This window comes from Macaca fascicularis, chromosome 12 (assembly GCF_037993035.2).
Source record: "Macaca fascicularis isolate 582-1 chromosome 12, T2T-MFA8v1.1".
In the NCBI taxonomy this organism is placed as follows: Eukaryota; Metazoa; Chordata; class Mammalia; order Primates; family Cercopithecidae; genus Macaca; species Macaca fascicularis.
The window spans coordinates 119,828,111-119,932,650 of NC_088386.1; the positions used below are offsets into that span (position 1 = coordinate 119,828,111).

At 41.7% G+C, this 104,540-nt stretch overlaps 2 protein-coding genes across 2 annotated transcripts; one reads left to right on the plus strand and one right to left on the minus strand.

Moving 5' to 3' along the window:
* Nucleotides 1-1,885: 1,885 nt before the first annotated feature.
* WDFY1 (WD repeat and FYVE domain containing 1) lies at nucleotides 1,886-73,244 on the minus strand. Its single transcript, XM_005574438.5, has 12 exons — nucleotides 73,053-73,244; nucleotides 46,043-46,110; nucleotides 40,305-40,378; nucleotides 34,137-34,191; nucleotides 29,291-29,441; nucleotides 27,071-27,183; nucleotides 23,608-23,734; nucleotides 22,369-22,474; nucleotides 11,842-11,943; nucleotides 9,411-9,541; nucleotides 7,385-7,493; nucleotides 1,886-5,309 (listed from the first exon to the last, which is right to left on the minus strand). The coding sequence occupies exons 1-12, from the start codon at nucleotides 73,187-73,189 to the stop codon at nucleotides 5,250-5,252; spliced, it is 1,233 nt and encodes a 410-aa protein (XP_005574495.1). The 5' UTR covers nucleotides 73,190-73,244; the 3' UTR covers nucleotides 1,886-5,249.
* A 14,040-nt stretch (nucleotides 73,245-87,284) lies between these two features.
* On the plus strand, nucleotides 87,285-99,356 carry MRPL44 (mitochondrial ribosomal protein L44). The gene is made up of 5 exons (XM_005574439.4): nucleotides 87,285-87,493; nucleotides 89,382-89,850; nucleotides 93,921-94,099; nucleotides 97,128-97,338; nucleotides 99,126-99,356. The coding sequence occupies exons 1-4, from the start codon at nucleotides 87,315-87,317 to the stop codon at nucleotides 97,297-97,299; spliced, it is 999 nt and encodes a 332-aa protein (XP_005574496.3). The 5' UTR covers nucleotides 87,285-87,314; the 3' UTR covers nucleotides 97,300-97,338; nucleotides 99,126-99,356.
* The last annotated feature ends 5,184 nt before the right edge of the window (nucleotides 99,357-104,540 follow it).

The window sequence follows — 104,540 nt, forward strand, 5'->3', positions numbered from 1 at the left end:
TTCCATAAATTAAGACACTAAGAGATGTCTTTTTATTGCCTATCCAAAAACACAAATTCAAATCTTGGCAACAGTGTGAGGATAATATCAATAACAATAAAAAACTTAATAACATGCATATTCTGACCTAGCAATTCCCACTTTTTAAGACTTTATCCTCAGAAAATAATTGGAAAAGTGGGCACGATAAACATATAAGCATGCTGAGCTTGTATATTTTTAAATTAAAAAAATTTTTAAATATTTAGTGTTTTAATTAAAAAGATAATCTAAACATATATAATCTAATTTTATGAGACTGGTAAAATACATGACAGTTTAGCCACATAGTAGGACAATGGAATACTGCTATACACGCTAATATTATGCTGTAGTTAAGACACACACAAATCCCTAGCCACTCTCCCATCCCTGACACACACACCACCCACCCCTACCTCAGTGGGCTAAAACAATGACTTATTTCTCGATCATGCAAAGTCCACTGCAGTCCTAGAGCGGTTGTGATCTGTAGAATGGCTTAGCATTACACTTCACCAACACACGCTTCATGAGGGGCACAGAAGGAAGTGTCATGGTACCAGAGCCTCTCACCTGCAGTAAGGAGCTTCTGCCCACGTTTCATTTGCTAAAGCAAGTTACAAGGGCCTTTCTTGACCTCAGCTGGAGACGTGGGATCCCAACATGTGTCCAGATGATGGCAAGAGCGAATGTCTACTGCAACCACGCAGCTATAAAAAATACTAACATGGAGCTCTACTTTCTGACATGGGCAAACTATCCATAATGTATCAAGTGGAAAAACAAGTATGGTCCCATTAAAACAATGTATCTCTAAGTATGTGTTACATATCTATGGAGACATTTAAAAAAAACATTGGAAAGATATACAGGATAAGCTTAATGGTGTTTTCTCCAGGTGGTAGGATGAGATGATTTTTAAAACAACTTGTTTTATACTTTTTGGTTCTTTTTCTTTTCCTTTTCTTCTTCTTCTTCTTATATTATTATTATTATTATTTTATTGAGATGGAGTCTCCCTCTCATTGCCCAGGCCAGAGTGCAGTGGCACGATCTCAGCTCACTGCAACCTCTGCCTCCCGGGTTCAAGTGATTCTCCTGCCTCAGCCTCCTGAGTAGCTGGGACTACAGGTGCCTGCTACCACGCCTGGCTAATTTTTTGTATTTTTTAGTAGAGATGGGGTTTCACCATCTTGGCCAGGCTGGTCTCGAACTCCTGACCTCGTGATCCACCCGCCTTGGCCTCCCAAACTGCTGGCATTACAAGCATGAGCCACCGCGCCCGGCCTCCTTTTCTTTTTATTATAGTAAGATAATATTTCGATGATGAGAGAAAAGAAAGCCATATCTATTTTGAAAAACATACTATTCACTGCCTTGCTGGTTTCTAAATCAATCTCTTATTGGTTTAGTTGAGGTATCAGTTCTTCTGGGTCTGAACCACACGTGTTCACTCACAAAAGTGAGCTGCTGAGGAGAAGTAGAGCTTGATCTTGGTATCAGCAGATAGCTCTGTGTAGTCAGAGAGCCTAAATATCCTGCACTATGCTGACTGCTACCTCAGGCAGCAGAGACAGTAATACCTACCTCCCTTACAGAAAACACAAATGACATGCTAGCACATTCAGGCCAGAGGCAGGAAGAAGGCGTGTGCTTTCAAGTCAGACAGACAGACCTAACAACACAAATTCTCTTGGTTTTCTCATCTGCAAAACGGGAGGAATAATGCCTTGCCCAAGTGTTGCCAGGATTGAGTAAGATAATGGAGTGAAAGCACCCAGCACAGAGGGTGCTGAATAAATGGTTGCTACTGTTACTGCCCTACGTCCAGGCCGACTACAACAAAAGTGGTATTAGGCAAACATAGGAACAAGCAAGGAATGTTTTATTGTGTGCATTTTCTGAAAAAAAAAAAAAAAAAAAAAAAAAAAACACAAAAAAAGAACCCACAAATAGGAGCAAAGAACAAAGTTTTCTAGCATCTCTGGGATACACAGGGCACCGTATTTTATAGAAACATAGCTAGTACAAGAACAAAGTGTACTAATTAACATTACCCTTTGCTTCCCCCGTCAAAAAAGGCTATACAGAAAAACACTTTAAATTGTACTCTAATACAAATGTGTTGCACAATTAAACTTCAGCTTACTCCAAGAGTTATTGTATTGTAAACTGCAGAAAGCAGAATAGGCATTCAATAAATCTGCTCACAATTAACAATTAAGCAATAGACACTTGAATAAATATAGCATGTATTACTTATTTGTTAAGCCTCATACTTATGATGAGCAGATGGTTTATCATTAGAGTAACAGTTTTTTTTGTTTGTTTGTTTGGGTTTTTTTGTTTTTTGTTTTTTTACATTTTAGGAGATACCATATCCAATAACGGAAGTAGAAAGTACTTTAATGAAAACTGATTTTAGAAAAATATCTCCTCGGGTCTGAGCTACTATGGTATTTATTACATATTTGGGTCAGTTTCACCAGTTTAAAAATATAGGTACTAACAAACTGAATTCTTTCATGGGAAAACAAAGTGATACATTCTAGAGCAATATTATTTCTTTATGTTCTTTAGGTAGCAGGACAGAGCTAGGACATGGTAAACAGATTTACAATGTAATGAATAATTTGTTTCTACCTAATGCTATAGGGGTATTGCTATCATTTGGACTAAGAAATAGTAATTTTAAACCTTGTTTATAATGAATAATTGGCATTTCCTTATCACATATGTACTAGATCTAAATATAAGGATCTTCTCTAATAGTCTGTATTCCTTAATCCCTGTCTGTACAAATTAGCCTGCATATTCAGGAATGGAACAACCAGTAAACTGTTACTTGAAGAACTAATTTAAATGACCCATTTAAGAGAAATGCTGTCAAAATAAGGCAATAACGATCAGCCTATCTGTACTTTTCTTCTGTGCCTACTCAGTAAAATTGAGAAAATAATATTTGCCCACTTCTATAAAAATATCACCCCATTTGCTACCTAGCATGTGAGAGAGACAAGACAAGCCTGTCATGTTTGTCTCTAAAAAGAAAAACGATGATAGGCCTGGTGGAGGACAAGCTGTACAGAAACATCTGCCTTTTCTAAGATACATCATTCCAATTCTTCCTTAAATATAAATTTCCTCCTTGATTTATATTAACCCCTTCGGAGGCACTATAATAACTTTATGTTCCCATGGAACATAGGGTTTTTCAAGAATTTCTTAAAATAAAAAAGGTTTGAAAGCTATGGAGTAAACTCAGCAGCTGTGAGATATTCTGTTCAAACTACCACAGATGTCAAATGGTCACATTTTACAGAAGTCAAAGGAAAACAAAACCACAGTTCTGCACTCTTCCACAGGGCAAGGAATTGATCATATTCTATTTTCCTTTCAGGACTTCATAAAATCCCTAGGATAGCACCTTTGTATGGGCTGAACCATTAACTGAACTAAAATTAATACAGGAAGCTTAACATTCAACATTGTGTTTGAACAAAACTTACCACTACTCAATTTTTCTTCCAAACTATGTTAGTAATATACATTTTGCAAATAGTCTAGAAAGCTTTTAAAAGAAATCTCTTTAGGTGATGTAACACGTAAACTCTAAGGAACAACAAAACTCTTCAGTCTTATTTCTGAAGATAAGTCAACATTGAATGCAGATCATTCCAGTACATGATGCGCCTGAGCCCCTTTCCTTACATGTGTCACACAGCCATTAAGACATCTTAGTTTAATTGTCTCCTTAAACTTTTCAGTCCCTCTAAGACGTCATTATAAAACAGATTTAGTCCTTTAGTTTTATCATATGGAATGACCCTATTGTCTTGGTATGATCCCAACACAGTGATGCAGTACTGAGGTTTTTTGTTTTTTAAATCAATATCCATTAGTAAGATTAGCAAAGATACTGTTGCTATCTATTTTTATATTTGTCCTTTAAAAAGGTAGGCCCTTCTCCACTTATTTCCATATCCCTAGAGAAACAGATATATGATGTACTGTTGTCAGAAAAAATCACACACACACATACTGGAATATTAAAAGACAGGCTCTTCATTTCTTCTCTTCCTCATGCTGGTACACAGTGCCCAAAAGCTTTAGAAATGCCTTTATGAACAACAGCTTTTGCTAGTTCTTAGGAAAGCAATTTATGAGTTGGGAATTATTGTGCCAGCTCTGGGTCACTAACTTCTTTTAATGAAAACATGAATAATACTAGTTATAACTCAAACTCAAAATAGTGTAAAAGCTGTAGAGTGCTTTTGTGGGGGGTATATTAAATTGCCAGAATATTGCAGAGGCTCATCTTGGAACAACAAGTAGAATGCTGTTTCAGTGAAGAGGACTGGGCTGTTCCAGGCAACAGACGGATCACTTCGCATCACAATGGTGGCTGGGTTTCCCATCACTTATTACTAACGGCGATGAGGAAAAGTCAGGCGGCTTGTGTGACTCCCATGTTAACAGCACCATAAAAAAGTTTTGTCCTCGGAATTTGGGGGAAAGGGAAGAATGTGGACTGCCTTGGTAATTAGAGAAATTTCACAACTTACTTAATGACAACCTCAAAAGTTCACCTGTGGCACACTGGCTGGGAAGAGAAACTATTGAAAAAAGCCAATGCGAAGCGCAGATTACGGCACTACCTGAAAATAACAGATCTCTTTAAGAAGTTTATCAGTAACTAAGTGTAGAGGATATTCACATACTGCTAGTTCATAGGGAAAGGTCTCTGGTTTCGTAAGTTCCTAATGCCACCCCTCAAGAAAGAGAGAACAAGTCTTCCTTCCCCCAGCTCCTGTTTTGACAACAGCCACAAGAGCCCTGGAAGGCCCCCTAGGCTAAGTGAAGTGTCTGTACTTGTGACTTGCTTTGAGAAAGTTCTAGGCGTTCACTTTTTTGACTTTTTGTCCCCGCTAAAACTCATTTGCTAGCTCATTTTTTCACTACATATTAGCTCGCTGTTCATGGGGAAGTTTCACTGAAGTAATTCCAGTCTTCAGGGAACCACTACGGATAGACCTTTCACATATTAGTCCCCATAGGTAAGTTCCACAAATGCCCCAACACACACCTTTACATTTGCTTTCTAAAAATGTTGATTTGTTTGTAAGTGGCTACTGTCCATTCATGAGACAGCACTGTGGAGCTGCGCGGGAAGGACTTCATTTGGTGGAGCTGCTGTTCTTAGCTGTGGATGTCGCCCAGCTCTCAGATCAGTGTGGAGAAAACCCAGTTGCCAGACTGCAGCCCACCACAGGCGTCATGTCCCAGATCTACAAGGAAGGAACATGGAAAAGGCAGCAGTGATAACCAGGTCTAATGGCAAGAGTCAACACAGAGAAACAAACGACTGTTAAACCCGAAAAGGTGTCAAAATAACGAATTTTCTCATTCTCTTCTTTCATAACACCTCCTTAAGATTTATAGAAAGAGGAGAGGATGTGAAGAAATAGGAACACTTTTACACTGTTGGTGGGATTGTAAACTAGTTCAACCATTGTGGAAAACAGTGTGGTGATTCCTCAAGTATCTAGAACTAGAAATACCATATGACCCAGCCATCCCATTACTGGGTATATACCCAAAGGATTATAAATCATGCTGCCATAAAGACACATGCACACGTATGTTTATTGCGGCACTATTCACAATAGCAAAGACTTGGAATCAACCCAAATGTCCATCAGTGACAGACTGGATTAAGAAAATGTGGCACATATATACCATGGAATACTATGCAGCCATAAAAAAGGATGAGTTTGTGTCCTTTGTAGGGACATGGGTGCAGCTGGAAACCATCATTCTCAGCAAACTTTCGCAAGAACAGAAAACCAAACGCCGCATGTTCTCACTCATAGGTGGGAACTGAACAATAAGATCACTTGAACATGGGAAGGGGAACATCACACACCGGGGCCTATTATGGGGAGGGGGGAGGGGGAAGGGAAGGCATTGGGAGTTATAACTGATGTAAATGACGAGTTGATGGGTGCTGACGAGTTGATGGGTACAGCACACCAACATGGCACATGTATACATATGCAACAAACCTGCACGTTGTGCACATGTACCCTAGAATTTAAAGTATTTAAAAAAAAAAAAAAGATTTATAGAAAGATGCCAGGTGGCTGGGCATGGTGGCTCATGCCTGTAATCCCAGCATTTTGGGAGACCAAGGCGGGTGTAGCGCTTGAGCCCAGGAGTTCGAGACCAGCCTGGCCAACATGGCAAAACCCTGTCTCTAGCAAAAAGAAAATACAGAAATTAGCCTGGTGTGGTGGCACATGCCTGTGGTCCCAGCCACTCAGGAGGCTGAGGTGGGAGGATCACCTGAGCCCAGAAGGCAGAGGTTGCACTGAACTGAGATCACACCCCTACACTACAGCCTGGGTGACAGAGCGAGACCGTGTCTCAAACAAAAAGATTTTTAGAAAGATAAAACAATGTAGTCCACTAAAATGTGAGTAAAGCATATAGGTAGTGTCTTTACACATAAAAATTACATCATAACAATGTTTTAGTATAAATTCAAATTTTTTTTTAGAAAAGCCCATCAGGAATATAAAATATCTCAGTTTCACCACTGAAGAATGGTACTTAGGCCAGGCATGGTGGATCATGCCTGCAATCCCAGTACTTTGGGAGTCTGAGGTGGGAGGATCGCTCGAGCCGAGGAGTTTGAGACCAGCCTGGGCAACATAGTAGGACCCAATCTCCACAAAAAATCCCCCCAACATTAGCTAAGCCTGTGGCAGGCACCTGTAGTTGTAGCTACTTTGGGAGGCTGAGGTGGGAGGACTGCGTGAGCCTGGAAGGTGAAGGCTGCAGTGAGTAGTGATTGTGCCACTGCACTCCAGCCTGGACAACAGAGCAAGACCCATCTCAAAAAAAAAAAGAGTGGTATTAAGTATAAAACACTTCATTTCAATTTATGTGTTAGTGACCCAGGGATTTAATTTTTAAAATGTGTGGTTATTCTTTATAATGAGGACGCATTCTGCCCAGGATGAAAAGGAACATTGGCAAGGGTAGGAATGTCTTGAGATGGGTTAGGGGTGAGGGCCCAGGTCAGCAAGGGAGAACCCTGAGGTGAGCTCCACCCATGGGGATATACAGGGTGCCAGACTCACTCCACCAGACAGACACTGCAGAGGGAGGTGCCACTGGGATTGACCACCACTGAGTGCATGGAAACTCGCAGGCAAGCAATTTATCACTCAAGGTTTTAAACTGGCAATCAGTTGCTTATAAAGCTTACCAATCAGAAAGAGTGACTGTCTCCTGGACATTCACAGCATGATAATGGGCAATCTCAACTGAGATGCTGACAGACAATTAGCCAGCTTACCTTTACAATGCGGTCGGTCCCACAGGTCACCATCAGTCCCCTGGCAACGTCCATGGACATGTGGGAAATGTTATGTTTTCCTTCATGAAAGGTCGCTAGAGAAGTCCGACTAACAAGAGAAAAGAGATCACTGAAAATGTTCTTGACTGTACCTAGAGCTAATGGGGTAAGCCTTTTAGCAACATAAAATAAGCAAATATGGCCAGGTGCAGTGGCTCATGCCTGTACCCTCAGCACTTTGGGAGGCTGAGGCGGGTGGATCACTTGAGGTCAGGGGTTCAAGACCAGCCTGGTCAACATGGTGAAACCCCGTCTCTACTAAAAATATAAAAATTAGCTCCGTGTGGTGGCACACACCTGTGATCCCAGCTATTCAGGAGGCTGAGGCAAGGAGAATCGCTTGAACCTGGAGGTGGAGGCTGCAGTGAGCCGAGATTATGCCACTGCACTCCAGCCCAGTTAAGTAAGACTCAGTCTCCAAAAGAAAAAAGCAAATGCTTATTATAGTGTTAAAATTTGCTCCTAAAATTGTGGCTATGGTTTTGAAAACTAACCTTATAATTTAATGATGACAGAAAGCATGACAAATCACAAGACTGTTTTATAAAACTCCCAAAATAACCGGGTTTTTTTTGTTTTTGCTTTTTTTAAACTGGAAAGGCTGATACATTCCTAGATAGAAAAACAAGAATCTTCAATATAAAAGAAGAACTGCATTGGATAAAATCATAGAGCATGGGCAAAACATTCATCAGAGAGCTGCAGTTTTCCCTGAAACCTCTGCCATGCACAGGAGCAGTGCCTCTTACAGCACCGGCTTCAACTCTGCCCCAAAGCCCAGGTGCCCCAATCCCATCACTAGTTCATTTACCAACACCAGTCGTGATGCACTAGCTTTCCAATGTGGACCTCTGCCAACATTTGCCTCTGCTGCTTTAAAAGATGATTCAAAGGGAAGGAAAGAAAATGGTGGTTCTGTCCTAATAGATTTGCCTAAAAATCAGTGCAGAGTGGAGTAAACAAACAGATGTGTCTTACACACAAAGAGCAATTTAAAAATAGACTGCTAGGCCAGATTTTTGTGAAAGAAAGAACATTGGTCTCTAGAGTTTTCCCAGTAAATTTACATGCATGTGTGAACAAAGGTCTAGGCACTAGATACTTCTATAGAGAACCAGCTCAACCACTGCCATCCACAGGTGCATGGACTTATCCCTGCATGGCAGTCGGTGGGATGTGGAGGCTCAGGATGTCCACTCAGTTACTGGACCATGTAACTCAGCATTCCTCACCATGTTCAGGAGAAAGCTGCCCAGTCAGAGAGGCAGCTTCAGATAGACAGCGGTGGTCTTAAGTCATAAAGCTAGGGCAGGTCCTTTCTTCAAAAATGGCTTACGGGCCAGGCACGGTGGCTCATGCCTGTAATCCCAGCACTTTGGGAGGCCAAGGTGGGCCTGGCATCTTTCTATAAATCTTTTTTTTTTTAAAAAAAGTGTGATTCAAAAAAGCCCCAGATTAAGTATGCAAATAGTGAAATACACAATCAAGCCAGCGATGACTCAACAGTGCCTACTCACTTGTCTCAGCCCCAGCGTCTTGGTGTCCCACATCTGCTTTATGTTCCAGAAAAAGGCTGAGGTGGGTGGATCACTTGAGGTCAGGAGTTCGAGACCAGCCTCACCAACATGGTGAAACCCCATCTCTACTAAAAATACAAAAATTAGCCAGGTGGTGGGGGGCGCCTGTAATCCCAGCTACTCGGGTGGCTGAGGCAGGAGAATCGATTGAACCCAGGAGGCGGAGGTTGCAGTGGGCCAAGATCACGCCACTGCACTCCAGCATGGGTGACAGAGCAAGATTCTGTCTCAAAAAACAAACAAACAACAAATAAAATGGCTTAGGAAATTCAGGAGAAACAAACACATGGCTAAACATATCCGTATCACTTCTGAAGCTCTTCACATTTCAGAGAACCATTAGACAGATGTAATAAGAGGCAATGAGACAAAAATATGCAAACACTCACTCTTCGTCTTTGATGGAGTCGTAACAAGAATCACAAACTCGGACTTGGAACTCGAAGCCCATGACTGGGTAAGTTGAGCGCTTGCTGCTGCACTTCCCGCAGACAGCCTGCCCGCATTTCCTGCAGTGATGCTTCACGGGTGACCGGGAGGAGGAAAACAGGGTGTTAGCTTTTGCCTTTTTGTTTTTTGTTTTGTTTTGAGACGGAGTCCTACTCTGTTGCCTAGGTTGGAGTGCAGTGGCATGATCTCAGCTCACTGCAACCTTTGGCACCCGGGTTCAAGCGATTTTCCTGCCTCAGCCTCCCGGGCAGTTGGGATTACAGGTACCTGCCACCACGCCTGGCTAATTTTTGTATTTTTAGTAGAGATGGGGTTTCACCATCTTGGTCAGGCTGGTCTTGAACTCCTGACCTCATGATCCACCCACCTCAGCCTCCCAAAGTGTTGGGATTACAGGCGTGAGCCACAGCGCCCGGCCTAGCTTTTGCTTTAAAGCACATGGTTTCCCTCTAGAGTAAGGGAACAGGAGTGGGGAGGATATACCTTGAATTGTAATCATCCCAATTCAATGTATCAATTAACGCTCACAAAATAGACAATTTTGACACTAGTCAAGGATTTCCAAAAAACCTTGCTGTACTGGTCAAAAACAATACTATTAACACCAAATTTAGTTCATTTAGGAGCCTAATCACTGTAGATTTGGGGAAAGAAAAATTTATTCCTCCATCATAAAAAAGGCATTATTATTTAAAATAAGTTTTATTTATTTATTTTTATAGAGACAGGGTCTCACCATGTTGCTCAGGCTGGTCTCAAACTCCTGGGCTTAAGCCACCCTTCCACATTGGCCTCCCAAAGTGCTGGGATTACAGGCGTAAGCCACCACACCGGGCCTAAAATAAGTTTTAAATGCACTATGCTCTCATTAAGAAACTAATGCCCATAAATCATATGTTTTGCTATATTTTAAAATCTCTCAAACTGTGATTCTGGAAATAAGCCTCAAGAACATTACAAAACAGTCCAATTATTATTACTGATTTTGACATATTCTTTTACCACCAACAGTTTAGTGACCAGCACCACTTCTCTCTTAACTGTTAATAAATGGGAGTAAAATCCATTTCTCTGTGCTTCCTTTAGAAGTAGGGAATACTTCTATTAATTATACTGCACTAATTACCATCAGCCTTGCATTGTGAGAACTTGGCTAATGACAGACAGAACTCAGGTGCTATTTCAGAGCTTTATAATGGTCTGAGCGCTAAAATAATCCCCTTCTTGCCCGCCAGTCTCATATGAGAACTTATTGTGGAGTAGCTCTGTAAAACTTTTTAGAGTTTATTTATTAATTTATTTTTTTGAGATGGAGTCTCACTCTGTCATTTAGGCTGGAGTACAGTGGCGCGATCTTGGCTCACCGCAACCTCCGCCTCCCAGGTTCAAGTGATTCTCTGGCCTCAGCCCCCTGAGTAGCTGGGATTACAGGCGTCCGCCACCACACCCAGCTAATTTTTGTATTTTTAGTACAGACAAGGTTTCGCCATGTTGGCCAGGCTGGTCTCAAACTCCTGACCTCGGGTGATCCACCCGCCTCGGCCTCCCAAAGTGCGGGGATTACAGGCCCGAGCCACCAAGCAGGGCCAAAAAAGTTTATTAACACATACAAACTTTAGGCTAATCTCTCATAGAGGTGAAACCAATAATAAAAGGAATAAAATTAGCATCTTTTTTACCTACCTGCACAAATTCACATTTACCCTGAGTGGTTACCTTCCAGGCTGCTGTGGAAATGGGTTTGGTTTTTGTTTTTTGTTTTTTTGTAGAACTTTAGTATTACAAGAATCCTTGAAGTTAACAGCACCTTTGAAATCTACAGGCTATTTGGAACATATTTCTTTAATTTAAAAAATTTTAAAAACAGTACTCAAAACATGCTTAATAAAAATGTTCCAGGTATGCTTATAAGGGAACAATTTAAAATAATCTAAAACTCATAGGGTCAGGCGTTCAAGTGAGGACTAAATTATTACTTTTTATCTGTTTGTGACAACATAAGGTAAGGTATATATAACTGTATGACCTAATTTATTCCAACTTTGTTCTTGGCTAGCATAAAACACTGACTTTAATAAGTAACAGTATTAAACTGAAAGATCTTTTATCTATTTAAAAATAGGCTCTCAGGGTTTTCTACGCACCCCTGCCTTTCCAATACAGGACGAGCAACGGAACAGTGAGGTAACAGTCTCACTGGCCCCGGGAAAGGTCTTCCTCATTATTAGTCACACAATAATAAAGACACAGAAAATGTAGGAATTAACAGCATTTGCAAAAACAAAGTGTGATTCAAAAAAGCCCCAGATTAAGTATGCAAATAGTGAAATACACAATCAAGCCAGCGATGACTCAACAGTGCCTACTCACTTGTCTCAGCCCCAGCGTCTTGGTGTCCCACATCTGCTTTATGTTCCAGAAAAAGGGCTGCTCACATTTCTGACAAGAATCACTTTCCAACCACTGAGGAGCCTGGGGGAGCAGAAAGTCAAAGCCAACATCAGTGTGTCTATGTTTACTTCCGCGTTTCAAAATTAATACAACAGTTCTAGACCTTGCCGGGGTTAGTCTTTCTTTTCTTCTTTTTTTTTTTTTTTGTCACCCAGGTTGGAGTGCAGTATGTGATCTCGGCTCACTGCAACCTCCGCCTCCTGGGTTCAAGTGACTCTACTGCCTCGGTCTCCCAAGTGGCTGGGACTACAGGCATGCACTACCATGCCAGGCTAATTTCTGTATTTTTAGTAGACTTGGGGTTTTGCCATGTTGGCCAGGCTGGTCTCAAACTCCTGACCTCCCAAAGTGCTGGGATTCTAACCATGAGCAGCCATGCCCAGTCAGTAAGTATTTCTTTTTAATTCCACAAAATATTCTAGCTAGTTGTCATATTCAATATTATGTTTAATTATTCAATATTATGTTTAATTATCCAATATTATGTTTAATTGTGTGTGTGCAGGAGGGTCTTTTTTGAGCCAGGGTCTCACTCTGTCACCCAGGCTAGAGTGCAGTGTCGTGAACATGGCTCACTGCAACCTTGACCTCTCAGGCTCAAATGATCCTCCTGCCTCAGCCTCCCGAATACCTAGGGCCACAGGTGTGTGTCACCATGCCAGCTAATTTTTTATTTTTATTTTTTTTGTAGAGACGGGGTCTCACTATGTTTCCCAGACTCATTTTGAACTCCTGGCTTCAAGTAATCCTTCTGTCTCAGCCCCACAAAGCACTGTGATTACAGTCATGAGCCATTGCGCCCAGCCTTAATTGTGTGTTAAGTAATCATGACAATTTTAGCCACGGTTACAGGGTTGTTCAATTTGTAATCTATAGATAGGAGGGAGTAAATCAGTTTTTATTGTGAACCCTTAAGGGTTGTCTTTATGTATTTCTTTTTTATGCTGGAGATGTTTGAACTCGAAAACCAGTTGAGTAAAAACCCAATGCATGCAGCAGAATCTGGTGACCTACCACTGGGAAAGGCTTGCAGGGTCACAGGTGACTAATAGAAGAGATCCGACAAAATCCCATCACCTAGTTGCTCTGGGTAGGGACTATGCCGGCAGATTTGCCACCCTTCCCTTCCCAGCCACAGCAGCAGGTCCCCCCTCCTGGGGCCACACAGTAGTCCTGCAGCCTTCACTGGGCAGCAAGCTCTAGTTTTGTAAATCTCGGTGCACGTTTCTTCTCCCCTCTAACCAGTGAGTTACTTTTTGGTATTATTCATCTTGATCTATCCACAGCCTGTCACACAGTAGGTTCTTAATGCATTTTTGTTGAAACAGAGGAAGCAGTCTCAAAATTAATTTGTTAAAAAACTTAGAAAATAGGCCAAGTGTGGTGGCTCACGCCTGTAATCTCAGCACTTTGGGAGGCCGAGGCAGGCGGATCACCTGAGGTCGGGAGTTCAAGCCTGGCCAACACAGTGAAACTCCATCTCTACTAAAAATACAAAAATTAGCCAGACGTGGTGGCGCACACCTGTAATCCCAGCTACTTGGGAGGCTGAGGCAGAAGAATCACTTGAACCCAGGAGGCGTAGGTTGTAGCGAGCCAAGATCGCACCATTGCACCCTAGTCTGGGCAACAAGAGCAAGACTCAGTCTCAAAAAACAAAACAAAACAAAACAAAAACTTAAAAATATTTCTCTAAACAAAAAATTACAAACTATACCCAATTCTAAGATAAACCTGTTAAAAGCCTGTTTAGGCCGGGCGCAGTGGCTAACACCTGTAATCCCAGCACTTTGGGAGGCTGAGGCAGGCAGATTACCTGAGGTCAGGAGTTCAAGACCAGCTTGGCCAACATGGTGAAACTCCATCTCTACTAAAAATACAAAATTAGCCAGGCATGGTGGCACACGCCTATAATCCCAGCTACTTAGGAGGCTGAGGTGGGAAAATGGCTTGAAACCGGGAGGTGGAGGTTGCAGTGAGCAGAGATTACACCACTGCACTCCAGCCTAGGCGACAAGAGCGAAACTTCGTCTCAAAAAAAAAAAAAAAAAAAAAAAAGCCTGTTTAACCCCAATCATTTAACATTATATAGGTGCAACAAAAATAGATAGAAAACATTTTTTCTAAAATATATATTAATATATTTGGTGGTTTGAATGATGGGTGCCCCTAGTTCTTCATTTTGTCTCCTATTGCATCAAAACTTTTGGCCTTCCTATTTCTTATTTTGGATCTGTCACTAGAAATATTTCTACATATAACAGACATTAGAAAGGTCTTTTTTTTTGAGGGGGGGTGTGCAGAAGGCACTCACAAGTAGACTGAAACAGACTGAGATAGAAGAAAGGTTTCCTTAAATAACTGGGGAACGTTGGAGATGAGAAGGGATGAAAGAAGAATAAAGAGATGTGTATCTATGTGAGAAAAAATACTTTATTGATATAGAATTACTTCTTTGTTTCTGTGATCACTAGAAGGCAGGTGGTGATGGAGGCTGCGGCTGTGTGGGGATACTACCTGGGGACACTGGCCCTAGGAGAGACGCAGCAGGCTGTGCTGCCAGGGGCACAGGATATTTAATTGCCGGAGGAAGGAAAGTAAGTATAACTTCCTAATCTTATGTCTGGGACATGCCCAAGTGTAACTCTCGCAAAACCGCAGTCACGTGGACCAAAAAACAGCACACAAATGTATTCACTAAGCCATCTCCAAACAACTCCAGTAAGAGTTAATGTGCTTTAAGGACGATACAATGAAGGCTTTAATGGAAACAGAACAATAGATGAAAGTTCGTTCCAGTTTATACTTCCCGTACTTAGCAGCAGGGAATTCGATGTTTAATGTAGTGCACAAAAATGTTAAGTGTAAAAAAGAACTGATTTGCAAACTTGCCCGTTATTGCTCAGTGCTTTAGAAATTTACTTCTTTCTTTTGTCTCCAGTTAATGGCTGGATTTTCTATTTCCCTTGACCACACAGTGTCTGTTAGGTATTACTTAACACAAAAATCTTAAAACAAACTTTACTGGTCTGGAATTCAGAAATCTGCTCTCAACCAAAACACAGGGAGGATTCAATTTTCTATTTTTCTTGAGCTAAAATTTGGTTTAAAAAAAAAAGAAAAATCACTGAAAGAAATGTCTGCATCTTCTCCCCCCTTAGCCTCTCATTTATGACATTATTGGCCTGGTTTGATCCACAAATTTTTAAAATTTGTTTCCTAGGGCATAACAGATTAAAGGGACTAAGGTGGGTAGAATTGAAGGCAAGAACAGTTTCAGGAAAAACGTTCTCAGTCCTACATGAAATAGTTTCCTACACAGATACAAAATTGTATTATCATGAAACACGCATGCAACATTTGTGGTCAGAATGGTGAGCCTGCATCAACAAATTAGTAAATTACATCAAATTTACACTTTCTTTTTTTTTGAGACAGGGTCTCGCCTTGTCACCCAAGCTGGACTGCAGGGTCACAATCATGGCTCACTGCAGCCTCAACCTCTGGCTCATGTGATCTTCCCTCCTCTCAGCTGCCCTAGTAGTTGGGAGTAGAGATATGCACCACCACGCCCAGCAAATTTTTTGTACAAACAGGGTTTCTCCAAGCTGCTCGGGCTGGTCTTGAACTCCTGGGCTCAAGTGATCTGCCTGCCTCAGCTTCCCAAAGTGCTGGGATTACAGACATGAGCCACTGTGCCCAGCTGTACATTTTCATCAAAGTGATTGTCTTCATAAGGGGCTGGCATTTGAATTATGTTTCAATCACCCAGAGCACTCCTTTAACACAAAAGGCCTCTATCTCCAGCAATGTCTGTTAAGCAGTACATCAATGGATTTCCTAACATTTTAATGTTTTCAAGTGACTCAATTTCAAGCAAGGATTTTAAAAATATATACAGATAAGCCATTTTTAAATTATCAATTTTTTTTTTTTTTTTTTTTTTTGAGACAGAGTCTCATTTTGTTGCCCGGGCTGGAGTGCATTGGCGTGATCCCAGCTCACTGCAACCTCTGCCTCCTGGGTTCAAGTGATACTCCTGCCTCAGTCTCCCAAGTAGCTGGGATTACAGGTGTCCACCACCACACCCAGCTATTTTTTGTATTTTTAGTAGAGATGGGGGTTTCACCATGTTGGTCAGGCTGGTCTCAAACTCCTGACCTCAACTCATCTGCCTGCCTTGGCCTCCCAAAGTGCTGGGATCACAGGCATGAGCCACCATGCCTGGCCTAAATTCTCAATATTTATTTATTTATTTATTTATTTATTTATTTTATTTTATTTGAGATGGAGTCTTGCTCTGTCACCCACGCTGGAGTGCAATGGCACAATCTCGGCTCATTGCAACTTCTGCCTCCTGGGTTCAAGTGTTTCTCCTGCCGCAGCCTCCCAAGTAGCTGGGATTACAGATGCCTGTCACCATGCCTGGCTATTTTTTTGTATTTTTAGTAGAGTTGGGATTTCACATGTTGGCCAGGCTGGTCTCAAACTCCTGACTTCAGGGGATTCACCTTTATCAGTCTCCCAAAATGCTGGAATTACAGGCATGAATCACTGTGCCTGGCCTCTCAATTCATTTCTAATAGTCATAGCTATAATCACCAAGTCTAGGAGTCAGATCTCTTGCCTTTAAATCCTGGCTCTGCCACTTGTCAGCACTGTTCTCAGGCACGTGACTCCACTTCTCTGTGCCTAGGTTTCCTCAACCACTGTTATGGTCTGGCCCTGTGTCCCCACCCAAATCTTAGAATTGTAATAATCCCCACGTGTCATGGGAGGGACCCAGTAGGATGTAATTGAATCATGGGGGTGGGTTTTTTCCATGCTATTCTCCTGGTAGTGAATAAGTCCCACAATATCTGATGGTTTTATAAAGGGGAGTTCCCCTGCACATGCCCTCCTGCCTACCATGTAAGACATGACTTTGCTCCTCCTTCATCTTCCACCATGAATGTGAGGCCTCCCCAGCCATGTGGAATTGTGAGTTCATTAAACCTCTTTCCTTTATAAATTACCCAGTCTAAGGTATATCTTTATTAGCAGCATGAGAACAGACTAATACATCTGTAAAATGGGATAACAGTAGTATATACCTCATAAGGTTGTGAGGATTAAGTGAGTTAATATTAAGTGTTCAGAATACTACCTGGCATACAGTAAGTGACATCTAAGTCCAGGCAATGTGCCAAGTGTTTCATGTTTTTTTATTTTACTTAATTTTCATATGTCCTAGGAGATACAGAGCAACACTATCCCTATTTTACAGGCAATGAAACTGGCTCAAAGATTAAAGCAACTGTCAATGAGTAGACGCAGATCCTGGGGAGATCCAGGAGTCCAGCCTACATCTCTGTGTGTATCCCTATGCTCCACATAGTCTCTGCATACAAGGCCTATCCACTTCTACATGTGGTGGTCTCCAAACATGGTCTTGGGCTATGGCAACCTACAGATCTGAGCTCTTGCCTCAGGGTGCATGATTCTGTTTAAGGGTTTAAGAAAGAATATAACTTTGACTGGGCACAGCTGCTCACATCTGCAATCCCAGCACTTTGGGAGGCTGAGGCAGGTGGATCACTTGAGGCCAGGAGTTCAAGACCAGCCTGGCCCACATGATGAAACCTCGTGTCTACTAAAAATGCAGAAATTAGCCAGGCATGGTGGCACATGTCTGTAGTCCCAGCTACTTGGGTGGCTGAGGCACGAGAATTGCTTGAGCCCAGCAGGCAGAGGTTGCAGTGACGAAAATATATGCTTGAAAGAATTTAAGGAAACAAACTAAAATCAAAATCAGAAACAAATAGCTTTTTAGAACATCTCTTAACATAAGACATACCCTAACTTTATTTCGTTTAATACTCAGAATATAGCGTTACACTATAAGCTAACATGAGCCATCCTAATATATACGTATTATCTAAGGAGAAGCTTTCGTTTTGTGCTGAGAAGAGCAAGAAAGAGTACTAATTAGGTATTATAATTGCATTACTCTCTTTTCCACATCTTTTTCCACCTGCCGAATCTGAATAAAGATATGACAAGAATAAATTCCATTGTTCTACTACCACTAATTGCTGTACTCGTCACATTGCACTAGTATATAAAATGCTATACACTCTGTAATCTATTAATTTTAAAATAAAGCTATCTTTTCAAGAAGATTCATTCTCTAATTATTGTTTCTTGCTCATATATATTTTGTGCCTACTTCCAAAAAATGATCCCTTATCATGATCTGGCAGGGAGGCAAATCTGCTTCCAACTCGTCAGCATACTGGCTGAAGCCACAGTGGGTAGTAAATGCTCCAGTTAGTATTGACAGGGGACTTGGAGAGAAATTCCAGGCAAGCATTGCAGAGCTAGAGGATCTGGGACCAATCCTCTATGCCCTAGTCTAAGAAAGTCCTATAAACCCCTAAAGGCTGGGCTCCGTGGCTCACGCCTATAATCCCAGCACTTTGGGAGGCAAGGCGGGCGGATCACTTGAGGCCAGGGGCTCGTGACCAGCCTGGTCAACATGGTGAAACTCCCTCTCTACTAAAAATACAAAATATTAGCCAGGTACCGGTATGGTGGCATGAGCCTGTTGTCCCAGATACCTGGGAGGCTGAGGTGGGAGAATCACTTAAAACTAGGATGCGAAGGTTGCAGTGAACTGAGGTCTTGCCACTGCACTCCAGCCTGGGTGACAGAGCTAGACCCTGCCTCAAAAAAAAAAAAAAGCCCAAAAAACCCTAAGGCCAGGTCAGAACCTTATAGATTACAGCCTGTTTATCCTTGCAATACATTTTCTCAGTTATTAAAAAACAAACAAAAAAATCTACTAAAAATAATGCATCTTTTTGACACAACTTGCCTTCCTATCTCTTCTACAGATGCAGTGAATTGTGCACACAGGAAACGCCTTGATTGATGGGACTATTTTTTCTTTCCCTAGATATGGAAATACACTCCACATATGAACAGACATTTCTCAAAAGAAGACATTCATACAGCCAACAGACACATGAAAAAATGCTCATCATCACTGGCCATCAGAGAAATGCAAATCAAAACCACAATGAGATACCATCTCATACCAGTTAGAATGGCGATCATTAAAAAGTCAGGAAACAACAGGTGCTGGAGAGGATGTGGAGAAACAGGAACACTTTTACACTGTTGGTGGGATTGTAAACTAGTTCAACCATTATGGAAAACAGTATGGCGATTCCTCAAGGATCTAGAACTAGATGTACCATATGACCCAGCCATCCCATTACTGGGTATATACCCAAAGGATTATAAATCATGCTGCCATAAAGACACATGCACATGTATGTTTATTGTGGCACTATTCACAATAGCAAAGACTTGGAATCAACCCAAATGTCCATCAGTGACAGACTGGATTAAGAAAATGTGGCAAATATACACCATGGAATACTATGCAGCCATCAAAAAGGATGAGTTTGTGTCCTTTGTAGGGACACGGATGCAGCTGGAAACCATCATTCTTAGCAAACTATCACAAGAACAGAAAACCAAACGCTGCATGTTCTCACCCATAGGTGGGAACTGAACAATGAGATCACTTGGACTCGGGAAGGGGAACATCACACACCGGGGCCTATCATGGGGAGCGGGGAGGGGGGAGGGATTGCATTGGGAGTTATACCTGATGTAAATGACGAGTTGATGGGTGCTGACGAGTTGATGGGTGCAGCACACCAACATGGCACAAGCATACATATGTAACAAGCCTGCACGTTATGCACATGTACCCTAGAACTCAAAGTATTAAAAAAAAAAAAAAAAAAAAAAAGAAATACACTCCACAATGATGCACTTTGAAGGCAGGAATCCCACTTCTACTTTCTAAATACTTTTTCTAAAAGAATTTACCAATGATAAAAACAGCAGGTTAAAAATCTAAGTTGTGAAACCCTCGGGAAAGCCACCAGCAGTGCTGGGCACCAATGGTCTCCTCCCCTCATCATCCAGGGAATACAGCCTCTCTCTCTCTGAGTTTTCTGCTCTCTCAGAATAAGACTGAAAAACAATAGGCCAAGAGCCAGGAAACAGAACAGTATACTAGCTGTTCTTGGTGCATATAACTAGTAGCTGATAAACATAAAACACAGTTCAAATAAACCTTTGAAAATATAGTATTATACATCCTATTTCACACACACACACACACACACACTTTTTAGAGTTTTGCTCATCACCCAGGCTGGAGTGCAGTAGTATGATCTTGGCTCACTGCAACCTCTGCCTCCTGGGTTCAAGTGATTCTCCTGCCTCAGCCTCCCAAGGAGCTGGGATTATAGGCACCCACCACCATGCCTGGCTAATTTTTATATTTTTTAGTAGAGACTGGGTTTCACTATGTTGGCCAGGCTGGTCTCGAACTCCTGACCCTCAGGTGATCCACCCACCTCAGCCTCCCAAAGCGCTGGGATTACAGCATGAGCCACTGTGCCAGCCACATCCTATACTATTGAGCCAATGTATCTGCATTTCATAATAAAATATTCTAAGCCTTACCAAATATTTTTTAGAAAATTCAAAAAGAGATACAAACCAGAAATTTGTAATCCAAATTTCCTCTATTTGACTTGTCTTACAAAGTTACAAAAAAAGTCTCACAATCAGTAAGTCTCTGGATTATGGATTGCATTTTATTATTTATAGGGTAGTCTATTTCTTCCACTAGATTACAAATTTCTTGTGGCAAGTATCTTTGTGTACAGTAGCCATAAAGTCTGTAAATGACTAATGTCACCATTTAAAAAAAAATAGACGAAAGCCCCCTTCATTACTTCTACTGGAATATGGTAAAAATGAAGGTTTAATTAATGAGAATCAGACTCACAAAGAATCAGAGACAACACAAAGCAGACACATGTGCAGGGATTGGTGGGAATTCTGCAGCAACGTAAAATGTCTGTTACAATGGTGCACAGCACACTGAACAACATGTTGCCATAAAGGACAGGATCCTGAACAGATCATGTGATGTCGTACAACATAGTAGGTATTGCAATGCAATATCAATAAACCATTTATTATATAAATTCACTTACGTTTCCCGACTGTACGGACACCCTGTAGGTGCCCAACGAATATTTTCAAAGTTAAACTGTAAGTCATTAACGTCCCTTATGGTCTAAAATCTTCTCTGGAATCAACTTTTTTTGCTAACAACATCATAAGTTATAGATGCCACTTAGAAAAGAAAGATAATGCCAGTGCAGGCAGAGACGAGAATGGAAACCTTGATTGGAAATCATTTGACAACATCTATAAAAAGCCTTAAGAATGTATATATGCTTGGACTCAGAAGGTCTATTTCCAGAAATTTGTCTGAAATAAATAATTGATCAATCACACAATGACAAGGTCAAGAGTATTCACTGCAGCATTCTTCAAAATATTTAAAAAAGAGGATATACACAGTGGCTCATGCCTATAATCCCAGCAATTTGGGAGACTGAGGCAGGAAGGTCACTTGAGCCCAGGAGTTTGAGAACAGCCTAGATGACACAGCAAGACCCTGTCTCTACCAAAAAAAAAAAAAAAAAAAAAAAAACTGAAAAACAAGTTATGCATGGTAGCGTATGCCTGTAGCCCCAGCTACTCAGGAAGCTGAAGTGGGAGGATCGCTTAAGCCTGGGAGGTTGAGGCTGCAGAGAGCCAAGATCATGCCACTGCACTTCAGCCTGGGTGACAAAGCAAGACCCTGTCTCAAAAAAAAAAAAAAAAAGAGAGAGAGAGAGAGATTGTTTAGACAATTAGACTCTCTGTCTAAAGAACTGGAAGACAACTGAGAAGTCATTTCATTCCACAATTCCACTTTATGTAGGAGGGAACAGATACTTAGAGAAATTAAGGCACTTAACCAAGTAAGGTCTCACAACTAGTCAGTGGCCCACCAAGTTAGAAATTAGGTCACCTGAAAAGAATACTATGTCGACATGGCCTCAGTGAACTAGAACTCAATGGGAAGTAAGAGCAGAGCAATGGAAATATATTTTCCTAGAAACATGTCAAGTGTTTAGCTATGTCCCTGACAGCAGTCACTGATGCATACCGCAGGGTTTCCTACAGGAATGCTACGGGACCACAATGGTGCTTCGGAGGACCTCTGTGCAGTCCAGATCCCTGGATATGCCAGAAATCTGTCTCAAAGTGTTCTCTCAGTGTATTGCTCAAGGCTGAGAACCAGCCTAAATGCTGATTGTATATACTGCATGTCACTGGTAGAAACTCTCAAATGAGTAGAGGAAGGAAGCAGTGCACAATCACACAAAGGACCTTGTCAGAAATAACCCATTAGCAGAAGGGGAAGTTGGGACTGTCTGCACCTGGACCGGCATTTACAGCTCACTGGGTGAAAAGCCAAGAAGCCGGGTTCTTGGGGGGGTCTCTCCCGTTCGGCCTGGGCTTGCCCTTGTCTCTTACCTCTTCTCTGCTAACATCCATGTTCCACACTGCAATTCCGCCGTCCGAGGAACAGGAGACGAGCTGCCTGGTGAGCTGAAGGTAGCACAGCGACTGCACCTTGTCACTGCAAACAGCACACACAATAGTCACTTGTCTCCATGTGGAAAAACACGGGAACTATCTCATTTAGGCTCAAATCGTTCTCCTCATTAAAACCAACAAGTGGTATTTTACCACTGACTATCCAGCATGGTAAAATGAATTCTAGTATAAACTTTCCTTGGCATTTTATAACTCATCATACAGAATGATACTTTCTATAAAACATACGACTACTTTCAAATCAGTCATTAAGAATTGTAGGCCAGAGATTTGATGAGGGCTATGGTTTTCGGGACCAATCACCATGATTTCCCTTTCAGATGCATAAGATTTATCTATTTGTTCAGAAACAAAAAAGAACAAAGGAGGTATAACTCCCTTACTGAACACAATTCATATGAACAAGGAGCCCAACACCACAAAGATCGCTAGTGTGCACAGACACACACACAGATGGGGTGAAGGCCTCTGTCCCGCCTGCATGCCTGTCATACAGCCCTTTAGGATGCCCAAGGAAACAAGCTCTTGGCCTGTTATAGTGTACAATATGTTTCCTCAGCTAATTTTCAGCTTGACTGTGATTACAGTAACAGCTGCAGTCTAGCCAAAAAGGAAAGAAAGGAAAGCGGGGTGAAGAGGTATTTCTTTTTCTTTCAGGGATAGAGGGCAAGATCCTAAATATACAATGGTATCACTCAGGTGAATTCCACTGTCAAACTAGACATTATTTCTCAATTCAATATCTTTTAGAATAAAAAAACCAAAAACAAAAAACGAGTTAGGCTCCCAGCTCAAGAACAGCTTAGCATCCTGTTACATGCAACCTTCCATGGTCAAAATCCTCACCTGCATCTCTGTTCTATGCCTGCCTTAATCAGATATTTCAACGGGGTGACTCCTTAAGAGAGAAAGTGGCAAGTGCTCTTTGGACTAAGAAGGAAGAAAGTCCTGTACTCGTGTTTTGTTATTGTTTTGCTACTAAACATCAGACCCTTGGGGCTGACAGAAAGCAGTTAAAAGTGAACTGAGCGCTATCAGTGATAATTGCCATCTTAGAAGGCGGGGTTTGCAGAAAGTGTTATCAGACTACTAACGCCTTTCACTAGCTCCCCACTAACTCGGATTCTTTCCCCACCCCCACAAGTGGTCACGCACTGATGGCCCTGAAGTAAGAGCGTCCGGCCTTTTCTTCCTCCGATGTCCCACATGATGATGCTGTTGTCAGATGCTCCTGAGAAGAGTAACCGCTGAATAGGGTCCCACCAGAGGCAGGTGACACTACCTAGGGATTTGTGAGAGAGAGAGAGGGAGGCAGGGGAGAGGGGAGGGAGGAGAGGTAAAACATAACTCTACATCAGGAGGCACACATTTGACAGCTGAAGACCAAACTAGGATCAGTTGAGTCTTTAAGCAAAAAGGTACCTTCATGGTGTACAACGGGTCATTCAACCATGCCATCATGAGTCATACAGGAGACACAGCACCATTATCCACAGTTGTAAGATTAGAATTTTCAATTGTGCATCAAACTACTTGGGGCTGGGCATGGTGACTCACACCTGTAATCCCAGCACTTTGGGAGGCTGAGGAGGGCGAATCACTTGAGGCCAGGAGTTCGAGACTAGGCCTGGCCAACATGGTGAAACCCTGTTTCTACAAAAACAAACACAAAAAAACAAAAATTAGCTGGGCATGGTGGCGGGTTCCTGTAATCCCCGCTACTCGGGAGGCTAAGGAGGGAGCATTGCTTGAACCCAGGAGGTGGAAGTTGCAGTAAGCCAAGATAGCGCTACTGCACTCCAGCTTAGGCAGACGCTGTCTCAAAAAAAAAACCAAAAAACAAAAAACAAAAAAAACTGCTTGGAATACAAAGATTTTTAAAGAAGTTTTTCCTTGTTCTGTGCCAAAAATTACAAAGTAGCTTACATATGAAATGTTCAGAAAAAGTTACTGGGAAAAAAAAATGCTAGTAATATTTAGTGAGAAAAACCAGTAAAGTTTACTGTGTCCAACCTACACAAGATAAAAAAATCTAGATTATTCTGGGTCTCTGGAACCTTTCAGGTGTTTTACCCCAAGATGTCTATGTTTAAGAAAATTAAGTACCACAGAAAAAAGTCTGTTGTACACTACACAATTATGCCAAGTAATTTAAGTGAAAAATCTGAACTTCCCATTTCATACTTTATATTGGCTAACTTATCAAATTTGAAACCCTTGAGGAAATCTTTCTTTCTACATACAGGTGGATCTTTCAGTAGATCCTTTCCCTGTTCATCGACTGCTGTTTCTCTAGAAAAAACATTATTAATCAACTTAGTAAAACTGAACCAGCCACACAAGCTAATAATAATTTTGGTAGGTATACAGAGAATTAATGATGCCATATTCAAAAGCAAACAGAAACTACTTTCTCACACACACTTTCCAAAAACAGAACAAAAGTAGAAACAAAGAAATATTCTGCAAAGGCTTCAGGGGTTAGTTTCACATGACTTTTGACCCTGTGTAATCTGTGTGCCATCCATTTCAGTTAGAGGCCTAAAAGCAGATAAATACGGTCTTTCAACATGAAAACTACTAAGTAGTTACCAGACCCATTCTGCCTTTAGCAACCCTGAAAAAACTGACAAGCCTGGGGGTCATGAGACAATTAGTCATAAACAGAAAGTGGTTTCTTCACGGGCCTCTGCTTTCCTGCCCAAATCCATTTTAACTTGCTGTTCTCTTTTCTTCTTTTCCCCTACAGGCTCCTTGATTTGATATACTCTTATTTCACCTAAATATATTACATAGAAAGCATAGTGTACATTTATTATAACTTGTTACAACTAAAACGCTAACTATGGTCATAAATAAGTTCATCATTAATTCTTTCAGCAACTCCCCCATTCTCCATAAACCAGAGGGCCTCAAAGCTTGTATTTTGTGACACATATCAGAATTTGATCTTGTGATCGGTATGAAAACTTCAATCCATTACGGCTTAGCACCTGACACAGTTTAGACATGTATCCCCTCTAAATTTTGTTGATATATATATATATATTTTTTTTTAATCTTTTTTTTTGAGACAGAGTCTCCCTCTGTCACCCAGGTTGGAGTGCAGTGGCATGATCTTGGCTCACTGCAACCTCCACCTTCCGGGTTCAAGAGATTCTCCTGCCTCAACCTCTCTGAGTACCTGGGACTACAGGCGCCCGCCAACACGCTCAGCTAATGTTTTTTGTATTTTTAGTAGAGATGGGGTTTCACCATGTTGCTAGGCTGGTCTCGAACTCCTGACCACAAGTGATCTGCCCACCTCAGCCTCCCAAAGTGCTGGGATTACAGGTGTGAGCCACCGGGCCCGGCCTCTAAATTTCATGTTAAACTAATCCCCAGTGTTGCAGGTGGGGCGTGGTAGTTGGCTCATGGTGGTGGATTTCTCACGAATGGTTTAGTGCCATCCCCTTGGTGCTCTCCTTGAGATAGTAAATGAGCTCCCTTGAGATATGGTTGTTTAAAAGTGTCTGGCACCCCCACACCCGCACTCTTGCTTTGGTCATGTGATGTGCCTGTTCACACCTCACCTTGTGCTATGACTATAAGCTTCCTGAGGCCCGCACCAGAAGCATGTTGGTGCCATGCGTCCTGTACAGCCTGCAGATCCACGAACCAATTAAACCTCTTCTCTTTATAAATTACCCAGTCTTAGATATTTCTTTATTGCAATGCAAGAATGGCCCAATACAGCATCTAATGAAACCTCTTTATTACATGTGTGTATGTGGCGAGTCACATACAATCAACGGACTTTAAAAACCCCTCCACAGAGCTTCACTAACCCACTGCACTACAGAAATGACATTCCACCCAATAATTCTTTCCCCTCAGTACCTACGCAGGGTAGGTTTCCCAAGCAGAGGCTGAACCAGCCCACACATTCCTTCTAATTGTATTTATCAGGTCTTGCTCAGGGGCTTAGAAACTGATAAAATTTTTTAAAGTAATAATAACAACTCTTCCAAAGGTTTTACCAGTTAGAAGTAATTTTAAAGGTCTTGTCAACATGATAACTTATTTTATTTTTATTTCTATTTTTTTGAGACAGAGTCTCACTCTGTCACCCAGGCAGGAGTGTAGTGCCGTAATCTCGGCTCACTGCAACCTCTGCCCCTGGGTTCAAGTGATTCTCCTGCCTTAGCATTCCAAGTAGCTAGGGGTGGGATTACAGGTATGCGCCACGATGCCTGGTTAATTTTTGTATTCTTAGTAGAGAGGGAGTTTTGCTGTGTTGGCCAGGCTGGTCTTGAACTCCTGGCCTCAAGTGGTCCACCTAATTCGGCCCCCAAAAGTGCTGGGATTACAGGTGTGAACCAATGTGCCAGCCATAACTTAATTTAAAAAGGTAAGCAACATAGAAAGTATTATCCACACAAGCAATTTAGAAGGGATTTCGACAATATGAAATGAACCCATCACCCCACCTTCGCTTAGTTTTCACTCTGAATCCCGTATCTGGCCAATCAAAATGAAATCTGACAGATCATGAGGAAAAGAGCATTCATGAATTCACGTAGTGGAGAACTGAATTTGAATGCCCAAGTTAGGCATCTTGGGTGATATTCTAGCCTACCTTCATGTCCTTTGAGGGTTGTGATGACTGAACACGTGTTCTGTTCAAGCTTCAGCAGGGTGATCTGCCCAGAACAATCACCAACGAAAGCATACTGAGTGTCAAAGTCATATCTGAGGAGAAGCAGTCAAGGATATAGAACAGAAATCACCTGAAAATCCACTCATAAGAGAGACACCAGTATTAGTCAAAGTTAGTTTCCAAAGTTAGAAAACATGCATTTTAAAGAGAATAAGCATATACCTAAAACTATAACAAAAAAGGAAATACCCAACTGAAAATCATGCAATATGTAAATATTGAAGGTAAACATTAAAATAGCTGTTATTACTGAGAAAGTTTATATTCATTCATTCAACAAGAACTCATTGAGTGCCTGTTACTATATCAAGCAAGATCCCAGGAACTGGCAATGAAAAAAGAGCTGGTAGTGCAGACACACACAAAAACAAGTAGACATAATCAAGTACAATAAAGTGTCAAAGAGTGAAACTGATAACTACTGGGCTGGGTGCAGTGGCTCATGCCTGTAATCCCAGCACTTTGGGAGGCTGAGGTGGGCAGATCACTTGAGGTCAGGAGTTCAAGACCAACCTGGCCAACATGGTGAAACCCCGTCTCTACTAAAAATACAAAAAATTAGTTGGGTGTGGTGGCACACGTTTGTAATCCCAGTTACTTGGGAGGCTGGGGCAAGAGAACAGCTTGAACCCAGGAGGCAGAGGTTGCAGTGAGCTGAGATGATACCACTGCACCACTCCAGCCTGGGTGACAGAGCCAAAAAAAAAAAAAAAAAGAAAAAGAAAGAAAAGAAAAGAATGCTAACTACTGAAAACAGCAAGAAAGCTCTGAAACGTAATGGTTATTTATGAAATATCTCTGAAAATAATGCAAATCTGACAGTAAATACAAGACATGAATCCATGTTTCTTTTGGCCTAGAGAATTTAGCTATAAATGAAGAGGATGATTCACTTTAAATTACTGTGGATAGTTCAATAATCCAAAATGCAGTTGTTTGTGGCGGTAGTACATTTAAATTTAGAAAATATATTAACTATTGGTCACAACTCATTACTTTCTCAATTTGTGGCCATAGATATTTCTGGAAAACCAGAAATTTATACACAACATGTTAACTAGTATTTATAATATGAAAGCTATTTACAACAGGATAACTATCACTCTTCCAAAACACAGTCAAAAAGAGCACGGTAAACTAGGGCATGACTGTGATTGTGTCATTTTCTACAAATCCATTATCAAAAATGCTTATGTAGCACACACTGTATCTGAGTATTTTTTGCTTGTTTGATCCTAAAGTATATGGTACTATTTTAAATATCTCGCGCTGTGCATTCATTCGTAGCAAACATTGTAAAGAAAGGCTTTCAATGGATGGAATTTTACTACGCCAGACATTCAACTCTGAGAGGGAAACTACCATGGGGTGTCTGCCTGTTGTTGATAACTTTGATCTTGCCATCACTAAGATACACAGCAGGCAGGGAGATCCTTAGGGAAGGGCGAGCTCTACAGGAAGCAAATTCCATGTAGTAGCAGGAATTTTTTAGGCAGTGATTTTCAGCACTTTGGGGGATCCTGAGCCATCTTTGAGAGTTTTATAAGGATTATGGGTCCTCTCCACACACAAAAAAGCATTAAGCAAAAGTTTTGTGTAAAACTCCTTGTAGCCCATTTAGGAACAAACCCCAAGGCTATAAACCCTTAATATTCAGTATATACACTTACAGAGTCTGCAAATTAGCAATTACTAGCAGACAAGTTCCTGTTTTCCTTTCTTCACACAATAAAAAGTCTTTCCATTAGAAACGCAAAGACGTGAGAGGAAGGGTTTGCATTAATGGGCCTGGGTTTTCCACAATTTTGTATTAAAAACCTACAGCACCTCCCAGCAGAGAACAATTCATTTCATTATTATTTTTAATAAACCCAGTTTACAGCAAGAAAAGCAAATATGGAAGTTCTTGGATTTTCGGTGAAATATGTATTAGGTTGGTGCAAAAGTAATTGCAATTTTTGCAATTACTTTCAATGGCAAAAAAAAAAAAAAAAAAAAAAAACACAATTACTTTTGCCCAAACTTAAATAGGTTTCATTCAGTCTTTAGATCTCAATTAGCAGTTTGGGATGAGATTCAGAACCAAACACCGAGAAGCAGAGGCTAGGGGAAGGAGAGGTCCGTGGCTCTGAAGGATACTGCAGACACGAAGCCCAGGACGTGAAGAAGTGCCTCCCGAGCATGTTCCCGCTTCGCGTGCACATCCAGCTCACACACTTGTCGTAGCCAGTACTGATGACCCACTCTGTGGCCAAGCTGAAGATGATCGCAGACACCCGGTTCTGATGAGCTGCAGGAACAGAACGGTGAAGAGTTGTCATCTCCAGAAACAGCACTCCATGGGGAAGAACTGAGGCTCAATCTCTCAATCCGCTCAGCCGGCACACAGTTGTGTACAAGAGTGTACTGGAAATGCCTATCCTCTGTGAATATATTTCAGACAACCCGCCCCAGCTCAACAACTCACTAGCACAGGCTCTCTCCAAGGCCCTGCCCTCTGCTCCCCACAGTCATGGCCACCAGAAGCTAGGAATCATTAAAGAGTAATGCCCAAAGAGAAATCAAATACTAGCTTAGAATATATATATATGTTATATATACAACATATATAAAATATATATATAAAATATATATATTATATATATATAATTTTTTTTTTTTTGCTATGCTCAAGAGAACATTTTTACTTTGCTCTAAAAAACTTTACGAACGAGGACCATGTGGAAAGCAGCAGTTGTAACAGGGCAATGTTTTTTTAATCGTCTGTAACTTCAGTGTTTTGAACCTTCCGAAAACACTGGCATTCTAAATAAGAGCAATGGCAGTTTTCTAAAATTAAAAAGTGGTGTTATGTGTTTTGTTTCTGGAATACTTTTTATCAGTGTGTAACATTTTATTATTCATAAAGACAAAGCTTTTGTGAAGTTCTCTGTTCCAAAATAACAGCTGAGAATGAGGAAGGTTTTCTGTCTGTTACCTAACTCTGGAAAGATTTCCAGGTCGATTATAAGCCACACCGGGGCAGTGTTACCTGCCTTCTACTTCATCTGGTACAGAACTTTGCATGCAGTAGATGTTTAATAAGCGTCCAATCTGATGAATGAAGTCAAAGGCCAGACAGAGAGACTGCTGACCTTGCTCTCAGCTGTACAGACTGCTTAGGAAGAACTGAGGGACTCTCCCCAAAAGTCTACGTGAAAGTCAGATTCATCAACCGCTGAAAGGTTACATTGAACAATTACATACTCATGAAGGATTCTGAAACTTAAAGGATGCTATGAGAGCTATTAATCTTAAATTCAGCTGGGCACAGTGGCTCAACACCTATAATCCCAGTGCTTTGGGAGGCCGAGGCAGGAGGACTGTTTGAGGCCAGGAGTTGGAGACCAGCCTGGGCAACAAAGCAAGACCCCATCTCTACAAAAAACATTTTTAAAACCAGCTGGGCATGGTGGCACTTGCCTGTAGTCCTAGCTACTCAGCAGGCTGAGGTGGGAGATCTCTTGAGCCCAGGAGTTGGAGGTTACATCAAACTATGTTTGCACCACTGCACTCCAGCCTGGGTAAGACAATGAGACTCTGTCTCTAATTAAGAAATAAAAATTTAAAACTGAAAGAAATATTAAATTTGAGTAGGCCATGTCTTGTAAGATCTGTCTCATCGTCTGATGTGGAGCCTAATGCTTTTTCTGCTTTAATATTTAATTTGCATAAATACTTACAGGGTGTGTATTATTATACTGATTTTCAGATAAGAAAACCGAGAAGCAAATATTAAGTATTTATTAAATATTTATAAATATATATTAAATATCAATATAAATATATGCCCAAAGTCTAATAAGTGATAGATTAATTTGGTGTGTCTGACTCAAAACACTTTTTCCACTAAACCTGTAGTTGTTAAACTCGGGCCAAATAGTCATAGGGTTTAAACTAGTTTGTGGTAAAGATGCTGTAGTGAATAGTCAACTATTTTTTCCTGGGAAGAACTATCCTATTTCTAAGATTACATCCTTTCTGCTGTTTTGTATTTTTTAGATATCCTTTTCTTTTGTGAAAGTATAGTGAGATATAGTCATGCTTATTTTGCTTCATTTTTAGTTTTTAAACTCTCACTTGGCAAAATAAAAAACACAGTAATCCCTATATTAGTCCTCCAAAAGTTTTCTAAAATGTTTATTAGTCAATGAAATATAAAGGTCCAAGAACCACTGCAAAAGAAACCTATGCTGCCTTATAGCCCATAAAGAACTATGACAACTGGTGGGGCATGGTGGCTCATGCCTGTAATTCCAGCATTTTGGGAGGCCGAGGCGGGTGGATCACTTGAGGCCAGGAGTTCAAGACCAGTCTGGCCAACATGGTGAAACCCCGTCTCTACTAAAAATACAAAAAATTAGCTGGCCATGGTGGCTCGCACCTATAATCCCAGCTACTAGTGAGGTTGAGGCAGGAGAATCGGCTGAACCCTGGAGGCGGAGGTTGCAGTGAGCTGAGATCGCACCACTGCACTCCAGTGTGGGCAACAGAGTGAGGCTCTTTCTAAAAAAAAAAAAAAAAAAAAAAGGAACTTTGACAACCAAAATATAGATAAAAATTACATGAGATGTGAGTATGAAATAATTTCATCCTTAATGACAGATGAAAAATACACACACACACACATTCTTTGTTGTTTTTTTTTTAAAAAAAAGGAGGGGCAGGGTCTCATTCTGTTGCCCAGGCTAGAGTGCAGTGGTCTGATGATGGCTCACCGTAATCTCTAACTCCTGGGCTCAAATGATCCTCCCACCTCAGCCTCCCAAGTAGCTGGGACTACAGTGTGTGCCACCATGGCTGGCTAATTTTTTACAGAGGTACGGTCTATGTTGCCCAGGCTGGTCTCAAACTCCTTGGCTTCTCAAAGTGCTAAGATTACAGGTGGGAGCTACCACAACTGGCCAGGTGAAATAATTTATTAAGGAATTTGCCTTTTGACAAAAACATTGACCAGGCATTTAAGGGTCTCCAAATCAGGCATTTAAAGGTCGCCAAACTCGTAGGTATATATCTCGTAAAGGAACTTACAGATTCTTGATTATTTTAAAGATAAACCTGTGCATGATAGCTGAGAATTCAAAGTTGTTTCTGGTGTTACGATAACACCATCATGCTAGTAGTACATTACTCAATGCAGGATTGGAAAGTGTTATCATTCACTGTCACAAAACAGTTTCCCTGACTAACATACTCCAAGGGCAAATATATGGGCATTGCTGCATCACTGTTCTCCTATTTTATTTATTTATTTTTGAGACGGAGTCTTGCTCTGTTGCCTGGGCTGGAGTGCAGTGGTGCGATCTCGGTTCCCTACAACCTCCGCCTCCCGGGTTCAAGCAGTTCTCCTGCCTCAGTCTCCTGAGTAGCTGGGACTACAGGCATGTGCTATCACGCCCGGCTAATTTTTGTTATTTTTAGTAGAGACGGGGTTTCACCTCGTTGGCCAGGCTGGCCTCAAACTCCTGACCTCAAGTGATGCACCTGCCTCGGCCTCCCAAAGTGCTGGGATTACAGGGGTGAGCCACTGCACCTGGACGCTTTTCTCCTATTTTAAATTTGGAACAGGTGAAACAATACGTAGGCAAAAGCAATTTGGCCTTCTTAATAAAGTATCCTATCATTAGACCACATTTCACCAAGATGAACAACACATATGTAAAACATCTACACTCTAATTTTTACCTTTATCCACAAGCATTAAATATAAAATTTTAGAAGTATAGAGTGAATAAAATGAGGCTACATGTTACGTCTTCTGGTGAAGTTTCTGGGAATCAGCTAATTGGTCTGATGGGAATCCACAACTTAATCAAAATGCTTTAGTTTTGCAACTTCAATCTGAAGTTGTCATTGGGATCTTGCTTTTGTTAAGTTTTAAAATACTGAAATTTACTAAATAAAGTAAAAACTGAAAAAAAGGTATATGTCACAGATGCCACAAAGTATTGATAGCTTTGTAGTGAAAAGTGCTTACAAATCAGTTAGAAAACACTACACCTCCCTGGGAATATGCACAAAATCATAAACAGACATTCAGAAAATATGACAAGTGGTCAACATTAAATAAAGCTTAAATCATTTTCAAATTGCGAACTTTCTTGACTATTAAACAGGAAAAAGAAATTATAAGGCAGCAATGTTGTGAAGACGTCATGAACACGTATTCTCAGTCGCCATTCGCAGGACTGTAAAAACCTGCACTATTGCTGTGAAGCAGTTTGCAAAGTAAATCTAGGGCATTTAAAAAACTTTTTAATGTCTGACCTGGTTATTCCACTTTGTAGGAATTTGTCTTTAAAAAAAAAAAAAAATTCCTCACTGAGCACTTAGGGATTTGTCTTAAATAATCAGAATTACAGATTTGGCTAGGTGTGGTGGCTCACACCTGAATTCTAGCACTTTGGGAGACTGAGGTGGCAGGGTCACTTAAGCTCAGGAGTTCGAGACCAGCCTGGGCAACATACTGAGATCTTGTCTCTATTTAAACAAAACAAAATGGAACAAATGCATTATAGGATTAGAGTCAGAATAACAGTCAAGAATACCCCTCCACATACATGTATACACTTATTCAAGAATACACACACACACACACATACACGTGTATACACATATCAAAAAACTGTACACACACTCAGTTATATACACACACATACATGTATGAAGAGTAGTGTGTGTTATCAAAAAAATGGAAGCGGTACACATATCCAATGATAAAAGAATGGTTAATTAAATCTGATAATGTGCCTGATATACAAAATTTTAAATGCTAATGAGCAAGAAAAAGCTGAAATATCACTAAAAGACAACAGTCTCTCTCATTGTGGGGTTAACAAAACTAACAAGTTAATGTGAAAATCTAATTTTCACCATAAGAGATGATGTTCTAGTTTTGTGTATGTCTACATGTATGTGTATGCAAGATAATGTGTATTATAATTACCTGGGTAGGTCTTGATAAAGTTCATTTTATTAAAATCTTCAGAAACGTGAAATTCCTAAAAGCAAATGCACAAAATAAAAAATTTTAAGAGTTATGGTTTTATAAAACAACAGAAACTTAACTTTCAAAAACGAAGTAAAATCCAAAAATGATTCTCACAAGACCTGGGACTTAAGACGAGTTATTTAGGAATGATATGAATTGCTTCCTTCATCAGACCTGTCCTCAGGCCAACATCGCTTTGGGAGAACAGACCTAATTGAATAAAAGTAAGTGCTGCTGACCAGCATGGGATTTGTGTCCACTTCTTCCTGCCCAAATCAGCACTCCGTATTCCTTCTCCCTCCTACTACAAAACTGTATTCTCTTAGGGACACAAAAAACCCCTCAAGACACTGCATATTAAAGCAAAACTGCAAAGACCCCTCACTAACAGAGCTCTCAGCAAAGTAAAAACAGGGCGCTGGGTAGCTCAGCAATTTAGTGGGGGAAAGTACACCTATTTAATATACAAACACACACAACAACAACAACAAAAAAGAAGTGTTGAGATTGTAGGTGGTTTTTGGCTTCTTTTTATACTCCTGTGTTTTCCAAATTTTATTTATTTATTTATTTATTTATAGACAGAGTTTCGCTCTTGTTGCTTCCTTGGCTCACTGCAACGTCTGCTTCCCAGGTTCAAGCGGTTCTCCTGCCTCAGGCTCCCGAGTAGCTGGGATTACAGGAGTGCACAACCACGCCCAGCTAATTTTTGTATTTTTAGTAGAGATGGGGTTTCACCATGTTGGCCAGGATGGTCTCGAACTCCTGACCTCAGGTGATCCACTCACCTCGGGCTCCCAAAGTGCTGGGATTACAGGCGTGAGCCACTGCACCTGGCCCCAAATTTTCTATAGATGTAATCCTTTATAACTTGGAAAAGAAATTTAAAGTACATATGTTTTATTGGGAAAAAAAATCAACCTCAACATAAAACTATGAAAATAAAACTCTAAAGAAAAATCACTAATTACTAGTACTACCATTATTATTATTATATTATTATTATTTTGAGACAGAGTCTCGCTCTGTCACCCAGGTTGGAGTACAGTGATGCAATCTCAGCTCACTGTAACCTCCGCCTCCTGGATTCAAGCGATTCTTGTGCCTCAGAGTCCTGAGTAACTGGGACTAAAGGTGTGTGCCACCACACCTGGCTAATTTTTCTTGTATTTTTAGTACAGACGGGGGTTTCACCATGCTGGCCAGCCTGGTCTTGAACTCGTGGTCTCAAGTGATCCACCCGCCTTGGCCTCCCAAAGTGCTGGGATTATAGGCATAAGCCACTGCGCCCAGCTAAGAATACTATTATTGATCAATGCTAAATTGACATGGATATTATGAATTGCTGACAGACCAGAGTGAGGGGGAAAAAAAGCACACAAAAGAATACAGATTTCTTGTTCTCCATCTTGTTTTTGCAAAGTAGAAAAAATGTATCAGCACGGTATATATTCATCCATATTCAGTGGAAGAGCAATTGATCAACTGCTGACTAATGTTAAATTGGATTTGCCTTGCCCCTTTCCATTAAAAACTGTAACAGTTCTTATGTGCCATCCTATAATGACAGTCTCCCCTTGAACTGAAGGCCACAAAAGGGTCTCTAGGGAGATAAATGCACCAACACTGCACTACTGCACTACGTGAAGCTTGTACTTAGTGGCTTCTCGTTATATATGTGCATGCACATCATCATGATATTCCCATAAAATTTACTGAAGGCTAAAACGGAGAGCTTTGGCATTCGCTACTGTGTCATGCATTTCCAGCACCCTTGCCTGCCACCCGCTGCTGTGTGAACTGCATGGGCAGGGAGCCTGTCCCTTCTACTGGATCTTTCTTCTTGACCCTTACATCAAGGCTGCTGCTGCTTTTTCTTTTTTTTTTTTTTTTTTCCTTCTTTTGAGACAGGGTCTTGTTCTGCCATTCAGGCTGGAGTGCAGTGGTGCAATCTCTGCTCACTGCAACCTCCACTTCCCAGGCTCAAGTGATCCTCCCACCTCAGCCTCCTGAGTAGTGGGGCTACATGGTTATGCCACCACAATAAGCTATTTTTTTAATTTTTGTAGAAATGAGGTCTCACTATATTGCCCAGGCTGGTCTCCAACTCCTGGGATCAATCCTCCTGCCTCAGCCTCCCACAGGGCTGAGATTATCGGCATGAGCCACCACACCTGGTCCAAGGCTGCTGCTTTCAGTAAAAAAAAAAAAAAAAGAAACTCTCATAACTATACTTCTACTTCTGTTGTCCCCTTCTCAGCCAAAAGCTTCTCTAATGATCAGCCCACCCTGGTTACCCTCAGGCTCTCTGGCTCCCTCATCTCCCAGTCACACTTCAGTCCATGGCTCACCAGGGCTACCCCACTGCATGGAAAGGCTCTTCTTGTTATCAGCAGCTGCCTTCTAAGTGCCATCCCAAGAGCACTGCCCAGGCCTAATTTCATCCTCTCCCTCCTGCTCTTGACACCTTTACTCACCTCCTCCCTGAAACTCACTGCCCTCCAGCTTCCGTAGCTGCACTGTCCTGGCTGGCTCTCCTCCCTCTTTGCCTATTCTTCCTGTCTCTCCTTTAGGCTCCCAGCCCTCTGGCTTTTCTTTAAATATTGATATTTCCCTAGGAATGTGACCTTGGCCTTCTGCTTTTCTCAATCTACCAGCTCTGTCTAGTTCACGGCAGCCACCGTTGTAGTTTCCACTGACGTCTACATTCAGGGAACTCCCAACCCCTGCCCAGACCAAACCCTGAGGTTCAGGCACACGCACCCAAGTTCAGTTCTCAAAACTTAACTCATCACCTTTCCCCAAAAAAGATCAGCATCTTTTCTGTCTCTGAAGCAGCTAACTCCTGGCTAGAAACCTGAAAGTCATCTTAAAGCGGCTCTCTATTTCAACATGCACCTTTATTCAAACACCCAGCCCTGCTTCCCAGACAGTTCTTGAGGCCACAGCCTCTTCTCCTCCCCACCCCGGTGTTTCACGATCTAACACTGGGATCTGGAGGCAGCCTCCTAACTGGCACCCGTACTTTCAGCCTTGTCCCTTCAAAGCCTGCTACACATTTCTGAGCTGACAAAAACCAGAAACCTGCTCCTGTTCCTCATTAGCGAAACCATGTAGTTTCTCTAAAGCACTTGATCCTTGGGTTCACCTAGAGGACTTGCTACTTATTATACAGATCCCCAGGTCCCTCCCTAGTGATTCCGAAGCTCTGGGTCTGGCACAGAGCTGGGGAATCTGTATTTTAGTTAAGTCCCCTCAATGACTGGCGTGACTACGCAAGGTCAGGAAACTCAGCTTACATAAGGTGGTCTGGGCCCCTTAAAGTCACACTCAAGGATCATCACTTCCCCTCCTCCCTGGCTGGCCTCCCCTTCAACTCTACTCCAAAACGCTGTCATTATTTAGGCCTCAGGTCTGGGCCCTGACTTCTTTCATTCCCTCCCCAGCTACTCAATCATTCTTGTGGCTTGAAAAATGACCTGATGATGATGTCCTCTGCCCAGACCTCTCCGGGGCTCCAGTTTTGTTTATCCTGTGCCAACTTCACATGGCCAGTCAGAAGCTCACCGGTATCTCAAATGAGGCTGGCTCTCACTGTCCCCCTCCCTCCAACTGCCTCCCCAGCCCAGCCTTACCCTTCTCAGGAAACAATACTACTTCCTACCCAACTGCTCAAGCCAAAAATCTGGCTGTCACCCGACTTCTCTTCCTCTCCTCTACACAGTCAACTTATCTCAGATGTCTCCAAGACTTATCTCAAGTCCATCCACTTGTCCTCCTTCATGGCCACTGTCCTTTCACCCAGACTGCTAAAACAGCCCGATTATCCCACCGCCACTCTGGCCACCCCTCAATCCGTTTTCCACCCAGCAGCTAGAGGGATCTTTGAAAAATGTAAATTATATCATGCTATTCATCTGCTGAAAACACTTTAACAGCTTCTCACTACAATTACATTAAAATTTAAAGCTTTACCCAGACTTACAACACCCTGCACGACCTGGCGGCCTCTGCCCACTTCTCCAATCTTCCTAGGGTGCCTCCCTATCGCCCCGCACCAGCAAGCCACTATAACCTCCTCTGAGTCCTCTGATGCACACAGATCCTTCTCACTTGGGTCTTCTGGACACTGACTTCTGGAAACTTCCCTGGCTCTCTGCCGGCTGGCTCTGTGACAAAGATGCCAAGAAAATTAAATGGGAAAAAAATAGTCTTTTCAACAATTGGTGCTGGGATAACTGGATGTCCACATACGAAAGAATAAATGTGGAACCCCTCTGTGATACCACATGTAAGAATTAACTTACAATAAATCAAAGCTCTAAATGTAAAGCTAAACTATAAAACTCTCAGAAGAAAATACAGGTGTAAATCTTCATTTATACTTATCTTCATAGGTATAAATGACCTTGGATTAGGCAATGGCTTCTTAGATATGGTATCTAAAGCTTAAGTAGCCAAGATAAATAAATAAATAAATTGGACTTCACTAAACTTTAAAAATAAAGTAAAAAGGCAGCTCTTAGGAGAAGATATTTGCAGAACATATATAAGGGTCTAGTATCTAACATACAGAAAAAACTCTTACAACTCAACAATTAAAAAATACTCTATTAAAAATGGGCAAAGGACTTAAACAGATATTTCTCCAAAGAAGATATAAATGACCAACAAGTACCTAAGAAGATCCTCACCATTACTAGTGATTAGGAAAAGGCGAATCAAAACCACAATCTAGTACCATTTCACATCCACCAGGACGACCATAACAAAAACAAAACAAAACAAAACAAGCAGAAAGTGACAAGTGTTAGCAAGGATTTGGAGAGCCGGAATATGTACAAAAAACATGTACGTGAATTTTCATAGTAACGTTATTGATAACAGCCAAAAAGTGAAAACAACCCAAATGTCTATCAACTAATAAAGGGATAAACCAAGTGCAGTATAGAATACTATTCCACGGCCAAAAGAGTGAATTAATTCAAACAGGCATGAACCTTGAAATCATCATGCTAAGTGAAAGACAAACATAAAAGGCCACATGTACTGTATGAACCTATTTATCTAAAGTGTCTAAAATAGGCAAATCTTTGGATTCAGTAAATTAGTGATTTCCAGGAGCTGGGGGAAGGGGCAATGGAGAGTGACTGCTAATGGGTATGGGATTTTTTTGCAGGGAGGGGTGATGAAAATATTCTGGAATTAGAGAATGGTAATGGTTGCACAATCTTATGAATATACTATAAGACCACAGAATTATATACTTTAAAATGATAAATATAATTATGTTATATGTTATATTTCAATTAAGAAAAAATAAATATATGCATACAATTTGACCCACAAAAATGCCAATCTATAATAGACTAAAAACTTAAATATCATGTCCTTTACCAAAGATAGTTTGAGAAGTATTGCCTTAAAGAGCTCTGTGAGTTGCTGGCTGAATGGCTACACACACACACACACACACACACACACACACACACACACACACACACACAGAGGCTCTCCACCATCACGGCTGAGGGCTGTGGATTGCTGTAGGTGACATATTCACTCTATGAAGGCTATGATCTGTGGGTCAGCCTGAGCATCCAGCTATCAATTACAACAGCATTCTGAGTTCCAAGGAACTAGTTTAAAATGAAGCAACAATTTAATCCATTTTTGACCTAATATCTATACTGAATTAAACTTTTTTTTTTTTTCTTTTGAGACACGGTTTCCCTCTGCTGCCCAGGCGAAAGTGCAGTGGTGCAATCTCAGCTAGCTGCAGCCTTGACCTCCTGGGCTCAAGCCATCCTCCCACCTCAGTCTCCTAAGTAGCTGGGACCACAGGCATGCACCACTACCAACTAATTTTTTTGATTTTTCGTAGAGATGAGGTCTCACTGTGTTACCCAGGCTGGCTTCAAACTCCTGGGCTCAAGTGATCAGTCCGCCTCAGCCTCCTAAAGTGTTGGGATTACAGATGTGAACCACCGTGCCTGGCCTAAATTAAACATTTTTCATGCCAAACAATCAAGCATCCATTGTTAATCCAAAGTTAACTGGCCAATAAGGGACATGGGAGGTCAATATAAAGAAAATAATAAATACATTCTAAAAGCTACCTACCATTACGGCTCCATTATCCTGGCCCACAAATATCCGTCTGCTGTCATGATGGTAAGCCATAGCAGAGCAAGGAGCTGCCAGAAAGACAAAGAGCACATTACCAGCAAAGCTAAGCACTTTAAGTCATTCTTCAAAGTGACTGATTAAGAACTATACAGTTTAGGTTCACAGAGAGAGAGTAAAAATGTTTTCTAAAAATTACGTAAATTGAAAACGTTATTAAAGTTCTCTCTGTTGCCTTAGTTTAAAACTTTATTTTCACAAATCTTCTCGGTTATTTCTATAATGCTGGGTGAAGCGAGCCAGCACGAAGTTTCATCTGACTGAAAGTCCTACCTGTCGTCTGGCAAGCCTTGGGGACCAGGGCTTGCAGTGTGTGATCTGCTGCCCAAAACACTCAGGAGGTCATCCTGCCCCTGCCACCCTTCCCATCAAATGTCAAAGAGTAGCTAGAATCTGTGCAAAGATGGGTTCCCAGCACCAGAATTCCTATTCTATGGCATATGTGAGCATATGTGAGGTGCAGATATATGGCATATGTGAGTTGTGAGGTGCAGACAGGTTTCCTTGTCCATAGCAGTCTTATGTGACTGGGAGAACAGCTGCCTCTCCTCATGTAAACACTCTTTCCATGTTCTACCTACCCGCTTCCAGAAATCACAGGCTAGAGAACAAGTTTCAGAAAGGAGAAATTCTAAATTGTCTCCTTTTACCAAAAATTAGAATTAAAGTGATTTATAAATTGGAACATTTGAAAAAATATATATCTGGGTTTGTTTCAGCCTAAGGAATTTTAGTTAGCAACGGAAGAACCAAAACAAGGAAATGTATGCTAGGGAAAAACAAAACAAAACAAACAAATTTGAATTTACTTTGGAATAGAACTTCTTGTAAAAGACAAGTGGGTATGGTGGCTCATGCCTATAATCTCAGCACTTTGGGAGGCCAAGGCAGGAGGATTGCTTGAGGCCAGGAGTTGAGACCAGCCTGGGCAACATAGTGAGACTCCATCTCAAAAAAAAAAAAAAAAAAAAAAAGATAAAAGAAAAAATGTCTTTTAAATGAAGTCATCATTTGAATATAGTTTAAAGTTCTCTCTCTCTCATAGGCCAATATCCTCACCAAAGGAAGTAAACTACAATACTGGATTATACCCCAAAGCGAAAACATAGCTAACTGCATGATCAGACCATAGAGACTGTTTCAGTTGCATCCAAGAACCGTGTATTTGACTCTGAAAGGTACATACGGAAATTGTGCACAAAACAATTAGAATTGACTATGAGCCTGTATACTCCTTATCCACCATACTGATGTTTGGGATGAAAAGAACAATCATGTATATGATATATATACATATATATATATACACACACACATATCTTTATACTATCAAAATGCTCTTTAATAACCATGCATACACTTATCTTTGACAAATCAAATCATCATACTTTGATGCGTTCAGAGATTCACTGTCATCATTTTTGCTTGCTTTCTAGATGGCACTAAATGCATTAGTTTTAGGCTTCTTTTCAATTTTTTTAATGCCCAACCCTATAACAAACAACATAAATATGTAAAATCCCTCTTTTGTGTAAAAATTACAAAGTGCTGGGTAATTTTATGAAGCTAGACAATTATAACATTTGAAAAAGAAAAAAAGGGTTTCCTTAGTTTGTTTTGTATTATATAGTGATATCCTGGCTCTCTCCCTGGAAAGGAGGTTTCTAATTGAGATAAGCAATATAAATGTAATATAGAAGGGGAGGAGTTGGATATAAAGCAAAACAGGAATCATCTTTCAAATCAGGTAACTTTTTTTTTTTTTTGAGATGGTGTCTCGCTCTGTCACCCAGGCTGTAGTGTAGTGGTGCAATCTCAGCTCAGCAACCTCCGCCTCCTGGGTTCAAGCGATTCTCATGTCTCAGCCTCCCAAGTAGCTGGGATTACAGGCACCCACCACCACACCAGGCTAATTCTTGTATTTTTAGTAGAGACGGGGTTTCACTACATTGGCCAGGCCAGTCTCGAACTCCCGATCTCAAATGATCAGCCTGCCTCGGCTTCCCAAAGTGCTGGGATTACAGGCATGAGCCACCATGCCCAGCGAAGTCAATGAACTTTTAAAAAGCCATCATTGCAGTCCAAAATCAAATGTTTAAAACTTTGGATCATACCACAGGGCCAAATTCAGCTGACTGCATATTTTGTTAATAGTTTTTTTTTTTTCCTTTGGAACACAGACCTTTCATTTATGATTGCTTGCATGCTACATTTATGTATAACTTATGATTGCTCACATGCCATATTTATGTCTTATTTATGACTGCTTGCATGCTAGGAAGGCAGACTTGAGTAAGTGCCACAGAGATTGGCCCACGTAGTCCAAATGTTTACTGTCTGGCCCTTTGCATAAAAAGTTTGTGGACCTACCCATCACTGTGGTGGGAAGCATAGGTTTGGAGTCATAGATAAACATGGATTGGAATTCCAACGACAAGAAATCAACTTAACCCTTCTAACCTCAGCTTGCTTGTTCACAAAACGGTAAAAATATTATCTGTCTTGCATAGCTGTTGTGATGGTTTCATAAAATTATATTACCAAAAAAAAGGCACGAAGTACACAGTAAAGATAGAAGCCAAGAGTTACCATTTTTCTTCAGCTAAAGCAGTCTGAAAGTTATTTTTTTATGTGAGGTAATGTTATAGAAAGAACACAATTGGACTGCATATAGCAGTAAAATAAGGCTTGGCTTATTGATCACTCTGTCAAGTCACAGGAAAAAGTTTAAATTGGTGGATATAACCACTAAGACATCCTAAATTGGATAATCTGCAGATAGTTTTTAGAACTAACATGGCATTCTGCTTTTCGTATTCTAAATTTAATTTTGAAATAAAAAGTCATTCTAAAACAGACAAGCAGTTATTTTTCACAATTCGTTCACTCTGTTTTCTTCTTGTGGTGTATCTGCAGTTTTATCAGCAGATACAGGTCCAAATAGAAGCAATAAAGAAGCATCTAGAAGTAACACACTGAACATGTGCAGATACAAACATGCAGGTGTCGACTACCCACTGCGAAGCTGTGTCTGTTCTTTCAAGTTCCTCCTTCCTGATCTAGAAGCTCCTTCAGGAGGGGACAGTTAAGCCACGTTAAAAAGGGCTGAAGACAGAGAGATCCACCGCCACTTGCTCAAGATCTAACAGCCAAGAGAGCACACACATTTCTACTGCTAAGGTTTTGGTGCTCTGGGAGAGAAATTCATTAGAAAGTTGTACTAAATATTTGGGGGAAATGCAAGTCAAGGAGTAACTGAACTAAATATGGGACAAAATCCATCTCAGTCTCTGTCTCTATTCTAATGAGAATGAACTTCAAGATTAAGGACTCAGGGAGATTAAGCTATGACCAAAATGCTAATTATGAAGGAAGGGAAGAGTGGGAAGCATAAGAGCCATAGTATTAACAACATTTTCCACAATGATAACAAAACATTTCCCTGCACTGATATGCGTTCCTCAGGCTGTTGCTACTTCCAGCTCTCAGATCTATCTCTGGGTCACTGGAAAGTAAGGAATTAGCCTAACAAGTCTTTTTGGGAGACTGGGGCAGGTTGGGTAACAGGTGGGCTCAGAGGCCCAGGATGTCCCACCTACCTCTACCCTGCTGCCAAAATTTCCAAAGTAAATTTATCAGACAGGCTCCATAAACACCTTCACTAAGACATCGGTTACTTCATATCTCAAGGTGAGAATTTAGTGTGAGAACCAAGGTTATGCATCCACAGTACATGCAGACATGGGTAACAGAAGAGATGCCACTGCTTGGCACAATAAATTATGATCAGGTTTTCAAGAAGTCTTCAAATGTCCTATGCATTATAAAGCTTTACTGTTCCTTTCATAATAGTTATCTTTATACTAGGGTTCCAGAAGGTCTCTCTCAATTTCACTGAGTGACTACCAAGACAGAGAAGCTGGCTAGCCTGCCCAGGCTGTTGGTAGAAGGCAGAAAAATAAAAAAACCCTAATAAACTACGAACTTTTTGTGAAAATTATTACAGGATCTAAATGCTGCATGCACAATGAAATATATGTATAAAGGAGAAAGTGCTATCAGAGGAGAGAGGTGCCTGAAAGGATGACTCAAGCTGATGAGATGTAGTTTGCTGAATAACTGACTGCTCTGTCTTTATAACGAACTCCACAGCCCTGGAATACCTCTTAAGAAAGCAGTGGACAGCATCAGCAGTATCTGCGACCACTGTCAAGAGCTCTTCTTTGGAAAACTTGATAATGGTCTCCAGTAACAAACCATCAAGCATGCACTGAAGTCTTTGTTCTTTTCTTAGGGAGGGTCCTCTGCGTATTAAAAATCTTAACTGAGGAAAATCACTCATTAAGGACCAAGCCTCAAGGAAATTAGCAGCTACGGAGGCCTTCTATCTGGCTACTTGGCATCACGGAGTTGACTCCCTGCTTGAACTTTGGTGACGTCCAGGCATTGTCTACATGGCTTTCTTTTCAAGAACGGTTGAAGAAAAGAAGCGGGAGGTAAGGATGGTGATGCTGCTAAGATTCACATCAAGGGCTAAAGTTTATGTGTCACTTTATGTCAGTACATCCCAGCGCTGCTTTTTTTTTTTTTTTTTTTTTTGAGATGGAGTTTGCTCTTGTTGCCCAGGCTGGAGTGCAGTGGAGTGATCTTGGCTCACCACAACCTCTGCTTCCCGGGTTGAAGCGATTCTCCTGCCTCAGCCTCCTGAGTAGCTGGGATTACAGGCTAATTTTGTATTTTTAGTAGAGATGGGGTTTCATCATGTTGGCCAGGCTGGTCTCGAACTCCCGACCTCAGGTGATCCACCCGCCTTGGCCTCCCAAAGTGCTGAGATTACGGGCGTGAGCCACCACGCCTGGCCTCCAGGGCTGCTTTAAAGGCTCCAAGCAGAAGTTTCATCATCCAGATTTATTTACAGAGAAAATTCTCTATTTAGAATGTGTTGTACCTTGGACCATGTCTCTCAATGGTCCAGAGGTTGGTGAAAAGGTTGGGCAAAGGTAGTCATGACGCTATGGAGGGCACAGTCCTTTCTTCGTGTCAATATTGGCTACTACAAAGGACAAAGTTACTACTAATATAAGTTGGCCAAGTTAAGACAAAGAAAAACTGAGGAGAACATGTTCATTTTCCTATTTTTTTTTTCAGTTTTGCTCAAGTCTAATTCAGTTAAGCCATAGACTCAACTTCCTTTGCAAAAAAAAGGACTTTTCCTGCAGTTTATTAGAGCCTGTCAGAGGTATTAGGCAACTAAGAAACTCATTTTGAAATCTAGCAGCAATATTTAATCAGACATTTTGAAACTTATTTATTTTTATTTTTTTGAGACACAGTCTCACTCTGTTGCCCAGGCTGGAGTGCAGTGGAGCAACCTCGACTCACTGCAACCTCCCACTCTGGATTTAAGTGATTCTCCTGCTTCAGCCTCCTGAGTAGCTGGGATTACAGGCGCACACCACCATGCCCAGCTAATTTTGTATTTTTAGTAGAGACGGGCTTTCACCATGTTGGTCAGACTGGTTTCGAACTCCTGACCTCGGGTGATCTCCCCACCTTGGCCTCTCAAAGTGCTGGGATTACAGGTGTGAGCCACCGTGTCCAGTCGATATTTTGAAATTTAAATCATCAATAACATTAGAGACATTTCTCTCAAATGGAACAGTTCAGCTACTTACAGGCCATTGTGTGGTAAATGCTGGGCCAGTACTGACCACTGTCTCTTTTCAGCCATACCCGGATGGTTCTGTGGAGAAAAGAAAAGGAAAAATGGAGTTGTTTTTAATAATTTTATCTTTTGTGTTCCATGAGAACTTAATTTTTAAAATTTGTTTAATACTATTTCCTAACTGACCTTATAAAATTAACCAGACAAACTGGACAAATATATACATATATGTACACATACATATATAGTATATATAGTATATAACATATATATTATATACAGATACATATATAGCATATCATATATGCACATCATATACATATACATACTATATATAGTCACATAAAGTATGATGATATAAGTTATGCAGTACCTAGGAGTAAGGATTTCAATTCATTTTAATAATATGAAAATGTTCGGCCGGGCGCGGTGGCTCACGCCTGTAATCCCAGCACATTGGGAGGCCCAGGCGGGTGGATCACAAGGTCAGGAGATCGAGACCATCCTGGCTAACACGGTGAAATCCCATCTCTACCAAAAATACAAAAAACATTTAGCCAGGCATGGTGGCGGGCACCTGTAGTCCCAGCTACTTGGGAGGCTGAGGCAGAAGAATGGCGTGAACCCGGGAGGCAGAGTTTACAGTGAGCCTAGATCACATCACTGCATTCCAGCCTGGGCTACAGAGTGACACTCCGCCTCAAAAAAAAAAAAAAAAAAAAAAAATGTTCATTACATAATGACATAGAAAGAAAACAGAACTGTTAACTGCTTTTCTTGGTAAAAACAAACTGTGTGCACTTGGTGGTTGACCGCCTGGGCCAAGAGGAAGGCGGTGGCTGTGAGTGGGAAGAGGCTCATGGAGGAGCGGCATGGAGAGGGGCGCCACACACACCGGGAGCACACAGCAGGCTTAGGCTTGGGCATGGCTTTCTGCCTTCTGCCCCCCGGAGGAAATCATTCCACACAACATCTCTGGGGATCTTTTTCATTGGAACACGCACAGGGTGATGAGGAAATCCTGTGCACATGCAGGAAAATGACAAACGACCAAAATAGCCAAAGTTCAATATTCGGGTTTATGACCTCAGAGAAACAATGGGAGCCCTGCGGTTCCTGCTCCTGCACTCTCAAGGCCTCTGGGTGCCAGGCCTCTCCGTCTCCTGCATCCCTAGGACACCGGGGACTCCGCGGGTGATCGCCCCGCTCTGCCTCTGTACTCATAACCAGCTTATTGTCCCCATTGCCAACTCTGTGACAATCACTTTTATATTTCTCATTCATTTATTTATTGATGAGACAGAGTCTCACTCTGTCACCCACATTGGAGTGCAGTGGCACGATCTCGGCTCACTGCAACCTCCACCTCCTGGGTTCAAGGGATTCCCCTGCCTCAGCCTCTCAAGTAGCTGGGACTACAGGCGCCTGCCGACAAGCCCAGCTAATTTTTGTATTTTTTTGTAGAGATAGGGTTTCATCATGTTGGCCAGGTTGGTCACGAACTCCTGACCTCAAGTGATCCGCCTGTCTTGGCCTTCCAAAGTGCTGGAATTACAGACATAAGTCATCACACCTGGTTCTTATTTATTATTTTTTAAGATGCAGTCTCACTCTGTGGCCCAGGCTGGAGTGCAATGGTACAATCACGGCTCACAGCAGCCTCGACTTCCCAGGCTCAAGCAATCCTCCCACCTCAGGACCCCAAGGTGCTGGTATTAGAGGCATGAGTCACTACACCTGACCCATTTTTATATTTCTAACAGCAATGTAGATGCTGGCATACAGTAGGAGCTGAATAAATGTTTACACCCTTAACCTAAAATACATGAAGCCTAAATATTGATACCATATGTTTCCAGTTTTGAGGCCAAGTAAAACTGGATGGTGGGATGCATAAGTAGCGTGTCCTGGAGGCAGTGTCCTCCCTGACCCTTGAGACCAGGGAGACCCTCACATCCCCTGACCACAGCACTTCCCAGGAGGTTCATCCACTCCCTCCTCGACGCAGTGCCAATTACCACAAGGCCTGCAAGCCAGACCTATGCGAGCACAAGGCGAGACCATTTGTTTGTGGCAATGAAGGGCATGATAAGACCTTCGTCAGGGACTACCACCTGAGTCCCCATGTCCTCATTCACACGGGAGGAAAGCTGTGCAGCTGGTGGCTATAAGCAAAAATGCAACGCAAAATCAAACTTGAAGAAATCTTTTCAATGCAAACATGAAAATGCGCAAAGACAACAGGTATGCGATTTGAAGGCTTTCAGAAGATCTTTAAGAAGCATCAGCAGCTGGACATCCAACAGGGCCAACACACCAGTGACCTGCTGCTCAAGAGTGCCCGGGGGGATCAGGAAGCACCCATCGCACCCAGCAGGCTGGGCCCACGCGGCCACAGACCCATGAGGGCTGCACAGTATATGGCAAAGGGATGTTCCTTGGTGGCCAAAACATAGACAGAACTTCTGAAATGTGAGAGAAACTCCTCAGGAGGAAGTATTAATAACATGCGCAGTATGCCAGAAAACATTTACATGGAAAGATGATTTTCAGTAGCACACGAAAACACATCCCAGAGAGGGACGTGGGTCGCTGCCCAAGAGAAGAACAGGGTGGAACCTGCACAGTTGCATGTAACCTCCAGAGCCACCTCTCCTTTCAGGAGGAAGAGTGCCCCGTTGTGTATGACCATGCTGGCAGTGGGAAACCTTGCAATAAAACAAAGTCTCACTAGGCATGGCTGGTGCAGGATCCTGACAAGAAAATGGAGCTCAAAGTAAAACCATCTGGTGAAAAATGGGGTTTTTCACTTTTCACTTGCCTCAGTGGATGCATCCCTCCTCAAGGGAAAAAGATGGGCAAGGCTTATCTTTGCTTAAAACAGAGCGGCTGAACCGTACGGAGCACAAGGTACTCTCGACAGCGGCTATCCTCGCCTTCAGCTAAGCATCACATCACTTTGTTTACAGGACCGCAGACCAGTGGGCCTGGTTATCTTCCCTCAGAAGCCTGTTTTTCTTTATTAAAATCACTGATGCAGAACAACAACCAAAAATACAAGTAAAACTGGTCAGAGACCAGAGGGACAATCAGAATAGTGGTTGCTTCTGGGGTAAGAGGAAGACTGAATGCAACCGGAAGAAAGAAAACTTTCTAGGGGAACGGCAAGGCTCTGGGTGTTGGTGACCACGGGTATATGTATTTGTTAGAACCTGTCCAACTCTACCCAAGATCTGTACACACGATTATATATGATTAAAGTAAAACTAGTAGTTGGTCTTTATTTATCCAAACAAATAAGATGACTTAGCACCACAGTGAGATTAACGCTATTCTGTATGTGAACTGGATAGAAACAAGGCTTAGGGCTAACACAACTGGATCAATCCTCTAGATCCACCAACCAATTGATAGGAAATACACAGGACATGGGAATATATTGAGCACCATTCAGCAAAGTCAAGACTGCAGGAAACTCAATAGAGAAATGACTCACTTTCTTCTACAAATAATTTGCAAGGGAAAAAAAAAATAGAGAGGAAGGACAAACCTATGATTAAAAAGATTTTAGAGGTCTATCAAGTAATTAAAATATGTAGACTTAGTTAAATCCTAATTCAAACTAAAAGATATGCATAGATATTGAGGATATTTTAAAGATTTTTTTTTTTTTGACAGGGTTTCACTCCGTCACCCAAGGTCTCCCGGAGTGCAGTGGTGTGATCATAGCTCACTGAAGCCTTGAACTCCTGGACTCAAGTGATCCTCCCACCTCAGCCTCCTGAGCAGCTGGGACAACAGGTGTGTACCACCACACCTGGCTGTTGCTCATTCCTTTGGGTGTGTTAATGGTGTCACTGTTTGTTTTTTAAGAAGTAAACAATAATTCCTATATATCACGTTTGCCATTCTCATTTGTCATCCTCAGCATGACTACCACAGTCTAGGTCCCATCTTTCACACAGCAGTCAGCCTGCTCTCACAGGAGTAGTGGACTCTTGCCTCCCTCTGCTCCATTTCCAGTGTGCTGACCCCCAGCTACCTCTCCCAGGGAGCCACCTGGATCACAGTGCTCCTATGCTCAGAACCCACCAGTGGTTGTCTCAAATCCAGATTCAACTGACAACCTTAGTGCCTATGACTCCCCATCCCACAGCCTGCATCCCAGAGAGCTGTCACCCTCACATTCCCCGACTATGTCCAGCTCGGGTTTTGCCCTAAATCTGCCTTCCTCCCCACCCTACCAAGAACTCTTCTCTCTAGACAGTGTTTTCTGGGCAGATCACAGGATGGATGCCATCTCGGCATAACTTCTTCATCTAAAAGAATCAGTGGATGCTTCCATCCAATGATGATCCTTAGACATGAACTACCAATTTATTATTGCAGTGTGTTGACTATATTCCATATTACTTAAATCAGAACGTTTATGGATAGATTCTGACATGGGGGATGAAGCCAAAACCATTGCAATAAATAAGAGGCCAACTTCCTGCTAAGCATTAACTCTGTTCAAGGATTCTCCTCCGCCTCCAAACACACGGTGACGAAGGCCAAGGCACCTGGAGATCAAGGATTCATGTAGCACCACTTCACACTTACAGGCTCCATTTGTACAGTCACAAAGTAAACCTGCCAGCTGCCTGAGTGTTCGAGTTTTTTAGGTCAAAGGAAGAATGGAATGCTGACACGTCCTAAACCTCTTCAAATCAATCCCAGCATCTTAGGTCATGAATGTGTAGGTGGCTCAAAGCTTCCAGTGGCATGTGCTCTTCCTCGGTGCTCGTGGAAAGGGGGCGGGCACAATTCAGACATCAGAAAACTCTGCTGGGAGAAGAAAATCTGAAAGGTTGTCTCTTCCAACCAAGCATTTAACCTGGAAAAGTCTAACGTTAATTTCATACAGCTTTAGAATACTTAAACTGGCCCAAAGTCAAAATCGAACCTCCTTAGACTCCAGCGTTTTGAACACAATATTACTTCCTTTGGAAGACAAACATCAGCATACAGTTTGGTTGGCACAAATTGGACCCATACTAGGACTCAACTAATAAACTAGGAAACTGTCAAGACTTCCACGATCTCTTAGGGTTTTTTGTTTGAAAACTGTCGGTCACATCCCAGCTGAGAGAAGGCCCTCCTTGTCTGGGAATCAGGTTCTAAATGAGGCAACTGGCCTGGATGGTTGGCGCTACCTTTGTCTTCACACCTTCACCTGGCATTCCCTTCCATCTCTTTTCAAACCAGACCCTTCCTCTTCCAAGGTTAAATCAGACCAATGTTAAGTTTAAGCCTTAACACTATTGTACCCCAAGAACCTATCTATTAAACAGAGATGCTTATTTCTATGACTAATATATGAATGCATTTTGTATTATGTCCAGAATATTTACCAAATGGTTGTAAAAATAGTTTTAAGTTGGGCCACTTATTTAAAATACAACAAATTCCACACTAAAAAAATTACTATCCAGTAAATTGGAAGTAAAATCTACTATTCAGTAAGTTGAAAGCAACATAATAATACAGTTTAGTAATATTTACAGGAGCAAACTATTTAAAAGTCTAGGATGATATTAATAAACTGTAATCTCAGCACTTTGGGAGGCCGAGGCGGGTGGATCACGAGGTCAGGAGATAGAGACCATCCTGGCTAACACGGTGAAACCCGGTCTCTACTAAAAATACAAAAAATTAGCCGGGCGTGGTGGTGGGCGCCTGTAGTCCCAGCTACTTGGGAGGCTGAGGCAGGAGAATGGCGTGAACCCGGGAGGCGGAGCTCACAGTGAGCCGAGATCACGCCACTGTACTCCAACCTGGACGACAGAGCAAGACTCCGTCTCAAAAAATAAATAAATAAATAAACCATCTAATCACTAAAGCATCAAGATCAGATGGTATTATTTTTGTAGAAATCACAATATGTCTAGATTGAATGTCTAAACCACTCTCTCCACTAAGATAAAACGGCTTATGTTTTCCTTTAATATTTTGACAATTTTACACCCACATAAACTCATCTAAGGTTTTTCCTGCTGCTTATTCTGCCCATTTTTTCTAATGGCTAGATTTTCTTTTATATTCCAGGACCACATCAATCTGGGAAAAAGAAATCTTTCCTTAAAACCACAACCTTAGAAATGTGTTCATTCTTTTCCAAGCTCTATTTTGAAGTTGTTTTAAAACAATAGTCTGATATTTTTCCAAAAGGTCCTTAGAAAGGAACTGTGTCATTGCTTTCAGAGCCTAATAAATGTTTCCAAACTTCTCCATGCTACCATTCCTATGGAGGGCTTCTACCGTCTATCTCCTCTGCATTTTCAATTAGAGAAACAAGGACTTATAGCTGCAATATATTCCAGGAACAAATGAGAAAAGGTATCTCCACATATGACTATGTTATACATACATAACTTACAGGGTATGCATGCCACTACCATCACTTACTTTATTTATTTATTTATGTATTTATTTATTTAACAGAGTCTCACTCCATCACCCAGGCTGGAGCGGTATGGCGCAAGCTCAGCTCACTGCAACCTCTGCCTCCCAGGTTCAAGCGATTCTCGTGCCTCAGCCTCCCGAGCAGCTGAGATTACAGACATGTGTCACCATGCCTGGCTAATTTTTGTATTTTTAGTAGAGACACGGTTTCACCATGTTGGCCAGGCTGGTCTTGGACTCCTGGCCTCAAGCGATCCACCCGCCTCGGCCTCCCAAAGTGCTAGGATTACAGGTGTGAGCCACTGCACCTGGCCCCATCACTTTATCATTGTTCAGCACTGTAGATGATTCATTTATTTTCCAAGTAAACAAAATTCCCAAATTGATTCTTTCTTATGTTAAATATTTCAGATTTAAATGTTTTTAAAATGTACTACTGGTGCAGGGAAAGCAAATGAATAACTCAAAACAATAACAAAATGCCACTTCTAGGGCTCTCATACTTCTTTGTCAGAATTGTAAATTAGAACTAACTCTTGGGCAAGAATTTTGCTCCAATATAGAGAGAAACAAATATAACTGCCCAATAATAATAATGACAACACCACTAATGATAAACTTTGATTAAGGAATTCCAGGCTTGGAAATTGGTTCCATAAAAATTATTTAATAGAATAAAAAAAGACCTACAAATTTAAAAAACTTCATATAAGCCTTATCCAAGGAGTAAAAATGCAGAAAATATGCTAAAAAATGAAATCGGTTAATGCTAGAGTAATTCAATAGCTTATATAATCATTACAAATAGTTATGAAGACCTGGCGTCCCAAGAAAATGTTTATGAAATGGTCAGCATTTTTGTTCCAAAAAAAAAAAAAAAGCATACAACAGAGATTATTATAACCCTCAGAGATACTGCAGGTTTATCACAACAAAGCAAATGTTGGAACAAAGTGAGTCACACAAATTTTTGGTTTCCCATACGCAAGCTGTGGTTACACTATAGTTTGTTAAGTGTGAAGTAGCATTACATCTAAAAATCAACGTACATACCTTAGTTTTAAAATACTTTATTGCTAAAAAAAAGTTAACAACCATCTGAAGCTTCAGCAAGGGATAATAGTTAATGATCATCTGAACCTTCAGCGAGGGGTAATAATTAACAATCATCTGAACCTTCAGCGAGGGATGATAGTTAATGATCATCTGAACCTTCAGCGAGGTAGTTAATGACCATCTGAACCTTCATCGAGGGAAAATAGTTAATGACCATCTGAACCTTCAGCGAGGGATAATAGTTAATGACCATCTGAACCTTCAGCGAGGGATAATAGTTAACGACCATCTGAACCTTCAGCGAGGGGTAACAGTTTGCTGGTGGAGAGACCTGCCTCAGTGTTGATGCTGCTGATCCGTCAGGATGACTGGTGATGAAGGTTGGCGTGGCTGTGGCAACTTCTTAAAATAAAACAACCATGAAGTTTGTTGCATCGGTTGACTCTTCCTTTCCCAAAAGACTTCACTGTAGCATGCAATGTAACTTAATAGCATTTTACCCATAATGTGCCAATTCTGCTAGCTTCAAACTTTACTTCTGTAGCTTCCTCACCTCTCTCAGGGTTCATAAAATCGAAGAGGATTAAGGCCTTCTTTCAAAATTGGAGTCGATCTTCTCAATGCCTGCTGCTCCCCCATCAACTAAGTTAATGGAATATTCTAAATCTTTTGCTGCCATGTCAACAATGTTCACGGCATCTTCACTGATGTCGATTCCATCTCAAGAACCCACTTTCTGTGCCCATCCATATGAAACTGTTTATACATTCAGCTTTTATCATGAAATTACAACAATTCAGTCACATCTACATGCTCCACTTCTAATTCTCTTGCTATTTCCACATCTGCAGTTACTGAAGGCTTGAACCCCTCAAAGTTATCCATGATGGTTGGAATCAACTTCTTCCAAATTCCTGTTAATATTGACAGTTTAACCTTCTCTCAAGAATCATGAATGTTCTTAATCACATCTAGAATGGTGAATCCTTTCCAGAAGGTTTTCAACTTACTTTGCCCAGATCTATCAGAGGCACTATCTATGGCAGTTATAGCCTTATAAAAAAAATTTTTTTTGAGACAGGGTCTCCCTCGGTTACTCAGGCTGGAGTGCAGTAGCACAATCATGGCTCACTGCAACTTATGCCTCCCAGGCTCCAGGGATCTTCCCACCTCAGGTTCCCCAGTAACTGGGACTACGGGCACGTATCACTACACCTGGCTAACTTTTTAAAGGTTTTTGTAGAGATAAGGTCTCATTATATTGCCCAGGCTGGTCACAAACTCCTGGGCTCAAGTGATCCTGCCACCTCAGCCTCCCAAAGTGCTGAGACTATAAGCATGAGCCACTGTGCCCAGCAAAAGTGTATTTTTTAAATCATAAAATTTGAAAGTTGAAATTACTCCTTGATCCGCGAGCTACAGAATGAGTGTTGTATTAGCAGGCATGAAAACAACATTAATCTCCTGGTATGTCTCCATCCTCAGAGTTCTTGGGTGACTAGGTGCATTTTCAATAAGTAAATATATATATGTGTGTGTGGGTATATATTTTTTATATATACAAATGTGTGTATGTGTGTGTATATATATGTGTGTATATATATGTATATATTTGAGACAGAGGCTCACTCCATCACCCAGGCTGGAGTGCAGTGGCACGATCTCAGCTCACTGAAACCTCTGCCTCCTAGGCTCAAGAGATTCTCATGCCTCAGTCTCCCAAGTAGCTGGACTTACAGATGTGCAACACCATGACTGGCTAATTTTTGTATTTTTAGTAGAGTCGGGGTTTTGCCATGTTGTCCAGACTGGTCACAAACTCCTGACCTCAAGTGATCTGCCTGCTTTGGCCTCCCAAAGTGCTGGTATTACAGGCGTGAGCCACCATTCCTGGTCAATAAGCAATAATATTTTGAAAGGAATCTTTTTTTCTGAGCAGTAGGTCTCAACAATGGGCTTAAAATATTCAGTAAACCATGCTGTCAACAGAAATGCTGTCATCCAGCCTTTGTTGTTCCATTTATAGAGCACATGGCTCTATAAATAGCTTTAACACAATTCTTAATGGTCCTAGGATTTTTGGAATGGTTAATGAGCATTGGCTTCAACTTAAAGTTACCAGCTGCATTAGCCCCAAGAAGAAAGTCAACCTATCTTTTGGAGCTTTGAAGCCAGGCACTGACTTCTCTTCTCTAGCTATGTAAGTCCTAGATGGCATCTTCTTCCAAAAGGATTGTTTGGTCTACATTGAAAATCTATTGTTTAATGAAGTTGTTTTCACCAATTATCTTAGCTAGATCTTCTAGATAACTTGCTGCAGCTTCTACATTAGCACTTGATGCTTCACTTTGTCCTTTTATGTTATATAGACTGCTTCTTTCCTTAAACCTAATGTGCCAATTCTGCTAGCTTCAAAATTTACTTCTGTAGCTTCCTCACCTCTCTCAGGCTTCATAAAATCGAAGAGGATTAAGGCCTTGCTCTGGATGAGGCTTTGGCTTAAGAGGATGTTGTGGCTGGTTTGATCTTCTATTCAGATCGCTAAACCTTTCTCTACATCATCAATAAGGCTGTTTTGCTTTCTTACTCATGTTTTCACTAGATTAGCACTTTTAATTTCCTTCAAGAACTTTTCATTTGCATTCATAACTTGGCTGTTCGGTGCAAGAGGCCTAGTTTTCGGCCTGTCTCAGCTTTTGATGTGCCTTCCTCACTAAGCTTAATCATTTCCAACATTTGATTTAAAGTTAGAGACATGTGACTCTTCCTTTCACTCGAACACTCAGAGGCTACTGTAGGGTTATTCACTGGCCTAATTTCAATATTGTTGTGTCTCAGGGAATAAGGAGGCCTGAGGGGAGAGGGGGAAAGGGAGGGAGGGAAGGAGGGAGGGAGGGAGGTGGAGGGCAGAGAGGGAGGGAGGGAGGGAAAGAGAGAGACAGACAGACAGACAGACACAGGGTAACAGCCAGTTGATGGAGTATTCAGATCACACACACTATCATTTAAGTTTGCCATCTTATATGGGCACAGTTTGTGGCTCCCCAAAATAATTATAATAGTAATATCAAAAATCACTGAACACAGACCACCACAACAGATATAATAATAATGTTTGGAATACTGCAAGAATTACCAAAATGTGACACAGTGACACAAAGTGAGCACAACGTATTGGAAAAATGGCACAGATAGACTTGCCTGATGCATGGTTGCCATGAACCTTCAATTTGTACAAAATGGAGTATCTGAGAAGCACAATAAAACAAGGTATGCTTGTATCAAATCATATAACTAAATTAGGCATCCATACTGCATCAGGCTGGGCAGGGCAGGTAGGGAGGCTGATAAGGGACAGGAGAGGGGGAGGAGAAGAGAACCCCCCTCCACGGCAGACAATGTCTTGGGCTTCTTGTGAGAACCCCAAAGAAAAGATGCGGAGGCTGAGTTCTGACAGAACAGCAGGGTACCTGCTGACTTCCCCAGTGAGCCACAATTAAACACTTTGCGCAGTGAGCCTTGAAGCACTTAGGGACTTATTTTGTCTGATTTTCAAGAGTGGCTACCTAAAATTCTACATGTAAAAATGTTCCACTCCCTAAGAGTGTATCCTTTAAATTGCTGTCCCCACCAAAAGCAAAAACAGAAGTCACTGGAATCAGAAGCAATTTCAAATATAGTGGCACGACTTTCCTTTTTTCAATAAGGCAGACACCAGAGGCTTCAGTTGTCCATCACTGAGGATGCTCACCCTGGCCTATGCTGGCCTTCGACATGAACTTGAGCCTTGGGTCAGGCTTGGGATTCTGGAGCACCATCTGCCCCCAATGAGTCAGGGGATTTGACATGTCTGCAGATGTTATTGCAGAGGTGAGAGAGTCCCGGCACCAAAAAGGAGACATGGACCTGGACACCAGACTAGAGGTGCCTGGGTAGCCGGGGGCCTTGACAGCATCATTCCCAAAGGAGCAGTGAGCAGAAGGCAGGGCCAGCAGAGCTGGCAAAGACATCAGATGCAGAAGGACAGTGAAGGAGAAGATGTTCCCAAAAGGCACCTACCTCTTGGGCCTGAAAGTTACAAGGCAATAAACTGTGCCTCCAGCAACATGTGTCCCTGCCTAACTTTTTTTTTGAGACAGAGTTTTGCTCTTTAGGCCCAGGCTGGAGTGTGATGGTGCGATCTCGATCTCTTCTCACTGCAACCTCCGCCTCCCGGGTTCAAGCGATTCTCCTGCCTCAGCCCCTCTAGTAGCTGGGATTACAGGCACCCACCGCCATGCCCAGCTAATTTTTGTATTTTTAGTAGAGAGGGGGTTTCACCATGTTGGTCAGGCTGGTCTTGAACTCCTGACCTCAGGTGATCTGCCCAACTCGACCTCCCAAAGTGCTGGGATTACAGGCGTGAGCCACCGCGCCCAACCTCCTGCTTAACTTCTTGCAAGCTCACAACACTGAATATTGTGGCACACACACAAGGCTACTTCCTGCATTCTAGACACATATCAAGATTCATGAAAAGCAACTCTGTGATTTCCCACCTCCCTGCACCTCCCTGAACTTCCCTCTACTCTACCACCTTCTCTAAAAAAAAAAAAAAAGAGAGATTTATGAAAAGCTTGTGGTCTGCTGAGAATGAGGTGCCACATCATGATAGCAGGGATGACAGGCACTTCTGCCTTCATTTTACACTTAAGGAAGCAGAAGCAAGGAGAGAGAGTCTGAAAATCATAGAAACCAACAGCAGCACTGCATCAGACTAACTTCAATTAGTTGCTTGACCAACTTTCTCTCTTATCAGAAGATGGTGGAAGTTCATCTTTCAAAACATTACCAAAGTAAACAATTCAAAGCAAAGCAGCCTTATATGGTAAATAAGTAAAACTTTTTAAAAGGCTTTTTAGAAATCCACACTTTATCCACAAAGCAGTAACTCCTAAACAATAAGGAAATAGGAAGCATTAAATTACTTTTTCCCCCCAAATAAATCAGAGTATGGAACAGTTCAGGTCTGACGTCAAAGCTCACTTGGTTCAAAGAAATACTGACCTCTGTGCTAAATAGGAGTGGTGATTCCAACAAAGGCTCTCACTACCTCCAGGTCTAGATTTAGCCCAGTCTAGCTACAGTGTGCAATACAGTTTGTAAGTGCCTGTGGTGAAACAATTTAAAACACAATGTGCTCAATTCTTTACTCCTCCCTGTATCCATGCTCCTTACGATCAGCCAATTTGCAGCTCTTTCCATCAAGAGATGGAATATATTTATCTGAGCCTTGTTTTTGTTTTGAGATGGAGTCTGGTTCTGTCACCCAGGCTGGAGTGCAGTGGCTTGATCTCGGCTCACTGCAACCTCCGCCTCCAGGGTTCAGGCAATTCTCTTGCCTCAGCCTCCTGAGTAGCTGGGATTACAGGCATGCACCACCACACCAGGCTAATTTTGTGTATTTTTAGTAGAGACGGGGTTTCACGATGTTGACCAGCCTGGTCTCGAATTCCTGACCTCATGTGATCTGCCCTCCTTGGCCTCCCAGGCTTACAGGCATGAATCACTGCACCTGGCCTATTTCTCTGAGCCTTGAATACGGGTTGGCTAGTGATGCTACGTTCAAAATAATGTGGCTGAATGGGCTGCTAGTACTGAGTCCAGAGGCTTGGTTTGCTCTCACTCCCTGTCTTGGAAGACTGCCACGTCACATGAACCACAGGGGCCAGTCTACCAGAGGACAAATGACGACATGGGAGAGAGCTCAACTGTCCCAGCTGAAGCTATCCTCAGCCTGCCTGTAGTGAACTCACTCCCAGGCATGAGAAAGAGTCCAGCTAAGCTCAGCAGAGCTGGCCCACGGCTGGCCACAAGCATGAGTGAGCCTCGCTGAGGCTAGCAGCACTGCCTAGGTGACCCGTGGGCTCACGACAATGACAAATCCCTGCTGTTTTAAGCCACTGAGTTTTGAGGTGGTTTGTTATGCTGCACGAGCTAACTGACACCATGCTTTCTGTTCCAAATAAATAATATACCTTTAAGAATACGTAGGAATCTGAGGTTAAAATTAAAAATAAAAAGCAATTGGCATTTATTGAATGCCAAGGATTTCAAAGTAGATAGTACAAATAACTCCATTTCAACTCTTAATTGAAATATAGGATTCCCATTTTGCACAAGTGCTAATTTGAATCCTTAAAAATGCAAGCAGTCACTGGAAATACAAAATAAAGTTATTACTCTTAAATATCATACAATGTTTGCCATCCTGTCTACCAAGGATAAAACTTCTGCATGCTTTACCTTCCTATAGTAGATATATGAAAAGTGGAGTTATAACCACAGTTACGATTAAGAATGAAGTGTTTATTCCAGGGAGATTAATCTTTGATCTGCTGAAAGATATGCCTGATGATCATAATAAGTAGAAGGATTCCTTCTTATTTCTTCTACTGTTAAACTCTATCAAAGAGCTAATTAAAAACAAGGTTAAAATACATTTAAGGGAATCACTACGTCTCGAAAGCCTCATCTATTTAAGCCACAATATAGTAGGAGCAAAGATAGATTCAAGGTACGATTTTTTCCTCTGAAAACTACTGGCTCACAAACCAGGAGGCATATTGCAGGAGTCATTAATATTTTTCTGAAGGCAGTGGCGTGATCTCAGCTCACTGCAGCCTCTGCCTCCCAGGTTCAAGCAATTCTCTTGCCTCAGCTTCCCAGGTAGCTGGAACTACAGGCATGCACTACCACACTCAGCTAATTTTTGTATTTTTAGTAGAGATAGAGTTTCACCATGTTGGCCAGGCTGGTCTTGAACTCCTAGCCTCAAGTGGTCCACCCTCCTCGGCCTCCCAAAGTGCTGGGATTACAGGCGTGAGCCACTGCACCTGGCCTAATATTTTTTCTTTTTTTTTTCCCCCGTACCAAAAGGGCACTGGAAATATTTTTAAACCTGTAATTCCATAAGGATATACATTTGGGTTCAATACATATTTTCTAGTATGTATTACCAGTATGAGTACTTTTTTTTTTTTTTTTTTTTGAGACGGAGTCTCGTTCTGTCGCCCAGGCTGGAGTGCAGTGGCGCGATATTGGCTTATTGCAAGCTCCGCCTCCCTAGTTTGCGCCATTCTCCTGCCTCAGCCTCCCGAGTAGCTGGGACTACAGGAGCCTGCCACCATGCCCAGCTAATTTTTTGTATTTTTAGTAGAGACAGGGTTTCACTGTGTTAGCCAGGATGGTCTCCATCTCCTGACCTAGGGATCCTCCCACCTCAGCCTCCCAAAGTGCTGGGATTACAGGCGTGAGCTACTGCGCCCAGTAGATTACCTTGAAATTGATGTCTATGCTTTAATAAGCAGACTCAACTAGCACATAATTATTTCTATAAAATCACGCCAAGTTCTACCTGGCCTGAAACAGGAACATCTCTAAAACTGAAAGTCTTCTTTAAACTTCCTTGAAAACACACCCTAATCACTCCAAAAACAGCTGAACTAAAGCAATTTAACCATCTTTAAATTTTAAACTGATAAAAAGAGATCGATTAATCATTTAAAAAGGGCATACTATATGTTACAAATTAAGCCCTGATTTCTTTTAAATTCTAGGCAAACAGTAATTCTGAGAAAATGTGAATTTCTGGTCATTCTTAGGGATGCTGATACTAATTCAAATCTTGGTAAATCTGTGAACATTTCTGTCACCTATAGCAAACGATATTCTTTCCTAGTCTGACAGTACTTCCAGGAGATACAGAAAAAAAAAAAAAAAAAGTGTACTTCTGGCATGCTAGATGGTTTCTATAACATTAAGACGTTTGCTTGAAAGGGAGAAGCAACAACATAGCCATCAGTGCCATCTGTTTTTATCGAATAAATAGCAATTTCCTTCCAACGAGTCTCCGGAATTCTGCCCTGTTCATTCTCGCTGCAAAAAGAAGTCTTTCTCCTTTGGTAACGGAGAGAGAAAACACTAGATTGTTATTGAATTTATTCTCTAAATTAAAAGGCAGAGAAACCAGCCTCATTTTGTAGAGGAGAATTAGATTGGCTGAGAAAAAAAGAAATTTCCATCCCCTCCCACAATCTAGGGGAGGAATTACTGGACAGCTTCAAGGGTCTGTGACCAAGAATTAGACTGCTGATGTCACCACAGGCAGATTTTATCCAGGGAGGAAGCCACCAGGTGGCCCCAGCATTTGCACCCCCTTTAAACAAATACCACCCTCCCAGAAGCCAGATGGCTGAAAACCTGCAGATGTTTTTTGTTGTTGTTTGGTTTTTTTTATCAAAACAATTCTTGCTGTAATCTCTTCACTGTTAGCATAAAAACAATTTTTTGTGATCCTCGTGCCATCAAGAAGTCTAGAAACTAATCACTGAAGATCAGGAATAATCTAGACGGGCTGGAGTACATGGAGGATCCAGGCAATACTTTCTTACATTACAAAAAGTCTGGCCAGGCACAGTGGCTCAGACCTGTAATCCCAGCACTTTGGGAGGCCAAGGTGGGTGGATCACTTGAGCCTAGGGCCTTGAGACCAGCCTGGCAACATAGTAAGACCCTGTCTCTACAAAAAATAAAAATAAATTAGCCGGACATGGTGGCACATGTCTGTTATTCCAGCTACTTGGCAGACTGAGGCTGGAGGATTTCTTGAGCCCAGGAGTTCAAGACCAACCTGGGCAACATAGTGAGACCCCCATCTCTACAAAAAAATCAAAAATTAGCCATGAGTGGTGGTGCATGTCTGTGGTCTCAGAAACTCAGGAGGCTGAGGTGAGAGGATCGCTTGAGCCCAGGAGGTGGAAGCTGCAGTGATCTCTGATCGTGCCACTGCACACCAGCCTGGGAGACAGAGTGAGACCCTGTCTCAAAAAAAAAAAAGGCTCGAACTCTATCCATAGCCTAGAAGTCTTGAAACACAAAGGAACCACAAAGAAGCACAGATTGTAATAAGGAACAGTAGTTTGTTTTTGTTTTTTTTTTTAAGAAAGAGAATCTTACTATCACCCAGGCTGGAGTGCAGTGGCACAATCTCAGCTCACTGCAACTTCTGCTTCCTAGGTTCAAGCCATTCTCCTGCCTCAGCCTCCCGAGTAGCTGGGACTGCAGGCGCACAACATCTCACCCAGCTAATTTTTGTATTTTTAGTAGAGATGGGGTGTCTCACCACGTTGGTCAGGCCGGTCTCAAACTCCTGACCTTAAGTGATTCACCCACCTCGGTGCCCCAAAGTGCTGGGATTACAGGCGTGAGCCACGACACCCAGACAGTGGCCTATTTTTAGATTATGTTCCATGCTTCTTTTTCCTAACAGATTTGTTGACTGATTCAATCAAACTAACACTTGAGACATTACTATAAGCTTTACACTGTTTTACATGTTAGAAAAATTTTATTCATTTTTTTTTTTTTATTTTTGAGACAGAGTCTCACTCTCGTCGCCCAGGCTAGAGTGCAATGGCACGATCTCAGCCCATTACAACCTCCACCTCCCAGGTTCAAGCGATTCTCCTGCCTCAACCTCCCGGTAGCTGGGATTACAGGCATCCGCCACCATGCCTGGCTAATCTTTGTATTTTCAGTAGAGATGGGATTTCACCACGTTGGCCAGGCTGGTCTCAAACTCCTGACCTCAGGTGATCCACCCATCTTGGCCTCCCAAAGTGCTGGGATTACAGGCATGAGCCATTGCGCCCGGCCAGAAAAATTTTAAAGGTCACCATTTAATTAGTAAAGGCAAATATGTAAATGAATAACAATAATAATATAATGTGGTAAGAGCTATGAGGACAACAAAAGGGTAGATTAATATTAGAGAGTGGGAACGGTGGGATAGTGGGTTGGGGGATTTGGCAAATATTGCAGAAGAAGTTCGAATGGATGAGAGGGAGCTAAGCAAACGAAACTGAGAAGAGGGTTTCAGCGAGGGAGAGCAGTAAGAAGCCTCTTTGGGATACTGCAGGTATCCCAGGAATTCCATACTAGGCTGTATTTTCTACAAACCATGACCTAGAAACCAAAAATGCCCCCCATCAATACTGGTTTCACTACAAGCACCCTCATCTCCCCATTAACCTTTGAAGCTGGACTCTACTGATGGAAAGTATCTAAATCAAGTATAAAGAGGAGGAGAAAGAAAGAGAAAGTCAACTTTTTACTTAAAATTTCTTTGACGGTGGTCTGCTGCAGATTCACCTTGACCTTGAAGAGAAGTGTTCTCAGCGAAGTAGTATGTGGTTGACAAAGAAAAATGAATGGTTAAAGAGATTATTTCACCATGAAGTATGACAAAAATACATCATGAAATCAGTATATATGTGCTCATATCTTAACAACTCTCAGAAAGATTTACAGAGCACACTTTGTAGAGAGGGAAGATGAATACCTAAATTCTAGAAACAAATATTCATTACATTACAATCTGCTTCTTAGGAAAGAACTAGCAGATTATTAAAGGTAAACACAGCAGAGGAAAAGTCTACTGTGCAGAAATGGTTAAGTCTGTATCATTCAACCAGTGGCTAGTTAAGCAGTACCTGGTGGAGTACAGACTATGTGGGAAGATAAGGTGAATAAACACAAAGCAACAGGAACTAATACCTGATTGTAATTAACTAGGCATCATCAGTAATATACTAGGCGTGTTGAGGGAAGCTCAGAAAGGACAGAGAATGACGGGCTGGGAAGAATTATTCAACGAAGGAGGTGGAACTTGAAGTGGATCTAGGAGACAAAGGAGGGTTTGAATGCAGGAGAGAGGGCAAGGGAGGTTCCTGGTGAGGAAGGCCAAGGCACCCAGGTGGGAAATGTACCAGATGTGAGTGGGGCAGAACACACATTGACTTTACTGGACACAAAAGAACCGTAATAAGTGAGAGATAAAAGGTGGAAATAAAGCTGTTAGCAGGGACCAGTTATGGAGTTCCCAAAGTCTTTTTTTTTTTTTTTTTTTTTTTTTGAGATAGATTCTTGCGGCTTTATTGCCCAGGATGGAGGGCAGTAGCACAATCTCAGCTCACTGCAACCTCTGCCTCTTGGGTTCAAGCAATTATTGTGCCTCAGCCTCTCAAGAAGCTGGGATTACAGGCATGTGCCACCACACCTGGCTAATTTTTGTATTTTTAGTAGAGATAGAGTTTCACTATGTTAGCCAGGCTGGTCTCAAACTCCTGGCCTCAAGCAATCTGCCTGCCTCAGCCTCCCCAAGTTCTGTGATGACAGGCATGAGCCACCGCACCCAGCCCCCAAAGTCCTTTTACAGACATGATTAAAGAAGGAGCTAATGAAAAGTCATGAGCAGGAGAAAGACACAATAAAAGCCTGGTTAAAGATATGAGATTGGTGGGACAGCTCCAAGTACAGTATGCTGGAACTCGAGGAAGCCAGTTAACAGGCTTTGAAAGATGAGGTTTAAAAGATGATGAGGACAAACACTAAGGTAATTATAGGCAGGTAGGCAGAAAAGAGTTCCCACAGCAGGCCTGATGCTGCTGTCCTTAGAAAGGCTTGCTTGCAAGGTTGGCCCTTGGCAGGTGTCTGGGACCTCATTTATTCAGAGGGGGTCTCACCATTCCCTAACTCCTAAGAATGGCTCACTGTGCTTCGTGCCTGTATAAAATATGTAGTTTATGCTGACCACCTACCTTCCTTCTGGGAGTCTGGAATTTTGGTACATGTTAGGCCAAGGGTGCCTACATGACCAGCCTCTAACACTGAATAAAGTCTCTAATGAGCTTCCCTGATAAACAATATGTCACACATGTTATCTTAATTCAATCTGAATTAGCATGTCCTGTGACTCCACAGGAAGAGGACCCTTGGAAGCCTTGTGTCTGGTTTCCTCTGGATTTCATCCCATGTGCTGATTTGGTTTTGCGTCTTTTGGCTATGATAAATCACAGCCATGTGTATGACTATAACGTGTCAGTCTTTCTAGTGAATCAATGAACCCGATCTTGAGGATCTCAAATACAGCAGGGGAAAGAAAGATGTCTCAGGGAAACTACTCACTGACATGACCTGCAAGCAACCAAATATGGAAATAAAGAAAAGCTAAGAATTTAGGATTGTAAATAACCCCTCCAATGGTATTGTCCTATTCAAACAGGAAAATTTTTTTTATTTGCACACATGCACGTGCACGTGCACACATACACACAAACATGCATACAGAGTAAGTAGAAACATTACTCTTTCATAAGATTAAAGTAATAAAACGCAAAATAAATGGGAATGAAAATAATAGCAGCTTAAAACACTTCTATAGTGCTTTATCTGTGCCAGTTTAGTCTCTGATAAGATTAAAGCAATTAAATGGAAAATAAATGGAAATGAAAACAATAACAGCTAACACTGTATGTTTTCTCTGGGCCAGGCACTGTTCCACATTATTTAATTCACCTAATCCTCACAAAACTCTGTAAAGCAGGTACAAAATGGACTCACGTCCATTTTGCACATGAGAAAACTGCAATACAGTGAGATTAAATAACTTGTCTAAGCTCACAAGGCTGGGATTCAAACAGGCATTCTGGCTCCCAAGCCTCTGTTCTTAACTATGCTATAAAAAGAAAATGATTGTAACAATGAAGGATCACTCTAACAATACAGGAGTAAATGTGTGGCCGCCCAGGCTTCCTGCCTTCTCAGGTCTTCAGTTTATTTTATAACACAAATTAAAGTCTACTTGTAGGCTCTGCATGACAATGAAAATACAGCAGTTAACATCCTGGTTTTCTGTATTAACTAATGAATTCCAGTTATGCCAGGCTTCCTCCCAGGCATAACACTTAAAAATCAAGTTGTTTATTTAAGATTGTTTCTATGTGAACAATTAGTAAATATACAAATTTTTCCCCAAACCGTCTCAATAAACTTAGATATATCTAAGTGGAAGCAAATATATTAAATATTTGGTATAATTTTTAAAAAAGGAAAATGCTAAAAAACATCTAAAAGTTGGTTTTCTGGTTTTACTCTTTCCCAGCCTAAGTGCAATATCTTAAAACAGTTTAAATCACATGAGATTTATCTTTAACTTGGGACAAACAAAATGAGTTTCCTACAGAAACCAATCTTGGCCTACAAGCCCCTAATGCAACAGTATAAGCACGTCCATCCACAAACTCTGTTTCTCAAAAGGGAAGACAGTTGGCCTATAGCCTTAACTTATTTATAAGGCTTTATAAAGCTTTTACCTTTTAAAAATTGTATCAATCAACTGACTGTCTACAGTTTTGGCGCAGTCCACAGCAAAAAAGTCCAAAAAGCAAACATACTGGTTCCTAATGTCTCACCATTTTAGTTCTGTTCTGAAAGCAGTCTTATTTTCTGTTTCCCCTACCAGGAAAGTCACCACTGTAGTTCAAATTCTTAAACTTACTACTGAAGTTATCTTGTTTTTGTTTCTTTTTTTTTTTTTTAATACAATTTCTGGATAGAAAGACAGTCCTACCTTTTAGCCGGTGCCAGGCATAGTGGCTCACGCCTGTAATCCCAACACTTTGGGAGGCTGAGGTGGACACATTGCTTGAGCCCAGGAGTTTGACACAAGCCTGGATGACATGAAAAAACTGTCTCTACTAAAAATACAAAAATTAGCTGGGCGTGGTGGCACGTGCCTATAGTCCCAGCTACTTGGGAGGCTGAGGTGGGAGGATCAGCTGTGCCTGGAAGGTAGAGGCTACAGTGAGTGGAGATCATGCCATTTTACTCCAGCCTTGGCAACAGAGTGAGATCCTGCCTCAAAATAAACAAAAGACAAAAACAACAAAAAGACTTTTAGCCAGGTATGGCGGCACAAGCAATGTAGTCCCTGCTACTCAGGAGGCTGAGGCAGGAGGATCGCTTGAGCGCAGTTCAAATCCAGCCTGGGCAAAACAGTAAGACCTCATCTCCTAAAAAAAAAAAAAAAAAAATTAATAATACTTTACAAAAATCCTTAGTTCCAAAGTTCAGGAAATTTAAACTGAAGTTAAAAATACTAATTTAGGTTTAGCAAAAGAGTGAAATTTAAAGAGCTTAAGGTAATTATTACTTTAGCAAAATACAGATGACTTCATACAAGAAGTAGTACCATTTTCTATTAACCATTCATGACACCTTAATCCATAAAGGTTTCTAAGCAGAACCATAAGCTGACCACCCAAACCACTAAAGACCTGTGACTCCCAGATATAATGGCATTAAGCTTTGATATTCCATATTTGCTTAATACTTTTTGGAGGGCTGATCGTATCTAGCTTTGTCATATGTAGTTTGATTACAGTGAACTAGGTGGCTATCTGTGAATGACCCCAGGTAAATACACCCCAGAAAGTGACCGAAAAAAAAAAAAAAGGGATAAAATGTAAGCAGTATTCTCTTATTTTTATTTATTTATTTTTTTGAGACAGGGTTTTGCTCTGTCACCCAGGCTGGAGTGCAGTGGCACAATCTCAGCTCACCTCAACCTCTGCCTACCAGGTTCAAGTGATCCTCTCGTCTCAATCTCCCAAGTAGCTGGGATTACAGGTGCACACTACCATGCCTGGCTAATTTTTGTATTCAGTATTCTTTCTTGGTGGTTGTACATAGGCAAGCCCAGTGACGAATAACCCTCCTTTCTCATAGAGATGTGATTCTAAGTGTGGTCCCTAGACTAGCAGCATCAGCATCAACGTTACCTGGAAACTTGGCAGAAATACCAACTCTCAGGCCCCACCTGACTTTCCAAATTAGAAACTCTGGGGTCTAACTCCAGCAACCCAAGTTTCAACAGGACCTCCAGGTGATTCTGATGCACACTCAAGTTAAAGAACCAGTGTTCTAGAGAGGTCAGATAAACAAGTACCTGAAGCCTGGACTGGGGTTTCTCAATATCAGCACTATTGACATTTGGGGCTCAATAATCCTTTGGTGTGGGGTATAAAAGGATACTGAGAGGCACCCCTACCCTCTACCTAGATGACAGTATTAGTCACATATAGTATTAGTCCATTTTCACACTGCTAGTAAAGACATACCAGAAACTGGGTAATTATAAACAAAATGAGATTCAATGAACTCACAGTTCCCTGTGGCTAGGGAGGCCGCACCATCACAGTGGAAGGCAGAAGGCATGTCTTACACGGTGGCCAACAAGAGAAAAATGGGAACCAAGTGAAAGGGGTTTTCCCTTGTAAAACCATCAGATCTCCTGAGACTTACTCATTGCCACAAGAACAGTATGGGGGAAACTGCCCTCATGATTCAATTATCTCCCACTGAGTCCCTCCCACAACACATGGGAATTATGGAAGCTACAATTCAAGATAAGATTTGGGTGGGGACACAGCCAAACCATATCACCTCCCTGATGTCATGACAACTAAAAATGTCTCCAGACATTTCCAAATGTCCCCTGAGGGTAAAAACCACCCCTGGCCCAGAACCACTGGCCTAGATTTTACAAAAGCAGACACTAACTTCAAGAAGACCTTCATACCTTTCACTTTTCCTCTCAAAATGCTCTCAGCTAGTTCTCACTGCTTTCAGCATTTGTAAAATGAATTCACTTCAGCTGGACCCTACTTTAAATGTAAAAAGCTACTGGCTTCTGCCTGTAATCTCAACACTTTGGGAGGCCGAGGTGGGTGGATCCCGAGGTTAGGAGTTCAAGACCAGCCTGGCCAAGACGGTGAAACCCTGTATTTACTAAAAAGACAAAAGTTAGCTGACTGTGATGGCGAGTGCCTGTAATCCCAGTTACTCAGGAGGCTGAAGCAGGAGAATCGCTTGAACCTGGGAGGTGGAGGTTGCAGTGAGCCGAGATCACACCACTGTGATGCATGAAGTAAATAAAGATTACAAATAGTCTCATTTCTTCAGGCCAAATTTTAGCACCAAATGAGTTTGCAGGTCCAATTTACACACACATATACACACTTCTGACGTTTAGAATGCACTAAATTTTGGAACTGCTGATAAGAGAAGGGGACTATATCTACCTTATAGGGAGGGAGTGTGAGGATTGAATCCAATAACACATAAGGTCCAATTCTGTACTCATAAAGGGACTTTCAACAGGTTAGCTATTGTTATTTCTAAATTACAAATTCCGATCATGTCATTTGCTTGTTTTGAACTCTTTGATGGTTCTGCACTGCCTGAAAAATAAGGTCCAAATTCCTAAGAGTGGCACACAGGAAGACCTTTCCAAAACTGGATGCTGGCCAGGCATGGTGGCTCACACCTGTAATCTCAGCATTTTGAGGGGCTGAAGCAGCCTCCTCTTCCTGTGTCTTCCCAGCACTGGATGCTGAGTCCAGGGGTTCGGGCTGCAGTGAGCTACGATCGTACCACTGCGCTCAGCCTGGACAACAGAGCAATATCCTGTCCCTAAACAACAAAAACTTTTTCAGACAAAGTTTTGTTCCTGTTGCCCAGGCTGGTGTGCAGCGGCGTGATCTCAGCTCACTGCAACCTCCGCCTGCCGGGTTCAAGTGATTGTCACTGCACACCTTTTGCTCTGGTCACCTAGAAATAGCTATGGTTCTTTCTCTTACAATTCCCTCCTGTCCTTTCCTCCTTCCTCTGCCTGGGATGGGGGTGCATCCCTCCTTTTTTCTAGATGCCACTCCTCTATCCATGGAGACCAGCTCAAAGACCTTCTCTAGGAGGCTGTCCCCATAACCTGGCCCCAGCCCAAAGAGCCTCCTCTTCCTATGTCTTCCCAGCACCGGATGCTGACTACTTAGGTGCCATCTGTTCACTAGACTGTTCAGCCCTTGGGAAAGAGCAGCTTAGCTGTCAGCTGTCTCTTTCCCCAACAGGTCTAGCATGGGCCCCACACATGTGCTGGGATTACAGGCGTGAGCTGCCTTGCCTGGCCAAGGTACTGTGGCTTTTGACCCCTGTTGTAGCCTCAGCGCCTGACACTCAAAAAACTTTTTCTAAATGAATGAGTAAATGAGTGAAGAGCATGACACGTATTTATGACAATGTGAAAACAAACCACCATGGCCAACACCAAGAAAAAACCCACGCCCATGTGCTTTCATTACATCTCATGAAGTGTAGCACCTACTAAAAGGGTTGTTCTCCCTTCAAGGAAGTTGCAAGAGCCTGAACACAACAGAAACCTCAAACGCCAACCCCCTCCCGGTCCAGTCATCTACCTGGGCTCTGCAATAACAGCAGTGCGTGAGTGAAAAAGTGAGCAGATGCAAGCTCCCCTAGAACGTTTCAGTCCCAGAGCAGCTTAGTAATCACTTTCCAAAAACATTTATCAGCACTGCTCCTGACCAGCAATCTCAAATATTCAGCAACTTACCCAACACGCATGAGTCATGAATAAAATATTTGACTGAATAAAGGCTGCTAACTTTTAAAGACTGTTGTTTGCATCTACATTCACATCATGCAAGAGTCATTATTCTGGCCAGGCGCCAGTGGCTCATGCCTGTAATCCCAGCACTTTGGGAGGTGGAGGCGTGTGGATCACCTGAGGTCAGGAGTTTGAGACCAGCCTGACCAACATGGAGAAACCCTGTCTCTACCAAAAATAGAAAAATTAGCTGGGCGTGGTGTTGAGCGCCTGTAGTCCCAGCTACTCAGGAGGCTGAGGCAGGAGAATCGCTTGAACCTGAGAGGCGGAAGTTGCAGTGAGCCCAGATCACACCACTGCACTCTAGCCTTGGTGACAGAGCAAGCCAACATCTCAAAAAAAAAAAAAAAAAAAAAAAAAAAGTCATTATTCTGCCCTTGCCTTTTTCAGGTCCCCATCTGCTCCCCATGTTTCATGCACTCAATCTCTCACTCATTTCTGCATTACACACCCACACCCAGCTCCTACCAATCACTCCCCTCTTTGTTTGAAGTCAGCTACAGGTGAACCAGCAAGGAGAGGCCACTGCCTGCTCATAACCAGCTTGTTATCTAATTGAGGAAAAAGGCACAAGCTCACTCAAAAGCAAAATCCAAAGCACCAACAGGAGTTGGGGGCTTCTGGCTTTCTCTTCCCATTCAGGACAGGGTCAAAGTTACTTCAAATGGTATAATTACACAAGGCTAGAGACTACGCCTTCAGCTTTAAAAGAACAGCAGCACTACCTTCCATCCTCCAGAAAGCCTTTGGACTTGTGGACTATCCCTATTTAAGACGGCTCATTGCATCAAGGAAACACAGTTTCATTCAATAAACATCAGTCATTTCCTTCAAATTCCCACCGGAAAGCTACTGACATTGTAAACCTTTAGGATTTGAAAGACGCAAAGTTTAAAGTCGAATCATAAATATTGTTCCAATCCAATCACTCAGGCCCAGAGCTGGTGGGAGTCCTGAACTGCATTTCTGGCTTCACCAGTATCTCTGTGACTTAGCGACAAGCTACACCTCCACCAGCCTCGGTGTCCTCTTAGGAGAAATGAGAAAACTGGACCCAATCAGTGTTTCCCAAAGCGCGGTGGGCATCCAATGCCCCATGTCACAGTACAAGAGAGGACTCTGTGTGCACGCCAATTAACACGTTTTAGTTATTAGTTTACTCTGGCGAGTAATGTTTTCCTAATGATATAAATAAAATTTCCTTTTAAAATAAACGCATCTAAATCTTTTTAAAAATGAGTCACTTTCACAAAAACCTATTTAGTAAATAAGAGTTCAGGTATTCTAGCAGCCATGGCAAAAATAACTGATCTAAAGGGCTGGCGTGGCGTGAAATCCCTGAGTACACGAGAAGGAAGAGAGCGAAGGTGGCTGGAGGTTCCTCGCAAAGCAGCACACCCGGGCACCAGTGCCCGCGGTGACCAGCCGCCGGTCCTCCAGGCTTCCAGAGGAGACGATTTGGAACTGACCCGGGAGGGCCAAGAAACAGCTTCCGAGTACCAGGCTAAACCCCGCAAGGGAGAGAGACCGGGACGAAGGTCCCAGGCTACTGCGACACCGCGGGTCGGGGTTCCCTGGTTGGAGGAGCGCGGTGGGACAGAGTTCCCGGGCTGAAGGGGTGCGTTGGGGCGCACTGGAACAGGGGTCCCGGGCTTGAGCGGCGCGGTGGGACAGAGTTCCTGGGCTGGAGGGGTGCAGTCGGACAGGGGATCCCGGCTAGAGGGGCGCAGTGGGACAGAGCTCCCGGGCTGGAGGAGCGCAGTGGGACAAGGGTCCCGGACTGGAGGGGCGCGTTGGGGCGCACTGGAACAGGGGTCCTGGGCTGGAGGTGCGAGGTGGGCTGGGAGGGGGGCGGGAGCGCGCACTGGAACAGGGGTCCCGGGCTTGGGTGGTGAGGTGAGACAGAGTTCCCGGCCTAGAGGAGTGCAGTGGGACAGGGAATCCGGGCTGGAGGGGCGCGGCGGGACCGGGGTCCCAGGCTGGAAAGGTGCAAGTCGAGACTGGAGGACCGGCGGGAGGGAACTAGGAACCCGGCGGAGCTAAGAGGCACAGAGTGGGTGTGGGGCCGCGCTGCCGGGGGGAACCCCCTCACGCAGGAAGGACCGGGGCCGCGGACCCCACCGCCCCCACACCCCGTCGCCGCGGAGTTCGGGCCGCCCCGGCTGCGCCCGGGGCCTACCTGTCCTCGCTGGCCGTGATCACGCCGTCCTCCTTGGGGATGAGCAGCGCGGCCGTGACGGCGTCCTGGTGCCCCTCGATCTTGCTCAGCAGCACCGGGCGGCTGCTCTGCGGCCTGGAGTGGATCTCGGCCGCCATGTTCGCGCGGCGACGGCGGCTGCCTACTCGGCAGGCCGCCCATCAGCTGACGACTGGGCGGGCGCGGACGCTCCGGTTTCCCTTCTGCTGCTGGAGCCTCGTGGGCGCCGCGCCGCCGTAAGCCCCCGAGTGCTGCCGCCGCCCGCCCGTATTGCCTGGGGATGCCGCGCAAACTAAAAGTCTGTGGCTGGGAGAGGACCCCAGAGGGCGCCTGCGGAGAAATGGGGAAAGTAAGGAAGGTTTAAAAGTAAAGCCATTTTCCCAGGAATAAATTGAGCACCTGGAGGGGACAAGGAATTGGCCAACTAAACCAGAGATTTCAGAAATAACAATACTACATTTCATCCATTCGAAGAAGCCATTGTTTGAAAGACAAACACTTTCAGAAATGTTAAAATGTGAAAAAATATAGTGCATCTTAGAATCTTTGAACTACAATAGATGGCACTCATTGAGTGGTAACCATATACCAGGCATTAACTCAGTGTCTTTGGATCTCATTTAATACTGATAATCTTAAGAGATGAAGAAATTGATGCTCTTGTATTCCCATTTTAGAGATGAGAAAACAACCAGATAAGTTTGATCACTACCTTAAGATTGCATAGCTATGAGAGGAAGAAAAGCAGCCCTTGATCTCCAGGAGCTGCCTGGTACTATCAGCTGAGCTTTGGTGTTGCTAGGAGGTGCTTACTTCCTGTGGAACATAAACATCAGACGAAGCCACTCCATAATCACATCTAAACACGGCCAAAATATGAGCGATGTACAAGCCACAAATTACCAAACATCCCCCTATCCTGGCTCATATGAGTGACTCGTATTTCTTTATTAATTATAATGTTAACCGCTATCTAGTCTTCCTCTATTTACATAAGATTTATTAAGATATGCAACCTTAGAATTATACCCATTTCCTGACAACATCCAGTCCAGAGGAGAACCTCTCTTCCTTAAGCCCTCCCAGGTCACCTAACACCAACACAAACCCTTTAATAAAACTGTACTTTACCCAGACACCTCACCATTCCCAATGGTGTGTCTTCTCCCTCCAACCAGCAATCAACCCCATTTGTTCCTGGTGGTTTTTGGCTAGAGGTCATTGACAACTAGTAAGTTCAAGAGCCAAGATTTGGACTCAGGAAGTCAATGACTCCAAAAGTCTGACCCTACTATATTATTCTGACACGTGAATTGCAGAATTGCATTAGAACCGTACTATCCACATGACTATAGAGCACCTGAAATGTGGCTTGTCCAAATTGAGATGTAGTACAAGTGCAAAATACTACTGGATTTTAGAGACTTAGCACAAAACAAAAAAGATGTAATATAGTTCATCAATAATTGTTACAATGATTACATGTTGGCCGGGCGCGGTGGCTCAAGCCTGTAATCCCAGCACTTTGGGAGGCCGAGACGGGTGGATCACGAGGTCAGGAGATCGAGACCATCCTGGATAACACGGTGAAACCCCGTCTCTACTAAGAAATACAAAAAAAAAAAAAAAAAAAAAACTAGCCGGGCGAGGTGGCGGGCGCCTGTAGTCCCAGCTACTCGGGAGGCTGAGGCCGGAGAATGGCGTGAACCCGGGAGGCGGAGCTTGCAGTGAGCTGAGATCCGGCCACTGCACTCCAGCCTGGGCTACAGAGCGAGACTCCGTCTCAAAAAAAAAAAAAAAAAAAAAAGATTACATGTTGAAATGATACTATTTTGGATATTTTGAGTTAGATACTATTAAAATTAATATGATCTGCTTCTTATTTTTTTAAGGTAGCTAATAAAAACTTTAAATTACAGATGTGAATCACATGGTACTTCTATGTACAGTGATGTACTAGAACTTTTGTTTTTGTTTTGTTTTGTTTTTGTTTTTGTTTTTTGAGACAGACTCGCTCTGTCACCCAGGCTGGAGTGCAGTGGTGCGATCTCAGCTGACTGCAACCTCTGCCTCCCAGGTTAAAGGGATTCTCCTGTCTCAGCCTCCCAACTAGCTGGGATTACAAGCACCTACCACCATGCCTGGCTAATTTTGTATTTTTACTAGAGACAGGGTTTCACCATGTTGGCCGGGCTGGTCTCAAATTTCTGACCTCAAATAATCTGCCCACCTCAGCCTCCCAAAGTGCTGGGATTACAGGCATGAGCCACCATTGTACTAATACTTTCTCATGATGAAGTTATTAACAAACATTCATGAATTTATTTATTCATATACTCAACAGACATATATCACACACTTACTATATGCTGTATGCTGATGAGACTAATAAGGCATGATTCTTGTGAGGCTGTACAGTATAATGACTAGACAGGCTACTGAACAACTTTGTTTAATCAATCAACATTTCCCAAGTGCCTGATGTGAGCCAGGTGCCATTCTAAATGCAGCAGTGCTCAAGAGAGACAAAAATACCTCTGCTGTTAGAACTTACATCCCTGTGAAGGAAACAGATAGTAAACAAAATAAATTATATAATATATTAGAAGATGTTAAATGCTATGGAGGAAATAAAGCAGGGAAGGGTGATAGGGACTCCAGGCAATATTGCGATTTTAAATAGGATGGTGTGATAGATTCAGGAATACACTGCACAGATCTGCTTTCAGGGAAGAAGAGTGATCAGCAGAGAGCCTCTAGCCTTCAGCTCCTTCAGGGACTGCCCCAGATGCTGAGAACCATTGGGTCTCAGTTGTTCCCTTCACAGGTAAGCCCACATTCAGTAACTGAACAAGATAGGAAGATAAAAGCCTGACCATTAAGACAGACCGATGGGCAACACTTGCTCTAGAACTCCCTCCTAGATTGGACAAGGCTTTGTAAGGTGTGTACTGCAGCTGACTTCTCCTGCCTAATCCTGTTACCTCCCCCTCCCTTCACAGGCATTGATTCCTAATAAATACCCTCTGAGCCAACCTCTGTCATATCTGCTGCTGGAGAATGCAACCTGAGACAGGTGGCCAGTAAAAGCCTCACTGTAAAGTTACATTTTGAGCCAAGAAGGAGAGGAGGGAGTAAGCCATGTAGAAATGTGGGCCAAGTACTGTTCTGGAAAAGAAAAGAGCACGTGTTAAGGCCTTGAGGTGAGCACATGCCAGGGGTTTTGTAGAGACAGCCAGGCACCCCATGAGGCTGGAGCAGAGTGAGGGAGTGCTCAGAGAAAGACAGTACACACAGGTCACCAGACAGACCATGTTGAGCCCAGAGACCATTGATAAGGGCTTTGGTTTTTACTTTAAATTAGATGGGAAGCCATTGGAGAGTTTTGAACAGAAGGCTAGTTTAATCTGCCTTCAATTTTTAAAAAATGTTTATTCATTTATTTTTCGAGACCAAGCCTCACTCTGTCACCCAGGCTGGAGTGCAGTGGTGCGATCCTGGCTCACTGCAACCTCCACCTCCTGGGTTCAAGTGATTCTCGTGCCTCAGCCTCTCAAGTAGCTGGGATTACAGGCACCCACCACCACACCCAGCTAATTTTTGTACTTTTAGTAGAGACAGGGTTTCACCATGTTGGCCAAGCTGGTTTCGAACTCCCAACCCCAGGTGATCCACCCACTTTGGCCTCCCAAAGTGCTGGGATTATAGGCATGAGCCACTGCGCCTGGGCTAATCTGCCTTCAATTTTAAAAGGCAAGAGTAGAAACAAGGTGTCAGTCAGGAAGTTAATTGAGAAATTAACAGGGTAATTGAGAAATGATGTGGCTTTCTAAGGGTGCTGCTGGTGAGAGGACATCAGATTCTAGACTTATCTAGAAGGTGGTGCCAGTGAGATTTGTTGAATATGGAATATGAAGGAGTTAAGAATGACACCAAGATTTGTGGGTTCAGCAACTGGAAAAGTGGAGCTGCCATTTACTGATCTGTGGAAGACGTAGGAGGAGGAGCAGGTTTGGAAGGGAAGAAGGAGAATTCACTTTTTGACATAGGAAGCTTGAGATGAGTATTACGTCTCCAAGTGAAGGGGCTGAGTAGGCAGTTGGACACAGGAGGTGTTTGTTTCTTTGTTTGTTTGTTTGTTTGTTGTGAAATGGAGTCTTTCTCTGTTGCCCAGGCTGGAGTGTGTTGGTGCGATCTTGGCTCACTGCACCGCCACCTCCTTGGTTCAAGCAATTCTCCTGTCTCAGCCTCCCCAGCAGCCAGGATTACAGGCGCGTGCCACCATGCCCGAATAATTTTTGTATTTTTAGTAGAGACGGGGTTTTGCCATGTTGGCCAGGCTGATTTCGAACTCCTGACCTCAGGTGATCCACCTGCCTCAGCCTCCCAAGGTGCTGGGATTAGAGGCGTGAGCCACTGTGCCCAGCCTGAATATAGGAGTTTTGTATATGCTACTGAATAGTAGAGAGGTCTGGACTGCAGCCAATATTCTAGGAGTTAAATGCACAGGGATGGAATATGCTGGGCCACCCTCTGCAGGGTCAGCAGATGCTCACTGGATGGTAGCAGAGTACAGGAGCCAAGTTTATGCTTGATCTTAAGGCAGCAGGATGGTCAAAGTTAAGTGAGAGAAAGGCTCTCTACAAATAATTGTTCAAAAATTTTAATCAGGGCTTTGCCTGTTAAACTAAATTAAAATGGAAACCAGGGCTGAAGAATGCCTGAAGAGACAAAGTCAGTCAGTCTTCCTAAGTGATCTTAACCTTGCTTGATTTGCAAATGTAAGTGAAACTTCACTTAAGCTATTTCTTGTAAATGCCTGTATTAAAGAAAAACAAAACTTCAGCTCAACCGTTCAGATGCAGTCAACAGACTTATAATTAAATAACTCGGGATTTTCCCACAGGATAGACCAAATAAAACCACTTTATAACTGTAATCAATTATTTTCTTTGCATTATTTCTGCATTCACTCTTCCAAGCTTCTCCAACAGAGCCCTGGAAACACTTGCGGTTTAGAGCAGCCCAATTCATGAATTGCTGTTTGCACAAATAAGCTCTTTAAAATATTATTGTGCCTTGGTTTACATTTTTTTTTTTTTTTTTTTTTGAGACAGAGTGTTACTCTGTCACCCAGGCTTCAGTGCGCTGCTGGGATCTAAGCTCACTGCAACCTCTGCCTCCCGGGTTCAAGCGATTCTTGTGCCTCAGCCTTCTGAGTAGCTGGAACTACAGGCGTGTGCCCATCATGCCCTGGTAATGTTGTATTTTTAGTAGAGATGGGGTTTTACCATGTTGGCCAGGCTGGTCTCGAACTCCTGGCCTTAAGTGATCCATCAGCTTTAGCATCCTGAACTGTGAGGATTACAGGCGTGAGCCACTGTGCCTAGCCCTCTTTTTTTTTTCTTCTTTTTTTTTTTTTTCTTTTTTTGAGGCAGGATCTCACTCTGTCACTCAGGCTGGGGGGCAGTGGCACAATCTCAGCTCACTGCAGCCTCTGCCTCCTGGGTTCAAGCGATTCTCCTGCCTCAGCCACTGGAGTAGCTGGGAGGAGGCATGCACCACCATGCCTGGCTAATTTTTGTATTTTTAGTGGAGACATGGTTCATCATATTGCCCAGGCTGGTGTTGAACTCCTGAGTTCAAGTGATCCAACTGTCTCAGCCTCCCAAAGGGCTGGTACAGGTGACAGCCACTGCACCTGGCCTAGTTTACCTTTATAATAGGCCTTATGTATTGAATTGTCTTACAAATAAGAAAAGTCATCACCCAGAATGGTTCAGTGTGAACAATAAGGTAAGGCCCACATAACTCTTATCTTGCACAATGACAGTGAACTGACCCAAAGATGTAACACAGATCCAGTTTATTGAAAAAGCAGTTACTCTGTGTGATTTCTTCCAAAACACATGGAAAACATCTCAGCTATAACATATTTTGAAGGCAATTTACATAAACAAATTAAGCTCTAAATTTAATTCACCTTTATACATTTTGCAAAATCAGTGCTTAAACACAAAATGATTTTATCAAGTATAGCATTTACACTCGTAAGAGTACATGAAATCCAAGAAGGAGTATGTGTGTAAATAGCGAAGAGGTACGAGGACAGAAGCCTTGGAAACATCAACAAGTCTGGAAGAGAAGGAGGAACCAGAAAAAAAGACTGGAGAGGAGCCAGCCTCCTCCTGCTCCCCTTCCCCATGACTCCATGAGGTAAGAGGAAAATAGATATTGTGTGTGTTGTCCTGAAGACAAAGGAAGAAGGTGTTCTAAGGAGGAGGAAGTGATCAACTGTGTCAAATGCTGCAGATCAACCAAATGAAATGAAATGAAATGAATGGAAGTTTCCATGAATGGCAGGGGTAAAATCTGATTGGAGTGGGTTCAAGTGGTGCTGGAAGAGCCTTAGCACAGCCTCTTGGAACTGAAAGACTCTAGGTACACAAAGAGAATTTTTTTTTATATCAATGGCTTTTGGGGAACAGGTGGTGTTTGGCTACATGGATAAGTTATTTAGTGGTGATTTCTGAGATTTTGGTGCACCCGTCACTTGAGCAGTGTACCCTGTACACAGTGTGTAGTCTTTTTTTTTTTGAGACAGAATGTCGCTCTGTTGCCCAGGCTGGAGTGTAGTCGCGTGACACATTGCAACCTCCGCCTCCTAAGTTCAAGCGATTCTCTTGCCCCAGCCTCCCGAGTAGCTGGGACTACAGGCACCCCCCTCCACACCCAGCTAATTTCTGTATTTTTAGTAGAGACGGGGTTTCACCATATTGGCCAGACTGGTCTCGAACTCGTGACCTTGTGATCCGCCAGCCTCAGCCTCCCGAAGTGCTGGGTTTATAAGCATGAGCCACCATACCCAGCCCAGTGCATACTCTTTTATCCCTAACTGCCCCCCGACCTTCCCCCCAAGTCTATGGTATTATTCTTATGCCTTTGCGTCATCATAGCTTAGCTCCCAGACGCAGAGATAATTGATTTCTGAACTGCCCTGCTGAGTTAGAAGGTGGAATCTATGAATAAAGTTCTACCATCCACTGACAGCTATGTGATCTTGGACAAGTCACTTTACCCTAACAGTAGAAATAGCATGGTCTTTATAGTCAGAGAGCTTTGCTGTTAACTAACAGTGAAATCTTTGACAAGCTAGTATCTTTGTCAATTGCGCATTTCTAAAGTAAGAATAATAATGTTACCTTTTAGTGGTGTTGCAGAGATAACGTGTGGTATTTATTGTTAAGTCGTGCTTCTTACCTTGGACCTTTTTTTTTTTTTTTTTTTTTTTTTTTTAAGACGGAGTCTCACTCTGTGGCCCAGGCTGGAGTACAGTGGCACGTTCTCGGTTCACTGCAACCTCTGCCTCCCTGGTTCAAATGAGTCTCCTGCCTCAGCCTCCAGAATAGCTGGGATTATAGGTGCATGCCACCATGCCAGGCTACTTGCTGTATTTTTAGTAGAGACGAGGTTTCACCATGTTGGCCAGGCTGGTCTCGAACTCCTGACCTCAAGTGATCCACCCGCCTCGGCTTCCCAAAGTGCTGGGATTACAGGCTTGAGCCACCGTGTCTAGCCCCTACCTTGGACCTTAATCTCGAAATGTCTGTCCCGCCATCACCTCTTCTGACTCTAAATACCTGTATCATGCTAGACTTCCTTAAGGGAGTATTTTATAGTTGTACTGTAAGAATGATAATGATGATAATAATAAATGCCAATATTATTTCTTGTAATAAGAAGTTCCTATTTTCCTGAAGCCATACATTTCAAGTGAAATAAGTAATTCTAAATAGGATAATTTAAATTGGATAATTTTAAACTATCTATAATTGCAGTGGTTTATTTACAAAATTCCTAAAAGGAAAAATTTTATCACTGCCATCACAGCAGGTTTCCTCATCCAGATAAGGAAATTAGACAAATGCTAGTGTGTTTTAACTAGCTAAACAAAACTAAGTTAAATCAATATGTAAAAATTTCCCTAGTGGGCCATTCCTTAACAAAATGCTGAAATCCCTGTTGCTACATTGACTGAAAGGTCATGATGAATGGAATATGTAAGGCTTGGCTCATATAAACCTAATCAGATGGTTAGAGATGTTGGCAGTTTAGGACCTGCTGCCACAAATGTGTGAACAACCTTTTGTAATCTATTGACCTGCATGTTTTTTCTTTACCCCAACTCATTCCATACATGTAGGCTCAATCTTCAGTTATTTGCTTTACTGGTTCAACAAAAGCCAGGAAGAACAACTTTGTAGTAATCAGAGTGTTATCCAACTGTATATTGTTTACTTTATTGTAAATACTGGTGAACTGTTGTTAATAGTTTTATATTCCTTTATGCAAAAAAAGAAATAATAATAAATAAGTTCCTACCTTCAACATTTGGATGAACTAAGGTATGTTAGCTTCATGGGTCAGCATTCTAATGTGGCCTTGACTTTCTACTCTTCACATTTCAGATACTTTGAGTGTAATCACAGGCTAGCCATTTGCCTGTTGCTATCAGATCCACTCTATGTGTACCTTGCTTGGTCTATATTGCAGGGAGTTGACTTCTGCAAACTACATATCCCAGACTTGCTTCCTGATAAGTTTGTATGATGGAGGCAGTGGTGGGACATTGGAAGGTAGGAGGAAAGAAGAAACCAGGGTATTTCTCCTCCACTCTTTCTGCTTAGGGAGTGTGCCTTCTCTGTGGCTCCAGTCCCCACTGGCTACAGCTTCCCTCTTTTGTCCCAGCCCTCAACAGGCAGTCTCTGCTGGGGTTCTTGGTCCCATTGGGCTTACCTAACTCCTGTGCTCTGGTACCATCTGTTCCCTTTGTCTCTCCATTCTTGCTGTCCCTAATCTCTTAAGCCTTTCAGTTCTTCTAACACCTTTATAACGAGTTCCTTGTATTAAATTTCCTTCCTGGAGCCATCTGGTGTGCCTTTGTTCTCTTGTTAAGACCCTGACTGATACAATTAGGGTGATACTGTTACTTAACTTACAGTACTGTTAAATTAAGTTTGGACTAAAGCTTCCACTGTTCATATTTTAATTTTGGCCTAAAGGTTTCTCAGTGCACAGTGCACTATAACCTAACTTGATGTGTAAAAGACTGTCACCTGCTCTTGTAAAAGTAGCTGAGTCTCACCCAACCGCAGGCAGCCCTATTCAAATAAAGCAGACACCAGCTGTTTCCGTACCTCATTTGCATTTTCTGTACATACTTTTATCCTTTTACTGTCCGTAAATGTCATCTGACCATGTGGCAGTCCTGGAGTCTTTCTGAATGTGTTCTGGTTCTGGGGGCTGCCTGATTCATCGTTCTTTGCTCAAACTCTTAAATTTAATTGTTCTACAGTTTTTCTTTTAACGCCACCATGAGGATTGTAGGACATAACTCACTGAGAATATGACATTACATATGTAAATTATAAGGCAATATTTCGCTAATTGAGTATTTTCAAAAAAAGATATAAACCATATAATGATATAAATGATAGTCTCCTAAAGAATAACTTATTCGTATGCAGTATCCAGATTATCCAGATTCTTTTTTTTTTTTTCCGAGACAGAGTCTTGCTCTGTCACCCAGGCTGGAGTGCAGTGGCGCTATCTCCGCTCACTGCAACCTCCGCCTCCCGGATTCAAGCAATTCTCCTGTCTCAGCCTCTTGAGTAGCTGGGACTACCGGCACACACCACCATGTCCAGATAATTTTTGTATTTTTAGTAGAGACAGGGTTTCACCACGTTGGCCAGGCTGGTCTTGAACTCCTGACCTCATGATCGCCTGCCTCGGCCTCCCAAAGTGCTGGGATTACAGGCATGAGCCACCACGCCCGGCCCAGATTCTTAAATTTATAACTTGTAACGGCTATAATTTGGTTAACTCCAATCAAGAGGAAATACTTCAAAAACTTATCAGTGTCTTTCAACAGTTGTTATAACGTATACCTAATCAATGTTTATCTATTCAGTACATGTTAAATCTGCGGAATAGACTGAAAATGAAGTCTACAGTGATTTATTGCTTTTGGACATGCTTCGTCTCCTTGGGCCTTCACAAAAGATTTGGAGACACAATTTCACCCCAGAGAGGAAAGAAGACTTGGTAATTTTGTTCAGTGGTTTTGCCAGGAGTTCTTTTAACCCATCCTCTGGATTTTACCCAAGGTTTACACTGCAGACCAGCATAATGATCACATTGCAAAAATCTGAAACCACTTTTACAATGTTTTATTTATTTAAAAAGCAAAACAAAAGTGTAAAGTTTCAATATTATAGTCATAGTGGTCTAATATCTCTACTTTCCCCCTCATTACCAGTTTTTACTTATTTTTATAACCCTTTAAAATATTCCTTTTTCCTGTAATAGGCATCCCTCTCTCAGATCCAAACATCGCTCAGTTTAGCAGAAACATCAAGGAACATGGGTAAAGTAGAAATACCGTGCTCGACATCTTCCCTGATATTTCCTGAACTTGTTTCTCAAAAGTATCCCTAATGACAGGAAAGAGGATCTGTACCTACAGGGGTTAAAGGGTCAGGCAGCTTTCACTTTTTGGAGGGGAATTTACTAAGTCCTCATCATGCCTGATGACTTTGTGCATGTTATGGAATGTCGTTCCTCCTTTCCATCTCTTCTGCATCCAGCAAAATCCACACTTCCATCTAGACCCAGCACTCTGAGGCCATCCCCTAAGTCTCATGAATATAGAGTATTTTTTATTTTGCCATTTTCATCCAGTTGATTTGACCGTAAGTGTATTAATTATCTGTTGCTATGTAACAAATTACTTCAGAACTTAGTGGCATAAAGCAACAAATGTGTATTTATTTCCTGAGGGCCAGGAGTTTGGGAGCAGCTTAGCTGGGTGATTCTGGCAGAGGGTCTCTCGTGGGGATGCAGTCAAGACATTGGCCAGTAGGGAGTCATCTGAAAGTGTGACTGGGAATGGAGGATCCATTTCTAAGATGGCTCATTCATTCACACGGCTGTTAGTGAGAGGCCTCAGCTACTCATCACATAAGCTTTTCCACATAGTTTCTTAGGCAACATCATAACATAGCAGCTGACTTCCCGATAGGAGACTAATCCAAGAAATGCAAGGTATCTGACCAAAATGGAAGCCATGATGTATTTTATTACCTGACCCCAGAATTGATAAAAACATCCATGGTCTATTGGTTACACGACGAAACCCAGCAAAATGTGAGAGGGGAATATACAAGGGTGTAAATAACAGGAGGTGGGGCTTGTTGAGAGCCATCTTGCTGGCTGCTAACACACCAAAAAAGTTTTTGCTTCCATAATTCTGAATTAACAGAGTTATATTAATATTGATGCATTTTTTTTTGAGAAAATGTTTTCTGGAATAAGCTCCATGAAACCAATTAAATGTCTTGATCAATTTTCTATACAGCTCAAGTATCCTATTTCTAATTGTATTTTCATATTTATATTGCTTACTTAATGTATTTTCTTGAATTTTTTTCCGCATTTGTTTCCTAAGATGTTGTTTGTTGCTCAGGTTTACTAGGGCTTTTTGCTAATCAGTTTTACTATCGTGAGTTTTCTGTTGTGGCTTTTAGATCTATCAAGTCAAAATTTCCATCAAGTCAAATTTTCCAAAGCTAGGTTGAACAGATGTAACTTTGGTGAAGACTGATTCTATATCGATATTTATCAGTAACTCCAATTTTGTATGAACAGTTTTAACTACAGTAATTTTCATCCTATGGTAATTATTTCTGTCTGTAATTTTCCTTATGAGTTGGATTAAAGGCCACTATTTGGTAGTTATTCCTTAGCTAATCTATGAAGTAGTGGCAAGTAATCTCAGGGGTTCAGAATTGCTTCATTGTCCAGGAAGGTGCTATAGCAGAATTCACTAACTTTGTTATCCATCTTTCTGTGCCCTGTATTCCAGCTGCCCTCACCATCACTGAAGGAATATATAAGCAATATCCCTGGCATCAAAACACAAAAGGTTGAAGTGTTCCCCAAGGGTTAAAGTGAACCCTCAATCGCCTTACCTCCTCTTCCTAAGTGAGACTTTTCCCTACCCTTGCACCTGACGCTTACCCAGTGAAAACTCGAAAGTTGTTGACATCTGTGAGCTTTAATCAAATTAGGGCTACCAGCAGGTTAAAGGAAAAATCAGGTTTTTGAGGGCCAAAAAACACATTAGCCTTTTTCTTCCTTGAAGTTTTCTGAGCCTGGGTCCTAGAACCAAGTGCTCCTCCTATTATGTGTTTATTGAATAAATTAACAAATGTATGAGCAAATTTTTAAAAACTGGCTAATTCCTGAGCTCCATAAAGGGCATTAGTAAATCTTTTGAGGACCTACATTTTTTAATCTGCAAATGATGCTTTCATTGTTGTATGACTGAGAAACTCTCAACACGGAAACACCTCATTTTAACTTAACATGATTGTGCTACAACGGACTTTAGATTATTTTTCCTAATAAATGAAACTCTACGGAAATGACAGTTCCCTGCCTTTTCTCCTAATCCATTTATTGGATTGATGTTCCATGAATTTTCAATACTTTACATACATTATAACAAGGTCAACTGTGACCTCCTTTCACCCCTTCTTGGAGAATTTCCTTCAACCGTGTGTGCTCAGGCCCTCTTTTGCTCTCTCTCTTCCCAAAGGGAACCCTTTTATAAGCTGAGATGAACCATTTAGGTTCTCCCTTTGGAAATGGTCAAGCTGAGAAACCTAAACTGAGTTGTATGATCCTGGCACTGAAGGTTCTCCAGCTAAGTCATAACATGCTTTGTGGTCTGTGTTTCAGAGAGATGAATGTAGGTGAGCTGTATCTGGGGAAGGGAGCTGGTACCAGGCCAATTACAGTAACCACGGAAAGAGGTGAGGAGAGCCACCAGGTACCTGCAGTGGAAATAAATTGAAAAACCACTTGGTGGTAACTGGACCGAAGAGGGGGTTTGTGGAAAGAACAATCAAAGACACAGGAGTTCAATCTGGGTGACTGCTGGGGACACAGATGCCTTTAAAACATAGATCTCAGAAAGCATTGCCCCTTTGAGAGTCTAGATGTTCAGCAGGCAACTCAAAACGGGGAATTCAAACAAGCCTCCCTTTGTGACTTAATATGTTCTTTTAAAAATTGTACTGTATTAACAGTTTGATAGGAAAGCAATAGAATTACACTGTTACAGAGTGTTAAAGAAGGAAGAAACTAATTCTACCGTTACCGTTTTATGATTTTTTCCAGTCATTTTCCGGATGTTTAAAAATATGTACTATTGGGCCGGGCGTGGTGGCTCAAGCCTGTAATCCCAGCACTTTGGGAGGCCGAGACTGGCGGATCACGAGGTCAGGAGATCGAGACCATCCTGGCTAACACGGTGAAACCCCGTCCCTACTAAAAGATAGAAAAATATAGCCGGGCGAGGTGGCGGGCGCCTGTAGTCCCAGCTACTCTGGAGGCTGAGGCAGGAGAATGGCGTAAACCCGGGAGGCGGAGCTTGCAGTGAGCTGAGATCCGGCCACTGCACTCTAGCCTGGGCGACAGAGCGAGACTCCCTCTCAAAAAAAAAAAAGAAAAGAAAAAAAAAAAGTACTATTAGATTGCTTTTAAAGAAAAATGTTAATTTTGGATAAGCCAACATTTCTGAGTCTAGGGTTTCCAAAACTAAGGCTTTTGGAGACGTGCTGGGTCAAAAATAGAAGCTCGGTAAATACTTGCTCAATAATGGCAGTACTGATGGTCTGGAACACTAAATATAAATAAAAATGTTTTCGTTTTTGAGGATTTAAATGTTTCCTTAACTTGAACGTGAAAGAGATTTTTGTTTGTTTTGCTGTAACGAGAGAAGAAGGAACAACAGAATAACTGACAGGGTGAAGCAACCTCTCCCAGAAACTTTTGGACGCAAACGCCCTCAAACCCGGATCATTGGAAAGTAACGCCAATGGAGGAGAGAACCAACGCACGCGCAGCACCAAGGCGGCCGCCGTCACCCCGCCCCGGGGCTGTCTCCGCCCCCGCCCTCTCTCAGTCGCCCCGCCCCCGGGGCTGTCTCCGCCCCCGCCCTCTCTCAGTCGCCCCGCCCCCGGGGCTGTCTCCGCCCCCGCCCTCTCTCAGTCGCCCCGCCCTGGGGGCGGTCTCCGTCCCTGTCCTCTCTCCGCGTCCCGGGTTCCGGGGGAAGTGTGTTACGGGGACACTGGCCCGACTACTTTCGTTCCGTCTTCCATCGCGCTCTCCCGTGCAATGGCGTCCGGGCTGGTAAGAGTGCTGCAGCAGGGGCCTCGCTGCCTCCTTGCTCCAGTCGTCCCCAAGCTGGTCCCTCCGGTTCGGGGAGTGAAGAAGGGATTCCGCGCCGCCTTCCGCTTCCAGAAGGAGTTAGAGCGGCTGCGCCTTCTGCGGTGCCCGCCGCCGCCCGTGCGCCGGTAGGAGACACCTCGGGAAGGGGTGTCAGGGTGGCGGTCGCAGACACGGGGTCTTCCTCCCGCGGTGTTGTGCCTGCGGCTGATGCGCCCCAGGATTAAGCTTTAGGAAGTTTGCGATAGAGACACCCGTGAGCTGTGGGCGCGTGGCCTGAGGCAAAGAAAATGGATTTGTGCCGCGGGTGGTAGAGCTTCAGGCTGCTCCCGACGTTTTGAAACTACCATTTAGGATTTTGTCTACTGGAAATTGGGAGAAATGGGGCTGGCCGGAGGGTCTTCCTTATGTGGACTTGGGTGTTGTAGCCCCCATTTGTAATACCCGAGAATTCCGATAAGCGAGAAGAAAGCAGTCCACAGCATTGTAAATTAAGGAGAAAAAAAAAATTAATCTACAACCTGAAGTCTACTGTCTAGAGAAAAAGGAAAAAAAGTTAGCTTTCGATTTTTGCCCAAATTAATGTTGTTCTGGTAACAGGTTTGGCAGAGAGACAGGTTTTTATGGCTTCAAATCAGATCATACTTTACATAATTTAAATTCCTTCATCTTTTTCTCTTTAATAATGTGTCTTTGACATGTTGTCATGGCATTACAAAGAGATGTACCTCACTCTTTTTTATGGCTCTGTTGATGGGCTTATGAGCTCCATATTATTGCCATTAAAACCTATGTAACAGCGTGTATCTTTATTTCACCTTTGCGGATGCGTACGTAGCATGTAATTTTGAATGCTATTAGTACTTTAACGTTGCCCTCCAAAAAATGTTGATCCACTTTGTACTCCTACCAGTAGGAACGGTCTTCTAACAGATAAGTTTATGGCAAAAAATAAAATATCTTCTTAATTCCCATTCCCTTGTTTATTATAAGGTTAAGTATTTTAGGCTCTCAAAGTTGGAAGAAACTTTACGGTTTGTACAGATTATGTAAGTGTATATATTATATGTATATCTTATGACTTTCAACCCAGCTTTTTATACTTTGCTTCCCTTTGTTTCTTAAAGGGGTTTTATATTGTGTTACGTGTAAGTAATCCAGAGATGACTTATAAAGTATACAGGAGGATGTGCATAGGTTATATGCAAATACAGGTATACCTCATACATATTGTAGGGTTGGTTCTAGACCACGGCAATAAACGAGTCACGTGACTTTTTAAATTTCCCAGTGCGTACCTAAGTTATGTTTATACTATTCTGTAGTTTATTAAGTATGCAGTAGTATTGTCTAAAAAGCAATGTATGTACCTTAATTTAAAATACTTCATTGCAAAAAAATGCTAACACAGACACAAAGTGAGCACATGCAGAATTGCTACAAACCTTCAATTTGTAAAAATAAAATGCAATAAATCTGTGAAGCACAATAGACCAAAGTACAGTGAAATGAAGTGTGCCTGTACTACACCATTTATATGGGAGACTGGAGCATCCATGAATTTCAGTATTCAGGAGAGTCCTCGGAACCAATTCCCCACAGATATTGAGGGATGACCATAAATATAACATACCTAGTGTTTATGGCTTGAATCTGTGAAATTATCATTTATGTTTCATACTTAGGTATAAAACATAGTTTCATGATTAGAGCAGAAATAAGGAACCTAAAAGTTAGGCTAATGGCTTAGTCTTTTATGTTGAAGAACCAATTTCATGTGACAATTGGATCAACGGGAAAATTAATCCGATCATATATGTAGAATATAGCAAGGGACTTCCAGTATTTATCTGACTTCAGTCTTAACATTTAGAATATCAGCCTGGCATTAAAAAGAAATATAACCTTCTTTCATTTCCTTTATATAATTAATAACATTACAACACAGTGAAAAATTTTTATATCACAGTAAGAGGTTGTTCTCTTTACCATCTCTTACTATCTTTACATTTTCAGTTCCGAGAAGCCGAACTGGGATTACCATGCAGAAATACAAGCTTTTGGACATCGGTTACAGGAAAACTTTTCCTTAGATCTTCTCAAAACTGCATTTGTTAATAGCTGCTATATTAAAAGTGAGGAGGCCAAGCGCCAGCAACTTGGGATAGAGAAAGAAGCTGTACTTCTGAATCTTAAAAGTAATCAGGAACTATCTGAACAAGGGACATCTTTTTCACAGACTTGCCTCACACAGTTTCTTGAAGACGAGTTCCCAGACTTGCCCACTGAAGGCATCAGAAATCTTGTTGACTTTCTCACTGGTGAGGAAGTCGTGTGTCACGTGGCTAGAAACTTGGCTGTGGAGCAGTTAACACTGAGTGAGGAATTCCCAGTGCCCCCGACTGTATTACAGCAAACTTTCTTTGCAGTTATTGGAGCCCTGTTACAGAGCAGTGGACCCGAGAGGACTGCACTTTTTATCAGGGTACGTAATTATTAATTGGACATGCTTGAGAAAGACAGAAGGGAAAATTTTCTTTTGTAATTCTCTTCTTTGATACATCACCTTGGAAGTGAATGTTTGTCCCAAGAAAAACTGAGAAAAACCTAAAACTTTTTTATGGAAGGGGTGTAATTATTCCAGTTGTCTCTTATTATGGATATCATAAAAAGTGAATATTAAATTGTGGGTTGTGATTTCTGAAGGACCACAAGCCATGTCATCTTTAAGTTTACATCCTTAGGGCCAAGGATACTGCCTGCATGAGAGATACTCAGTAGATGTTTGGTGAATGAATGAAGTCAAAGGACAGTATGCAGAGGCCTGTGCTTCAGTACCAGCTGCTGTCTGCTCTTCCAAGTGATAAATCTTGGATTTCAAGTCCCTCTAATGCCTAACTCTTTGTTAGCTAGTGACTTAGCTAATTCGGTTTCTTAATTGGTACAACTTGACTCTCACTATCCGTTTGTAATTTATTAACTGGGAGAAGTTTTATCCTCTGCCATTGGATGAAAACATGAGATTTTGTTCACTTTTTGATAATAGAGAGTCCACACAATCTCTTTAAGTCAGAAAGACAGTTTTGATTCAAGCATCTATCTGACTGACATTCAGTCCTTAAACCAGCATCACATGCTATTGGAATCTGTTCATTTAGTTTTGATACCAAGTTTGATAATTTTGTTAAGAGAATATCTGTATTTACTGACACTTCAGACTTTGTTCATAGGTAAGACCTATCTTTCTCCCCCCAGTTAGTTTTTTCTATAGAAATTCTGACAAAGTCCTCTTTGATTTCCATTCTCTTTACTATAACCTCTGTGGAGTTTAAATAATTTTTGGTCACCATTTTGAAATTCTACAAGGTAGTCATGAAACTATGTTGGAAATATTTACCATATTTTAATGCCTCTTAACAGTTCCAAGTAAAGATCTTACGAAACATAGATAATTCAAATATCTGTTTATAAGTTGAGCTTTGATGTCTCTCATAGTAGAATTGACAGGTTTGGATTGTCCTGTTTCATTTGTTCATCCACTTAATGTTGGTGCCTTACTGTGGGCCAGGCACTCTGCTGAGCTCTGGAGCCACAATCTAAATAGGATTTGATCCTACTCACAACTCATTAGTTAGATGGAATGCAGTGTGGAAGTGCTTTTCTAGAGGTGTTAAGGCGCAGAGTGAATTCAGAGTTCAGGCAACAACCAACTTTAGTAAGGGTAGGAAAGGTTTTATAGAAGCGATTTGTGCCCGTAAAAAAGATGTTTTGGGAAGACAATGTCAAGGGTGAGTGTGTGCTTGGGAACTACAGTTAATTTTTTGTGACTGAATCATATTGCATTTGGAGAAGTGATCAAAGATGAGTCTGGACCTTCAAGAGCCAGTGTACAGAAGAGCCAACAGTGTTACTCAGAAAGTGGTTTGGGCGTCAGTATCAGCGTCACTGGAGAACTTGATAGAAATGCAGATTCTCAGGCACCCCCTCAGAGTACATAATCTCTGGGAGTAGGACCTAGGAATCTTTTTTTTTTTGAGACAGAGTCTGCTTTGTTGCACAGGCTGGAGTGCAGTGATGCGATCTCATCTCACTGCAAGCTCCGCCTCCCGGGTTCACACAATTCTCCTGCCTCAGCCTCCCAAGTAGCTGGGACTACAGGCACCCGCCACCATGCCTGGCTAATTTTTTCTATTTTTAGTAGAGACAGGGTTTCACTGTGTTAGCCAGGATGGTCTCGATCTCCTGACCTCGTGATCCACCCACCTCGGCCTCCCAAAGTGCTGGGATTACAGGCGTGAGCCACCGCCCCCAGCCGGAATCTGTATTTTAAGTAGCTCTCCAGGTGATATCTCTGCATCTGGAAATGAGAACAGCACTCTTAGCCATGCTACGGAGTATGTATTTTGATGATCTTGTATAGTGACAGCTGGAGTTGTTCTAAGTGGGAGGTTTTTAATGATCAAATGCGCATTTTAGAAACATCATTTCTTCATACCCCTTCCCTATTCTGGGGAGGTGAGATTGGAGTATTCAACTTATACCCTACTAGAAAGTTCTAATAATAAATTAGTAAGACCAGGAGCAAATAGCAAAAAATAGAAGGTAATCACTTAAGAAAAATTGAGCTTTCTTTCTATATTCCTACTAATATCTTCGATGGTGGGAAAGAGTTGTGTTTCCTTACCTTACACTTGGTTATTCTATATGACAGATAGCAGTTCAGTGATTTTTATATATGTGCATATACATACATATCCCATAAGGCATATCTACTTCTGTACATTAAAACATTTCAAAATCCCCTACTGAGAATGGATTTATACATTTTTTTTTTTTGAGACAGTGTCTCACTCTGTTGTCCAGGCTGCAGTGCAGTGGCACAATCACAGCACACTGCAGCCTCGACTTCCTGGGCTCAAGCCATCCTCCTATGTCAGCTTGCCTAGTAGCTGGGACCACAGGCATGCGCCACTACGTCCAGCTAAATTTTTTTTTTGTAGAAACGCGATCTCATTATGGTGTTCAGGCTGGTCTTGAACTCCTGATCTCAAGTGATTGATCCTCCCACCTCGGCCTCCCAGAGTGCTGGGATTATAGGTATCAGCCACCATGCCTGGCCTAATATTTTTTATTAATGAAGTTGAAAGTGTTCTGGTGCTTGGAGGAGTGTTGTAATGAATTGACTTCATTTCATGAACTAAGGGGTCTTTTTAAATTTCTTCCCTCCTGCCTCCATCCATCCATCCATCCATCCATCCTGTTATCGTATTACTAATGTTTGTTAATACAAGTTAATTGGAATATGTAAATTGCTGTAAATTAATGTTTGCTTCCATAGTTTCTATACAGCGTAATGCTTTTTACTGGCAAAATCAATTCTGCTTTGAATGTTCATAATTTCTCAGTTATCTTAGTCATATAAATAATTATTAGTATGTTACAGTTTTAAAAGTTTATGTGAAATTATTAAGCGATTTTTAAAAAATTATTTATTATTATTTTTAGAGACAGAGTCTTGCCCTGTTGCCCAGGCTGGAGTGCTGTGGTAGCATGATCTTGGCTGACTGCCACCTGCACCTCCCAGGTTCAAGTGATTCTTGCACCTCAGTCTCCCTTCTAGCTGGGTTTACAGGCGTGCACCATCACGCCTGGCTAATTTTTGTATTTTTAGTAGTGACAGGGTTTCACCATGTTGGCCAGGCTAGTCTCAAACTCCTGGCCTCAAGTGATCTGCCTGCCTCGGTCCCCCAAAGTCCTGGGATTACAGGTGTGAGCCACCTTGCCCGGCCAAGTTTTTAAAAACATTATTAATGGAGGAAATATTGTTATCTAGAGGCTCTGAGTGCCATTTTACATGAATTTCTGTAAGAAGTTACTACTTTTTATTTGTTAACTCAATTCTTTAAATATATTTTTTTTTTTACTAGTAGGAATATAATTCTGAATTATAAGATAGGGCAGGGTGTGGTGACTAATGCCTATAATTCCAGTACTTTGAGAAGCCAAGGCAGGAGGATCCTTTCAGGCTAGGAGTTGAGACCAACCTGGGCAACTTATGGAGACCTCGTCTCTACAAAAAATTTAAAAACTAGCCGGGTATGGTGGTGTGCACCTATAGTCTCAGCTGCTAAAGAGGCCGAGCTGGGAGGATTGCTTGAGCCCAGTAGTCCGAGGTTTCAGTGTACTTGTGATCACACCTCTGCACTCTAGCCTAGGCAACAGAGTGAAGCCCTGTCTCAAAAAAGAAAAAAAAAAAAATTACAGGATTCTACCTTCTGTGGAATTTTGGTAGATCATAGTACTTGAAATAGGTTTCTTGGGCTTTCAAGTTTTTTTAATCCAACTATGATTTTTGTAATAAAATGTGTGTAAAAACTGGGGGAATGAAAAAGAATAGTACATTTTTGTCTTTCATTTCCCATTAAGTTTTAAATTTCTGTTAAAAATGTACTCTGTGGCTTCTCTAATTTAAAAAGTGTAAAGAATATATTTTGAATTGTGGTCCTATTGTTCTTTCTACTAATTAAAATGTATAAATTGTATTTTTATATGTAGGACTTCTTAATTACTCAAATGACTGGAAAAGAGCTCTTTGAGATGTGGAAGATAATAGATCCCATGGGGCTATTGGTAGAAGAACTGAAGAAAAGGAATATTTCAGCCCCTGAATCAAGACTTACAAGGCAGTCTGGTGGCACCACAGCTTTGCCTTTGTATTTTGTTGGCTTATACTGGTTAGTGAAATTTTAATCATAACTTTATAACTTTGAGGAAATCCTAAAAACAGACTCTTCACATTCCATAAGGAATGTTAACATAACCTCTTCAAATTCTGTAACGTAACTTTAATTGCATTAAAAGATTTAAAAAAAAATCTCTTCCCCATGTTATTATTTACTACTTCCCTTCCTGCCAGTTATGCTTAGGGGAAGAATCTGAGTTTTGCTAATAGTGGCTTTTGTCAGCCAATAATATTTGCTGTAGACTTTCAGTATGTTATCTTAAATTTTTCTGTGTAAAAGTACAAATGTTGACTTATGTTACAGATTTAACCTTAATCCATTCTTGTCAGTAGCTTCAACTGAGCCTAGATCTGGAAAGGAAGGACCTTATCCATCAAAATGTATAAATCAACCCATGTTGAGAGCTTTTTAGTTTTTTTTTTTTTTTTTGAGACGGAGTCTCGCTCTGTCACCCAGGGTGGAGTGCAGTGGCCGGATCTCAGCTCACTGCAAGCTCCTCCTCTCGGGTTCACGCCATTCTCCTGCCTCAGCCTCCCAAGTAGCTGGGACTACAGGCACCCGCCACCTCGCCCGGCTAGTTTTTTGTATTTTTTTAGGAGAGACGGGTTTCACCGTGGTAGCCAAGATGGTCTCGATCTCCTGACCTCGTGATCCGCCCGTCTCGGCCTCCCAAAGTGCTGGGATTACAGGCTTGAGCCACCGCGCCCGGCCAGAGAGCTTTTTAGTTTTGTTAGTAAAAAGTTGACCTGCCCCAAATTAATCTCAGATGTTAAGATTAAAGTGTTAAATGTAAATAGTGAATATTTAAAATAGCTAGATTAAGATTTAGGTAAATATTTTTCTAATCCTTGTATCACAAAAAGACTTTATAAGTATAAAAGAAATAGAAGTTACCACGTGGGGAAAATGGATAGTGTTGTAAAAAGTTTTATTTATTGAAATGCAAAAACAGTGAGCTACTCTTTGTTACTTGTCTGTTTGGCAAACCTTTTAAACATATCTTTTATCATCAGTTTATACACTGCTGATAGGAAAACAATGTACCATATTTCTGTGAATAATTTTGACGAAATGCCAAGCATCTTAAAATTTTTTATGTTCTTTGATTTTGGTATTTCAACTTTTGGTTGTTTGCCTTAAATTTGCAGACAAATTTTGTGAACAAAGACATTTGTTGTTTACCTCTTTATGCTCCATACCTTGAACAGTTGCTGGGACGTGGTGGTCAGTAAATAGTTGTTGAACTGAAAAACAATTAGAAATAAATTTGATATTCCACAAGAGGGAAATGATACATGTACATGATGTAATATATAGTACAGCTATTACAGGCAATACTTTAAAAGAATATTTAATGAGATTGGGATATTTTAGAGAATGATCTTTTATCTAAAAAAAAAATGTAAGAAGTCATTTGCCGTATCACTACAGTGATTACTGTTGGGTAGTTGTGTTTTTGTAGATTTTACATAATGACTTTAAAACATGATCAATGATAAAACCAGCAACGTTAGACTAAAAACAAAATTCTATGCTTGTTATTCATTTTAAGATGACTTTTTCTGTTTCTCAAGATTTGTGCAAATTTGTGTTTATTATTATAAAGTTTAACTTATATAACATTTGTTTCATTTCCAATTATTATCATAACATGTTTTTTAGCAAATTTATTGTTGTTCTTTGTGTAGCTTCACTAGTTTTTCTTTAATTTGGCTTCAGTCTTCACTTTCAAATCAGTTTATATCGAATCCGATTTAGTAAATGCAGTTGCTGTGCATGAAACTTTCTGGAGATGCTTCTTTTAATGGCACAGATGAAATTTTAGGTCAGAAAATTTCCAGGAAGTAGTTAAATATATTTCAGAAGTAGCAAAACAAAAAGGATTATAGTTATTTGATGTGCACATTCTACATTCTCTGCTCCCTTGAAGGAACATTTCACATTTTTTAAGAAGATAAATCATTATGATATAGAAATACCAGTAAAGCAGAGGACTACCTACCTTAGATTTATCAATAGAATACTCATAGCCAACATTGAGTGTTACCTCACTTGGAAATAAATTAGACTGGGTTAGAAATATATAAAATAATTTTAAAATCTGAGCCTGTTTTGAAGCTCTTTTTTTTTATTTCATTTCATTTTTTTTTTTTTTTTTTTTTGGAGGTCTCACTATGTTGTGCAGTCTGATCTCGAACTCCTGGGCTCAAGCAGTCCTCCTGCTTTGGTCTCCCAAAGTGTTGGTGTTAAAGGTGTGAGCCATGGGGTGGCCAAGGCGGGCGGATCACAAGGTCAGGAGATGGAGACCATCCTGGCTAACACGGTGAAATGCCCGTCTCTACTAAAAATACAAAAAGCTAGCCTGGTGTGGTGGCAGGCACCTGTAGTCCTAGCTACTTGGGAGGCTAAGGTGGGAGAATGGCGTGAACCTGGGAGGCAGAGCTTGCAGTGAGCTGAGATCGCACCACTGCACTCCAGCCTGGACGACAGAGTGAGACTCTGTCTCAAAAAAAAAAGTGTGAGCCATCACGCCTGGCCTAAAGTTCTTAATTTGAAGTATAGAACTGGTTTCTCATTTGTGTTAAAGTTTAGATGACAAACTCAAAAGGCATAATTTTTTCAACAGAATCTTTTCCCAAGTTATGTCACACATTAAAAATAAAAATAGTCATAATTCCTGATAATATTTTTATTAGTTTCAGGGTTTTGTAAGGAGATATTTATTTACATATTCTTCCAATTCTCTCATCAACAATTGAAAACATAGATGCTTTTTTGACTTGATAGAGTTGTATATATTTCTAATGAAACATGAGTGTATCTTTGTCTAATTACCATATGTAATGAACTTGCAACAAATCTAGTTAAAATCCAAAAGATGATCTATCAAAGCTATTGTGTTACTTCTAATGTGTGTTATTGAAATAAGATGTAGATGGCATAATTGCTTTATAACTGCTTTGTGTACTGTCTTATGATATTCCATGTAATTTAAGACTACTATTTGTTCTCTTTCTAGTGATAAAAAGTTGATTGCAGAAGGACCTGGGGAAACAGTATTGGTTGCAGAAGAAGAGGCTGCTCGAGTGGCCCTTAGAAAACTTTATGGATTCACAGAGAATAGACGGCCTTGGAACTATTCCAAGCCCAAAGAAACCTTGAGAGCAGAGAAGAGCATCACTGCCAGCTAGCCAGCCATGAATGTGGCAGCCTGAAACTTGAGACTGAAAGTGAGATAAATGTCAAAGGTGTTTCAAGCCAGACATTTTCAAAATTGTGAAGAAATAGGTGGTTTTTTTTTGGTTTGTTCTTCTTTTTTACTGTGTTCCCAAAATTAAATAAATGTTAATCAAGTCACAGTGTTTTTGATTTTGTTTTTCTAAAATTTTGGTTTGATCAAATCTTTTTTTTTTTTTTCTTGAGATAGAGTCTTACTCTGTCACCCAGGCTGGACTGCAGTGGTGCGATCTCGGCTCACTGCAACCTCCACCTCACAGGTTCAAGCGATTCTTGTGCCCCAGCCTCCCTAGTAGCTGGAATTACAGGCATATGCCACCATACCCGGCTAATTTTTGTATTTTTAGTAGAGATGGGGTTTCTCCATGTTGATCAGGCTGGTCTTGAACTCCTGACCTCAGGTGATCCGCCTACCTTGGCCTCCCAAAGTGCTGGGATTACGGGCGTGAGCTATTGTGCCCAACCAGATCAAATCTTTTCTTGACATTTTTACAAGAAATTTTCCTAAAGTTCTTGATTTAATTGTATAGAATTTGTATAATTAGGTGTATTTCATTTGCCTCTAGCTTTGAGGTATCATAATTTATGTATCTTATGTGAATTTTTTGCTGTAATACCAATACATTTTTTCTCCACATGTTACATTGCATTTTAATTTGATATACCCAGTAATGGCAGGAGGTTGATGAACTTTGCTTCTGTAATACAATTTTAACTGAAATAGTAATGTTAAAACTCTTTGGGAAATGCATGGTATAGATTATAAGTAGGCAGCTATTTACATGATCCCCAAATTCCAAGTTTAAAATTCTGTATACTTCTAGTATGTTTCTTATTCAGTTTCTATTGTAAATAGCAGGAAAAGGCAAATGTTATGCTTCTCAGAAATTGCCTATTCTAAGAAGTTGAAACTCAAAAACAGCTTAAAATGTTAATGGTGAAGGGAAAATAAAGCATAGATTTCAGTTCAATTTAGTATTCTAGTCATAATAATAGTACGTACCAAGCACTCTTCTAAGTATTGGAACACATTTAATTCAGTAGAGAGGTTTTGGTGTTCTAATCCTTTGTGGTCAGTTCAATAATCCCCTAACTGCAAATTCCTTTTGATTTATCATTTTTTAAAAACTTTTCGGCAACAGTTATTTTTAGTTTGAGTCTTCCAGTAGTCACTCGCGGGGGTTAACAAGAATAGCAGGACCTACGAGTTGAAAATAGAAAAGAGGTAAAATGTTAAAACCAACAGCACTTTTACCATGAATTTATTTATTTATTTTTTAGACGGAGTCTGGCTCTGTTGCCCAAGCTGGAGTGCAGTGGTGCAGTCTTAGCTCACTGCAACCTCCGCCTCCTGAGTTCAAGGGATTCCCCTGCCTCAGCCTCCCGAGTAGCTGGGACTACAGGTGCATGCTACCATGCCCAGCTAATTTTTTGTATTTTAGTAGAGACGGGGTTTCACCATGTTGGCCAGGATGGTCTCAATCTCTTGACCTTGTGATCTGCCCACCTCGGCCTCCCAAAGTGCTGGGATTACAGGTGTGAGCCACTGCGCCCGGTCTGACGTTTTTTTTATAAAGAAAGATAAAGGAATTTTGAAGTGCCTTTCCTGAGACTGGCTAGGAAAGTGGAACTTGAGCTTATATTACAGGGTTTATAGCTCCCCAAGGTAAAGCAGAGACTTTTTGGAGGGGAACATTTGAAAAACAACTAGTTGACTGAATTGGTAGGTTAAAAGTAAGTTAAAGTTGACCCTTGAACAACGTGGGTTTAAATTTTGCAGATCACTATGTATACGCGGATTTTCTTCTGTTTCTGCCACCCTGAGACAGCAAGACCATCCTCTTTTCCTCCTCCTCTTCAGCCTACTCAGCATGAAGACAAAGATGAAGAGCTTTTTGATCATCCATGTCCACTTAATGAGTCGTAAATATATTTTCTCCTCCTTTGATTTCCTTTATATTTTTTAGCTTACTTTGTTGTAAGAATAAAGTTTATAATACGTATAACAAAATGTGTTGATTGTTTATTAATATATTATCAGTAAGGCTTCCAGTTAGCCATAGGCTATTAGGAGTTAAGTTTTTGGGAAGTCAAAGTTATATACAGATTTACTGCTACATAAGGTGTCAATATCCCTAATCCCTGCATTGTTCAAAGGTCAAGTATATTTTACCTTTTTTTCAGAGTTAACTTCAAATCCTAGTAATGAAACACAAGGATAGAGGACCAAAACCAGTGGTAAAATGCCATTTATGTGTGTTACTCACAAGTAAACATGATTCGATAATCATCTCATTGGTACTGTAGGAGAAAGGAGATTATATGACGAACTTTTCTGGAAAGCAAAAGACGTCTTATGACCACTTAGTGTCTGTGAGATGGCAGAATCTAGCTGTAGTATGATTCTAATTTTTTTAAGGTAAACATTAAGAAAGTCTAGAGAATTCATTTGCAAACCCAGTAATCCTTTTTCACCCCCGCTAAATAGTGCTGATTGTGCATTCCCAAATTTCGCCTGCTCAGGGGAGTTTGCAGGACCTTAACCTACAATCTTGGAGGGGAACTATCCTTTTAGGTTTTCAAGCTTTTAAAACTTGAATGCTTCCAAATTTACATGTGGGACAAGTCTAGCTCTAGTTGATAAAACTGCTTTGCAAGTAGAGATCCATATGCCTCATGTAGAATGTAATTTCAACATATTTCTAAGTAAAGGCTTCTTTGAACTTAAGTTGCACTTTTTAAAAGCACCCACTAAAATAGGGTAGAAATGTAGAAAATTTAGAAAAATTGACATACATTTTCAATTGTGTATCAAATATAGCTTGAAATTTGGAACCAGTCTCTGAGTAGCTATTTGTCCTATGAGCCTAACTGCATAAATATGACATGTGGGCAGAAGGAACATGTGAGTACAAGGGTGTCGTCAAATGGTGCATGTGACCAAGAGCATTCAGTGACCATGTGAAGGACTAGCTTTTTGACTAATGCCTCGTCCATGTTGAGAAGACAGTCATAAGACTGGAAGGAAGCACTGACATTTGAATTTAGCTTCACACCAGAGAAAGCCATTAGTCATTTACTTTGAAATTCCGACTTTTTCCACCTTTTCCCACTCTCCAGTTCCCTGTGCCCAAAGTATAGTTGTACCAAAAACATCCCCTAGCCAAAAATGCAACATTAATGTCTACAAACTTAGTTACATAACCCCTATTCTTTTAAATTCATACTCTTTATTGTATGCATATGTATAATGAGGAATATTTTTCTCAAAATGTTGTATGTGGTCACAAGAAAGTAAACTAGAAACTAATACTAAACTCCAAGTAAGAATGGAACAAATGGGAGCTTTTTGTGTTCAGCACTGTACTGATTTTGGCCACAAGATGGTGCTGTAATCCTATTGCACAATTTAGTATGTGACTTGTGCCATTATGGGGAATCTATTTTCTACCGATACAGGAAAGATTATGTCTATATGGCACAGGATTACCATGAAATATGACTTTTCAACACCCCTTTCGGCTCTCATATTCCATGAATACTTCTTCAGGAGCCAGCTCACCTTGTTCTTCCCTCGCCTTTGGATGTTACAAGAATTTGATGTATGAACAGTGCACCTCTGATGTGAAGGTATGGATTTTTGAGCTCTTTTCTATTCACTGAAAAGAAGGAAGACTGCAGGGCTGCCATAGATAAAACTTTTTAAAGACTTTTTTGCAGGCCTCTTCTTGCTGTTTCTTTCTTCCTACTTCCTTTTGTTGATAGGAGAAGATGCACTGCGGAGGCAAGGGAATCCTGTGTCCATCGGGACAGTTCCTGAAGCCAGACGTAGACAGTCTTCCCATCAGGACGGCCAGCTCACAGCATCCCTCAGCAGAGGGGTGTGCCCTGAGGATGCTCAGCTGCTGGCATGCTGCCCAAGTTCTCCATCCTAAGCCCACTTTGTTTTTTTCCCCCTCAGTTCATCCCTGTTCCATCTCCTCCAGCCTTAGTTTGCAAAGCCCCTCAATCGTTTCCTCTGGGACCTAGAGGCTCTTAACTTTGGTTGGGTATCAGAGCACTTACTTGAAAGCCATGGTTCTCTCTGTATAATACCAATGATTACTAGATCTAATCCCATCATGTAAACTAATGACAATTTTTCCTGGAACTTATGCAATCAAAAATCATAATCACACATGCTCCTGAAAAAAGAAAGATGTTTTGGTGTTGCTGATGTTTGTGCTTTCCATGAATACTTACTTGTTGTTCATTTATCTGCCTGCCTATGAGTGTTTGCTAACTACAGAAGACTAATGGTTTAAGAAAACTTTCTGGGAGAAAAACAATTGGGAAAATTAAAAACATTAACTTATTCCTTCTTCAATTGAGGAAGAACTAACTACATTATTTGATTATTCAGAGTATCTTTTCATCTGAGCTGTTGCATATTAAAATCGCAAATGAAGGCCTGGCACAGAGGCTCATTTGCATGTAACCTCAGCACTTTGGGAGGCCAAGGTAAGAGGATTGCTTGAGCTCAGGAGTGAGACCAGCTGTGCAGCATAGCAAGACCCTGTTCCTATTTTATTTTATTTTTAAAATTTTAAAAATTTCAAATGAACTCAGTTTGCTCTATTCTGATCCTCTTTTTTGCAGAAGACGTGAGTAAAGAGGTCATTGGAAGAATATTTCCGAGAGGGGAAGAGTTTGACTTTCTGACGATGCTTCCTGTGCATCAACTATTGATGTTAGCATTTTCACACGAAGACATATCAGTAAGGGCCAGGAGACATTTAGCAATAGACTTACACAGTTAATAAGACAAATCTAATTTTAAAACATCAGCTGACCATCTTCAGATGAACTGACTTGACACTGATGTTCACGGGGTTCCTGGCCGTCCACCACCAGGACTCAGTTCTTGGTCCTGGGATTTTTTACTGTTTTTTGTCTAGGAAGGATAGGCATGGAGGCCTGCCACTCTTCTCTTGACCTTTGGCAAGAGATTATAAACTTCAGATGAAGGGGGTATAGCACTAAGAAATTTAAAATCTCATTTTCATTTTGCCACCTAGTATTTTTTTTTTTTTTTTTTTAGAGATGGGGTCTCAGTAGGTTGCCCAGGCTGGTCTCAAACCCTTGGGCCTCCCAAAGTATTGAGATTATAGGAGTGAGCCACTGCACCAGGCCCCTAATAATAATTTTATCTGCAAACATTAACAGTGTACTTGGTGTGATGAAGAACGGTGATTTCTGATTTTGCAGATTTCTCATTTAAATCACACCATCTCTATTTTTATCTTCAAGATTCAAAAGAGGGTCAAGATGGGATCATAAACTTAGATGAAGGAGGTATGGCACTAAGAAATTAAAAATTTCACTTCCATTTTGCTACCTAACCATAATTTTATCTGAAAACACTAACGATGCACTTGGCGTGATGAAGAACAGCTGTTTCTCATTTTGCAAATTTCTCATTTAAATCACAACATCTCTATCTCTTTTTCTTCAAGATTTAAGAGATGGTCGAAGGCACAGTTTGGGAATCCCCAGAGAAATGGGGCTCTAAAGCCAGTAGTGTCTTCTACTCTGGCCTCCCAAAGCAGACTCTCAGTAGGCAAATGACACAGTGTCTTTCAATGTTCACAGGAGGTCGAGGACATAGAAGTCACCTCCCAGCTTACCCAGCTCTCACTTCTCTCCCAGCTGTCACCACTGATCACTCTTAGGAAGTGGGCAATTGCTCATCTGCTGGCCCAGGGGAAACGCCTGCATTCCTGCTCTTTCTTACTCCCCCTGCATGTGAAGCTCATGTATTATTCAGTTTTTCATTTTCAGAAAACAGCACTCCCGGTACAAAGGCCATTCCCTTGGGCCTCTTTGTAAACTTCTGTTATGATTGGGATTTTCTTTTGCTTCAGAATTTCCTGTCGTATCTCCTTTTTAGGACAGAGTCAAAGGCCAGTAAATCGGAGCTTTCAGTGTATTTGTGTCAGTACCTACTCTCTTCCTCCACGGTGTCCAAGGCAGAATCGGAAGTACCCATCTCATGACCTGTCAAAAGAATGACTACACTGATGGTTTGTCTGTTTTAACAAATGTCTGTCATTTTGTTACTTTAGGAAAACTGCAGCCTGTCTCTTGTTCAAACTCAGTGTGACATCTAATCTATATGATAAATTACTTGCTCAAACATGTCTATATACTGAGGCTGGAGGACTGCTTGAGGCCAGGAAATTTGAGAGCAGCATGGGCAACACAGCAAAGACCCCCATCTCTACAAAATAATTTTTTTTTCTAATTGCCAGGTGTGGCGTTGCATGCCTGTAAGTCCTAGCTATTCGGGAGGCTGAGGCAGAAGGGCTGCTTGAGCACAAGAGTTCAAGGCTGCAGTGAGCCATGATCACACCACAGCATTACAGCCTGGGCAACTGAGAGATCTTGGAGTGATGGTGTAAATGAGAACTTTGCAAAATGAGAAATCACCATTCTTTATCACACCAAGTACACTGCTAATGTTTGCAGATAACATTATTATTAGGGGCCTGGTGCAGTGACTCACTCCTGTAATCCCAATACTTTGGGAGGCCCAAGGGTTTGAGACCAGCCTGGGCAACATAGGCAACATACTGAGACCCTATCTCTAAACAAAAACAATTATTAGATAGCAACATGGAAATGGAATTTTAAATTTCCCAAAAAAAGTTTTAAGGAAAAAAAAAAAACATGTCTACACAGCAAAAATGATCTATCACAGGCCTGTACTTTTTGTGGCAGTCTCCAAGTCTAAATTTATTTCAGTTTCCCTCAGGGAAAGGAGTTTCCATAAATTTGATCATTTTGAAGTAAGACAAGGCCTACAGACCATTGACTTAAAGATATCAAAATGTAAGCCGGGCACAATAGCTCACACCTGTTATCCCAGCACTTTGGGAGGCCGAGGCAGGCAGATACCTGAGGTCAGGAGTTTGAGACCAGTCTGGCCAACATGGTGAAACCCTGTCTCTACTAAAAATACAAAATTAGCCAGGGGCAGTGGTGCGTGCCTGTACTCCCAGCTACTGGGGAGGCTGAGGCAGGAGAATTGCTTGAACCCGGGAAGTGGAGGTTGCAGCCAGTCGAGATCACGCCACTGCACTGTAGCCTGGGTGACAGAGCAAGACTCTGTCTCAAAAAAGAAAAACAGAAAAAAACAAAGTACACATACATAATT

Bases quoted from the DNA above. Each gene is read 5' to 3' on its own strand.
- WDFY1 (XM_005574438.5), bottom strand. From the start codon at position 73,189: ATGGCGGCCGAGATCCACTCCAGGCCGCAGAGCAGCCGCCCGGTGCTG. The intron at 7,494-9,410 runs GTGAGTGTTTGC...TTCTCTTGTTAG, and splicing joins GACTCCATCAAAGACGAAGA to TCGGACTTCTCTAGCGACCT. The intron at 5,310-7,384 runs GTAAGCTGGCTA...CCTTCCTTGTAG, and splicing joins GGACCGACCGCATTGTAAAG to ATCTGGGACATGACGCCTGT.
- MRPL44 (XM_005574439.4), top strand. From the start codon at position 87,315: ATGGCGTCCGGGCTGGTAAGAGTGCTGCAGCAGGGGCCTCGCTGCCTC. The intron at 89,851-93,920 runs GTACGTAATTAT...TTTTATATGTAG, and splicing joins GGACTGCACTTTTTATCAGG to GACTTCTTAATTACTCAAAT. The intron at 94,100-97,127 runs GTTAGTGAAATT...TTCTCTTTCTAG, and splicing joins TATTTTGTTGGCTTATACTG to TGATAAAAAGTTGATTGCAG.